Source organism: Artibeus jamaicensis, unplaced genomic scaffold (assembly GCF_021234435.1).
Source record: "Artibeus jamaicensis isolate MK-2021 breed Jamaican fruit bat unplaced genomic scaffold, CSHL_Jam_final contig_3214, whole genome shotgun sequence".
Classification (NCBI taxonomy): Eukaryota; Metazoa; Chordata; class Mammalia; order Chiroptera; family Phyllostomidae; genus Artibeus; species Artibeus jamaicensis.
Window position 1 is genome coordinate 5987451 of NW_026521760.1, and position 144179 is coordinate 6131629.

The following is a 144179-nucleotide window of genomic DNA, read 5'->3' on the forward strand; positions in this document are numbered from 1 at the left end:
TTGGAAATCTGGTTCCAGACACACAAGCAATGTCCCCCGGATTTGGCCATTCTGGTCTCATAGAAAATTTGCTCAACAACCATAGCAGGGGCATCTGTACTCTTACATCTGGTCTAGATTCCAGAACATCTAAACGTGGGAGTGGGAAGCAAGGGTGACCTCAGCCATCAGGACCCAGTCTGGGCTCCTGGGAACCTCTTTAGTGGGGTTCCTTTTTACCATCGTCTATAATCTTTTGCAGAACCCCGACCTGCTTACAGTCTTTCCTCTCTATGAGTGACCTCTGATTGTTACAGCCCCAAGTACTACCATTCCCTGTGTTTGGGCTACTTTGTGAATGAAGCCTGTAGAGTAAGCACAGCTAATTCATGAGCTCGTGTGACTTAGGAATCAAATTTCCTGTCTCTCCCTTTGTTAATGTATCTTCAGATCCCTCATCAGTAAAACAGCATTATATTAACACTGAAACTGTTTATACTAAAGCAGCAGTGCATACAATACACAGTAAGCTTTCTATAAATAAAAAGAACTTAATTTATTTTTTATTTTATTTTCTTAAAAATAACTTAGAGATGATTTGAAAATTTTATTTGGGTATTGTTGTACAGCAAAAAAGTAAGTTTTGTGTTAATTATCTGTTATTAGTTCTCCCCCCACCCCCAAGAAGTTTATGATGTATCATAGGAAGAGATGAAAAGTATTATAAGGAGATAAAAGTATTAGATGAACAATGAGCAAGAGTATGTCAAATGGAAGGGATTGGGGGGTAGAGCATAGAAACATAATAAATAGTATGTGGAATTAAGAGTGAATTTAGCTTTCCCTAGGAGTTAATCTTAGAAACGTATATGCATGACTTTCTGAGAGAGAACAAACTGAAATGGAAAACGTACTTAGGTCAGGTAATCCGGGTGCTACAGTGCAGGTTAAGGAGTCGAATTTTGTCAGAAGATTGATGGTATTATAAACAAAGCTGGACAAAAATCAGCTTTCCCTGAATTTACCTCTGTGTGAGAATAGAGTGGTGGGTCAGAGACCTGCGAAGGTCTTGTAGTTGTGACTTGACACTTGTAGGGACTAAAGAAAATAGCTAGCTGTATTTTGGCCTTAGTAACCAGGTTGGTGATGATAGCATTTGTGAAGCTAGGAAATCTCAGAAGAAGACATGCGGAAATGGGGAGAGATGTTTAGCCTTAAATATGTCACATTGCCAATACGCAGCTGTCTCCCTGAGTGTGGAGGTGAGGGCTGAAAGAGCAGCTTAAAAATATTGGTATGAAGACTTCACTGAGGCCATGGGAACAGAGGGGATGGACTACAAAGATTACGTGGTGGGAGCAGGCATGAGTTTTGCAGTTTGCCTGTCCTTAGCTCCTGCATAGTATATTCTGCATGTAGTTGATATTTAATAAGCCTGAACTTAATTAAGATTTAGTAATAAAATATAAAACCTTCTCATTTTAAGAGTCTTCTCAGTGCAAGGATAAAGTTCTGCACATTAAAGTTTTTAAAGTTTGCTGCTTTCCATTTGGTTTCATTAGTCCCAGCCATTAGCAGTTATCTCATGAAGGCCTGGCTTCTGCCACGGATTTAAGGGGAGGGCTCAGAAGCCCCCTCTGTGTGGCTGGGCCACACACTCCTGGCAATGGCTCCTTCCTGGAGTGGCATTCAGAGAAAATCTGAACTCGTAAGTGTGATAGGCTTCTAAAAGGCTTATTATTTAACTCTTAATAAGAACTTAATGAATGAATGAGTAAATAAGAACACCTTTTTTGTTTATTTGTTTTGTTTTGTTTTGGGAGGGCTAGAGTGGTAGTAGAAAGAAATAGAAAAGAAGAATGACTTCTCAATTTATAAAAAATAGAGGAAAATTAAATTATGTGAGACAGAAGTGACAATGTACATGGGTCTCTTACACCTGAAACCGAATGTTAACCATTGCCTTTGAAGCTCTCCATAGTTTAAGATTTCGATACCATTATCATAATAACAAATATTTAATTAGTTCAAATCCAATGCTTTATTGCACACTAATTTTGATCATAATTTATATTATATTTTAAATTCTCTTAAAATGTTAGAAACAACATAATGTTTAAATGCTGCCAGGCTGATATGTCACCCCAGGAAGTGTGTGGCCTATTGATTATCCCATCAGAATCACACACATCCCATGTGCTTGTGTCCTTTCTGATCTTACTCTGTGCAGCCGGCCTCCTTCAGAAACTGGTCTGTCCCTGGAGCATGGCTCAGCAGGGTGCTCAGAGACTCATCCCCTGCTGAAGGTGGGTTTTCCTTACTGGATCACCCATTTGGGACCTCACACTCTCGGGTGCACTGGAGGTGTAGCTTTAAAAGGGTAGGTGACATCCTGCCGCTTAATGTATTTTCACATAATGCAGCCTTTGAGAGGGAGATGGGAAGAGTAAGTTGCCTTTTGCTCTCTACTCAGAAATGAACAAAGAAGAGTCAGATCTTGACTTTTCTAACTTGATTGAGCAATATTTCACCTGGCTGCAAAGCTACCGTATGCTGCACACTTTCCAATTGCCTTTAGACTTGCTAAGTGCATTTATAGATTGAGAACAAGCAGAAGGAAAAATGTGGTAGATGAAATGAGGTTTTTTTCACACTGCCCCTTTTATTATTGTGTTATATGGAAAAAAAAACAGGCTCAAAAGAGATTGAGCTAGATTTATCTTTTAATGAGAATCGCCAGGAGGTTTGAAGTCAAATATTCTTATCTTTTTCTCACGTCTCCATCGCAGGACTCGTCTGCAGTGCCGACCTTGCAGCGTGGTCCTAGGGGGAGCTACAGTGGTGGTATGGACTGACTTCCTTCAGAAGGATCTTTGAAAGGAGACAATGAAGCCAGCATGCCTCCTTTCAGGCTCCACTGTCCCAGGTTACACATGTCAGCTTTTTCAGAAAGCAAAAGGCAGAACAGTTCAGGGGCATCATGTGCAGTAGGAAAGAGTAAGTTCTTGGGACATTGTTAGGAAACTGGCCTCAGCTGCTCAAGGTCACATGCAGCACTTCAAAGATTCAGTGCGTATCTGAGCAGCAGGTTGGAGGTTAAGTGGGTTTAAACCACTGGGCCCTTTCATGCATTCTCACTGAGACAGGCGCTGCACAGAGCAGCTGTGTGGTGACAAACTCCCCCAGTTCCTCACCGCACAACAATGCAAATTCCTCCTTCCACTGTCATCACAGCCTCCTGACACTGAAGTGGGCTCTCAGAAAACTGTTCACTGTGAGAGTGACCTTACCAATTGTTCCTTGTCTTGGTTTTTCATCTGACATAAACCAGAGAGGAAATAACTTTACGCTTCTTCTAGTTTTCAGTTCCTTCCTGCATGAATTTCAAAATTCATAATGGAGAAGAGGTTGGTGTTGAGGTGGAATAAAGGCAGAGGGAAGAAGAAAAAATAGGCAGGCGAATGGCACTGCTGTGTGCTAGAGGCACTGTTAAGTGCTGAGAATAAAGGATTGAAAAATGAGAGCTTGACTTTCTGCCAGCTTAAAGATAACTTTCTAGTCAAGGGAAGCAGGCAATAAGTAAGCGGTATATGCAGACATCAGATAGTAATGAGCATTTGGGGAGAAAATAGAGCAGAAAAGAGATAGGCATAAATTTAATGTAATATAATTAGGAAATGCCCCCTGAGAATGTGACACCTGGAAAAAGAACAGAACAGGAAGAGGAAATGAGCCATGAAGATATCCAGGTGGAGAAGGAGCACAAAGAAGAGGGTACAGCAGTGCAAAGGCCCTGAGGCAGGTGTGTGAACATATTCAGAAGAATCACAAAGAAGCCAGTGTTCCTGGAGTGGAGGGAAGGACATCGTCCTTTGTGTGTGGCTCAGTGTGACAGATCATGTAGGGCCACTGTTAGGACTGATTTTATGTCTGAAGTCTGAGTGAGATAGGAAACAGTACATTCACCCCAAACTTTTCACATTGGGATACATAAATTTTATTTTAGCCTCAAGAGTCATTTGAGAAATACTCTTTTCAAGCATGAGTTCGAAGCAAGGCTAACCCCCATGACGTCGGTTTTTCTCCCTGAGTCAGGAAGGTGGGTTTTATTGGATTTTATCACATGACTAAACATACTGTCAAAACCTATAGGAGTATGAAGGTTTGATGAAAGACAGTGAAATTAAAACAATGCAGATGAGGTCTAAACTGGATCCAGAAAACCTAGACGCATTTCTCATCCTGAAAATCTCTAGATGGGCTTCTCGGTGAAGTAGGCTGATCACAGGGCAGAGTGAAGAGGAGGGTGGGGGCCACTGTCTCTGGGTCCAGGCCTTTTTCCACGAGCCAGAGCCAGAGCTGAACACCTGGTGTCTGACTCTTCAGGAAAGTCTGGAGACCAAGGAGAGGGAGCACTTGCCTGGCAGTGACTATTTAGAGCAAGGATACCAGCACCTCCTGACCACTGAACCCTGTAGATCTAGATTTTAGAACAAGGCTTTCCCATGGGCCTTGTGTCTTGGTTAGGTCAATACGAAGAAGCACTCTTCTGGTTCAACAGCTCTTTTTCTGATGAAGTGCTATCCATTCTAGATCTTTGGCAGGTGGATTATATTTTTTCAGCTCATAATTGCAAATTATAATGAAATCTTCTCTGTCTTTTCACATAGAAAGGACATAATATTTGTGGCCCAAGTATGTGGTTTGTGCTAGATTACTCAATAGGAAAACAACCATCCTAGTGGGGACATAAACTTTTTCCTTAAGAATTTGATAATTCATTAAAATATATATAAAACCACCCTGGCTGGGGTAGCTCAGTGGATTGAGCATGGGCTGCAAACCAAAGGGTCTCTGGTTTGATAATCAATCAGAACACATGCCTGGGTTGTAGGCCACATCCTCAATAGGGGCCACATGAGAGGCAACCACACACTGATGTTTCTCTCCCCCTCTTTCCCCTTCCCTTCCCCTCCTTTTAAAAATAAATGAATAAAAAATTTAAAAAATTATACAGATATATAAACCCACCTTGGAGACTTATTTTACTTCTTATAATCACTTTATTACTTAACAGTTCTTCTATTTTGGGTTATATATGGAAGGACACACAGTACATTTTTAATGTTGAGTTCTCTAAATAATTTAGTCACTGACTTGCTAGAGCTAACATATGCCCTTGCATGTTCTCTGTGGATAACATGATAAAATCACCATATAATGTTTATCAAATATTGGGTGGCAGCAATTTTTGGTTTAAGAACAAGCTAATGCTGCATAAATGAAATAGCTCAGCCACTTCTCTTGAAAATACAAATGTGACAGAAAAGATTTGATCAATACTAATTGATGGTTAATAATTCATTCATTTTTCACATTATAGCATACTTACTAATTATTAAATGTCAAACTCTATGTTGAGAAGATAATTTCAAACTTCAAGCATTTTCATTATTATCATAATTTTGTAAAAATATGATTCATCCTCAGTTTTCAGACTCTATTATTTCAGATGAAATTAAAACCAACCAAATAATCTATGAACACTACCAATGCTAAACAGCACTCTGACCTCAGAGATGTTAGAATATTAAAACATATGCACCTTAGGATCAATGAGACATGGTAATTCATCCAACTGAAAGTATCATGTACCTACTATGTATCAGGGATTGTAAGAAGCACTATAATCATAACAGATAGAACAGATACATGTCATTTCTGTCCCCAAGCTTTAAACAGCTTTGCAAAGTTGATAGAAAGTTAGATAAATAATGACAATAAAGTTGGGCAGTGCTCTGATATGGAAAATATAGATTGATGTCTGAGCTGAGACCCAAGTGATAAATAGATGCCAGCCAGCTAGGATGCAGTGAGTGTCAGGAAAAGTGTTCGAGCTAAAAGGATTAGACCACAGGACGAGAAATTAGAGTGATGCCGGAAACTTTTAGCATGGCCAGAAACACACAATTTCACCCAGAAAGTTGATGTATCGAGAAGTGCAATTAAAGAGACAAAAGGATGTAAGTTCCTGACCAGGGTTAATAAGAAAAGAGTAATGAAAAAAATACATTTAGATCTCTAATAGCCATCACTTAATTCAGTCAGGGTCCTCGTCACCTAGAGTGCATCTTATTCTTGAGATAGTCTGTTTCTCTTGCAGTGAATGGGATTACATGTTTGTGGTAAAGAATGATTAGCTGAAGGATCAGCCTGTAACTAACCGAACTCTTTGCATCTCTAAAGCTAGAGGCCGGATGTTGTCTGAAATCCTTATTTCATCTGAGTGAACTGACGTGACTTTAAAATGTACATTTATGCAAGAGAATACTAAATGGTAGCCAAATTGAGTCAAATGGTGTAGAGACATGCAGAAACATCAGTGTAGCTCCCATATATCATGCTAAGAGAAAAATCCAGTGGTAAAACAATACAGAAAGTATGAGTCTGCTTTTATTGAGCTCAAACCATGAATAATAAACTATGTATTATTTAATGGTATAAATATGTGGTGAAATTGCCATGGAAAATCAAAGATTCTATATTCTATTTTGCTATGAATATATGTTAAGTTTTCTATAATTTATTTGTCATGAGAAAATGGTTCCTTTGCACCTTTTCTAATACCCTCGATCCACAGTACATCACGTCTTCTTCTCACCACCAAAATTACTTTCTATCGATTATCACATCTTAGCATATCGGAATGTTAGACTCCAAGAGGATATTACTCTCTTCAATTAACAGGTAGTTTGCAAATCAGAGATTTCACAGCAAATAAGTGAGGCAGCCAGTAGTAGACCAAGCCTTTTTCCTGTAGCCCAGGGCCCCTTCCTGATTGGACACAGCCTGATCAGTGACTATAAAAGTCTTCCCATAATTTACCAGAGACGTAATGTCTTGAGCTGCACTGTTCAAGTCAATAGCCATTAGCTTTCTGTTACTATTGAACACTTTTAAAGGAGCTGAGGAATTCAATATTTTGGGGTTGCCAACCTATGTGTCCATGATTTTTTCCCAGCTGAGGCCTGATTTTGAAAAAATAAGCTTCTTTGGTTGAGAGTTTCACTTTCTTTGAAGCTGGACTATTCAGATGATTAAGTGGGAGCTTGGTTCTTAGCTTGCTCTGCCCTCCCATTTCAGAGCAAGAATGTGTCTCTGTGAGCCACCAGGGGCTCACTCTCTTGATCTTTCATATCACTTTTCTTTTTGTAATTTAATTTCAGCTTATTTAAAGTACAGTTGACATTCACTATTACATTAGTTTCAGGCATACAGCATATTGGTTAGACTTTTATATAACTTATGAAATGATCCACCAGTGGTTAAGTCTGGTACCCACTTGATACCATATAATCATTACAATATTATGGACTGTATTCCCTATGCTGTACTTTGCATCCCCGTGACTGTTTTGTAGCTGCCAATTTGTACTTCTTAATCCTTCACCTTTTCACCCAGCCTCCTAACACCCTCCCATCTGACAACAATCAGTTTGTTCTTTGCATCATATTGCTTTTCAATTACCTGTTAATTAGCAATAGATTTTCATTATATTTTTCTAAGACATCAGTTATGGTGCTTAACAATAGCCGTTCAATCCAATCATCCTTACAACTACTATTTCTTTTGTACCTGTTATATGGCACCAGTATACCATCTGAATTCACTGGGTAACAATGGGGCCTAAGTCATTCTAGGGCTCACACCTAAGTTACACAAAGGATTCAGATTCCATGCCAATGACCTCTATTAGACCATTGTTTATCCCTTAGCTCACATCTATGGCCTAATAGGGAGTTCCATAGCACCAAGTGACAGAGAGAGGAAATTTAGGCTTGGTTCTCAGATGGGTCAGAGACCCATTAATAGGTTAATAAGCTGAAAATGTTCACCTGCTGCATTTTAGCCCAACCCAGGTAAGGTCTTGTAGGACCACAATGAGAAGAAATCTTCCCAGGGAGCAGAGCTGGGAGTAATATCTGTGGTCATTTTCTTTGTATCAAAGTTATGATTTGACTAGTTAAATAGGGACCTAGACAGATAAAGATTGGAAGCTAAAAAAAAGAGGTGTGGAGTATTATATGTAAACTGATCTGGGAGGAAGCATGATGCTTGTGGATTACTGTGCCTCACACGTGTCTGACCCAGATGGAAAGCCTCTGCCTATCACAGGAGTGAATTTCAGCCACTTAGGGGGATAAGATGACCCTTCCCACTGATGGCAGTTAGCTCATTTTTGGCTGGATTAGATATTGCCACAGCTGAATGTACAACCTGCCAATGAGAGCAACGGATGTGGACCCTCAGTATGGTATTAATTCAAGTTGAACAATTTGGAAGAATGTGATACAAGGTGAAATTCCTAGGCCTTTTTGAATTAGACCCTTTCAACCTTAGAGGAGGCTGCAATTTAACCTTACCAGAATTCACATAATTCTAGATATAGATTTGCTTTTCTATTCATAATGCTTCTGCGGACTTTGCCATCAGGCTCTTAAAAAATCCCTAATTTACTGGAATAGGGTTCTGCAAGTGTCTTTAGACTAATAAGATAATTTTATGCAACAAGGTGAGGCAGTAGATGTATTACTATTGCCACGGAATGAGTCTGTCTCACTACACACCTGATTACCAGAAAGGGCTAACAAATATGATAAAGGAATGGCTTCTCAGTAAAATGACAGCTCAGAGCTGAGGCACCACACAGATTTGGTATGCTGCTGTTTAAGATGTGTAATATACATTAAAATAATAGCAATATGTGGTGCTGTGTTCCTAATACCAAGAACGCAAGACTCATAACCAAGTAATAAAGTACCCATTTTTCTTGGCTTCTCTACCCATTTTCCCTGTCAATCTACTTTGGAAATTTGTGTTTAGACTTACAATTTAGACTCTGTTAAACAGACTATAAACCCTGGGGGAATGTTTCTTTCAGGGGTCACAATAAAGATCTCACTGAACTTGGTGCTAAGATTACTACCTTAATACAATGGGGAAAGGGAAGAATATGTCTGGGACCCAGAACATTCACTGGATGCAGTGCCCAGAAATAGATCTGAGTGGACAATTCCGGCAATGACAGTCCACCACATACAGGTCAACTAAGTGCTCAGACTGCTTGAGAACTTGGGTCACCCTTAGGCAAGAAATTCACACTAGCTGAAGTGGGCAGCTTTAAGAAAAGAGATAATGGCCTTGGCTGGTGTGGCTGAGTGTATTGAGTGCTGGCCTGCGAACCAGGGGGTTGCTAGTTCAATTCCCAGTCAGTGCACAAGCCTGGGTTGCTGCCCAGGTACCTGGTGGGGGGCATGCGAGAGGCAACCACACATTGATGTTTCTCCTCTATTTCTCCCTCACTTCCCCTCTGTCTTAAAGTAAATAAATAATAAATAAAAGAGATCATGAATAACAACATATGATTTGAAATGACTCATAGTTCATGAGACTATAATTGCCAAACTATTCCTCTTCTGTAAACTCTTCTGTAAAGTTTATAGCAATCTAACTATTTGAAGAGTTTATTATGCATTGGAATTAATGGAGGGCACCAACCTATGCAAATGATGCACTAGAATTATCATATTAAACCCCTTGTCTACTACCTCAAAAATTTTCTGCCTCACCTCTAATTCCAGCCACTGATTCAGCAAACAGTACTGTGCAGACAGTGCCTCAGGTCAAACTGCATTGGGTGTGTCTCTGCTATAGGCTTTGGAATAACTGTGGGAACGAGTTTAGAATTCACAGGTATAACTCAGAAGTTCTGGGAGTTTATGACTCATAGGGAAACTGTCATTGGGAAGAGGGTCTGATGCGCAACTGCTTTCTCTTTATATACCTTGAATTCTGAGATCCTCAGGAAAAGTTTTCTCAGTTAGTCCAAGTGGGATTGAGCACCCAGTATCTACAGAAGCAGTCATTTTGAAAGCCTACCTTTATATGGACTTTCTCGCCTTTCCTGTTATACTTTCAGTCTGTCTTGGTCCCTTCAGTCTGACATAACTAAACATATTAGACTAGGTGGCTCATAAATAACAAGTTCTGGAAGCTGTGAAGTCCAAAATCAAAGCACCTGCAGATTCGATGTCTGGTGATTCAGTCAGCTGCCTTCCTGCAGTGTCCTCGTGTGGTGCAGGAGGTGGGGCAGCAGGCTGGGGTTCTTCTATCAAATGCACTAATTCCATTCATGAGAGCTCCATGCTTATGACCTAATCAGCTCCCAAAGGCCCCACCTCCAAGTGCCGTTACACTGAGAATCAGGTTTGAACATCAGTTTTGGAGGGAGGCATAATCAGTCTGTGGTACCCTGGGTCCTCACTTCTGCTTCCTGGAAGCATTTGCCCAACTGACTATTTGCATTAAAAGACCTTTGAGCTGTACTTTTAAGGGACTCTAAACTATGAATATGCACACTCTTTTATGAATAGATGCCTCAACTTTATTACTGCCTCCACTTATCCATGCTTTCCTCAGTTTACAAAGCATCAGAATAGATGTGATCTCTAGAGTTGTGGAGGTAAAAGCAGACTAAAGAAAATCCAGAAACACATTTTGGGTAGGAACGTAAAAGGGAGCTGGCAGAGGAGAGAGAAGTTGTGGTCACTGAACGAGAGGTCATATTAGAAACCTCACATTCTGTATCTCAGAAAGTTTAGGCAGGTGGATTTCCAAAGTCTGGGGTCACCCCAAAATCAAACTTAAAAGTTATAATAATTTGGTAACATGCATTGAAGTGACAGAAATAGGTCAGTTTTAAAAGTCATCACTTCAAAGCAAGTACAAGACATTTTCTTTGATGCTGTATTTCTTTCAGCTGGAAGCACAAAGTAAATGTTAAGAGATAATTGGAAGTGGAGGCTCTTGTACAATGATAATGTCAATAGCTCTGCAGTTACTTGGTTTTGGTGGTAAGTGTTTGGTTTAGGGTAAACTTCAGTATTATTTAAACTTGTAATTTGATTGATTCTGGGTAAAGTGCAGTCAGGGGCAGGGGTAGAAATTGTGTAATTTCTATAAGCAGGGATTGTTGGGTATTTCTTGGGTTTTGTATAATGGTTTCTCAAACCCTACTGATTAGATTAATAAAAATAATCTAAATCCAGCTAGCATCTGTTCTTTGGATCATCTGTCTTAATGGAGTATTTGCCACTTGACTACAAACCATGCTCAATGTAGCCTGCATCCTCTGCTGGCCTCCTCTGTGCTCCCCTAACTCTCTGGGCACTTTAGGAATAGAATACCTGTCACCAAAGGATGTGACCACTTATCATCTTGAATGTCTTTTCTATCTAAATTTTGATAACCATGAGGATAGGTATTTCTCATGTTTAGTTCAGTTACTAGTAGGTAGCATGACTTTATAAATGCCCAATAATTGTAACCATTTATAAGACAAAGTAATTTTAGATTATACATACCAGCAAGAATTTGCAAATCTATCTATATTAAATGAATTTATAAACTCACATAAAAGAAACACACCATCAGTGTCTATATAATTAAATCAAATTATTCCATGCCTAGTATATTGATATAAAGTAGGAATGAGAACTATGAATACACACAATTATTATAACAACTCACAGGAACACTAGCCATTACAACAATGGCCATAGAAAATCAGAGATTATATTTATTTTTCTTTTGCTAGGGCCATGTTTTACCTTTGAAGAGCTCGGTAAAACAGTCTTATAAGGGCTTATATTTTAACAAAGAAATATCTTGACTTATTAGCAGAGCCTTCTGAGGCGTATCTGCATCTGTGCATATGGTAACATCAAACAGTTGAGCCAGCATTTGCCCTGTTATTGTTCTGTACCTGAGAGACAAATGATCTATTTGAACACAATGACCTTATGCCCAGTCATGGAGATCAATGGACATAGAATCCAAAGCAGAACAACTCCAGTGGTGGCAATCTTTCCTGGAAAACATCTGCTACCAGCTGAGTGTGTTTACATTGTGGCAGCACTGGCAGATGTGTTCAGAGGCAGCCCATCTGTGTGGTGATGGGGCTTTGGAGGTGAGGAAGCTGGGCTGGACAGACAGCAGGGGGAGAGCTAACTGTAACATACTGAGTCATTCTAGAAATGCAAATTAGCACCTCACAGCATTTGTTTCTCTTCCTGTGCTATGGATGTCTTAATGCTAACTTGTCTGTGCACATGGCTTAGAATGAGCAATAAAATTTAACTTTGGGACTGTTCTTGAGAATTTAGCCATGGTATAAATATTTTAGAAAGAGTAATTGTCGATATAAAAATTAACATAAAATTTTAGACACTAAATGTCAGGTTACATTATTTTCATATTTGAAAATATTTTGGTCTATGGGAAAAGACAATGCTGAATAAAGTCAGCATCAGCCTTTCTAACCATAGCTCTTTTCTGTTATCTTGTATTGTTATATTCAGAAGTGTTATCCCATCCCAAGTATAAACTGTAAAGCAATTTCATAACTGACAAAAATTATGTACAAAATTATCTATGACTTTTTAAGCAGTAAAAATGTCTTTATTGCTAATATTCTCAGACCTTTTTCTATGTTAATGCATTTTCTGAATCTCCAAGCGAGAGATGTACAGAATTGGCATTCACTGAGCACATTTTCCTGGAGCAAATCCTGGACTAATACTCCAGGATTTACTAGTGTTTCAAGTAAACACAAGTTTACTTGAGAAACTACTTTGATGATTAAACCAGAAATCAGCAATCTGGGAGCAAAAATAAAAAAGATATTTATATTGGCATTCAGCTCTTTCATATTATTTGTTTATTGAGATTTGATAAATTAACAATGAAGTGACAGAACCATATCTTTAGGAATGGATCAAACTATAATCGTATTATTTTATCTGAGGTTTTCTTTCCATTATTAAAAAAATACTTGCATGGGCTTGCGCAGAATAAAGGTCATATGTAATGGGGCCATTAGCTGCCCCCTTAATTTGAAGATGAAGTTACTTCCTTTTCCAGGATATGAGGGAAATTTGTTTTAAAAATTAATGTAAAATGGATGACTTTAGCTATCTGCACAAGTTCAACCTTAAGATATTCCTATAAATAGTTGCTAATGGAGATGAATGAAACACCCAAATTCAATCAAAATGTTTGTACGGGAACCTCACGTTAGACTTTAAAATAGCTGTAATGTAATACAGTTTGTGATCCATGAAGTCAGATTCTGACATAAGTAATCCAGCTTGTATGAAAAAAATATAAGAAGAATTTAGAGCAAGAACTGGTGGTGTCTATGCCGCACCGTCCAGCGGGAAGCCACCGCACAAGAAGGCACACATCTTGTCATTAGAGCTGAGTGTTCCCTTTAGGGGCAGGGGCCATACATTGCACTGTCCTAAACCCTAAATTATATACCCCTCCTATGTACGTACCTATACTCTTGGGCTGTGCTCATTAAATATTAATTCATTTGCAAACTTAAGTTTCCCAGGGAACTTTTGCCAGTTTAAGAGGCAGCATCAAAATGTGGTGGTTAAGATGTGGACACTGAACTTGAGCTGACCAGATGGGTTCAAATTCCGAACCTTCAAAAGTCATACAACCTCGCATTTAATCTAATCTGTATTGCTGGGGTATTTGCAATACGCACCTCAGTTTTATAATAAGATCTGATTATATCCTCAAGATAGATAGATACAAGAGACCAAGAGTGTATGGATCTTTGAAATTAAAGGTAATTAAGAAAATGTAAATAAGACCTATATTCATTAACCATTGTTAAAGGTTTGCTGTTGGTCTCTAGCATGTGTTTCAAAATTACAGAATGCTAAAAATAATCTTATGTAATAATTTATGGAGACAATAGTGCAGAGTCTGAAAACATTGACCAGCTAGTTAGAGACAGCCATGTAGTTTTCCAGAGTCATCTCCTGGAAGATGAACACCCAAGTGGGTGTAATAGCAGTTGAAATCGCAAATCAAAGGGCTGCTTTAAGCATGTGTAGTGAGCGTGTAAGAAACCATTGGCCTCTCCAACCATGAAGCTTTGGTGACTGACTGACAGCAGTCAGTAGCTCTGTAAATTGAATTTAAATAACTAATTTGTGTAATATTTCATGCCTTCAATGGCAAACAGAATGCACCACATATAAAATTGTTAAGGATTTCCCGATGTTCATGGGCTTTTGATGTTGTTCTTAGTCCTGTGCATGCACTTTCAAATAAATGCCAAACTGCCAACGGCTGAGGCTGAGAGGCAGGGAAGATGAAAGCTTGTTAAAAACTAGGACCTTATATTGGTGTACAAAGTACAACCAAGGGCTTGTACATAAGGAACAAAAGAAAAATTGAAAAAAATGGGATTTAATTTATTTTACAATTTTACAAATGATAAAACAGTAACACCAGTTGCTATACATAAATGACAGGGAAACAGTGTTGAACATGATGAATCTGACAGAATAAACCTTATCTTTCAATTTCACAAAGTACATAAGAAATACTCAGTAGCAATCATTCTGTGCAGCAGTGCTGTCTCTGTAAACTTTTTCCTGCTATATACATCTGAACCACTTGTGCTTTTGCCTACACAAAGAAACAGTGTCTATTAAAAGGTGCCACTTACATGGGAGACCCAGGGCCCAAAGCCACAATCTGAAAACTGCAATTCAAATACATTGCCGGCTTGAAGATTTAAAAAAATTTTTTTCTCTTTTTAAACATTTGGACAGACTAGACCCTTATTGTAAGTCTTGGTATGGACAACATAGGATTCAGTTATAAAGTAGATCCCTCTTAAAGCAGGTCAGTAACTGAAGTCTCAAAAGAACTTCTTTATCCCAAAGTGGTCTCATCTCCAGAGTGCTTCACAGTGCCGCCCCTGAAGATGTTAGCTTAACACAAATCTAATGTGTGTATATTACAGGCTCAGTGTGTATACACACAGACACACATATATAACATTGTATATATGCATTACACATCTATTTGTACTATATAGATATATCTATAGCACATATATAATAAAATATCTATTTCTAGGTGGACTTTATTTGGATTTTCCTTCATTAAATACAAACAATAACCTCCTTTAACTCAACTTTTAAAACATTGGTATATTGATAATGTCTGGTGGGGAAATTTCAAACTTGTAGAGGTAACCACTAACTCTATTTAAGTCTTCCTACATCCCTTCCACAATTACAGCTACTCTCAACAGTAACCACATAAAAACAACTCTTTTATGAACCAATACAACACTGTGTGCATTGCGACTAATTGGCTCAATTAGAAATAAATTATTTTGTTCACCCTTTTCCTGTGTAGTAGCTTAATGACTACTTGGTATGTACACTGCCTGTAGCATGTAGAAGGCTGCTATGCTCACCACTGTGCCCCCAATGCAAGCATAGCATTATTGAAATGAACCACTCTGTAAGCATATATGTAGAAATTCCCATTACCCACTGATATACATTTCCTGTGATATATACTACATAAAGACATTGGAATGCCCAGTACCTTCTTTCAATAAAAAAGCTTCCACAGTAATTTCATCAGTCCCGTGGGCTGAATAATTAGACTTGCCCAGAAAATGCTGTCACCGTTTCATTGTTTTTAATTCCAGCAATGTAATAGTAAATATAGAACAGCCTGGGTAGTAACAATGAAAATGTTTCCATGGCCCATTCATGTCAACAGCACACAAGCATGCTTTCTAAAGGACAGGAATAATTCACAGTCAGCTGCCTGAGCATTTGTCAGTAAAGGGTTAAATCATGAGAAAGAAATTAAAAAAAAAATAAAGCTGTGAACATATAATGGTACAAAAGAAAAACACCCCAGTATTTCAAGTATGTATTTATAATTTCATGGTATCAAGATCCTTTTGCCCCCTTATTGGTTAAATCTGGATTCTTTTCCTTATTCTTGCTGTTGGCCTTCTGTGATCTCCTTGCCCCACCCCCACAGGAAGGCCACAGTAGATCTTGACAGGTACGGGAGGGTGGAGAGGTACACAACGGGGATGGAGTGACCGTGTAAGGTTTATATTCTTTGAACACTAAATGCTTCTCACTGAATTTATTCTTGAGTATTAAAAGTTCCCTGAGATGAACAAAAGTAGTCTCAGTTGAAACTGAAGCCCTTTTTATACGCTGAACATTTTCAGAACTGGGCAACATATGTAGAGAACACAAAGCATAGCGTGGCAACACAATGTGAAGCTAAAAAGGCACTACTCAATGCATCTACGAGGTGAACTTCAGTGCGCAGAACAGGGGACGGCTGGGATGCTTTGGCTGTGGCCTTAAAATGGTTTAAACACCTTCGCTGAAAAGACAGTAAAAGTGGCAAGGTACCTTGCTGCTGCTTTTTAAGACATACTTTCAGTGACTTCTGAGATGGATTTTACCTCTAAGAATTTACTTGTGACTTCAAAATTTCCATTGAATTGAAATTAAAGGGTATTCAAACAACTAATATACAAACTGCCGAAATTAAGTTTCTATAAATCACCTACCTACATTTGATTTGCTAAACCAATCAGACTTTTAAGCTTCACATTCAAAATATGTGCCTAATTCTTTTAAAATTTCCAATAGATAAGAGGTTAGTGATAAAAGTACATTACGTTCTACCCATTTTTAGTTATGCATCTCCTTTATTCTTCTATTTTGTTTCCTTAGAGACACATGAATTCTCAGAAAATATAGTCTTCTATATCACACAGTTCTACCATATTTTTTAAAAAATAATACCACATATCATTAATATATCGAGAGGGGTACTACTGTGAATATCCTTTTTCATGGTAACATTAACATATACATTCTCCATGCTATTTAATCTTTTTTCACACTGTCTTCCCTAATGAACAAAACACACATACTCTGTGTGCTGTTCTTCTTTCCTCAGACCGCCTGGCCTGAAAAAAGAAGAAGTCATCTAAGTTGTTTCAGGCCGAGAGTAGAAGTGGGAACACAGTACTTCTGCTTTTGGCAGAAACAATTTACCATCAGAATTACCTACCAGTTTAGGATAAGTTTCCAGTAAACAGGCCTACCGGTCAATTCTGTTATATGCTACAACATTTTTAAATTACTTTATTCATAATTCCATGTGCTTTTTTGAAAACACATTAATATGATAACATGAATAAATTTAACCACAGAAAAAATGTTGGTCAATTTAATTCATACAAAGTGCATAATACTGACACACCGTTTCATTGTTCAACCGCTTATAATGGATCATCCCTGTTAGGGAAACAGCAGTCTTATTAGTCATGTTATTCCTGCACTAAGGACATTTAACTATAGTACGAAGAGCATGCCAATCTTTTTATTTGAATAAGGGGGAGGGTACCAAAGAACTGGAAGTCACGTTTCAGCCCAGTCAGTCAAACATTTATTTCAAAGGGCAAAACACTTCCACAGAGTTATTATGAAATGTAAAAACTGTGGAAGTCTTAGTTTGGAAAATTTAAAATATCTAGAGAGTACTGTCACACTGACAGAATAACACATTAATATATCATTTTCATGGGAAGAGAATGGTTTGTTGTGTAGAAACATCAGTATAATCTTTGGTACCAAAAGCACATTTTTTTTCAGCTAATATTACCACCTCAGGTGACATAGGAACACCTTTCCTTTAGAATGGCTCAACATTACTGAATGGTATAGTTTAGCTGGTACCTTCCACACCAATGGAACAAAATCTGGAAGTTTAGAGCTGTGCAAAATAAACCTTTGTATCAAAGACATTGTGTGATTGATCTTTAAAAATGTAAGAACATTTTTAAACATGATCACTTGGTTATTTATTTCATTCACATTTGTCTTAGAAAAGATTTCTAAGCACCCCAAATACCCAATCCAAAAGAGATTCCAGACAAACAGAAACACAAAATTCAGGATACAACTCAGTCTCAACTGAAGGCATTTGCTTGAGTTGTTAAAATTTATGAATCTCACTGATCAAACTGTTAGCATCTTCGTATCTGCTGACAAGGATGGTTATCGTCCCCAAGGGCGGAGTTGTGTTCCTGGGTTCCTCTTCTCCTGTGCTTGGCGTTGCAACGGCAGCCCGACAGTGATGAACATCTTTGCCTCGGTAACTAATGATGAATGCATTGTTGGATCTTGTAAACAGTACTGATTATACATTCAAACTGTGTTCTTCGTGGAAGTGGCACTTACTAGGACCCTTGAAGTCAAGATATTTAATTTTTAGAGCACTTTACAGGTTTTTCATCAGCTGGTAGTGGATTTCTCAAGAACGTCCTTTATCACCTTTCAGGTCATTGGTGAATGCAGAAACCCAGAGTTGTTTTGGATCCTGTTTTCAAATCTTAGGAAGCATCTTCAGAAAAGAAGTGCATATTCAGCTTGTCTGTTTCCAAATGTGCTTTATTGCTTTACACACTTCCCTGTGGTCAGTTTCAGAGCGCCTCTATTATGTAGCACGTTCAATGTTTTGAATTCTAATGGCATTCTGTGAGGACTTGCATTAGAAAAGTACCTATATTTTAAGTCGTCATAGTAATGATATTTGACAGCTTTTCCATTCAAATCTTTAGGGAACGGCCAGAATCCATACAGGTGAATTTCATCACAGAATCTTGTTGCAAGTGTGTACATGAGGAGGCCTGTACTGGGTCTTTTGATGGGAACTTTGTTTGTCAGCCAGTAACTGGAAAAACATACATATAAACACAGAAACAAGAATTTAGAGAATCATACAACAACATCTATAGCAAATATACTATGTATAATTAAAGTAAATGAAAATGAAACTTGAAAAATGTCTTTATGAATGACATTCAAAGTATTACTGAGGGAATATATTCGTTAAGCATCTAGAATGCTAATGCATCTACTTTATTTTCCTTAGTCCTTGATTTTCTTGGGTATTTTTGAGGTCACATAATTAGCTGGGTCACCTGAAATGTACATGAACATTGCTGTGTAATCCCGTATTTGAAATAAAACAGTAGCAAACATTTGTATACTCTGCAGAGCAGACTCTTCTCAGGAAGTGTGAAATGTGCTGTGAGAGACACAGTCACAGGCTGTGACAAAGGGACTCTTCAGGGAAAAGGGAACTTAAAACTAGGTTTGTACTTTTTTCAAAATCTCATAGTTAAATAAAAAGTTCAAACAAATAAATGTTTTACCTGTATTGTGCTGACGTATTCAATGTGGGTTGTCTAAGTCACACCTTATTAAGGCTAATTAAAAACCCTGTCTCCACCCACAAAACAGCATAAAACACAGATTTGTAACTAGTCCACCATTTAATGCAGCTTAACATTTTGTAAAATCGGTAAACATGCTATTCATCTTAAAAGGTAATAAAATACTCCGGAGTGTTCAGGCCCATCACTGTTGCCACACTTTGTTCACGTGACAAGTGCACAGGCGAACTCAGGCAATTAATCATCGCACCTGGAGTGGAAGGGGGTTTCCAATAGTTTTCCACATACTCATTACCTTCTGCTAAAGAGTAAGGGTACACACTTTGTGTTACTTTCAAAGTTATCCAATAATAACTACATTGTGTTTTTTTTTTTTAATTTTGGTTTTGATTAACATCTCCTATTCAGGGAAATATACCCTCTGCCGTCCAAATGTAAGGGGAAGGCTGCTGGATTCTTGTTGTTGCTGGATTTAAATACTTGCCTTAGATTTTACATCATATTATTTCTTATTTAAAAAATGATTCATAAAGCTTTTCAGGGAAGAACAAATATACCTAGACTACTGAATATGAAAAAAGCAAAATTATATTTTATTTCATTTGATGGAGAAATATTGGACTTTCAAACCTCACTAAAAACATCAAAAGCAGGAAAATATACTTTGTCATTACCATTCCTTTTTTTTCTTTTGCCCCCCCCCGAAACTGGAATTGACCTTTCACACTTTATTTTTTTCCTGGGTCACATGCTGAAATGAGCCAAGCAAGGTGAAAAGCATTATTGAGCTTTGGTTATCACAAGTGTTTTAAGAAAGCCTATTCTCAGTAAAGGTTCATAAAGAATTTTCAGAGAAGAACATCTAAGAATTTGTTTTCGATCTAAAGATAGCTGAACGAGCAGAAACCACACCACCCATATTGGTATCACCCTGACAAAACCACCAACATTGATTTCATGTCAGTCAGAAGAGACTAAGCTACAGCCTGAAGTTCTCTCAGCCCTGAGAAAGCAAATGATTATTATAGGAAAGTCTTGTCCATGTTATCTGTGGGTGTTTAAAAATGTCAGTAGATGCGGCTGGTTAGTTTCAAAAATGCATTTATTTAAAAATTTTTAAGTGGGTGAAGTTCAAATTCAGTGAACAAAATTATTATTTTCATCAGGGAGCATCAATGATTGGAAATTGTTTAGCAATATGAAGATCATATTGAATTATGTATTTTAATCTTATTCTAAGGTGAGAGAAAAATAACTAGCAGGCAATAATATAATGCTATCTTATTTGTATGGGAGTGAAAGATCACATTCAGTGTGATTCTATGATCATATTATAAAAAATTGCTTTCCATTTCTTAATTCTGGTGAGATTTATTGAACTGTTTTTAATTATGGTTGGTCATAGACAAAATACCAAAGCAACTTCTATATGTAATACAAATTAGCAACTCAAATGTTGAAACAAATGCTGAAGGCGATATTATCGGCCTAAATATTTGAGATGTCACTCAACATTTTTAGATCCAGGCACCTTTTGAGATACCACAGACAATTAGTGAGGTTGTCTTTTTACTCTCAAGTACCTGACATCTTAATGCAGAGCAGACAAATGAGCATGACAGGAACATTAGCACACCTAGGAAAATGTAACAGAAAAACATAATGCCTGTGACGATCCTCAGCTCTATGCTGTGACTTCAGTGAGTAATTTACAGAAGAAAGAAATGCATTTTAATAGGGAGGATATACCTAGAATATTAATTAATATTAATAAAAATTGTGTTTTGAAAACTAAATCCTGATTACAAAACATCTTATTTAAAAATAATCAGTAGAGATACTTTACAAACTTGCTGTGCTTTGATCTATGCAGTTGAAATACTGTTATTAATAACCTTTCCTTTAGAAGTGTCAGCAGAAGAAGAAATCAAGTTTGGTGATATTTGGCTTATAGCAATTTGAATCATTTTAAGGAAAATAAATTACACATTTTCCAGGACATTCTTAGGAAAAAACTAAATGGCATTTATCCTTTTGAATAATTTTAGAAATCATGAGAAAACAGACCTTAATAAATGACACCAACATATAACAGATATGTTAAAAGAAATTAAAGCAGGACAAGAAATGAAGTCACAGGTAATAACATTCTGTGAAATTATTAACTAATAATTTGTTATATGTTTATCATAAATCTAATGTTATGCTTGAAGCTTGAAATTGTATAGACCAATTTAACTATCAGAATTCAGTATTTTCCCAAAGACACATTTCACATGTAAAAGAAAAAAGAATATTTTTTAAAAGTTCTATCAGTGGGTCAAATTTACAAGACAAAGCCCAGAATAACATTTGGAAAGCCATATTTGAAAGTATATTAAGTTTTTAATCTTAATTAGGACAAAATTGGGTTGAAACAACTGCATTGATAAAATAATGAACTACTCAATCTAATTCAGTACAGCTGTTGTAAATTTTATCTCAAATTTTTCTTTGTTGTAGATTAAAAAATTAGCCATGTTTTCAAGTCAGGAAATAACTCGTTTCCATGCATATATTTATTTTTACAAATAAATTAATTTTTTAAATTATAAAATAAATGCAGGCTTCTTGTAGAAGACTGAACTAAAAAAGTAAATGAAAAAGAAAAATATTAGCTATAATCCATCACATAAACATAATAACTCTTGTAATGTGCAGCATCCTTTTGTTTCCCTGGCATTTTGGGTACTAAAATATGTTGTAATTGTTCATAGACACACAGAGAATATTATTCATCAGCTAGGCTTTTTCTTTTTTCAGATACTACTAATTCCCTTTCTCCTTCCCTTTCTTTCTGTTTTAATAATACTCTGTCTTGTATGAAACAAACTCACCTTAGATTCCATGTGTAAATTAAATTTTTCTTTTTTTTTGAATAGATGTAATCATTGCATTACTCAGTATGGAACCTCTGTTTCTTGCTCAGCAAGGTGTCTTATCTACTGTCGTATTTCTTATTTCAGGCACACTCAATGCTTGGGATGTCTTTACCCACCAAACCGGTGTGCTGTAGGTGGCCATATTTATGGTTATAATAGTGAAATAATGTTTTTAAGTCCTTGAAAAAGCTAGTTTATTTATTTGGACATTGGTTAATAATATTTAACAGGCAAGCTTATTATGACCATGTGAAAAAGAAAGTAAGCATGGAAGAATATAGCATAGAACTTGACACAGAGTAAGTAGTAGTTGAATTTCAGAATATCCCACAACAACCCATTCTTCACTCCTACTCACACATCCCACTTCTGTCTTGGCACCTTTTGTATCTGCATATTGGATGGACAGGTGAGGTCACATTTCCTTAGCTGAGAAACAAAACCACTGGCTTGTATGACTTTGGGGTGTTCTCTACCCATCAGATTCTGCTGCTGTTCCAGATCCTCTCCCCCATGAAACTAAACTGTACAGTCCCCGACATGTTACTGGTCCTGCTCAGCTCCCTCCTCAGCTCTGCGCCCTTTCCCTTCTCTCAGGCTTTAATGTATTGCAAAGCAGTTACTCAAGAATGCTTGATTTTAAAGCTGGCAATATGTTATAGTTTATCTCATAATAAAATTGTATAATAACCACCTGATGAGTCAAAATATATGAGTATTCCAGGCAACTGACATTTTTAAAATAAAAGTAAAAAATGTTACATACAACATACTCACCATATTGATTAATTTGTATTTATATTTAAACAAAGAAGCCTTCAAATTTAGAAGTACTATTCTTCCTCTTAAAATATTATCCTAACAATTAAACATGAACATTTCTAGAAGAGTCTGAATAAATAGTATAGAATCTCATTCTGCCAACACTTTTAAACTTAACATTTACATGCAAAGTTTTCACTCTTGAGCCCAGAAATTCTTTTATCTGGAATGCGAGGTGGAGCACCTACATAACACAGTGCACTCAGTTCAGCGGTGGCTTCTTCGTTTCTCCTCTTGTGTTTAATCACAACTGGGCTTTGTGCTTGGTTCCACAGGAAGATTCTGTGAAAGGTGGAATATAGCCTCTGGTTCTAAAACATCTATGGAAACTTGAGATATTATAAGAGAATTTGCTTTCTATGATTCATCACCCAAAATATATACCCCACCCCTAAAAAACTAGTTATTTTATAATATCTGAATAATATATATAGATGTTCAGGGATTCTGTCCTACACATTCATCAGTTTGTCGGGTCTGTTCGTTCTTTGGTGGAATTTGTGTGTTCAGGATGTGCAACATAAAACTGAAGGCAGTCACTCCTGCACGCTCTGAAACAGAGCATCTCTGGTGTTTTGCTTTCAACTATTCAAATAGTCATCTCGTCTACTTCCCAGTCTGCAGTGTGCTCTGAAACATGAATTCATGTTTTAAATTGCGTAAAACTTAATCTTGTTTTAAAACACTTTTGGTAAAGTTTGTGATATTTTTTAAGACAATGAGATGATTTGTTTTGTCACAGAAGTAGGGTTGATGGTCATTTTAAAGAATATGACTTCAAGCACTGTGCTTAAAATAATTGGGTTCACCATGAATTAATTAACACATATTATTCCAGGGAAGAAAAGGTGATGATCTTAAATATGCTTCCCCTTTGAGGAAACAGAGTGACAGAGGAACATATTTTACATGATTTGGCAAGCTAGGAGTAAACCCAATATTGAAAACATAAACAATTTATTAAAAAGTAGCCATGATAATCATAATTTACTAAATATTCATAATGGACGGAGACAGTGTTATGAGCATTAAGTATGCTGTTGATTTTTTCTTCATTTAATCTTCACCACAAACTACAAATAGATGTTATTTCACAGATGAGAAAACCAAGGTTTGGGAAGGATACATAACCAGTTTAAGCTCATGGAGATTGGAGGTAATGGAACCAAGGTTTACGCCCATGTCTATCTGGCTATGATGATTTCAGTTGTAATTAAAAAATTGGTTTCTTTAGCTTCTCAAGAGCATTTAGCTTGAAAAAGCAAGTCATTAGCAGTATTTTCAACACTGACTTCACATGGAGAAAAATAAAAGATTTGTGTGGTGTTTGGTGATTAACAGTCTTTTGGGTGGTGTTTTTACACAAGAACATTTTTTGGGTTTTTGTTTTAATTAGAGGTAAGTAAGAGTTGACAAATATACAGGACCCATTTTTCCTAAGCACACTCTCAAAAGTGTTTAACATCAGAAGAGGATTTTGTAGTTTCAGTAAATAACTCATTTAACCACATTGCAAATGCCAAAAGCAGTGACTCTGTATCAAAGGGTAGGGATTTCCATGCAGATTTGAATAACACTTCTTGAAATATGTTAAAGTGTCATGAAAATGAAAGCAGAAATTTGTAACCTCGGGAGGTCAACCTGTCAATTTTTTTTCTATGAGCCGTTTGTGTGCAGAGTTCTGTATTAAGTAGGCAATAAATAGAAAATAGAAAATCCTTTCTGCAGAGGCTTTCATAGCCTACATATAGAAAATATTTTATCTGCCACCTTCCTAACCCTAATTCATCAGAGGCATAGGGGACTTATGGCATGGGGAGAGCAGTAGAAATAGTACTTTAGAACCAGTCATCTCTCTATGGTACTTAATAGCTATTTGTTTTTGATGTCTCCTAAGGAATCAGACTTTGACTTTCACTCTAAATGTCATCCTTTTTCTTTTTATCTGGCCAGGTCCATGGTCTGTCTATGTGTAGACACGATGGTAAGAGATTCTAGGTCTACCTACATACACTATGTTGGTTTTGCCAAATGTCTCATTTTATTAGTGAACATATACTTCTCATTACTGTGATGTTAGTGATTTTATTCAAAGTTTAGTTTCACAGTACTTTTACATGAACCTCATAAAATCCTGTGATATATGCTATAGTATATATTATCATCCCTACTTCACAGAAGAAGTAGTTACTAGCTCAAGAAATAAAATAGTTTGTCCAATTTTGCTCCACCATTGGTACGTTGATAAATGTTTCACAGCAGAAACTAAAAGAGATAGTTACTGATATACAGTATTTGCTCATTTCTGTGGTGTAAATATTCCCATCACGGCTGATTTGAAGCTTCTCCCCTGGTGTCAGTGAACACTGAGATGGGAAGAGATAGCACGATCAGTCTTGCAAGCCACTGCAAGCCAGCTCCATTACACCACTGACTGCAGAAAAGACTAGGAAAATATCCTCCTGACCTGTGGCTCCATAATGTTTGTACAAGTAAATTCAAATTTAAAGAAACTTGCCTTCAAAAAATTTCCAGGTAGTTATTTATTTTTACCACACTTGTAAAGCAAGAAGATGGAGAAATAACTTGCATCTCTGGAAAGATAGCTTCACTACATACTAATGGAGAAGTTCAAAATTATTATATAATAAGATAGAAATAAATGAATCAATTATATCTCATGATATTTTAGCACAGTGCTGAATACGCAGCAGGTACTTAATGAGTGCTTACTTAGTTTCTTTTTGCTGGCATTTTAGAGATTGGTGGTGTTAAAAAAAATGGAGCACGCCCATAGTTTGGCAATCCCTGAGTGACAATATTCGACAGGGGGAAGCCCTGAAAAAGCTACGTTCTTGGCTCTGCTTTACCCTTAGCTGACTATGTGACCTTGGGCAAACCCCTTAAACCTACTCAGTTTCAGATTACCAAGCCAAACATGAGATTCTTAACATGGTTTCTACCACATCTAAAACCTCATTTGTAAAAATTAACAAGTCACTGATGTCATATTGAGGAACATGAACATTCACCCTGCTGTGGCAGTGGTCTAGTCTTTATGTTTGCTTGATGTCATTCACTACTCACACTTTTATGATGTGTGATGTAACTAACACGCAGTGTTTCCTTCCTATAACATTATGGGTTAGCTGTTTGATAAAACCATTCCTGCTGAAAAATTTAACATCACTTTCACTTTCCTGTGATATTTACAAATAAGATTTACTTACCATTTTTTTATTATCTAAAAAAAAATGTTAGTATCTAAAACTTATAAAATTATTCCTATAATTTCTAAGATAAAGCTAATGGAAGAGAATAATATAATGTAAGAAAATGAAATTTTGCTGAGAAATTAGAACAATTAAACAAAAGTAAACAGAGGAATCCTTTGGACTTTATTTACCATGTCAGAAACCTGAATGAAATTTAAATGGATCACACCAGAACTGCATCATATGTTAGTTAGATTTTAGTGAAAGAGAATTTAAAAAATAATTATTGTATATAAAGGCATTCTAATTCTATTTTAGAACTTCTCAAAGATAATGTTTAAAAGCCTAATGGTGTGTGGAGATTATGGCAAAAAAAGTAGATATAATGCTTCAGGTTTTAATGACCTTCTCTTTTAACCTAATGAATTCTGAAAGACAACTGAAAGTAAAATCTAAACTGTCAGAATGAAAAAAGTGGTGAGGTCCGCATGGTGAAATACTGGCGACGTAGAAGGGGGACAGCCTTCAGAAGCATGATGTGGAGTTAAATAAGGTTAATGCTGATGTGCCTTTTGTGTGATCCTTCTTATAAGTTGCTTATTGAAAATCAACAATTGTGAAAACCTTAAATTTGTCTTACTGAGATGAAAAGGAAAGAGTAAAATTAAAGCATGCAGTAGTACAAAAAATAAAGGAGGAATTAAAATTAAGTGGGGGTAGGTAATCCCCAAACCTAACAGGTTTGAGGATTATCGAATGTGAGTTCGATATTGGAAGACCAGAATGATAGTTGTATTTTATGCATGCAAGTTTTTCCTTTACATAAACATTTATTCCAAGGAGGCACTTAGAGATTATACTTCCACATTCCTCAGCCAACAGAAGAACAATTTCCCAATAAAAGTTCATTTTGCTATTATAACAAAATGTAAACAACTTTTTTAATGGTCTGGTGATCTTATTTAAGTTTAAGTTAGACTATTTTCAAATGTATATGCTTAGTTTACGTCAATAAGTCAGATTACATTAACCTCCCAGATAAGAGTTGTGCAAAAATCTATTTCAGGAGGAGTAAGGGCAAATAAATGCAATCTATAATCCATTCACTAATGTAAAATGCTTACTAGCAAAATGTACAAACATTAGCCAAAGATCAGAGTTCTTCTGAAAGCCCAGTGAAGTAACGAAATCAAGATAGTCATACGCAAGTTCAAAGTAGTTCTTTAAAGCTTTCTTAACAAGTATCAACATAATAGCATGTGGGAAGTTTAGTCAAGTTTAGGTCATCATTCTTTATTTTTATTTTTGCCATAAAGGGTGTGATACTGAAGGAACTGTCTATTTAGACCATTGTGTTGTCTTTGGCATAAACTCATCACTCAGTAAAGGGCATTTTATAATCATATATGTTGGGAAAGGGGCCTCCAGCTTAAAAACAAAATAAAAGAAAACAAACCACGAGTATTACTAAGGGAATACCAGGGATGCAGGTTTGGGGATCTCAATTATACTCCAAAGCTACCTGTCACTAGAAATACTACTGCTGTATTTCTGCTCCACAAAAATAATTAGGGGGTAATTTTTAATTTTTACACAAACTATTAAGGGCTATAAGGTGATTATAATATTTTTCATCAAGTCAAATGTCAATTAATACTTGTACTTGTTCTGTTTTCTCCAGATGTCAATATTTATTGGATGTAAGTCTAATCTAGAGATCAGTGCAATTTTCCTCCTTTTCACTTTTTTAGCTTTAATAAATGCTGATACCACCCTGGATGGGGCACTTCAGTGGATTGAGTGTGGGCCTGTGAAGCAAAGGGTCATGGGTTCCATTCCCAGTCAGGGAACATGCCTGGGTTGTGGGCCAGATTCCCAATAGAAGGTGAATGAGAGGCAACCACACATTGATGTTTCTCTCTCTCTCATTCTCCTTCCCTTCCCCTCTCTCTAAAAACAAACAAATAAAACATTTTTTAAAAGAATAAAAAAAAATGCTGATTCCTTCAATGTATTTTTAAGCAGAATCATTTAATATATAAATCACATTTATAAAGTAATTGCTGAATGGAGGACCATTAGTAGAGATTTAAAAGAAAAAAAGAATGTTCTCGTACTTCTGAAAAAATAAAGCAATCACGAATATAGCTGTAAAGACAATTACATTATGCAATATCCTATTTTTTGCAATAGAAAAATATGAAAGTGAAAATGGTATTACAAAATCTGGCTAATGTTTAACAAAATGCAACTTGCCTGAGACTTGCCCTTATTATGATGTTTACCATAATATTCAGTTAAAATGCAATATTGAAAGAATGAAGTTGGACCCATTCCTCATACCATTTGCAAAAATTACTCAAAATGAATCATGGGCCTAAATTTAAGAGCTAAAACTCTAAAACTCTTAGAAGAAATACAGGAATAATGTAACAACTTTAGGTAAAGCCTTCTTAAGTGTTACACTAAAAACACAAGTGATAATAGAAAAATTAAATTGGACTTCATCAAAATTAAACTGTGTTTCAAAAAAGAAAAAGGAAAAAATCCCACAGATTTGGTGAAAATATTTGCAAGTGACATATATGATCGGGGACTGGCATCTAAATATATATAAATACTCTTACGACTCAATACTGAATACACAAAAATATTCAACTTAAAATGAACAAAGGAATAGATTTTTGCCAAAGAGGATATAAATTGCCAATATGCATGTACAAAGATGGTCAACATCATTAGCCATAAAAGACATGTAAGTCAAAACTACAATGAGATACTTTTTCACATCGACTAGAATGGTCGTAATAAAAAAGACAAATGATAATGAGGCGACACAGTTGGAAACTCACATTGCTGGTTCTTGTGAATGACAGTAAAATGATGTAGCCCTTCTGGGACAAGGTCTGGAAGATTTTCAAAAGGATAAACCTAGAGTTACCTTGTTATTCAGCAAGTTCATTCCTAGGTATGTGATTCCCTCCTGACCGAACTTCAGGCAGGCTCCTCTGCACCCTCCTGTCACGTAGGCCACTATGGCCTTCTGTGTCCATTCTTGCTGAGTCCAGTTTTAACAAGAATCCTGCCAAGTTAGTTTAGAAAGAATTCCCCCACTTTTGATATCTGACTACCCTTCACATCTGATCAAACCTTCATCTCTCACTTTTATCCAGTTCACTATGAAATATAAATTTATATGCAAAGGAAATTCAATATATTATTAGAAAAGGTCAGTTGCATTACCTGTGCACATGGCTACATAACATTTAATTAATGGATTTGAGTTCAGTTTAGTTTAGTTCTTGTTTTTGTTTAAAGAACTTGATGAAGTATCACCTACATTATAGTACGAGGACATAAAAATCACCCAAGAAAATAAAACAAACCAAAAATTCTATAGTTACTTGTTTAAACTTGTACATTTTAAAAGGCAAGGAGAAATAATCTTACGTTTCTATCTAGAATGTGAACTCTACAATTCAAGTTGATACAGCAATCCTGAAATTCACACAAAATTGAGAGGCAGTGGCCTAGGACAACCATTTTCATACTATTTATTTTCCTTTTAGCTACACTGATATAATAGAAATTCAGGAATGAGAGTAACAAAACTTTTTTTCCCTAGACACTTTGAATAAGAATGGAAGTTGATGGAGATAATTAGCTAAGGGCTCATAACAATAAACTTATCAAGTGAGTGAAACATAAGTTTCTTTAAAATGAAAATGTAATTGAAATGGCTTTTTGTTGTTCAAAGCAATATTTCCATTTTAAAAAGCACCTTAAATCACTTGTCTAATGATTGATTCTATTGGGGGGGCGGAATCTGAAGACAGGCAATCTGTGGGAGCCAGTTTACAGAGTATGTGTATGGTATTCTTGACCATCTGCTTTTCTTTGCTAGTACATGCACATAATATTGTCTTGTATGCTGACTCCAATTTCATTTGTAACCTTCCTGGATGCATGAGATACCCATAGAGTGCAGAAAGCGAGAGATGAACCTGGGGAATACACAGGTTCAGAAAAGGACTGTACATCTACTACAGAATACGTTACATTTATTTTGGAATAAGTGTAATTAGGTTTAAAATACTAAGAAATCTCAGGCTGACTCTCACATGGTCCTTCTTAATTAATAAAGACACCTCTAAAATGTCTCAGTTGTTATCTTAATATTCATCCTTACAAATAAAGAGAACAAATGCAATGCAACAGCAAACTGACTACAAATCATTGTAATTTGTGGGTGCTCTGTAAGAGCTGTCCAGGGGACCCTTCACTTTGTATTGGCATGAAAACAAGCCCTTCATCTCTGGCCTGGCAACTGTGGATGGACGCAAACTCAGAGACTGAGCTATGTATCTGAGAAACATTAATTAAGAGAATCTGAGTGAGAAGATGCCAGAGTAGGCCATCCTGTAGAGTTCCATAAGTAAGTAAGAAAATGTACGTATTAATTTCCTCAAAATGGCTGCCTACATGAAAGTCTTTGGTAAATCAGATCCTTGGCCACCTTATTGGGACCAGTGATTATTCAGTGATGAAAGTGAAACAGGTGTGTTTCTGAAGTGGCGTGGAAATAGAAGAAGCATAGTAGAATTCTAATTATTCTGATAGAGTTTAAGTTGTAGTATTTAATTTATTTAAGAAGTGCATGAAATGTCACGGTTTTCAAATGGAGCAAGTTTAAAAAATTTTGAGGATGGTCTATGAATTTTACCTATAAGTATTTTATAATAGTGACATTAAACTTTCTATGCCATTGGTATTGAATATAGTAATGAACATGGAGATAAGATGTGCATCATCGATGAGTGTCTTTGTTCGCATTTTGGTTATTAAATTCTGTCTGTAGCATATGAAGTTCTCAACTCGTTAAGGGTTCAAGAATTCAGTGTTATCTAATCTAGAACAATGGTCAGTTAGTTCGGTCTGGTAGACCTTTAATTTAAAGGAGGCTAAAACTATTCGCTATGATTATTCTTCCAACAGCAAGAATTATCAGGTCAGAGACAAGCTCTGGAAGTTCAGGGCAGTGGCTGAACTTGGATATTAAATGGCCTTTTAGATCTGGCAACTGGTTATGATAAGAAAAGTAAGTTATATTATATAAGATGGAATATTAATGTATAAATAAATGTGCATATTATAGTCATGGACTTAAAATGTGCCTTAGGTAGTCTTTTTAAAAATCATTTAGTTTTTTTTTCTGCACATTAGGAAAATTGGAACCCACATGCACTCTTTTAAAAAATATATTTTATTGATTATGCTATTACAGTTGTCCCATTTTTCTCCCTTGATTCCCCCCCACCCTGCACGCCCTCTCCCACCCACACTCCTCCCCTTTAGTTCATGCTCATGTGTCATAAGTTCTTTAGCTTCTACATTTCCCATATTATTCTTGTCCTCCCCTGTCTATTTTCTGCCTACCATCCATGCTACTTATTCTCTGTACCTTTTCCCCCTCTCTCCCCCTCCCACTCCCCTGTTGCTAACCCTTCATGTGGTCTCCATTTCTGTGATTCTGTTCCTGTACTAGTTTTTTGCTTAGTTTGCTTTTGCTTTAGTTTTAGATGTGGTTGTTAATAACTGTCATTTTACTGTACATGTTTTTTTTTTTATCTTCTTTTTCTTAGATAAGTCCCTTTAACATTTCATATAATAGGGCCTTGGTGATGATGAACTCCTTCAACTTGACCTTATTTTGACTTTATCTGCCCTTCCATTCTAAATGAAGGCTTTGCTGGATAGAGCAATCTTGGATGTAGGTCTTTGGATTTCATGACTTGGAATACTTCTTTCCAGCCCCTTCTTGCCTGTAAGGTCTCTTTTGAGAAATCAGCTGACAGTCTGATGGGAACTTCTTTGTAGGTGACTGTCTCCTTATCTGTTGCTGCTTCTAGGATTCTCTCCTCCATTTTAATCTTGAGTAATGTAATTATGATGTGCCTTGGTGTGTTCCTCCTTAGGTACAACTCCTGGACTTTCTGGAAGGCTTTTTCTTTTGCCAGATTGGGGAAGTTCTCCTTTATTATTTGTTCATATATCTTTTCCACTTGTTGCTCTTCCTCTTCCTCTTCTGGTATCCCTATAATTCGGATGCTGGAATGTTTAAAGATGTCCTGGAGGTTCCTAAGCCTCTCCTCATTTTCTGAATTCTTGTTTTTTCATTCTGTTCTGGTTGGATGTTTCTTTCTTCCTTCTGGTCTACTCTATTGATTTTAGTCCCACTTTTCTTTCCATCACTATTGATTCCCTCTACATTTTTCTTTATTTCACTTAGTGTAGCCTTCATTTGTTCATCTAATTTTTGACCAAATTCAACCACTTCTGTGAGCATCCTGATTACCAGTGCTTTGACCCGTGCATCTGATAGGTTGGCTATCTCTTTGTCGCTTGGTTGTATTTTTTTCTGGAGCATTGATCTGTTCTTCCCTTTGGATCTTTTTTTTTTTTTGTCTTTTTGCACCTGTTACATAGTGAGGGGCAGAGTTTTAGGTGTTCACCAGGGCAGGGCAACCCAGTGGCTGGGTTGTGATGCCATATGTGGGGGCGGGTCAGAGAGGGAACAATAGCAATTGCTCCACTCTCTGCTGGATCCCAGGCCCTACCACTGCTTCCTCCAAGTAAATTGGGCCCTTCCAGTGCTGTTCCAGGTGGGTGGGTCTGTGTAGTTCTAGGACCCTGCGGGTCTCTCCAACAAACTCCCCTGTGAGGCTGGGAGTCTCTCCTGGCACCTCAACCCCCGACAGGTATTTTCAATCAGTGTTTTGAGGCTTTATTTCCTGGACCTGGGTTTTGCAGTCCATCTTGTTCCCCAGTTTTGCCTGGTTTATCTTCGTGTAAATGTGGGACCACTTGGTCAGCCAGCCACCTTATGTGCCTCGCTGGGTCTGCCTGTTGCCACCCTGTGCCCGGGGTCTGCCAGCCACCATCTGTGCGCCATTAGCTGCTGCCTGCACAAGCCACTGGTTTTTTGTGTTTTTTTTTTTGGCCATGAGCCACTGGGTTTTATTTTTGGCCATGACCCCTCTCTGCCCATTGCCCAACTCTGCCCTTCCTACCCATCTGGACGATTGTGTCTTCTTTAACTCCTTGGTTGTTGGACTTCCATACAGTTCAATTTTCTGTCAGTTGTTGTTTGTTTTGTTTCTAAAATTTTGTTGTCCTTATTTTGGTTTTGCGAGGAGGCACAGTGTGTCTACCTACGCCTCCACCTTGGCCAGAAGCCCCTAAATAATTTTTTAAAAGAAAAGAGTATTTATTTATAGCTTAGGAGGGCTTTCTCTAAAACTGAATTACCAGTAAGGGTCAATTTAAGTTGCCTATATTAAGGTCAACGATATAATTATATTTAGAGTATTTTGACCAGAGAGAAAGAAACATGGGCAACCTGATATATACAAGATACACTACTTAAAAACCCTCTTTTCAAACTGTGATGGAAGTTTGGTTGGTTTGGAATGACCTAAATCTCTTTTTTACATGTGGTTCTATAGACTAAAGAAACTGAAACTCCACTGTGATGTTAAGTGATGATCCTCCAGTTTTTATTGTCACACAGTCTGGCCCGGTTCCTTGCCTTTACCATATTTAAGATCTGACTACATATTCCAATGTGGGAAAACACTGCTTCTTTTCAAGCAGAAGTTCTACATAAGTTTAAATTTCCAGTTGATTCATCAAAACAAAGCTGGTTCAGAAAGGGGAAAAATTACAAATTGCTCACATCTGTTCGACCTAAAACATTATTCATACTCTGCCAATGGTGATTGCTAAGCCATCTGGGGAATGTGATAGGTGTTTGGGGGAGAAATCTGTCACAGAGCAATGAGGAAATGACATGTGTGAAAGTCTCAAGGTTATTTCATACTTCAGGGATGGCTTTTTGGTATTTTGGAATAGACATGTTCTGAATTTATATACACACAAACTAGAAACACTTCTCTACTAAACAATTTTACATAGTAATCATAAGCATAGTTGTTAAATTAATGAATTATTGGAATCAAGAGATTCTGAGATACACAAGTGAAACAAATTGTTACATATTATAGGAGATATTGCATTCTAAGTAATAAAATGAATATATAAGAATAATAGCAAGTATGGCTATATTATATACAATAGTCATATGTCACATATTATGCTTACATTTGAAATTAAACATAATATGTGCAAAATACATGTAAATAAACATATGTAATGCATAAGTAAATATATACCTCATTTGCTATGAAAATACAGGGTACAGCAAAAATAATGCCTCCTTTTATTAAAAACATTTTTATTACCGAATCATAGGCATGTAATTCTGTAACATAACAATATCACACTCAAGCACACCATATGACATTTTAGGTGAAATGTTCAAATGAAAACTATAAAGTATTACACCCATATTATTACACTGAAGCAGGCGTTACTTCTGTCAGACCCTGTATATATATATATACACACACACAAACATTCCACAAGTATCTAAATATCAGAATACATAGTTAAAATATTGCTTTAAGTAAAAAATAGGTTGGGATAGTAAGACTTTTTTAACTCTACTGTTAGCTGAATTAAAGTTTCTATGATTTACTTTTTGCTGTCAAAAGGAAGTCTATTGTTTGCAATGCAGATGCGTACGATTCCTGATGAAACTCTGACAGTCATGAGGCATTTTTGTTATGAGACTTATTTCAGCCAGTTTTATTAAGAAAGTATCAAATTAAAACAGAAGTTTGGTACTTGAACATTTTCTACCTTTTAGAAACTTTTAATAGGTGCTGTAGACTGCTCTGCCTGGTTCTAGGAATTGTAACTCTCTACCCCTTGTGGCTAAGGATGAACAAGTGACCTCTGGAATGTGAGCCGCAGGAGACAAAACTTGTCTCTGGTAGCAAATGCTGCCTCAGTTTCCTCCCTGCCCCCAAAGCATGGTTGGAAGTACTTGATGGGTAAGACCCCTCAGAGGAGGGGCAACTTAGGCCAGACATGATCACTTGGGAGGCCATTATGGAAGGACTCAGGGAGGCTGCAACAAAGAGCAATGGACTCTCACCTCCACCCCCCACCCCCCTGGCTTTGACAAAGCCCAAGTCCCCAAGTCCTCTGGGAGAAGTGCTTCCTGTCTCTAATCCCCTTAAACCTGAATACCTGATGGGGAGGGGTGCAGCTTTTTGCCTTGCTAGACTGTGTCCTGGGGAAAAATCTGGCATCACAAAGACTTCCTGATAAACTTGTGAAATCTGCTCTGCTAAGAGTGCTTTCATTCATATGTTAAGGGTTTGATCAGAAAACCCTAAAACTCTGTTCCTGACGGACTCTGACTCGGACTAAGCCCTCAGATTTCTTTGAAATGTTATCTACTGTTTGATCCTTGCTGCCCTATATTCCTGTATATTACAACCCAATAAAAGCCCTGGGAGGAAGGGGCTCAAGGCCTTTTTCCTCATGGAAACTGGCTACCTCTCTTCCCCAAGCAGATCACATCATGTCTCAGTCATGTTTACTCTCTCATCTGTGGCGCACCAGGGGACTTTCGAGGAAAGTCACCCCCATGAATAGGAACTCAAAAAAAATTGCTCTAAAATTGACTTATTGCCACCTATTTGGACACACCTGAGGGACAATGCATGTTACTTTCCTATCAGGAAAACGTTTGTATAGTTACTGATGTTATTCACTGGCTTTCTCTTGACATCCACGGCACAAGTGAGGAATTTTCAAGTTCTAGTATAAATTCTGGTATTAGTGCTATAGATAAAAATGTTGAATAGACTAAATTCAGTATCAAGTAATAAATATGAAATAAAATTTTTAAAGCTGGATTGTGGAACCATCTGCTTTCCAAAGTTTTCACTGAAATACTTTTGGAGATCTATAGCAATTTTGTTTTTATTGAGGAAAGAGGACAGAAATGCATATTTTAAATTTGTACAGCATCCAACTACTCTGTGCTGCTCTCAACTACAGATCAAAAGACACATTGAACCAGTTTGCCTCCAGAAAATGCTCAGCAGTCCAAGATGAGGAGAGGTATGGGATCGCTTCCACTAATGTGCGTGTATAGTGTGGATCATTCTGCTGAAAGGAAATCACATTCAAATGTGACCGGAGCTGTGTATTTGTATTCATCCCACCATGGAAAGAGCTCAAATGCTTTTCTTGGGAGACTTATGTATCTCACTGACAGCTGCAGTGCCACAATATGCTGAAGTGGCTCATCTTGACAGGTCATATCCTGGATTTCACATTCTGAATGGCAGCTGGGGTGCCGGAGAGTTTTTTCACAGTGGGTGGTCCCTGTATTTAATCAGGCCCTCCCTGGCTTCAGAGACAAGCTGCATGTGTGGCTGCAGACCATTCTAAGAAGTCCAAGATGTACCTTTGTCACTGTCTAAATTGCAGTGACATTCATGGCAGCAATCTCCGTGGTTCTGTAAGAACACTGCAAAGTGCCTTTTAAGAGCACAGATTTCCTGTCCAGTTGTAGCCCTTTTCTCAGACGCCACGCGCAGTATCGGGTTCATGTACATCACTGGTAAACACTGGATAAGAGATTCAAGTTTCAAACTAAAACCTGTATCTACATCCACATCTCTACATATGTACCAATGTATAAACTGAAGTAAAAGTTAAAACACCTTGATTTGCAGTTCCGGGTCATCTCACCAATTACAGTGAATGTGTGATTGCAGCAACCAAACGTGAGTCCACCTCCAGCCCCTGGAGGGTGGATTACCTGCCCCAGCTGACTCCTTGCATCGTTCCAGGGGTGAGCTTCTTGAATTCATTACCAACTGTGGCCTATACAAACCTAGTATGACACAAAACCCAAATGAGCCGATGGGCGACAAATCGGTATGTGCTGGCCTGTCTGAGTCCCTCGCTTGGGCCAGGCCAGCAGCTTCCAGAGGTATTCGCCCAGAGCCTGCAGGATGGCAGCTGCCTGCTACACCTTGGGCCAGCTGGAAGCCCCACTCTTTACCCCCCAATACCTCAAAACACAATCAGCACTTTTTTGAAAACCTAACAGAAAGAGGCTCATAACAGGATTAAAACTTTTGCGTTAAAATGAGAACATAGGCTAAGTTTAAGATCCCTAAACACATCTTTGCAAAAAGACTTCTTTCAGGCCTAAAGCCTACATAGTGCCCTAGATTTTCTCACTTAAGGGACACCAGAGATATTTAGGGCCTTGTCTCATGATTAAACCTGAAGTTCGCCATTGATCATCTAAGTACAAAGCTCCAAACTTCGGATGGAGTGTGGGAGATCCTTATCCAGGAGCGTAGATTCAAGTCAAAGAGGTTAAGGCCTTTTGTTCAGTTAATACTACTCCCTAATTAACAAGGGAAGAATTCAGTGTTCTCCAAGGCCCAGATTCCTGTAAAATGTCCTTAGCAAGTCTGACACTGAGAAGAATTTTCATGGGCTTAATTATTATAGTCAGGGAAAGAACAAAGTGGTACTGAGTGACTTACTATAAAATGTCGATGAATTCTGATGCAGACAGTTTTGTGCCCAAAACACAAAACCTCACTGAGAATATCCTGCATGTAGAAATACTGTTGCATGTGCGCACACTCACCCAGCAGCCCTGGAGAGCTCTGCCTTCTCAGGATAATTTCTAAAAGGCTCCCAGGCTGCAGCAGAGTCTGAGAACCTGGAGAGCTGTGTGAACCGGGGACCCTCCAGCACCGTCTCACTCCCTCTTCCAAGCACAGCCATCTTTAGGCCCGATGCTCCACCACTCTTGGCTTTTTTTCCACTCACAGATCAGAAACTCCACCTTCATTCTTTTTTCAAACCTAAGCATATATTCCTCTTGGACCCATTTTCCTTGACTCCTCCCTACGATGCCCTAATGCTCTGATAAACCTTTTCATTTACTTAAAGTTTTGTTTTTTGCCTTAATTCTACTTTAGAGTAATAAAGAAAAGTTGAAACATAAAAAATATGGACAGTGATAAATCTATAATAGGAAAAGGAAAGTCATAAATTCAACAGCAAATTGACATGAATTTCTTGTGCCCTTAACCTCTAAAATGCTTGAACATATCCTTTAAAATTACCACAATGTTTCCACCTAGTGACATATTCTTTTCTGAGTTAAACTGATTTTTCTGAAGTACAATTAAACAAGATAAAGAGATATACAGTTTTATCTATTTATTGTTTATGCCTTACTATTAAGAGTGTTATAGTAGTATTTTTTTGTAATATTTGACCATGACTATGGAACATTAAAGATAAGAGATAAGAGGCTTGTCTGGGTCAGTCTAAAAGTTTAGTTCTTTATAAAAATTATGAAAAGTTGAATAAGAAGACCTGTTCCAATGAGCAAAGAAGTGAAAGGCAGCAGAGTTTAGCAAGATGTATTACTGTGCAGGAGTTATGGACAAATGGGAGCCCAGCTGATGGGGTTCAAGGCCCAGTGCTACCACTTGCTATGTGAGCTTATACAAGATATTTAACTTCACTGTGCCTCACTCCATTGTCAATAAAATGGGGATGGGCACTGACTCAGTTTTCTCAGTGCATCTCCGTTGGTTGGACTTCTTCCCAAAAAGTGAAACATCTCTGGTTTGATTCCTGGTTGGGACACATGCCCGGGTTGCAGGCTCGGTTCCCAGTCAGGGCGTGTGCAAGAGGCAACGGATGGATGCTTCTCTCTCGCATCAATGTTTCTCTCCCTCTCTTTCTCCTTCCCCCCCTTCTCTCTAAACATAACTAAATAAAGTCTTTAAAAAATAAAGTGGGGATGGTATTTACCATATAGGATTGTTAGGGAGACTAAATAAATTAAAATTTGTAAAGTGCTACAAACAATATCTGACACAACACTATACTATTTATTATTGAATAAAAGAGCTAATAAAGCAAAATTTTGAAGCTTAATCCATTCTTTAGTTAGAAACTGTGCATATGCAATGGATATCCACGTAGAACAAAGGTTTTATTTTTCTGAACTCAGGATACCCCTTCAAGCCCTCAGTAAGCTAATTTTATGTATTTTTATGTAATATCTCTGGGTGGTAGCATATTGTATTAATGCTTGTGAGTTTAGGCAAGCAGTCAAGGACACTTCATCAAGAATGACATGGAAAATCACAGTTGTGTTATTTAGACAAAGATGTTCTTTTGAATGGCTGCATTATATCTGTCTATGGGTGTGCGCATGTGTGTTCCTATGTGTACGGACATGAACAAAGCATACATATGAAAATACAAGGTAAATAAATTTCACAAAATAATAAGTTTCTTATTTCTTCTTAGTCTGAACTGTTCTTAAAAGGAGACTTACAAAACCTTTATGTTATGAGGATTAAATGAGAAGTGTTCAATACATGGAGATATTCTTATTGCTGTTGTCCTTCCTCCTGTGAGGAGACACACAACTCTTCCCTAGTACATCGTCCCTTCTCCATCTCAGTTCATCATGTCCATTTTTCCTTCATTCTCCACTACTTCTGCTCCACTACGTAACCTTCCATTGGAGTTGCAGTCCTGTTCTCAGCCAGAAAACATGCTTCTGAGTGGTTCGACCTCATCATCTCTGAAGGGGCCTCAAACAAATAATTTTATATTTTTTATTTTTAAAACTCTCCTTATCTGACTCACAATATAACAGTTCTACAGGTTTTTTGGGGGGGGTTGGAGAGGGGATAGATGGTGACTTTAGATGAGACAGAAGAACCTGTACATGCAAGTGTATTATATTTGAGTAGCTCTCTAAATCTAGAACCATAACTTTGTTTAAAACATTGATTCTGGAAAAGACTTAGACTTCATCTATGAATTCTAAAATCTAGTTTCATTTGAACATGGTGCTATTAAACTTTGACTAAGTAGATACTGAATATCAATAATGGAGACTTTATAACTGGGTAAATTTATTGCATTGTATTTATACTTAAAGCAAAACCTTTTCTGCTTTAAGGACTGATACAAATCAGTCCACACTTTAGGTTTTATCTTTTTTTTTAACTTAACTCTACATGGATTAGTTTTTCTTTTTTGGGCTTTGTTTGGGCACCACAGTTTTTGCAATTAGACCTAAAATGCAATACTGTATATCTGGTACATACGCCTAAGGGAAGCCTTCCAAATTTTTAAAAAAATATTGAGGACATTTCAGTATCACAGATGTTTCATTATTGAAGATATTTTAGTATCATAGATATTTCATTTCCAAACATGCTTTGGACCACAGCAAGTATAATAGTAAGAAAAAAAGACTTGCTCTTTCCATCAATGAAGTAAATGACTTGTTCTTATTTTCAAAGTGTGGCTCACTCGCTTTCAGTTAATGTAGGTTAGTGCATTAAAACCTACTGCAGCATTCTAAGATTTCAGCATATCCTCAGCTAACATCTACATCTTCCTGTTTTCTTATCTTCTTGTTTTCATTGGCTTGCTTTAGTCAACCATTAATTTGCACGTGCTTTAACAAATTAGCTTCTAAGATATTCTTATAGGCTCCAGTTACGAAATAACACTGCTAATTTTATTGTGTAACTAAAAATGCAGCTCTGATTTGTCATTTCTTGCTCACAAACTTCTACAGATTTTCCACTTTCAAAAACATAAAGCTCCTCGTTACATCTTTTAAGGTTATTTTTTTAATTTTATACTAGTCAAACTCCTCAGTAAATCTTCTATGTCCTTACTCAATTATTTATCTCTCTACTCTACTGATTTTGCTTATACTTTACGTATTAAGCAAGTGTCATTTCCTCTGCTACTCTACCATTTTCCAGCAGGAAAATCCAACCCACTCCCCAGGTCCCCAGATGTCTCTTTTTAATGAGTATCTCATGATTCACGGTGATGGCAGCAATGTTTTCCTTCAAAGCACATTGTTGCATTCATTTGTTCATTCCATATATAGTGTGTTTGACACTGTGCTCTGAATTCAAAGGCAAACAAGCAAAACTCTGGCCTCATATCATACAGGTGTCTGCTCAGTTGTATTTGTCCTAAGTTGTATATCTTCTTATTGGTTAACACATCACCTCACAGACAAAACTGAAAAACGCAGAGCTTAAACAAATTGATCTTTATGTTCCTGAGTCCTAGCCTGGAACTTTGTATGTAGAAAAAGACAATAAATCTTTGTTGAAGTGAAGTGAATTCCTAGTCTGCTATGGACTATGATTCATAGTAAATGCACACAGGCATTTTGGTGATTTATATTATTTGAGCTACTGTAAGCTAGTCCCCAAAATAATTTTACTGGTTTTTAGACTCCAAAATGAATGCCTAGTATATATAACTAATTGAACTTTAACTTTAATGCATTTCCACTGTGAAGGCACTATGGAAGTGAGAGGAAGAAAAGAATATGTATTCAAGCTGTCTGGCTTGGAGTCTGGCTTTTCACTTCTGTATAAACTTGGCAAGTTACTTCACTAGTTCTTTTGTCAGTTTTCTCATGTGACAAATGAAAGTAATAACAGAACTAGCTTACAGGGTTTTTTACATAGAGTGAAAACATCTTGTAATTAGGCTGGCACTTACTACGAGCTATATGAGTGTTAGCTAATATTAAACAATGGAATGATTGCAAAAAGTCATTTGTCTTTACACATGTCATTTTCTCGGCCTCAAACAGTCCCCCTATTCCTACATTAACTAAAACATAAATTTCTCCAGTAAGTCTTTTTCTTGTCATCGATTTTCCATTTTTACTTCTAGAGGTGACTTTCCCACACTGTCCTTCCCTCCCCCATCATAGCACCTGTTACCCTGACACAATCATCCAGGTGAAGGGAGGACTGTGTCTACTGACTATGAATTCGCACCCCACATCTGCACGGCACACGGCTTAGGTGTGATTAAAGTCGAATGCTAAATGAAGTTACTGAAGAAAATTGAAGTTTAGGCAATTCTTTTAATCAAGTGAGTATAAATATAACAATAAAGGAGAATTCGATCAAATGCAATTAAAATGTGGTATAAAATGTATATGTTTACATAATATTGAGGTTTAATTTTAATAAAATTGAAAAGTGAAAGATTATAGAATAATGAAAGGAAATAAAACATGAAATCCTATAATGACAGAGGGGTTATTGTTAGTTTGTGGGAAATGAAAAGAGAGTACAATAGTTTAGGATTTATTATATCGTCAAATCTCACTTAGCTATTAAATACAGAAACCTCATGGTTATCCTTTTCACATACACACATGTAACATGTCCTTATTCGTGAAAAAGCCTGTAATTTTTTATCTAATTACAAAATTAGATACAAAAAAATTAGATCTATATTTTAGTAGATCTTACAGTATCTATTAAAATATAGATACTGTAAGAAATTGTTGTGTGACATACAATATTTTAATTTGATGGTTTTGAATTTCTAAATGCTCAAAAATATTTGTTTTGCATTTAATGTTTTTTTCTCATTCTCTCTTTTTTAGAGATTTTATTTATTTTATTTTTAGAGAGAGGGGAAAGGAGGGAGAGGGAGAAACATCAATGTGTGGTTGCCTCTCATGTGCCCCCTGCTGGGCACCTGGCCCAAAACCCAGGCATGTGCCCTGACTTGGAATCAAATCAGTGACCCTTTGGTTAGCTGGCTGGTGCTCAATTCACTGAGCCACACTAGCCAGGGCTTTTCACTTATTCTCAAATTGTTTCTCAATGAAATTGAACATCTTTCTTGGATTAATTTTTTTCAAAGCTATAAAACATGGGAAAAATTGGCAAAAATTTCCAATTTATATTCTAACATTTATAGCTATGGCAGTTTTGCATCCATAATATGAAACTAATTTGGTCTTTTTAACTCCTACAAAGTCCTCCATCACAAATCATAAGAGTTTAAAGTTTCACATCAGTTGCACAAATAAGTACAAGTGGTCATCTCGGTCTTTGTTCCTACTTCCTGGCATAGAGATCCTAAAACCCTTGGAATTTCCTGAGTGAGGAATGTGTCTTTTGTTATTCATTAAGGGTCACTTTCAATTACATCTGAGTTTATACTGAGGAGGTTACATAGGGTGGAGTTCCTAGATACCTAGAGACTGGGTCTGGTGGTAAGAAAAGCCAACTGATAAGTGGGTGAGAACTTTCAGCCCAATCTCTGACACCCAGAAAGGAGAAGGGGCTGAAGACTGGGTTTTAACAACTCTTGAACAAGGAGGTCCAGAGAGCTTCCCCGTGAGTAATCGCACCAAGGTGCTGGAAACTCCTGGCCATCTTCCTTATCCCTTTTCCTCCACCATACCTTGCCACATGAATCTTCTCTCTGGCAGTTCCTGAGTTACAAACCTTATAATAAACCAGTAATAATAAGCTAAGTGCCATCCTGAGTTATGGGAGTTTTTCTTCCAAATTACCAAATTCAAGGAAGAGGCTGTACCAACCCCTGATTTATAGCCAATCTGTCAGAAATATAGGCAGCCAGGGACTTGCATTCCCTCTCTGAAGTGCAGGCAGGCATATGGCATTTAAGATCTTTCACTTGCAATGTGCCAGGCACCATTCTATATACTTTACGAATATATAATCCAAATGATTCTCTCAGCAGCCTAATGAAGTAGATACTTTTAATAACTGTTTCACAATTCAGAACCCCAAAACATGATGAGAGTAATGAAAGAACCCAAAGTCACAGAGTTGGTGAAACTTGGAATCAAAACACAACCTCCCTCCAGAGTCTGTGTCTTCAATATTATGTTGAGCTGAATCTCAAAATAATCTCAGTAGTGTTATTAACTAGGCCATGTCATTTTAGTTAGCATTACATTAATTTCAGAATCAATCATTAAATTACTAAAATATAAAAGTGACTGAGGGTCCAATACCTCATTTTATAACTTTCTTGGGTATAACTCTGAAATTAGCCAGTGTGCATGTTGCATTAACTGATTAAAAAACACACAGAGAAGTAAAAAAAAGCTTCTAAAGTCTAATGTATAAAAGAAGGTTAACATGTCTTTCTGTCTTAGTTAAAGATATGATACTACTTACTGAGTGTAACCTGGAAAAAACTTTCACAGTTCTATGGTAAATATTAAGTCTCATGTAACTTCTTTAACTTGTCAAATCAAAGTTATGCCATTTCATTGAGGGGGACAAATACATTTTAGAACTAAAAATAATTTAAAACAATCAACTTGAACTAGAAATGATTAGGAAAGTATTTTATCATCTCCAGATTCTGTTTTTACTTACATTTAGGAGAAGTAATACTGATACTTGGAAAAGAATGAAATCCATCAGAGAAAATTACTACTGTTCTGTGCTGACATTAAAATGGAATAGTTTGGAGGCATGCTACTCAATTTCTTGGAAAAATATTCCCATGCCAGTTATTATCACTATTGGCTTTATTCATAGGAGCTCTAAAGGAAGGCTAAGGAGTTTTCTCATTAGAGCTAAAACACACACACACACACACACACACACACACACATATACACACACACAATACCTGAGGGAAATAAGAGACCATTCTGGTTATTAACTCTGCTTTCTACTTATAAAATCTGAATCATCATCAATGTAAAAGGTGCTTCAGGGAACCAGTGTTGAACTGGTTTACAAAACAGAGGAAAAAAAGATAGATGAGAGAGAGAGAGAGATTTCTGCAGTCTTATTTTCCATACCACACACTTTCTCTAAATTTGAGAGAAACACACAAACAAAAATAATAAGCCAATTTAAATCTTAGTCTTAAGCACTGATTTCTACCCCCAACTTCTGACTAAAAGACAGTTCTAGAATCCTAGAACATAAGCTATTTTACTTTTCTTTCATACACTACTCACCCCAAAATCAAAATCCTAATTGTCTACAAACCATTGAGCAAAAGAAATAATTTCCTTTATGTTATGAATGAAGAACTATGAAATTAACAGAGAAAAGATTTCAACAACTATTCCAAGTGATTCTCCCAATGCAACACATGCACGTGACCACACTTTCTTCCACTTTGCCAGGCTTTTCACAGACAACATAAAATAAATGGGGCTTGTATGTCCTGAGAGCAGCAGCTAGCTTTTACTAGTGTTTGAATGTTCATCTTGAAATCTTATCTTTCTTTAATCTTTATAAATTGTTACATTTGCCTGTTTTCTTATTGTTTCTTTCACCCAGAAAAGAAAATTAATGAAAGCAAATAGTGCAGGTTTACCATTCGTAACATTTAATAATTCTGTGGCATTGGGCAAGTCATCTACCTGCAAGAGGATGAACTACTTCAGATGCAGTGGTTATGATGAGTCCCTGTTCAATTTTGGGGATGAATGAAAGAGGTTTTAGATGACAAAGTCTTTCTCTTCAAACAGATGATTAAAACTGCTAGAAAATAGAGTAACAATGAACTATGTATGACCTCGAGTATTGTAAATGATTTGACTAATTCCTGTTCCTGATGAGATACTTTTACTACGGAAAAAGGAAGAAATAATATTTCAGTTTCTTAGCCTAAAACACCTCTGGAATAAATAAATGAGTTTATGTAAAACATGACCGATGAAATAAATTTCATTTCCTGAAAATCTGAACTGCTATTTGGCACACATACATCATCTTATTTTCTATTTAGAAATAATTAATATGTATTGACAATTAGTTCACTTAGTTCACCCCCATAATGCTTTAGGGTCCTGGAATTAGATGTAGATTTGGATGCACATTAACTGGATTGCACACATCTGCACATATACAATACATATGTATGTTGTGCTTCTACAGGAGAAATGTACATATTTGCTATAATATTTCATCATGTATTATCAAATATTAAAATTTACATCTGCTTTCTGTATAAAAATTTACCAAAAATATTTTCCTATATATTTAGTTGTAACTAAAGAAAATGACAATATATTGTACTTTTGTGGATGTTATCATTTTTACTAATATCATCTTGATTTTTAAGTTAAGTAGTTAGAAAATCATGTTTTTCTAATTATGTAAGTAAAAATATTTTATATGGTGAGAATCAATGTCAAAACTACCAAGTTTCTAGGTTAAACTGGAAAATTTTAATTCATGTCAAATTATTTTAAGCATTTATAATAGAGAAAGTAGAATATAAGAATTTTTCCATATGATAACTATTATTAATAAGATTATCGGCTCTTACATTTAAAAAAATGAACATGTAGGTCTAGAGTAATAGTCATTTCTGACAAACATCATAAAATTTGAATGCCATTCACAAGCATTTAGCCAGACCAGGCTCAAAAGCAGTGTGAAAAATTCGAGTACTTTTTCTTTAGTCAATAATGTTAAATACTCCACTTTAAGTATTATTGTATAAAATATCTACCATGTGTATTTATATTTAATGAGTATAATAAACTAAACAGATGAATTATATAAATGTTATTGATTTTGCTTTTATATACATCACTGTAGCCAGTGCATTTGCATTAGTCAATCTAAACAATGACAGATACAATAAAAATAAAATATTTTAGTAAGTTAGTAAGATATTCCTTAGAGTTGACAGTGTGATAGAAATAATTTTGTTTAATAAGCTTATGTTTAATGGTTTGAATTTCTCTATGACATACACAAGAATTTCCCTAAATTATATGTCTATTCCGATGGGTTAACAATGACTTCCTATTGATTCACAAGAGCCATTGTTAAATTTTCTTGGATTTTATATAAGGTGATTGACATCTCACCAACAGCTTAAAATTGGACATGGTAGGAAATGAACATGGACTGTGGAACCAGCAAACGCTCTAGTCCAGATTTGCTTGTTTTCCCAGATTGCTGATTGTTAAACATTTATTAGCACACATTGCTCAAAAAGAACCTCTATTGATGAAATGCTGCATAATTTCTGCAATTATTTCACAGTTTTTTAAACTAGTGAAACAAGCATGACATTTGGTGTCAAAAGATGTATGTTTGAGACCAAACTACTGCATATAAAGTCGGAGTCATTTTACCTGCCCAAATATGACTTCATGATTTTCAATGAATCCTTTAATTAGATGATATGTAATCTTCTCTAGTTATAAGACTGTCTGAATCAGTTGACATATATGTTTATACCTCATTCTCTTTCCAAACAGAAAAATAATAAAACTAATGTTTAAAAGCTAATGGGTGGGAGACCAGGGTGAGGGAATCAGGCCCACTGTCAGGACGAAGAGACAAATAGGTATGTGGATCATGACAAACTGGATAACAATTGTTACACTATGGAAAGAGAAATTCAGTTCTAGCTCACAGTTATTCATCAGTAAATGAATGGATCAAAAATATGTGGTACATTTACACAATGGAATACTACGCAGCAGAAAGAAAGAAGGGCCTACCCTTTGCTACAGCATGGATGGAACTGGAGGGCATTATGCTAAGTGAAATCAGCCAGGCCAAGAAAGACAAATACCACGTGATCTCACCTATAAGTGGAAACTAATCAACAAAGCAAACAAGCAAGCAAAATATAACCAGAGACATTGAAATTGGGAACAAACTGACAGTAACCAGAGGGGAGGTGGGAGAGGATAATGTGGGGGAAAAGGGGAAGAGTTTTAAGAAACATGTATAAAGGACACATGGACAAAACCAAAGAGGGGTGGGATCTAGGGTGGGAAGTGAGGATGACCGGGGTAGGGGGGTTGTGGGGAGGGAAATGGAGATAACTATACTTGAACAACAATTAAAACATTGGAAAAAAGAAAAGATAAAGTTCCAGCATTGCCAGATCTTATGATTTTTTTAAAGAACCAACAAAAATTAGAATTTCATTTGAAAGCTTATGGTCTTTAAATGTTGACTATGAATTTTATTTTTAAATATCTGTGTGGTTAAACAGGTCAGTAGACTGTCATCAATTTCTTACTCATGAGTTTGCTACGCCTATTCTACAATCAGGAAGAGGAACAGAAAAGAACTAGGGTGTTTCTACAGGAGAAATGAAAAAAAAAAAACAGGGATTTTAATAAAGAAAGACATATTACTTATACTGCTATCAAATTAGTGCCAAATAGACACTGAATACAACATATTTTAAGTCTGTCTTGACCAGGATTAATATCTAAATTATAGATATAAATCCAGTCCTACCATTAGTAAATGACTATGTTTGAAACACTACAAAGAATACTAGATGAAAAAAATTGTTAAGTTCAATATTAAAATTCACAGTCCTACAAGTCATTTGTTTATTTTTCTATAGAAATGCAGTTACTATTTCGATCTGAAATTAAAATAAAGACTTGAGTCCAGAGACTCAAGTACAAGTCATCAATATTATAGTTACTTAGAATACATTATCTGACACTGTTCTCAGGTATATCCTCATGAGTATTTGTTTTGTACAGAATAATAAATGTGTATAATAGAAAACAAAATTGCTACTAGGTAATTTCAGCAAACTGTGAAATAGTGATGTTTTGATTCTACTACTGTGTCAGTCACATTAAACTTTTCAGCAAAATTATTTAAGTCATGTTGACAAAGTTTGATCTAAAAACAGATTATTTTTACTTTTATAAACTTTCATCAATTTAAAATATATAAGAACTGATATTTTGTTGTTCTCTCAGTAAATACATATCTTAAAGTTCTATACTATGTTTCAAATTTCACTCAAAATAAAATATTTCAAATTTACATGGTTTGAGCTTTATAAATAATACGGTACACCGTCAATCAGTTCTCTAGAAGAGATCCTGATTTTGCTCTGCAAATGTCAGCTGAAAGTCTGAGTAGATAAATGAAATTAAACTTAAAGGAATATTTCAGAATCCAGCTGTAAGGACTTGTGTTACCTCTTTTAGAGTTGAGAAAAAAGGAATTCTATTTTAGAATTACTTAACAACTAGTGTCTGAAGTTTGGGGTATAAATCCTTAACTATATAGACAGTTTATTTAGTTTTTTCCTCTTCTTTTCTATAGAGAATAATCTCTTCATCTCTGGCTAGGAAACACAAGCTACAAAGTGTTCAAAGTCTGTGATAACATATGAATAGGAATGCTTTCACTTTCTAAATATCATTGTAGCAAAGAGTGCAAAGCTATATACATTAATACACTTTATTATACTGAAAAATAACAAAAAGGAATGATAATGTGGCACAAATAATGTAATACTAATACAAAGCTACATTATTCTATAGAGGTATTGGTGAAAAGTGAGCTTCTCCTGGAATAAGTGAGTTTGAAGTTGCCACTGAATGTCTACTCTTGGGTGAAATTCTGGCCCTCAACATCCTGCTCAGTGCAATGAGGGTTTAACTACAGGTGTCAAATGATCACTAAAATATATTATATATATATATATATATATTAATTAATTTGTTAGCTATGCAGATTACACAGGGATGTATAAAAGTGTGCTTACAGTTATAATACAAAATAATACAATAGTTACTAAATAATAATACAAGAATACATTTTTGTTTTGTGTAACCAATGAGCCTCCAGGCCAGAGCTTTTAACCATTTTTGTTCCTAATTTTTTGTGCTATACATATATGGTTTTAGCAGTGAGACACAAAAAATTATTTGAAGCATGAAGTGATAATATTATTTTTTCGAATGGGTTTAGATTTTTCTAATCATTTATGAGTTTCCTCACTCTTTTTAAAACATTTTCAAATGCTTTTTTACTCATTTTAGGAAGAATTATAGTGCTATTTTAAAAGATATTTAAAGCTGAAGATACAGTTGTTTAATAAACTTGTATAATATATTAGAGTTTCCTTTAAGGTAAAATATTGGGGACTTTCAGAGGAACTATAAAACCTGTTTTCAGTGTATTATTATAATGCAAAAGAACAGGCCGTGAAAATATTCCCTAATACTGTCAACCATCATCTTGGTTAGAAAGTCCCCAATCAAACCTAAGTGTTAAAAGATCTGGAGACTGAGGGGGGTGGCCAATTCCCCAAACAGTTCACTTCAGCCTGCGTCACCCTTCTTGCACAACACAGTCATTTCCTAACGCACGAACTTCCGGAGAGGAAACCACAGGCTCCATCACTGCCTGGCCAGTAGGGGCAGCACTCCATTTGAATAGTTTGCCTTTGAGTCTTTTTCCCAGTTAGCCTACATTAGCTCTCGTCACTTGCCTGTCCCAGGTTACTAACGGATATAAGAACACCAATCTCCAAAAAAAACTTTTACGTAGATGCAAAAGAATTTTTAAAAATACAGATAGTTTGCCTAGTATGCCACATTTTTATTTTGTAGTTGCTTCTTGTGTTTTCCAGTAAGTACCTGCCCTCCTGCAAACCTACTGGCAGTCAGTGTATTCCCCCTTACAGTCATATTCAGTGACACACAGGGAGTGAGAAATCCAAGGACTTAGTTCCTGCACACACTAAGTTAAACGAGAAAACCAGAATAAGGGGAATGTCAAACCTACCACATATCATGGTACAGAAAGAAAAGAGATTCATAAACCTATTTAGACATTTTTCTGTTACCTTATATTGTTCTAAACAGGTAACTCACTTCAGTAGTTACAGAAATACTTCTTTCTTATCACTTTTCCTACCTTTCTAAAATAAATTTTACCATGGATGCTGAAGCTTTTTGTAAGTTGGGGCTCTGATTAATATATTCTTTCATTCTTTCATTTTTTTTATCAAGCAAAGTTTAGGATACATTTAGTTCTGTGAAAAGAGTCTATTATGCAGTATATAGCTATGATGTGACTCGTGAATACACATTACTGTAAATTCTTAGTCTATACTCTCAGCTGACCTTTAACCCTGCTTGGAAACCCTTCTGTCCATCTGCATTTAGGGACCAGGCTCACATAACTTCATAGGGGGATTCCAAGCATTTGCCAAATCCCCTGGACTAGCATTCTCAAATTACCTTGTCCCTTCTTTATCTAAATCTCTGGACTATGAAGGTCAGGATTCCACCACTTGAAGGTTCCATTGCTTTTATTATCTTCTTCGCAGCTTTCAGACCTTGCCCAACTCCTAGCATGGAGTGGCCAGGAGTATTTTATTTTATAGAGTATTCAACATACCCTATAAATGCTGTTGAAAGAATGTGTGTGAAGAAATACATCCATTCAAATTTTTCAACTGTGGAATTATGTGATTTAAAGTAGTTTGCTGATTCAATATAAACTTTTTTAATTAAAAATTCTGTATTTTATTTTTTACCCAGTCTAGGAGGGATGCCATGCTTTGTGCATTACCAAAATATTTATATGAACATATTCTGTGTTAATTATTTTCCATAAAATAATCAGCTTACTGATTTTGAAACTACAGCAATTCTGTTGCAGGCATCTGTTCTAGGGAAAAAAGAAAGAAAAATATTTGCCAGCCAAATAAACTACAAAGTGTGCTTAGCAGCACCAATTCTTCCTGATAGTGACTTTTATTAATGAAAACCTGCTGATGGATTATTTAACTCTGAAACATATGGATTTTACAAAGTTTCAAGTTTTTTTTCCTTCCTTCCTTCCTTCCTTCCTTCCTTCCTTCCTTCCTTCCTTCCTTCCTTCCTTCCTTCCTTCCTTCCTTCCTTCCTTCCTTCCTTCCTTCCTTCCTTCCTTCCTCCCTTCCTTCCTTCCCTTCCCTTCCCTCTCTCTATCTTTCTCTTTCTCTCTTTCTTTCTTTCTAATGATGTCTACTAGGAAGCAAAACAAAGACAGAATTTTGGGAAAGTGCTCAGATTCCACTTGAACGCTGCTTCTTTACTTTTGATTATTTTAAAATAGGTACTGTCAAACATTTATAATGAGTGTAAAATTTTCTCAAGCAATTTTGGGAAACAGGTATTTGAGTGTAAGACAAGTCTGTCATATTGTAAAATATTTTATGTATGGTTATAAAATAATTTCTGCAGAAAGTTTACAGAATTCAACTGTGAGGAATAAAATTATTCATTGAATAAAATGCAAAATCATAACTTTAGCTGCAAGTAGTAATTTCACTTTAAGTAAGATCCACTGGAGTAAGAAAAGGAAAAGAAATTGGTTCCTATTAGGCTCAATATCAAAAATATTAATAATATGGCCTGGCCGGTGTGGCTCAGTGGGTTCAAGTGTCATCTCATAACTGAAAGGTTGTGGGTTCAATCCCTGTCCAGGCTCATATAACCAATAGAAGCTTTTCTCTTTCATTGGTGTTTTTCTCTCTTTCCCTTCTGCTCCCTCTAGAAGCAGTAAAAAAAAAAAGTCCTCAGGTGAGGGTAAAAAAATGAAATAAAATAAAAATTATTAATAGTGTAATATAGAATTACTAGGATTTGCCATTTAGATTATATATGAATATCCACATGTCACATGATTATTTTAGGTACTTCATTTCCCCTAAGATTGTGTCTGGCACAAGTATTGTAGGATATTTAAGACAGAGAAGCACATTTCAGATAAATGTGCCTAACTTATCAACAAGTAGTAACAATAACAACAGTATATCAGAAGGCTATACAGTTCTTAAAACATAATGAAGACTATTATTCTTAACAACTAAAAAAACACTTTCAATTATACTTTCATTTAAGTCCCTGAAGTGACAGCCCCACCATAATATCATTTGGAGAAAGTGTGACAATGAACACTGATCTAAAAAAAAAAAACACACACACACAAGAATTTGAAACTTATATAATGTACTTGACTGGTTCTCAAAATAAACTATTATACCATCTTTTACACATATATCAAACAACATATTGTGTTTAAATATAATCTTCAGAAAACTGTACGGAACCACAGATTTCTTTCACCTGACGGGAGGGCAGTCTTCCTTATCAGTACATACAGAGGAACATCGTTCAGCCTTTTGGTGGAGAACAGAAGATAGCCCTTGCTGTTCGGGATGCTCACTGGTGAGGGCAAGCGGCAGAGGTAGCAAACTCAGATAGCTACAATGGTTTCCCCCTTTCCACTGAATAGTGGTTTTTACTAGGATTCTGTAATTCTGATTCTTCTCATGTCTCTGTGAATATTCTTCTTCCCTTATTCTATCCACGGGATGTGAAAATGTAGATGTCTTATTTCTGAGAAGTCAAACCCATGCCTATGATTCCAACTAGAACCTGTAAGAAACTATAATCAATCATATAAAAAACACCTAATCTAAACTGTTGCTTTCAAGCTATACCAGAGCTAAATTATGCTAAGGAAAGAATAAATTGTAAATACATAAAGATTTATGGGACATTTGATTCAATAACCTTCTTCAGCAAACTCAATATCTAGTCATACTCACTTCTTAAATATTTATTATTATATATTTGCTTTTTATTTTAAATTCACAACTAATTTTTTAGTGTTTATAGGAAATCTCTAGATGTAGTAATTGCCCAGTAACTTGGCCTTACATTAGAATAGCTCTATGCAGATTAATTCAATACATATTTTGCATATTGATCAGAGTTCCTCTTTTTTCCTGAAAGGTCAGAGAAATAAGGGAATTTCTAAGGTTATTTATGTACTGTATACCACCACTCATTACAAGATTGGGTCTTGAAAGTAGAAAGGCAATAAAACAACCAAAACTACCGAATGAATAAAACATATGAAATAAATGCATGAATTTTCCCTGCAGCTCTTAAATGTAGCACTATAAACCTTTTCTGAATACTAAATTTTCAGTCTTAGAACTTAAAAAATACTAAAAATAAATTTGTTTTTCTGGCTAAAGTGTTTAAAATAATATTTTTCCTCTCAAAATCACCATAATAAATTATTTTAAAATATTAATAGATTTCTCTCTCTTCCTCTCTCTGTCCCTATCTCTCTCTCTCAATATATATACATCTATATGAGGTCTGTCCAGAAATAGTCCAACCATTGTTAATATAATAAAAATGGTTTATGTGAAATTGATGTAACCTGGCAGCCAAGGAGAGTGGACTAGAATGTGCATGAGTGATGAACGGTGACTTCTTTGTGCTAGTCAGTGGGGGCAGTAGATGCCATTGAGTGAGCATGTGTACTGTGTGGCTGTTGTATTCAAAATGACTGAGTAGAGCAACAAAAATCAGCATCAAATTTTGTGTTACTCTTGAACATTCCTCTGCAGAAACCATTCAGATGTTTCAGAAGCAACAGGTGATTGGCAGCTTCATCATGACAATTCACCCACTCAAGCATTAAATACCATGCAGAGTTTTTTTAGCAAAACATCAAATCACTCAGGTGACTCAGCCCCCCTACAGCCCAGATTTGGTGCCCTGTGACTTCTGGCCTTTCCCAAAACTGAAATCACCTTTGAAAGGGAAAAGATTTCAGACCATCGTTGAGATTCAGGAAAATATGCCAGGGCATCTAATGGCGATTGGGAGAACTGTGTGAGGTCCCAAAAATTCTTCTTTGAAGGAAGCTGAGGTGTCATTGTCTTATGTATTATATTTCTTGTATCTTGTATCTTCTTCAGTAAATATCTCTATTATATTGCATGGCTGGATACGTCCTGGATGGACTTCATATATGTACATATATGTATATATATATCAGATTTTGAAAGATAATATTCAAGTTAATATTCAAGAAATAAAATTAAATTATTAAACTTTAAAACTAGAGCAACTTTCTCAGGTGGTCAGCATGAATTTCAGATGTGCAATATGGATGCCATCACACTTTATTATGATGATCTGTTTACTTTTTAATCAGAAGTTAATCTTATGTTTTAATTCTAGCAACACTTTAGGCAGGTAAAACTTGCTAAGCATTGGTTACTGGGCACAAGTTGATTCTTAATATGTACCAACCAATTAATTAATAAGTCTCTGGTAAGACAAGATACCCAGGTTCAACCCTCACTGTTTAAGATTCAAGCCTTCCTTATTGGCATTGTCCCTGTGTTTCACAGTGTGAATATAATCTCTGGTGGTAGCCAGATTGATTACATTTTTTTCCTCCCATTTGACTTGCTATCCTGTCTTTGATTGCTCTAAAGAAGTAATTTTAGCCCTGGCTGGGTGGCTTTGGAGCATCTTCCCATGCACCAAAAAATTGCAGGTTCCGTCCTAGTCAGGGTATATATACTTAGGTTGGGGGTTCAGTTCCCATTCAGGATATGTATGAGAGGCAACATGTAGATGATTTTCTGTCACACTGAGGTTTCTCTCTCTCTCTCCTCCCCCTTCCTCTCTATCTAAAAGCAGTGAACACAACCTTGGGTGAGGATTAAAAGAAAAGAAGAAGTAATTCTAAACCAAAGTCAACACAACTTAGCCCTTTTTCAGGACTCCATTCTCTATCCCTCTACACATGTGTTTCAGCCCTCATTGTAACAAGTATGGGGCTTTCATGCTTCTAAGGAAAAGCGATAAACAAATCAATCTTTGCTCTCATGAAATTCACAATATAACCAAAATGAATAATAATCATGCATTCCAATGAATGTATATTAAATACATCTATCCCTTGTGAAGAGAATACAAAAAAAAAGACACCCAGGTCTATCTCAGAGAAGGAGACAAGAGTAAGAAATTGTGCCCAATTGATAAGAAGAAGGAGGAGGAGGAGGAGGAGGAGGAGGAGGAGGGGAAGGAGAAGAAGAAGAGATAGAAGAGCTTAAATACATGCTACAACAGGATAAAGTGCTTGAACTGACCTGCTGTGTGCCTCAAAGGCGCAGAGCTTGTGTGAATTTTGTCAGGGTAACATCCAGATGTCTTCTTTAGGTTATATCCAGAGCCCACTAGTATGGGGGTGTGCCTGGCCCAGGGGGGAACTCACAAATTGTTTATGGAATAAAGAAAGGACATCAAATGAAATGGCCTTGGAGAAGGAGGTCTGTGGACTGTGAGGCTGATCATAATGTAAGATCTAACCCCAACCTGGAGCTGGGAGCCAGAATAATGAATGTCATTCACTCTTTTGAGCCTCTTTGGGTTGCTAGTGACAGAACTATAACTGGCTTAGGCAAAAACACATGTGTACTGGAAGGATGTTGACATTAGTCAGTCCCGTCAAGTAAGAAGTCATGTTTAGAGTACATGCAGTGGAGCAATGACTCAGAGGGACAGTGCAACCCTTCCACAGGCTAAGTACAATGTGGTAGGCACACGTGCTTATCTGAGGGCTAACACCACCTTCTCAGAGCATGGGCAGTAGCCTGTATTAATCATCCTGTGCTTATCGAGGTGGCACAAAACAACATGTGTTAATCAAAGGCTGATGCATCATTACATCATACAAGAATGTGAAAGCAAAGGCCTTCGAACAGACAGCTGAGACAGCTGAGAGGGAGAGAATGGCACGCTCCACTCAGCCCTGCTCTACTGACTGAAAAGCCCCGCAGACTCTGCCTCAGAAGATGCTGACTGGCTGCCTCCTGGACCTGGACTCTGATCTGGGCTCTCAGGACTTGGGTTCATCATCCCCCAGTTCTCTCGTGTGATATTACTGCTGACTGTTTGTGAGCAGTTATTAGCATTATTAGGTTATTATAGATTTGGGTCGAATCTGCATTAATAAAAGCTGAGTGAATAGCATAAAAAATAGAAATTGTGCCCAATTGGAATTTACCTTTCAACGGAAACTTGCAGAAGGAGTAGAAATTACCCAAGTGGAGAAAAGAGAACAATGCGTACTAACAAGAAAAACCAGGATATGTCAATGTCACTGAGTGCCATGAAGGCTTCCCCACTTCTCAAAAGATAGCCTAGGTATTCTGCAAAGCTTCTTAGTTTCAATGAGAGAATTAAGAATGGAGAGCATGTTGGCTAAGGGCAACCTGGCAGCTCTGTTTCCCACAGGTTCCTGTTTGAGCCAGATACCCATGAATGACTGCTCAGATATAAGCTATTTATACTTTTATACTCCAGGATGATATGTGAATGATGGGAGCTGCTAGAAAATAATAATGTAACTTCAAGAGCAAAAAGATTAAGATATCAGGGAATGGAGCAAGGCCAGAAGGCTAGACATCAAAGTCCCCAGTGAGGGAAGAAATACTCCATCACAATAATATGAGGCTTAAAGTATCTACAATGCAGTGTCTAACTATTCAAAAACATTAAAGGAGGACACATGTTGCATGATTGGTCAAAATAGAAACCATAGGAAAGTGTTTTAGGCATAGGACTAAATTTAGAACAAGTAATCCATTTTTAGTAAGCATTTGGAGCGAATATGTCTATTTTCAAAGTTGTATTTTTTTAATTGCTTTTATTTATGTGACTTGGAGTAGATTCAGTATCCCAAAACAATACATTTGAACAAGAGCAGTGAGCTTAAATTTTCTGAAGCCTGCTAATTGTCTATTTCATCCTACATTTCTACCGGAGGTTCTATTGGAAGCCTCATCTCATTCAGATTCTTGTGCAAGCACATGCTATTCACATGTATTTAGTCTGCAGAGGATCAATCTGAATTTATATAGATTTTTAAAAACATTTTCATTTAAAATTGACAAATTTTCACACTTGAAAGATGATTGCAGTAACTAAAGTCTAAGAAATTATACTTTTGTATTAATCTTAAAACTGAAAAAAGTTGATGCTGGAAAGATGTGCAAAAATACAATTTCTTTTATTTGTTAAGAGCCACATAAAAAAAGCATATATTATCAACTAATGCACGCTTATTTTAATAGTTATACTGGACCAACAAAATATTTTTCAACACAGTGACAGGCTCCATAGAGAAGAGGTTAGCTAGAAATGTCACTTGAGTTGGTTTCTGTCATGCTTGTTATTTCGAATCAGCAAGTAAGAATTGTGACCATGATCATTAACTTGTGATTCAGCCCGTTTACTGGCTGCATGCCACAGGAAAACACCAATGATCTAGCAAAGTGCTGGGAAATATAAGCGAGGATACTAAGTGATACCCCATTTTTCAATATAATTTTATTTAAGGACAAAAATGAAGAAGCAAGTATACTACTTATGACATATTTAGATTAATTAAAATTTTGTCTTATATTTTGAATAAAAATAATTTCAAAGCTTAGTCACAGTAGCAGTGTAAAAAAATACTTATTCTCTCAACATAAGATGAAATTGCTAGGAATAAATTCAAGATAGCACAATAAATAACAACATAACTATAAAGTATGAGAATTTTGCTGTATATTAAACACAACAAAATCAGCCTTTGAAAATCCCAAGTTGAATATGAACCAACAATGTATCATAATCATAAGGAAAGTTAATGTATTATTAATACTGTGTCTGACATGTAAAAAGTCTATCAAAGGAACTTGGGTGGAATAAGTTGTTTTATACACACACATACACCCATTAGTATATGTGAATATACTAATACTATATATTCTCTAATTATATGTAACATTACATTATATTATATACTTTGTAAGTATATGTAAATTGTCAATAGTATAGTAAATATTATATATAGTATGAATATATAGCATATGTGTATACTACTTTTATTTTTCATATATGCAGCATATATTACTCCAAAAGTAGTTTTTCATAATTTACATTTATAAACAGAGCTATGATTTTTTTAAAAGTTTAACAATTTCAGAAAACCAAGGAAAGGGTAAATTCAATAAACTGAATGGCACCACAACAAACACTTCTGCCTATATCTTTTCTATCTCTATCTCTATGTCTGTCTGTCTGACTATCTATCTACATATTTGGGTGTTTTTTTGCATGTGTACCTTTTACTATTAATACTAAATATTTAGATGTATGTGGGTTAGTTGAATTGTACTATTGAAGAATATGAAGAATATTTAAATTACTGGTGAAATGACTTTAAAGCAGGAATGTTTAAGAAATTACCTCCACTACCACAATGATCAAAAGTTAAATGTACCTCCTTTAGGTTATAGAGAATATATTCCTGATGATGTTTGTGAAAATCAAATACAAATGTTTATCATAATGATTTGAATATTCACTTTAGTAAGAACAAAGTACAGAACCAGTAGACCTTGAAGCCCAAATTAATCAAAATGCTTATGTATATCAATATCCACACTTTAAAGGATATGAATGTGAGACTTAAGATTAAAAATAGTCTTGTCTACAGTCAGAATAAGATAGGTTTTTCTGACCTTATTTGAAAATCAAACTCCAAAATAATTATTGAAAATTCTCTAAGCAAATATTCTCTGTTTGGATCAACATAAAATCATATTTTAAGGAGAATAAGAACACTTTTTCACAGTCTAATAAACCTATGAACTCTAATTTAAAAACACTGATACAGGTCATGAGGGGAATATAAAATATTTCAAAGGAAAATTCTTAATTCTGTGCAAAATTAAAGCAGTCATGTGGTCAATTTATTTCACACTTGAACATTTTTTATGTAGTTGTTGAATTATCCTTCCAATAAAAAAAAATCAGGAATATTGGTCACATATAAGGATAGCTTATAAACAATGCTGCTATGAACATAGGGATGCATATATTCTTTCAAATTGGTGCTTTGGCATTCTTAGGATATATTTCCAGAAGTAGAAATGCTGTGTCAAAAGGAAGTTTCATTTTTAACTTTTTGAGGAAACTCCATATCATTTTCCACAATGGCTGTACCACTCTGTATTCACCATTATTGATAATAGCCAAGGTCTGGAAACAGCCCAAGTGCCCATCAGTAGATGAGTGGCTAAAAAAGCTGTGGTACATTTATACAATGGAATACTACAAGGCCAGGAAAAAGGAAAATCTCACTGTTTGTGACAGCATAAATATACCTGTGGATTGTTATACTAAATAAAATAGCCAGGCAAAGAAAGACAAATGCCATATAATTTCACTCATATGTGGAAACTGATGAACAAAATAGGAACAGAGGCATGGGTACATGGAACAGACTAACCGCTGTCAGAGGGGTAGAGGCAGGGGTGTAATGGATGAAAGAAGAGGAAGGGATTAGCCAAAGACCATATATGCATAACCCATAGACAGAGACAACAGTGTGGTGATGGCCAGAGGGAAAGGGGAGTAGAGCAGGGTTTGAGTGGAAGTGTGGGGGAAGGGGAACATCTGTAATAGTGTTGAAATAAAAATAAAGTCTAAACAAAGGATAACAAATGCATTCTCCACTAAAAGATAAAGAATAAATGTCACAAGTAGAACTCGTATCAAAATTTTAAAAATCTATATAAACTGAATTTATCTTTTCCTTAAAAATCGTCTTATTAAAGAGGTTACTTTATAAAATTGTTAGATAACTTCAGTATTGCTATAAAATTGACATCACAAAATATATTTACTATTATCAATCTCGAAAGTCATCAGTAAATTTAGAAACCAGTGTTTATCCTGATTAATAAAAATATAAGCTTCTTAATTTAATGGGACTAGAGTGAGTTATGTAAATATTGATATTAAAGCAAATTAATAATTGGAACATGGTGACCAAATAAAACAAATAGATTATTTTGTTATAGTAGAGTTAAAATAAAAGTAATGGATCGCATATACCATAAAATACTTGACATTTTATTTTTAGAATAAATATTTTAATAATAGTTCATAATAATTGCCAGGGAGCTAAGGATTCACATATAAATTTGAATATATTTCCTAGCCCTGACTGGTGTAGCTCTGTGGATTGAGCACAGGCCTGTGAACCAGACAATCGCAGTTCGATTCCCGGTCAGGGCACATTCCTGGGTTGCCGGCCAGTTCCCTGCAGGCCAATTCCCTGCAGGCCAGTTCCCAGCAGGGGACGCACGAAAGGCAACCATACATTGATGTTTCTCTCCCTCTCTCCTTCCCTTTCCCTCTGAAGAATAAAATCTTTAAAATAAATAAATAAATAAATAAAATCTTTAAAAAAATTTTTTGAATATATTTCCAGGACTGATTGTAAACAAATTGAAAGTTTAAATTAAATTAATTAAGCTCTTAAAAGTAAATATTTGATTAGAGATAAGAGCACTGTAATAAGAAACAGAGGAATGGAGATGAAAACTATAAGAGGAAATTCCCTAAAGCATAAACATAAAAAAAAAAATGTACAGGCATACCCATGATTCTAATCTAAAACTAGGAATTTATATAAGCTTAGTTATATAAAACAAAATTTTAAAATATGCTCATTTACCTACCTATCTCCTGGGAGAATTCTTAAGAAATTGTCAATTACAGTATTGAACTAGAAGATCTACTTTTTAAACTTTAGCTGTTGGTTTTTTTGCTACCATGTTAAAAGATAGACAATTAAGTATAGCTATCTCACTCAAAGGACAGTACTCAATTTGATTATGAATCAAATCATATTAATCATAAAAGTAAGATTTTTTTGCCTGTCACTTGATATTTTATAAATATATTTTGAATGTTCTATATAATAATTTAAAATATTATATTAAATTATGTAATTGGGTGCTTTTAGAAAGTTTTAGATTGTATGTTGATAATATTATTATAAATATATAAATTAAAAACCCTTGATTTATAGATATTTTAGTAATAGTTCTAAGTTTCTACAAGTCATTTTGTATTTTCAAAATCCCCTCTTGACTCTTAAGTCATATGAAAATAGTTCCAAGAGATTATATCTTCACAAGAGATATAATAGAATAATAAAAATAATAAATAAACATGTAGGGCTTCTGAAGAATACCAGTGAAAAGCTTGTAATCTCAAACCAGTTGAATACATTTAAATTTGTAATTATTATTTTTCTTATGAAATTACTCTTTCCTTATTTATAAGATGTTTTAAAATTAGAATCTTGCTATATGTTTTCCTGCTGTTTTACTTAATATGTCTTGGGAAGAATGACCATATATTAAAACATAAGAACCTCTTGGAGTCTTGAGATTGTTAATTATGTTTTTATAACTTAAAAAAACATACAAAAAATGTTTAAAATTAATAAGCCATCATACTTTTCGGGGTAAAATATTTAAATAGTGAAGCTTATCCAAACGAAAACCACCTAAATGATTCCTGCTCTGTTCAAGAGTGTTCTGCTTTCCAAATTGCTCAAACTTTTCCTGTAACTGCAGTACTTGGCAAGGCCTTTATGTTTTAACACTATGATTCTGTACACCCTAAAATGCATGTATTAAACGCTCTAAAGCTTTCATGCAAAACAACAAACACTAGTGATTAACAGAGGATATGAAACTCTATTTTGCTTAGTTGTGTTAATCACAGGGTTTCAGAGAGATGTAAAACAGATACGTAAAGAACAGATATTTGGGGACTTTGCTCTTGTTTTGTTGTCATATGAATCTTATCTCATCACTTCCCTATTTTCTTTCAGCATTTTAGTAGCTGTGTAAAGTACAAGTGTTATATCAAAATTCTATGTTATGTGCATCAGTGTATTAATTCTACTAATTCCACAAGTGAAATTACCTTTCACATACACCATGTGTACAAATTTCCAAAATATTTGAAAGGTGAAAGAAATCTACACAGCTACTTTTTCTAATCTGGGACAAGTTTAGAACTCAATCACTTGATATTTCAGGGGAAATATGCAGATAGATACATGACCAGTAAAATAGCAACATAAGGTCTTTCTGGAGAATTCAAGATAAGTCTTGTCAAAAACACCTAAAGCACAGGAATAAAACGAAAGCATATCATTAACATCACCAGCGGTCATAAGTTTGGTCTTCTTGTCTTTGAAATGACATGCATAAGAGTTTATGAAGTAGTTCATATTTATAATGATTATGGAAGAAAAGTACACAAAATATAAGAGTATTGATGAACTGATTATTAAAAGTTGTGTACTTTCTATCTTTAATACATCTGTAAAAAGCCCATATAAATTCACTGTTGTTAACAACACATAATTCTATCTGCATTCTAATTAATGGAAAATGTCATATTTGAATAACGTCTCTTATTTTATGTTTTGCTATTGGTAGTAAACTGAAAATATAAACCAGAATCTAAGGAACAAAATTTATAGTCTTGAAAATTATATGGAAAGGCAAATGACCCTTAATAATCAACATAATACTGATGGATAAGAAAAAGTCAGCGGACACTATCCAACTTCAAGGACTGTTATAAAGCTAAATAATTAGTATCATCAAGTGTTGGTAGAAAAATATACAAATAAATCAGCAGAACAGATAAAGAGCACAGAAAAACAGCCATATAAATATAGTCCACTAATATTCAATAAAGAAGCAAAGCTAATAAATACAGTGGAGTAAAAACAGTTTTTTCAACAAATGGTGCTAGAATTATCAGACATCCACATACAAAAATAATAATAATTCTACACACAAATCTCACACCCTTCATAAAAACTAACTCAAAATAGACCATAGATGCAAAATGCGAAATTATAAAATTCTTAGGAGATAACATCTTAGGAAGAAAAATCTAGATAATTTTGGGTTTGGCAATGACTTGTCAGTTATAACACCAAAGGCATGATCTATGAAAGAAATAATTGATAATTAGTACTTCCTTAAAAATAATAAACTTATGTTCTGCAAAATATAATGTCAAGAGAATGAGAAGACAAGCCACAGACTAGGAAAAAGATTTGTAAAAGATATATCTGATGAAGAACAGTTATCCAAAAAAATAAAAAACCCTTAACACTCAACAATAAGAAAATTAACAATCTGACTAAAAATAGGCCAAAGACCTTAACATCTCACTAAAGAAAAGATACAGAGGATGAAAAGCACATAAAAAGCTGCTACACACCATAGGTCATCAGAGGAACATAAATTAAAATAAACCAAAATCCAAAACACTGAAAATACAAAATATTGGTGAGGATGTGGAGCTACAGGAATTTAATTCATTACTGGTGGGAACATAGTACGGTATAGCCACTTTGGAAGACAGTTTGGAAATTTCTTACAAAACTAAACATACTCTCATTATAAGATCCAGAAATCATATCCCTTGGCATTTGCCTGAATGAGTTGAAAACTATGTCTACCCAAAAATGTGCACTCAGATGTTTACAGAAGCTTTCATTATAATTGCCAAATTTGTAATCAACAGATGAATGAATAAATACATTGGTACGTCCAGACAATGGAATATTGTTCAGCGCTAAGACATGGAGGGATCTTTAAAGCATATTTTTAAGTAAAAGGAGCCAATATAAAAAGGTTGTATACTGCATGATTCCAACTATAAGATATTTTTTTAAAGGCTAAACTATGGAAACTAAAAATATCAGTGCTTGCCATGTGTTGATGGGGAGGGAGGAATGGGGGGGGCCGAGTAGAGCAGATTTTTAGGGCAGTTAAACTACTGTGTAGGATACTGTCATGATGACTACATACATGCATCATACATCTGTCACAGCCCACAGAATGTGCAAACTCGGAGGGAAGAGTAGTGTAGCCGATGGACTTTGAGTGACAATAATGTGTCACTGTGAACTCACCAGTCGTAGCAAATGTATAACTCTGTGGGAGAAGGTGAGAATGGGAGAAGCTATGCATGTGTTGGGGGCACAGGCTGTAGAGGAAAATCGTTGTACCTTCCTTGACTTTTTGCTGTGAACCTAAGACCGCTGTAAAAACTGTCTGTTAGAAAGTGCTAATTCAGAGTGATGAATTTTCCAATTAGTTTCCTATACTTAGGAAGTACTAACTTCAAAACATTTGTTTTTCAATCTTAATAAGCTACCACTGGAGCGTATGTATCTGGCAAAGTGTGTGCAAGCGCAAGACAGGACAGAATGGTATCTTTCAATATTTCTATGAATTAAATGATATTCAACATTGACATCTCATAAAATAGGATGTATGCTTAGCACAGGGCATTATAGTTAAGAACACGTTATTTTTTTAAAAAACGAACACTTTTTTCAAATGTAATTAACAGGAATCTTTGTAACAAAAAAAATACTTATCCTCCCAATGCACTTATTTTATCTAACTTTGTCGAGACTTTGTGTCAAACATCAAGGGAATCAATGTTGAATAAAATGATCTAGTTATAAGAATGCAACTTAATTGTGCACAGAATAACACAATCCAAGAAACTATCTGGAGACATAACAAAGAAATGATCAGTCTTTGAGGACAGCATCTCAATAACAAAATAATGAAAACACAAGCCCAGTTACAATTATAGCATATAAAGCAAACTATTTTTAACTCTGGGCTTAAAAACCATTTTCTTGTCACCGTATTCAGTTACTTCCCTGAACTTGCCCTTCCTTTCCACATCTACTGATCATACCCAGTGTTTTTATCATCTTATGAGTAAATTAGTTTAAACAGCCTAACTGGTCTTTAGCACCTCTCCTTGCCAATACAGAGTCTGAAGTTACAAGATTTACCTCTTATATTCACACAGCTAACTGTGCTTAATGCAGGATAAAATTGATTCTCTTCCCAACCAGATCACAAGTAATTTTTCCAACTTTGTATTACAGTGCTTCACAATATTCCACAAGTTTACTGTATACTTAATCATTTCCTGCCTTGGCTTGCTCTAACGATGCAATAGATTTTCTTTGTTTGGTTTTCTCTTTACCCCGACAATTGTTATTCTATTTTTAAAGTCGGACTCAAATGTTAGACTTTTAAGACTCCCTTGTTAACCTGAGGGACAAATTCTACACTACTGGCAACATACCCCCTTATCATTTGTTTATGCCTTGGCTGGTTGTGCAATGCTTGTTTCCACCATAAAGCCTATGCATCCATTTAAAGCAGTGATCAGTTCTTTTTTGTTCTCTGTATCTACAGCCTATGACACTAGGTAGATATTCAAGAAATTCACATTATCGCTTATCATTGTGTTATATATTTCACACACACACAACTAAATTTGGCCTTTTGCTCATTTGCCACTTTTAAACAAGAGTCCATTTCTTAGGTTTTTTTTTCTGTGTTTAAGTTAAAAAAGGGAAATGTTGACTTAATTCATAAAAATAGCATCTGTAACTTTTGTGGGGAAGCATTAAGGAATATTACCTCACTCAGCTTTCTGTATCTCCAGTGGGGCTCTTAACTACAGATGGGATTTAATTGCCCCTTAAATATAGTTAACATTTATGTTTGCACTATACTGCCCACTAGCCATTTAGCACTCATATTGTTTTCTTACCCAAAATTCACCAAATTTACTATCAATTGTAAATTGATTTACACAAAATCAATTTACACAAAAAATTTCTTTAACACAAAAAATATATAAATCAGTACTTTCTTCATGAGCAGATATACGTAAGTGCCAAGTTCAAATATTTGCCTTTAGAAGAAAAAGAATGAGCTAAGATATTATAGTGCATAAACAAAACTCAGGTTGGTGAATAGAGTAGCCGCTCTAAGCGAACAGAAATACCTATCCGCTGGGAGACTTTACGAGTCTTCTCCCTGTCTAGAGAAAATGTGTAGTTATGTGTTCCATTGTGCCAAGGACAGACTGGTCCTTTCCAGACACTTACCCTCTGACAGCATGAATAAGTCTCAGTGATGGATAGGCAGTTCGCACTTTCAGTTTATTCTTAAGGATTAATGCATTAACCCACTCCACGTGCTTCTCTCCTCCTTTGACCATGAAAGCGGGGATCCAAAGGACACTGTCATTCAGCATGGAGAGCCTATGCACAAATTTTTCTCTGTCACTCTCATTCCGAAAGCCTCCAAAGGCTCTTTGTACAACTGATGGATTCATGGTAATAAAATCTGATTTAGTTCCCACATCTGCAGCAAACTCCACCACAGGGGCTAGATTACACCTGAAGAGAAAAAACAGTAACAGACAAATGAAAAATAAATATGAAACATCCACTCCTGAAATGGTGTGTATGGAAAGAAGGATGAGAAATGAGCATAGCTTTTTTTTTTCCTTTCTTAAACCAGGTGGGGGGAAAAAAGATAATCCGGTAAAATTAGATTTTTAATAAATCACCACACATAAGGAACACTGTCTTCAATAAAGATGCGTGCTCCTGATGCAGTGCTCACATTGTCATTTATACTAATTGCACCTGGTGTCTGAGAATTCTCTTTGCTTTTATCATCATAAGACCACACCATATGAATTCCCAATAGGTGGATTCACGATGGTAACTTCATCTGCTCTCATGCAGGAGGGAATCCAAACCACACACTGCTCTGTAAGTAAAACACATTAGACCTGATATTCTACTCTGCATGATGTGTCAAACGTATTTGACAACTTCATAAATGTAAATAAGTGATGATGGCTTTTCTGTACCCTGAGGTTAAAGAGAGACCATAATTCCATATAGCATTTTATACACACATATTTATAATTGCCTTCTAGAGGCCTAAATGGGAAGTAAAAGTAAGAGAAAGGAATTCTAGTGTTCAAGTTGCCATTTTGAGATGTTGATAATGTTGAGATAATGCACAAAAGTCATTCCTATTGGGTCCAATATCTTTCTGTTTCTTTTAGGACATCCTCAAAATGATCGTTTTTGTTGCTCACGGGCACACGCCCTCTGTGGAGGAGGGGCAGAATCCTTGCCCTGCTCTTACAACTGAAGCTCTGGGGTGTCCCCGAGTGCCTGGGCCTGATTCTGTTCTTGTAAGCTGATTTTATTCTTGTACTAAAAGAAAGCCTCAGAAACCACCTTGAATTTTTCTTCATCTAATCTGTGATGCTTTTTCGATTCTGTCACATGAATCTTTGGATTCTTAAAAAGTAGTCTTTTAGTTTAAAATATTTTAATTTGCTAAACAAAGGTAAAAATTAGTTGAGTAGTGAAGAATTAGATTTTTAGCAAACAAGATTTTGCTAATTTGGAAAAAATAATTTGATTCTATTCAATCTACACCTTCATGAAACACACACATGCAGACATGTCACATAAAATTTCTTCTTCTTTGCCTTTTCTTTCATTATATCAGCCTTTTAGGGGAAGAAAAAATAAACTGATTTCCTCTCTGCATTTTACAGGTTTGACTGCATTATATAAGTTCCTCATATTTCTTTTCTTTTGCTATATTAATTAAATTTTCAAAGAAGATACATTTAATTAAAAAGTAAACTGTATTCTGCTGTTAAAAACACTGGCTTGCATACCCTTCCTTATCTCTTTCAATGAATACATGTTATTACTTCTTAGATCTCTGAAAACATTTAGCTACCACAACAAATATCTTTCATCTTACACAACTAAGAAAAGCCTGTATTATCTAGGACGAGCTACTGAGAGAAAACAAATAAAAATTAATACATTATATTATTTAGAGATAAACATTTCAAGTTATATATACTTAATCACACCCACTATACTATATGAGATTGTATTTTTGTCTTCATTCGTGATACATGCACTATTTGATATTAGATATTATTCATTCCTGCCACAGTCAGATTATTATGAATGGAATTGCCCTGGAAAAGAACAGCTACAGGTGAACAGAAGCCAACGTGAACACCTAACAGTGGAACTCATGGAAGACTGAGGATACAATGATTGTTGGAGTCTGAAGATGCACTCCACACCAGCTTTAAAGATAGTCTAAACTTCTAAGCAAGCAGATTATAAAATGACTTTGGATACTGTGGGGAAAATGCATTCAGAACATCTTTATCACAGGCATTCTATTTCCTTAGGTAAAATATAGATAACACTTGCTGATATTGCATTTAACATGTTCCTGTCAGGAGAGGTGGCTTTTAGATATACCTTTCTGCTATAACAAATTCTCAGCAATTCTTTTCAGATTTTCACTATGGAAAGAGCAATATCTATACTTCACTTTGTTTATACTTATAAAAACAACCTGAGTCAACCCAGTGTAAGAGAACAAAAATAACATTATACTAAATTATCTTTTCAGAAAAAAAATATCATGTAAATACTTTATGTTTTTCATTACTTTTTCTTATCACATACTTAAAAGTGATTCCACCCCCAAGTTCACTAACACCACTCCTTTAGGACTGACTGAGCATGTTTCTGAAACAGGAATGTCTGGCCACATGTCAATGCAGAGCTAAAAAGACTTTAATCAATAAAGTTGGGCACCAAAAAGCAGGACTTTCTGCCATGGAAGCAAAAGGAAACTAATAGAACAACACTTCTGGAAATGGGATTGATCTAGAAGACAAACCAACATCTCTGATACAATCAAAGAATTTTAAGTGACTGTGGTGAAGGGAACCGGGAGATCAGAGAATAATTAATCACATGAGCTTTATTATAAAATTCTTATGACCTACACATAGCCTAACCAGGCTTTGTGAGGGACAGAAATAGGGATATTGAAAATAGCATGACAAAAGGACACATAGTAAAATATAACCTGTTCTGGTTCCAGGAGTCCAGCTGGTTGATTTTCCTTGGAGCAACTATATCTAAGTTTTCATTGGCAGGAAAGATTAACATCATGTCCATATGTGGCCAGTAAATTAACTACTCCATGGTTGAGTCAGATATTTAATCATATAATTAGCTGCGTGCCACATAATCAGGGCACACATTAAGGAAGCCAAAATAACAAACCAGAATAACGAACCAGCTGTGCTGTACTCCAGCAGTTCAGCCGACTTGTTGTGAACCTCGTAATGATACTAGTAGCAATGCTGCTGATTGAGCAAGATCATGAATAGATTTCCAATCAAATGTTCTTAATCTTCCTTTCTTTAAAACTTCTTAGGGATCATAATATTTAAAAGTAGCCAGAATGTGTAGCGAGCATTTACGAAGTAACATATCACCTTAGACTTTATTATTAATCTCATCAAAGTGAAGAGTGGACCATTTTTAAATGATGAATTTTGTTGTGAGTCAAAACTACTGAGTGCACAAGAATATTTTAAAGCTCTATTTCTCTAACCAATAATTTTTTTCACTATCCAACTAGTTTTGACATATTAAAACCTGAAGACATATATGCAGAATTAGGTATGTTGAACAAACTCCCTGTTTATTCTAAGCTGACCAATTTTCAATTTATTTGTGTTAATTTTCCATCATTGCTGAAAAACCTGAAGAAATGCAGCTGGTCCTCTTGTTCTCTAGGCCTCTGAAATTTCCTCTGTGATCTCACACTAGATGTGATTGCCTTTCAACAGTCCTTTGATGTAGAACTCAAGGTGCTTCTATTTATTTCAAGACCACATAATTTTTAAAATTCATTTGAATATTAATTCATGTAATTTATTTCATGTATAACATTTCAAGATCACAGAATTCGCTAGGAAGACGTAACTTTTAAATTTGTCAATATTCTCTGCCATTTCCCTTAAATTACAGTTCTACAGTCTAAGTGACTAGGAGGTCCCTCTTTCAATAGCTCAACAGTTCTTGAGAGTTCCTTATGAAAACACCATATCACGTGCTTAGATTCTTTCTCCAGCTGCCTTACTATTTGATAGCATTTTTTACTGTTATATAATCTGACCAAAATGTAATCTTGACAGTTATTATTAGTAATGCCAATAAAATAATCCTCATTCATTTAGCGATGTCTTTATTCATCCCAGGGTATATCTAGTAGACATTTGTGCTCGCAACAGGAGTAGTCACCCACAATACTGAGGTTAAACAGTTTGTACTGTGATATAGGGAGTTATCAACTGTTTCTTTTTACATGAAACCTAAATTAAGTGTGAAGAAAACTATACTGAGTGTATTGCAGACTAAACTCTACGCCTTCTCACTGTTAGTTAATGTTAAGATAAGTTCCAAATGCATGGTTGGCATCCTTTTTCTCCTCTGGCCAGTCCCACTGTGTGTTTCCACGTATGATCAATGAAATACCTTGGCCCAAACCACTGTTACCAGTGGGACCGCATTTGTCAACCACCATGAAAAGGGAGCTTGCCTCTTCTCTTTTCTGCCCCCAGGGGAAGCTTATGATTTCTATTTACATTCGTCTTGCTTTTGAGCTTGAAGAGACAAGAGAACAAATAATCTCTGATACCTAAGTGTTTTAGGTTAGGGGTCATCCTCTCAAAATTGCTAAGGGAAGCTGACAAATGCAGTTTATCAGCCTCTGACTTTCCTGAGGTGAGGGTAGTAGGCCCCAAGTAGCCCTGAAACCAATACTTCCTTACAATACTTTGAGGTAAAGAGTAGTATTATCTCCACCTTAAAGATAAAGAACTAAGATCAAAGTAGTTAATAAAAATGTCCAAGGACATTGTGAATATAGAAGAAAAGCACAGCTACTTGAGAATGATTCCAGCACATTTAAATGAAATCATGGACATCTGTGATTTCTTTCAGAGTCAGAGGAAAACTCTGTATGTTCATCCTTCACCCTGACTTCCTGTAGGAAAAATAATAGTTTACCACTTAATCTTAGGTCATAGTCTCAGACTCCCAGGATTTAAGTGTATTATATAAATCTCTCCCCAATTCCTGAGAAGTTGTTAAACAAAGACATTTATAAATAGTAAATAGGAAAATAATATTCATACTTCAGGTCTCATGAGGGAAAAATCTTTCAAAATGCTGGCAAGAAGATCAATTATCTAGTTAATGTGACTTTTTGAAATATGAAGCATAAGATTAACAGTTGATCTATATGTAGTACATACCATTATGTAGTAAGCAAAGTGTTAGAAATAGAGATGAAATATCGTGTTGAAGATTTGAATTTTCTGTGCGGTGAATGAATACAAATATACGTACATTACATTTTATGCTTACTGACAAAATAACAAGAAAATCCTATACTTCATAGAAATAAATACTAATGACACATATCATGAAAATAACTGACTAAACAGAAGAGGAAATTTTTCTCAAATCCAGATTTGTTTACATTACTGGCAATGGTAAGAAGAAAAGTGTCAGATTATTTCTAGGGAAATTTCAGAATGAAAAAATCAAACTCATTCTAGAAGACAGATCAAAATACTGAGAAATATATTGGACTATGCTCTCTTTTAATAAAATATCACATTTTGGACTCACTGAAAGGTCTTAACATCTACAATTCTTTTATTTTCCATATCATATTTATTACAAAGCCTTGAAAATTCCCCTCGCATAATTTATCCAGAATATATTCTCTATTTCTATTAATATTTCTTAATTATTTTTCAAACTACTAGCTAGAACCTTGGTGGATCAGTAATTAAATGTGGAGTCGATGATCAGCAATTTTTAACAAATTATAAAGAATAAAATGGATTACAATAGAAAAACACAGATTTTCTTGCCCATCTTATTCACATGTAATTACTATGCATCTTTATAAACAACACTATTCTCTAAGCAATTTTCAACTAGTATGACACAGAATTTTTAAAACATGCAGTACCTACCTGCCTATTTAGTCAGGGGCACTGACCTCTTTTCCCTTAGAATGTCAAATAAAAAAAATGACAACAGCTAAGTCAACAAACTACCTGGTATGAATGAATCCAAATTATACCTATTTTTGTCAGATCGGTAAAATATATATTTTTGGTGTGCTGTACAATTTTAGTAATTACCTTATATATGTCTTGAGACGAAAAAGGTGGAAAATTGCTGCTCTAACCAGGTCTTTAACACAAGGACTCAAACATTATAATTCTCCTTTTCAATAATGGGATCATCATATTAAAATGTACATTTGATCATGTTGCTACCTAACAAAAGATCTTCAGTGGTACCAGTCTAGGGACTCATAATTGGTCCCTGCCCTTACTTTCCAGAATCAGACTTCCATATATACTTTTCTGTGTTCCATTTATTTATGATGATGCATTTGCCTGTCATGACCTTCCTCTCAAAGACATTCTAGCTTTTAATCTAAAAAAAAAGTCATAACTTGTTAAAACTCAAAGGTTAATATCTACTGCAGTGCTATCTTTGGCAGAGTGAATTATTTCCATTTCAGTCTAAAACATTTGCTTATATCTTTATTCTGCTCTTCATGAAATTCTGTCACATTTAGTTGCTTGCAGAGAGTTGACGTCTGTAATGAAACTAGAAGTGCTAGCCATAGAACAATGAGAGTTACTCTGTGTGTGCACAATGAGAGCTGTTGAGAATGCTGTTAGATCTCTCAGGCTTTTCTTGGAGCACCACTGATGCTCCAAACAAGGTCCTGAAAACATGCAGACCCTCAAACCAGAGGTTAACATCACTCTGATGAGTGGGTAATTTTGTCTATGTACTTCCCTATATTTAAAGGGGACAGCCTCTCCTGGGTCAATGTTGATAAATGCCAAACAACAACAATAACTACTACTATAACAATAACAACAACACCTACCACCATGACTGAGCACCCAGGCTGCCAGTTTGGGGCTCTGCAATAAATCTTCTGATTCCCTCTACACTCACTTCAACATTTATTTTTATCCATTAGTTCTGCTAAACATGTTAAGGATGTTGTATTAGAAAGTTGATATAGTGTATGTTTTGGGAAGTAAGCTAACGAAAACAAATGTGTCTTAGGCCAAAAACTGCATTTTAAGCACAGATGTTATAATGTTCGAGTCTCAGAAGCTGTGCTAACAAAAATAAACTATTTTAAAAATCATCCTTTCAGGTTGGAAATTTTAAAACTTAAACAAGAAAATACAATTTATTTCACTGATGGGTCTATTTTAAGTGAGTACTGTCTTCTGTAAGTAGAACCATCATCATTCACAACAAATTAGGAAACTAGAGAAGTTCTAAAGGCTGATATTTTAAAAACATCCTCATTTTTAAAAACACTCAAGAGTCAAAATTTACTCATAATAAAAGTTGGTAGATAAGGATGGAAAAAATGCTACAGTGCTTAGCATTCTTCCAATTGTTAGGGTCCCCCTTATTTCTTTAAAGTATAACAGTTTTGGTTTGTGATTTGTAAAAATGAAAATCCTAGTTCTAGTTGAATCCAGATAGTGTTCTGCTTTTTGCTGAAGATCACATAAAATACTGAGATATGCTTAAAAGTCTATTATACATTATAATTGCCCAAGACAGAAATTAAAGAATAATTTAGATAACTAAGAATAGATCACAAGTATCTTGAATATAAAAGGCACAAAATTAAGATTCCCAAATATTAATAGTTTTCTTGAATTACATAGAAGATCATGCTTGGAGAATCTGAAAAGTTAAAGTGAAGGACAAAGCCTGTTAAGAAACTGGGTAGGATTAATTTGAGTGATCTCAATCATAGAGGCTAACAAGCATGAAAAGCACATCCACACTACACTTTGATGAGATGATGTACACAAAGAATATGGACAAGAATATCCATTAAAAATATGACATTCCTCAAATAAAAATTATGTAGCCTGTCCCCAAAGGAACTTCCTTAAAAGTTAGGTTTATTCATTTCATAATTAATTTCTTCTGTCTCTCTGGCATTAATACTTTGTTGCTAGCTATATTATTGCTGCTATTGTACTATTTTGTTATTTCTCTTACTCTCTTTACCTGCCTGTCTCCTCCATCAGACTGAAAACTTCAAGAAGTATAGAACACACACTCTATCTAATAGACCACAGGTACCCCTAAAGTCCCCTTAAGGTCCTTCAGAAATTGGCATCTACTGACTGCTGGAGAATTGTTTGCTGAAGAAAGAAATGCCTGTTGAAAAGTGTGACAACAGATTCATGAAACTACAACTGTCATTTTTAAATTTCAAATAAATATTTTTAGTTTTTTTTTATAATCATATTTGGGAGCCATACATTTAATGCCAAAAGTCAAACTAGAACTCTAAAAATAATTTTGGAATTCCAATTTTGAACGTATGAATCACAGCAGAAAAATCACCCCCAATTTTTTATAGGATCACCGTGCTTTTGACTCAAGACTGTTGTTCAGTTCAATCATCTGTATAATTCCTAACCATATAAAAGCTAATAGTCACTACCTTCATTATGCCAGATACTACACATACCTTAGTTATTCAGACCTAAAGAACAGCCATATAATTGAGTATCAATAATCATATTTTACAAACAAAGGGAAAAAGCCTCAGTTTACAAATCTTCAGAACTGAAGGTTGAACCCAATTTTGAATCTGAAACCTTACAAATTTGAAATTTATTGCATAGTACTATAGATTCAAAGGATTTTGATTGTCTAAAATATATATTCTCTCTCTCACACACACACACACATGCACACAGACACATACACACCACACAAACAACATTTGGCCATAATGAGAGAATAGCCTAAACTACGGGCTGCAAAATCTATAGGTTGAAATTTTATGTTCATTAGAAAACATATTTAATGCCCAATATCACCCAGGTAGTGTTAGAGTTAAAATATGATCCCAACTCTCCTAACTTCCAGTATATCTCCTTACTCATCTATACTCCAGATTTTAACATAATTTTTAAAATTAAAGTTATTTTATTCCCAACTTAAAAACATTATTTCTGCTCACTGCATGAAGAAATATACACACATTCACACATACACACACTAATACACACTAATATCAGCACTATAAGCAGAGTTTTAGCTAATTTTCAGACACAAAGCACTTGCAAATGTCCCTCTCAAAGATAATCACACTTAACATTTGATATCATACTGACTGCTATTGTTCTAAACAAAAGTTTCCAGTAATGGTATAAGTCAAACAATATGCTGAAAAGATTGCTTTCTGTGGTTCTAAGTATTTCAGTGGTTGCCAGCTAAGAGTATAGAGGAAGTGGGAGGTCTTATCTCCCAGTAAAATGTCAGAGTCTCTTTTCCAAAACTATACTAAATGATGTTGATGTAAAATAACTTCTCTGTCCTTTGACAACTCTTGATTTTAGTGGTTCTTCTTTATGTATTTAATATAAACCATGACTTTCCAAACCTCTGACCTCATCACATTTTCCATAATCTGTACAAATCCCCCCTTTGGCTAAGAAGTCATACTCTTCTCCTGATTTTAACTCCTGACATTTGCTTACACACAACAGCAGAAAGGGCCAGGGGCCAAGGGAAAGAGTCAGATGAGAGGACTTAAGAGGAAAATGTTATTTTTACAAATTGACTGATGAGGAGGAAATTTATTTATAAAATAGCAACCAGAGGGGAAAAATTCAAACAATACAAGTTGACAGGACCTATTCCAAAGGTACCTACTGAATCATGTGAAAATAGAGTCAGGGAGTTTTGGATACAGAAAGGAATTCAGGAATCCATCCAGGTCAACCAAAATCCAAAGTGGTTTATATTATTGTTCAAAATCTTACAGCTATATTTAGTGCCAATGCCAGCAGGAGATCCAGGTTCCTGACCTCATAAGTATCATTTAATGGGACAATACATACTGTGTAGCAACTATGGCCATTTCACTGAAAATATTTACATTTTCTTTGTACCTAGGGCACAGATACAATTTTTGTCATCATGAATATTAATCCTATGCCTTCAGAGGAAGAGAAATTTTACATTTCTTCAATTACTAATTTATACTTGGGTTTCTACTAGACCCTTTCACATGTATTATCTTACTTCATTTCTACACCAACAAAATTAGAATACAGCAATTATTTTCTTCATATTAAATGTGAAGAAAATGGGATTTAGAGAAGCAAATAAATCACTTAAGACCATATATATGTGTATAAATTATATATTAAGTATGTATATATATATACACACATTATATATATATATATATGTATATAAGAAAAAGCTAAAAGTAGAATGAAAGTTGAAATCAGATCTACCTGATCTAAAGGTTTATCTCACTTGATTAAGCCATTTATTCCCTTGAGAGAAAAGGACATGAGTCTCCTGCACATTTAGCTATCTCTGGAATATTTTGACATAGTTTTAACGCACAATAGTGCGTGATAAAAGGAGAAAATTCTCACACATGATCCACAGATCACAACAGAAAAAAACTTCTCATTGCTATGAAGTTAGCTTTTTTTATTTCTTTGATTTTTAAAATTGTTTTTTCCAGCTTTAGTCAAATATTATTGACAAGATGACATTGTTTAAGGTGTACAACATGATAGTTTGATAGATGTTTATATATTATGACATGATTGCCAAAACAAAGTTCCTCCTTAGCAAGAAATAATGGACTTGACCCTGCATCACCAGCTTTCAGCCTCCCTCTTCAGACTGTCCCACTTCCATTGACCCACACAACCTCCCATACCAGTATGCTGAAACAAGTCCTGGACCGTGGATAGCCAATTGTTCCCATACCCAGATGCCTCTGTGCATCACAGATCCAGTTTGGACTAAGTCTCACTCTCTTTTCTCCCCTTTCTACACTTGCCTCCTCAGCTTTCATGACTCAAGTGCTGTCTCTCTCAATCATCCTTTGCCATCCACTTATATCTCCTCTCTGCATCATTACCAGTGCCTACTTTTCTGAGCACCTCTGATAAAGTAGTCTGCCCATTATTAGTTCATTGCTTTATCTCCTTCACTAGACTGTGATCATCTCAATTTAGAGACAGCTCTCCAGTTCTGTATCTCCATTTCCTGATAAATAGGTGAATAAAAGAGTGAAGGAGTTAATGAATAAATTATCAGAAAGATCAAAGATAGCTTATCAATCACTTGGAACAACAGATGCTGAAACATTTGTGATTGGCTTTGGAGTACTTATTCTGAGCCTATGTCCACTTACAGACAAGTATGATAAAAGATATCAAATATTTTAAACATAAAACTAAAGCCACATTTTGAAATCTATGGAAGGACTGTTCAATTGGCCATTTACTAATGCCCATACCAGGGAAGTATGGTTTCTATAGTAGTTTGCATTAATATTAATTATACCACCTAAGCTTTATCATCTTAATTCGTCTTATGAGTTGGATTTTATCATATTTCGCTTCCTCTAGTATCTTTCTTATTGAGTGCTCTTTCTTATCTTTGATTTATTTATTATCATGGTCCTTCCATCTGAAAATATGGCCTAGCATCTGCATCATTAAGTATGTTCCTCTTTTGCTTATAGGAACAGCAACAAAACCTCAATAAAAACAAAAATAACAACCAATAAACTCTAAGGGTTTTTCTTGCACTACAGAAAACCATGTAAATCCTTAAAGTGGTGTAAAGATCTTTCATCATTTAAGCCCTAAGTACCTTGCTATTTTTCTCTTCATACAGTTGCTTATTATGAATGTGGTAATAGAATGGTCACGAACTCTCTCTTATCCAAAGACCACAAAAAGAATTTGTCTTTGGGCTTACTGATCCCTTTGTCTTAGAGTCCTCTTTTCGATTTGTTACTAACTAATCATCCAGATATACGATGATTTACTTGTCCATTCTTTTTTTAATTGAATCTTTATTATATTTCTTTTACATTACCATTTAATTTCCTTATACCCCCACAGCAAACAAGTGTTATACTTAGGATTGGAAACAAGATGGGGATGTTCACTTTTACCTCTTTTTCACATAGTACTGGAGTCCTAGCCATAGTAATCAAACAAGAAAAATAAATAGAAGGCATCCATATTGGAAAGGGAGAAGTAAAACTGTCTTTATTTAGAGATGACATGATACTGTACATACACAACCACAAAGAAGCTACCAGAACTGATCAATGAATTCAGAAAAGTAGCATGATACAAAATTAATCCCCAGAAGTCAGTTGCATTTTTATATGCCAATAATGAGCTAACAGAAATGGAAATTAAGGAAATGATTCTACTAAAAAAAAGAATAAAGTACCTAGGAATAAACCTAACCAAGAATGTAAAAGACCTGTACGTAGAAAATTATAAGAAAAAAAATAGAAGAAGGCAAAAATAAGTGGAAGCACATACCATGTAAATAGATAGAAAGAATTAACACCATTAAAATGTCCATGCCACCCAAAGCAATCGACAGAATCAACACAATTCCTATCAAGATTCCAATGATGTATTTTACTCTACTTATCTTTTCTTGTCAGGCATTATTAAATGTCTTTTTTTTTAAAGATTTTATTTATTTATCTTTAGAGGGGAAAGGAAGGAGAGAGGGAGGGAAATATCAATGTATGGTTGCCTCTTCTGTGTCCCCTGCAGGGAACTGGCCTGCAACCCAGGCATGTGCCCTGACTGGGAATCGAACCGTGGTTGCTTGGTTCCCAGGCCCACACTCAATCCACTGAGCTATACCAGCCAGGGCTACATGTCTTTCTACTTAAACAATAATTCACATTTGTATAGATACTTGAAACTGAAAATAACGAACAAATAAATATATTATTTTTAGGCTTAGTAGACATTATCACCTGGTTTTTAGGAAAGTTTTATCAATTTATGTTTTTGGAAGCACTTTACAGGAGTCCCAATATCACTGCAACTTTGCACTGCGTACTAAGAATTTTTCAAATTCTTCCTAGACTGATTCATGGGTAATTGTATCTGTTTATAATATTGTATTTTTAGAAAATGAAAGAAGTATTTAAGAAAATATTTTAGTCCTGGCTGGTGTAGCTCAGTGGACTGAGCGCAGGCCTGTGAACCAAATGATCACAGTTCGAATCTCAGTCAGGGCACATGCCTGGGCTGCAGGCCAGTTCCCAGCTGGGGATGCACAAGAGGCAACCCATACATTGATAGTTCTTTCCCCTTCTCCTTCCCTTCCCTTCTAAAGATAAATAAATAAAATCTGTAAAAATTAAAAAAGAAAATATTTTAAAATTTAAAATAGTTTATTAATCATTGTCATTTTCATTTAAAAACTACCTGTTGTAACTAAACTCTTTTTTAAAGATTTTATTTATTTATCTTTAGGGGAAAAGGGAAGGAGAGAGAGAGAGAAATGAAATATCAATGTATGGTTGCCTCTCATGTGTTCCCTGCTGGGAACTGGCCTGCAACCCAGGCATGTGCCCTGACTGGGAATCGAACCGTGATTCTTTGTTTTGCAGGCCCCTGCTCAGTCCACTAAGCCACACCGGCCAGGTCAATGAACTCTTTTTATTCCAAAAGAAACATGATTGAAAAAAAAAAAAAGAGCATTCCCTCACATCATAAAAATAGTAAATCTTAGTTTTAAGTTAAATTTTAAAAATCATAAATAATTAGGATAAAAGTATTGTTTCTACCCAGAATATATACTTTATAATTAAAGCAATCAATATCACAAAGATAATTAGTTTAAGAAACTATAAAATTTCATTGATCAAAATCATGAATAAAATATTAAGTAACAATAAGGTTGAAAATATATGCAGCAAATATCACATACCCAGTGTTGCTAACCCTAAAATATAAAGTAGCTATTTTAACCAATAAGAATTTTAAAAAATCTTTATAATTCCAAGACCTAGATTCCTACCAGAAAATTAATCGTTTTCAGTTAAAACATACATGTTAAGGATAAATATATTCTTTGGGAGAGTGGCTAGAAGAGAATCAAAGATATTTTGTGAATACATAGAAAAGCAGGCATTCTTTGTCTTCTAGAAAATAGTCTATTTTGCTATAAAAGGGTAGGCATTTGTCAAAGGTCAAGAGGATAATTTAAAGTTTGCTGTAAATTATCCAACAGTAGAGAATGAAAAATGGATTGTTATACAAATACATTGTATCAGTCAAGGCAAGTCAATTCCTCCATCTTTTTCATTTGTGAAACATATCATTCCTTCTTTAAGGAAGTTAGGTCATCATAAACTACAATATTTTTGTCTTACTTTAGTTTCCTGAAGAAATGTATACATTCACTACAATTATTTCTAATTTTATGTACTCATATTTTGTAGATACTCCAACCTATTTGAGCAGTGTTCATGTGTCTGAAGTTTATGTTATCTAATATATTATTCAATGTCAACTATATGCACATTTGAGAGATCTGGGGAATGTTTCTCCTTTTGTTTATATCATACAATGAAAATTTCTATTTGTAGTTAGAGGACAGTGCTATTAGGAAATTCAGTGAGAAATTTAATTTTCAATTACATTTAGTTTAAATGAACTGTGCTTCAGTTTACTAATTTAGTTTTACAGTTTCTGCATTTCTTTATGAATTTTTCATCTGATACTTAGAAAAACACTTTGAAATAAAAGGCTTATTATTATTAATATCACAAGACAGTGAAAATAATGATGTTTAAAATCTTAAAATAGATGTCCAAAATTATGTTTCTAGTAATTGTCAGGAACCCAACTTTCTGATCCCCAATATCTAGGGCATTTCATTAACCACACTTCATGTTCTTCTATTTCCTTTTCAATTGTAAGGATTTAAATGACCTTTACTCATATATGATTACCCTTATATATTAATTTTGGACTCCAGTGTTGTGTAAATTCTAAGCCGACAATACATGAATGGAAACTAGAATTTTCTCAAATCCTAGATTTTTTTCATTTAATAAATAACGTATAACTCAATGTACCAATTTCGGTGCTCAATTATGAAGATACAGAGAAAATAAATCAGATTTGTTGGAGAGTTCAAGATGCCTAGAATTTGTTGTCTAGGCATATTGAGCTGTTCAGTATATCTCAAATCTAAACGCACAAAGAATACCCGAGCAATCCGGACAAATGCGCATTCTGACTCCGCAGCTCCGGTCCCAGTTCCGAGACTCTAGTTCTAACAAGCTCCCAGGTGATGTCAGTACTGGTAGGTTAGAACTGTGATTTGAGTAGCAAAGATTTACTTATATAAGCATGGATATATTTAAATGGGTATTTTTACCTGCCACTCATTGCTGTTCTTCTATTTTTAGGAAAAAATATAAACCAGGAGAAAATTAAAAGGGAACTGGTCAAGCACCGAAGATCAAAGACTAAAAGGGGGCCATGAGAAGACAGTGGTTTAGGCTGAAGGGGAGATGGGGACAGCAGAGAGTGAAGAAACAGCAGGTGCCGTAAAAGAATAAATAAACAAAATCAAACTTAAAATTGCAACTAGCTTTAACAGAAAAAAGTGCTTTTGTATCTTTTAGTTACCCATTTTGGAATCATTTAAGTCTTGCTCACTGTTTCTAATATCTGTGTAAGTGAGGAGTGGCATTTGATGGTTACAAAATATCAGTTGCCAATTGCAGCTTAATTTACCCTTCCCCAAGAGGCCTCCATATAACATCAAAAGCAGTACAGTGTGGGACCAGGATTACTTATCAGCTGGACACTGTTTTTCTTCTATGGAAAACCAGTACTGATGGGCTGCCTGACATTTTATACAATCCCCAGGTAGACCAGAGAATGGAGAAAAACCACCATCACTATTGCACACCAAGGTGGCAGGGGAGAAGAATATGGAAAATGGAATGAAGATCTGTTCTCCAGCATCTCCCAGCACCCCCCAGCATCAATATAAGGAAATATTTCAATTTTTAAAAATCTCATTAGAAAATCACTATTGTTAATTTTATAAAATTCTTGAATATAGAAAGCACAAAAATTAGAATGGATAGTTTTATACATATACGCAGATGTAAATTATCTAAAAAACCTGAAAAGTAACTGTAGGAAAACTTAAAAACATATTAAACATTGTTTTTCAAAAGTCCCCCAAATTTTCATGACTAAATAATTGCAACTTTTATGTAAGGTGTATACTGTTCCAATAATTTTACAACTACACATAGTAAAATAACGAGAAAGTATCCAAAAGGTACTTTAAAACTGAGTGCACAGAGGTAGCTTTCTACACCTGCCCTTTGTTCTTTTTCTGCCTAGAGTGATATATAAATATGTTGTCTTCTGAACTCTAAGTTCTTGAAATTGTTCAGCATTTTTCAGATAAATCAATACACATAGGGTGAATTTAGGGCAGAGATTTTTGTAGAAGCAATCCTATCACTCTGTGGTCTCAGTGAGTAGGTACATTGTAACAACCTAGGTAGAGAGAACTAGTTTATACAATAAGCTCAGTTTCTACAATGGAAAACTAAAGTAAACAAAGTGAAGTAGAACGTGTCACTTTGGCCACTATCACTCACAATGAGCTCTGCTTGCAGTCTTGGACCCTATCTTGGGTAACGGTTTTCCTGCAGCATGGAGATCTCTCTCTCTCTCTAATATCTTCTTAAAATGTGTAGTGTGTGACGCTAAAGATTAGCTATCTATTTAGAGTTATCGTGGAATATTTCACAGACATAAGGTAAACTTCTGAGTTTAAACAGTCTTATTCAGTATTGGAAGCATACTAATTTTGCTTTTAAAATATTTTGCAAGTCATTCTGCATTGAAATAATAGAACTGTCCCATAGAAAATATTTCACATTTACTATGTGTTTTCAAAAACTTCTTGTTTCCAAGATTTTTCCTGACCCCACATATCGCCAGGCCTCATTCAGGAAGGAATGCACGAATAATCACTTCTATAATTGTACTCCACTCATGACTGGCCTACTGTTGGCACCCACTGAAGTCTGTTGTATGAATAAACTACTGTAACACGTTATTAGTGCCTTTGAGATAATAATTTAATGTTTACCTTTTAACAGATTATTTTCATTTTAAGTGACTGTAAGAATAATGCCAAAGAAATGTGTTTCCATAAGTTGAATTATAGTTAATGTGGCACCTGTATAGGGGAAGAATTATAGGGAATTCTTTGTGGAGGCCCTTTAATTTACTGGTCCTATAAGTACTGGTATAAAGAAGTGTTTATTATTTTAAAAATCACATTTTTTATCCCTTTGTCTACACACATCATTACAATTGATGTTAAAAATGTAACTTCAGTCAACTGAATATTTGGAATGTTTTTTATTAGTTAATAAAACAAAGCTATTTTTAGGCCTAAAATTTCACTTGTCTTTACTTAAAAACACCATAGACATAGATGGTATTTGAAGAAAAGAAGAGCTTATCCTAAGGAGGAAAATGAGAAGATTGGAAATAAGACTGTGCATCCCACAGAACAGTCTTTTTGAATAAACCCTGGCCTACGCCTGCTCTGTGGATGCAGAAGCACACGAAGGAAAGTCACACTTTCCTCCCATTTCGGGGCAGTACAATCTAAGAATCAAAATGCCTGTCAGTGTAGAAATAGATCCAATGAATAATCTTTAAATAATATTTTCCTTTTTGTCATTTACAGCATGAATGAAACTTGAGGCTATCATGCTAAAGAAAAAAAAAGTCCAAGGACTACAAATACTATACAATACAATTTATACATTGAATTTTAAAAAGCCAAACTTAGAGAAATGAGGGTAGAATGATGGTTAACAGGGATGGTTAACAGGTGGGTGGGACAAATGAGATAGATATTGTAAATATTGGTAAGGTCATAGATATCAAGTTAAAAGGTGAATAAGTTCTGCAACTAATGCATAGCATTGTGACTTTAGTTAACTAAACTGCATTATATGCTTTAAAGTTGCTACGAGAGACTTTAAATGTTCTCATCACCAAAAAAAAAAAAAAAATAGATAGATATGGGACCTGCAGGAGGTGTTTAAATTGAAATATATGCATGTATAAAATGAACACATTGTACACCTTAAACTTGTACAATGTTACAGGTAAATTATATCTCAATAAAGCTAGAAAAATAAAATAGAAATTTTCTTTTATGCCCCTATTTCCTTTTCTTCTAAAGGATGTGGAACAAGGTATATAACTGATACGTGAATGCTAGAGTAAATTACACCAAAATAAACACTACAAGAGCTTTATCGTCTCTTATTAATCTTTCCTATCAGAGAGGGTTACAGGTCCAGAGAAGGAAGATATTTTCAATTTGAGGGAGTGATTGACCACCCATGACTCTTTGCCTTGGCCCGCCTTCTTTTCCTGCTGCAGGGACAAGGCATTCACTACCTGGGGACCCATGTGCTAGGTGTCCTGAGGGATGCACATATAAAAATAGCAACCAAGTGGACCTGACACTAATATTTCAATTTAATTTTAAACACTTTATTAAGAAAGAAAATTATTTCTCTCATTTTTCTTTTGTTTAGGTATTTATGTGTATGAGTCCTGGGTTTTACAAAACAGTTCACTATTTAGTCAGTCATTAGGGAACCCAAACCAGGCTTTGATTTTCATTTATTCATTTAACTTTAAGCAGCACGTAATGTTATTGATCAGGGCTCCTACTCAGTGTAATACCTCACTGAAACCAGTACTTAATTGATGATACCAACAGCCACTGAGGGAGTATCCCATTCAGGAGAGAAAATGCATGACACCATGTGTGTGTGTGTGTGTAGCTATGTGGAACTACCATTACACACCAAATGTACAACACGGGCACTTTTCATAGGCTAATTGGAAAATACTTGTGTGGGATATTAAAAATAATGTTTTCCAAGACTCCTCTTTATGGGACAATAATGCCATTTACATGCCCCTTGCCCTTGTCCCCCAATAGAAAAACTATTTGGAGCAAGAAATTCCTTTTGCATTTAATAATACCTTTTGCATTTAATTTTCCTGGAAAATTAAAAACCCAATCCTGAGCTACATTTCCTAATACATATTTTCATCATTAATTCTAAATTTTATTTTTGGAAACTAGTAATAATGGGCAGACAGGAAAAAAATAATTGTTATGATAATTTTCATGCCTTGATAAAGTTGTTTGCCCTCATTTTTTGTACTTCTCGCTAAGGTCATACCACAGTTATATATCATGGTATTGGCCACCACTGTGTTCTTGTTAAGTAAGTTTTGATTTTATATTTTAGGGAAATGTAAATTTGGACACTACACATCAAAAGATACCATAGCTAAATATTTGCTTGAGCTTTCAATAATCCTTAATATTAATGTTAAGTTAAAACATTTCTGCCAGTTTTGTAGTTCTAAATTAAAAGTCTCTGAAGAAATTACTATCTTTAGGAAAAGAAGAAAGCTCACCTTATTACAAAATTATGACTGTCAATCTCCTTTCCACATTCACTGTCTAGCAGAATGCCAGAATTTCCAACAACTGCACAGGTCTTAAATCTGCGATTTTTCATTGGTGAAACTTCAGGTAGGAGGCTATGTAGGTCTTGAGAAATATTTAGTGTCCGGCGCCTGTCAAGCACGTAGTGGATGACATCACCAGGCTTGAAACTGCTCTTGACCACTGAAACATCTCGTTCTGCATCTAGGAAACGAAGAATGTTCTTCCTATATTTGAAATACAAAGTGTTCCATTAACGACAACTTATCAAAGAACTGGTGACATCATTTACAAAGTACCACATGATGACGTGTAAACTGGTAAATTACTAATCTTAAATTGTGAGTTGGTAATTAAAGCAATCAGTTAAATAGATTCTATAGGAAATAGAATATATATTTAAAAATAATTTGCATATAGTTTTTCAATGATTTTCTAAATAAATACAGGTTATACACCCATTTGTATTCACCCATTTGCAGAGAGAAAAAAGACCCTTTGTCCATCAGAATATGCAGAAAAACTAGTTCAGTAAAGAAAATGCAATTGTCATGACTTGGCTTTGAATAATTAGATATCTTGTTGGCTTTAATTAATTTTCTATAGTCATCTGTTTTGTTTAATATTATCTAATTAAGTTGAATAGAAATAACTTGATATTGTTTGGAATAACACTTTAATAAACTCTATTAAAATAATAGAGCTTTTCAATTAACTTATCCACATTTACCCAAATTATGTGTACACTATAATTACTTGAAGACGAATAAAAACTATAATACCATCCGTATTAAAAATCTTGCTTCCAAGCTCAAGCATCCAGGAAGTAAGACATCTACATTAGAGGAAAAGATATATAGAACACTGGACTCATGGCAGAGATAGCTAATTGCTCCTTAGTGTTCTTTCTTCCCTTCTTCCTTTTAGTATTGAGTCTCCTAAGTTTTAATTGATCACATCGATGCTCACCTGGAACATTTCCAAGTTTTCAAACCCAAGTGCATCTAGGTTTGGTCCTGTGAGTCTGTTTTCTTAAACAGTGTATGAGTGCATCATAACCATGACTATGTGAGAGAAAAATAAACTTTCAACTTGTTTGAACCACTGCATTTTAAGGTCTCTTTTTTTAATGGGAGCTTAGCCTACCCCATGACTAATAAAAAAATTGATAAAAGATGTAAGATGCTACATAAAAACACATGCATATGCTAAGTTTGATATTGACAAATGAAAAAAAATAGATGTACTGGGCTAGAAAGCTGGTCACTTTTGGCATGACAAAGCAAAGCTCCTGATAACACTGTTGTCTGTAATAATTTGGGAGTCACAGTATATATCTAACAAGCCTGTTATTGTTTTAAAAGTGTTTATATATTGTTTGTTCCATTCGGCAAGACCCTAGAAGATTGGTGAAGTTAAGCATAAAATAGCCAAATTGAAAGCTGAAATGAAAGGGAAAATGTCTAATAATAACCTATAATCTAAACTGTGTGAGAGTCAAGTGATTGGGACCTCCCAAATGTTTCTGATGCCCCAGTGAGCAAGAGATACAACTGTAAATCACAGCCATCCCAACAGCAACATGGATATCATCTTCCCATCTACGTGTATTTATTCTAATGACTTAAGAATAGCCGCCATTGAGTGGAGGGAGCCAGAAGACTGAAGAAGCTGTGTCCAGAAGTTTTGGGGTGAGGTATCAGACCAGGAACTAATTACAAAGAAGTAGCCCAAGAGCCTAATAAATTTTTGACAATTGTATTGCCAAAGAAATTATAAACCTGCTTTACAAAGTCTGAGATTGCTTGATCCTTAAATCTACCAAACATATACCAGCTACAAGCAATCTGAGAAAGCTCTTTTCTAGTAGTTTGAAAGTTCGGTATTGGTTACTAGTGTGCACTTATTGAAGCTTGTATTTTCAGAGTTAAAAACAATGTCAGTATTATAATAAGACATGACAGGCATATTTTTCCTGTAGTGTTATTATTGTTTAAGCTCCACCACAACTCATGCACTTTCTTACGGAGCACAAAGTATGGCCTCCTTTTATCACTTCACCAAAAAAGGCAATTTCCCACATCACCTTATAAGCCTGAATCATGACTAGCAAAGAGACATGGAAAATAACCCACTCATAGCTTTCCCTTGATTTCTTTATTTAAACTTGCTTTAAATAGGTCCCAGTTTAATGTGTGGTATAATTAGAAAACCAGGTCATTAAAATACTTTATTTTGCCAGATTTTATATGGAATATGTTCATCATCTCTGAAAAATAAAGTTTTTGAAAACTCTTCTTCAAGTTTTCTGAGTATGGTCTGTTACCTTTTTTTATATTGGAAAATGAAATGCAAGAAGATACAAGTAGAAGCATATACTGTGTTTGTGGATTGGGAGAATTGACATCATTACAGTGTCCATACAACCCAAAGCATTTATAGACTCAACACAGTTCCTATTAAAATATCAATGATGCATTTCATAGATGTAGAACAAATACTCCAAAAATTCACATGATTCAAAAAAGACTCCGAATAGCCTCAACTTTATTAAGAAAAATAACAAAGTTGGAGGTATCACAGTATTTGATATCAAACTATATTACAAGGCCATTGTAATCAAAAAAGTCTGGCATAAGAACAGGCATTTGGATCAATGGAACACAACAGAGAGTTCAGAAATAAATCCACATCTTTATGGTTGATTAATATTTGACAAGGGAGGCAAGAACATACAATGAAGTAAAAATAGTCTCTTAAATAAATGGTGCTGGGAAAATTGGACAAGAACATGTGGAAAAATGAAACTAGACCATTAACTTATACCACGCATAAAGATAAATTCTAAATGGACAAAAGACTTAAATGTAAGCCACAAAACCTAAAAATCCTAGAAGAAAATATAGGCAGTAAAATCTCACATATCTCTCATAGCAATTTCTTTGCTGATACATCTCCTAGGGCAAGGGAAATAAAAAAAAAAAAACAAAAACAAATGGAACTGCATTGAACTAAAAAGCTTTTACAAAGCTAAAGAAACCATCAACAAAGTGAAAAGAGAGCCCACTGCATGGGAGAACACATTTGCCAATAATACATCTGACAATAGTTTGATTACCAAAATGTAGAAATAATTTACACAATTTAACAACAGGAAGACAATTCAATTAAAATGGGCAAGGGACCCAATAAATACTTCTCCAGAGGATATATACTTGGCCAATAAGCATATGAAAAAATGCTCAATGTCACTAATCATCAGAGAAATGCAAATTTTAACCACAGTGAGGCATCACCTCACACCTGTCACAATGGCCATCATCAATAAAACAAACAAGTGCTGGTTAGGATGTGAAAAAAGGGGGATCCTGCTGTGGCAATGCAGACTGGTGTAGCCACTGAAGAAAACGGCATGGAACTTCCTCAAAAAATTAGAAATAGAACTGTCTTTGACTCAGCAGTCCCACTCCTGGCAACATATCCTAAGAACCCTGAAACACTGATCAGGAAGAACATATTCAACCCTATGATCAGAGCAGTGCTATTTATAATAGCCAAGGTCTGGAAACTGCCTAAGTGCCCATCTGTAAATGAATGGATGAAAAAGCTGTGGTACATTTACACAATGGAATTTTACATGACCTTAAAAAATAAGGAACTCTTACCCTTTACAACAGCATGGATTGATGCAGAGAATATTATGTCAAGTGAAATAAGCTAGTCAGAGAAGGATAAATACCACAAGATTTCACTCATGGATGAGATCTAATGAACAAAATAAAATGATGAATAAAATAAAATCAGGTATGGACACATGGAACAGACAGATACATCTCAGAGAAGAAGAGAGTGGGGGGAATGAAGAGATTAGCTAAAGAACATGTATGCACATATGAAAAATCCATGCACACAAACAACCATGTGGTGAAGGCTGGGAGGGGGAGAGGCAGGTGAGTGGAAGGGAGGGAAAGGGTGGGAAAATGGGATCATATGCCAGAGCGTCAACAATAAAAAAATTTAAAATAAGAAAAAAGAAAAAAATTTCCTCAAATAGAATGTTAGGTTCATCATAAGTTAACTCTGTACAGGAAAGCTTGTATAACTTCTCTACAAATAAAATTTAAAAATGAATAGAAATACTATCAGACACCATAACAGTTCATTTTTAACAACATAGGAGTTATGTAAGATTATACGAGAAGAGAATTTCTGGTGAATTCAGCAACTACAGGGCATGTGTATTGCAGAAAATGCAGAAGTCTTTCATGATGTTAAGCAAGTATGGTTCTTAACAAAACTTAATAACAAGTGCCAAGAGCAGCAATGCACAGAAACTTTTATACATACTTATGAACTATAATTTATTTGTTTGAGGGGAAAAAGTAATGTCTAACACTTGTATTTCAACAAAATTTTTTCATTTCCTGTGGAAACGACAAAGCTGGCTCTAAAATAAAGACTGCACGGATGTGGTCAAATCACCAAACGAGGAGGTATTATCATTTTCCTTTGAACATAATTTGGAGGGGTTGCAGTAGATCTGTGAAGATGTAACTCATGAGCAGTGGTGCATTTGCAAGCACGAAGTGAATAGATTTCGGGTCCAGATTTGAAAGCAGACTCTAGAGCTTGGAAGTCCCTTTCCTCATCAAAAAAGTTAACACTTAAATGCTTGTCAGCTGATTGCAAGAGAGACTTTCCAATAACAGACAGAAGGCAGCAAAATTATTTTCAAGCATTAAGTCTTCTAAACTCCTGAGTTTCAATGAACATTTTTAATTACTTACTCAAAGAAAATTGATATAAAATTGGACTATTAGAGTTCAGAAATGTTTTGAAAAACATCATATTGTTCTTGGAAGAAAATAATGCTTAATGAGATAAATAATTATTAAATGCAGATGACACTATTGTGTGTTTTCTTCCAGTGCTGTTATAGGATCAACAATAGTTTTTTCTTTGTTTATTTAATACCAGTGATAAAAACAGTGAAAGTACTCTCCAAGACAGAATAAAAATACCAATTCATGTAGATTAATAAAAACATAAAAATATATAAGTTTTTAGGCAAAAGTCAGAATGATTGTTAAGGGTAGTGTTTGTTTTTTGAAACTGAGAGGGAGGGCAAAAAAAACCTTGAATGTCTTCAGTATAATCCTTTTCTTATACCAAACCAAACTTTTAGTTACTCATTCAGGGCTTAAATCTATGGATGGGAGGTTATCTGAGTCAAGATTCCTCATATATGATGGAAGACTGAAAATAATTACTGAATGAATACTATTTTGACTTCAGTGTTTAATTTGTTTTGTAAACAGTAAGAAAAGGTAAGCGGTTTTTTTCCTTCCCAGAAGGCTATTGGCTTTTTTTTCTTTTTTAAAAACATTTTATTTGTTTTTTAGAGAGAGGGGAAAGGAGAGAGAAAGAGAGGGAGAGAAATATCAGTATGTGGTTGCCTCTCACAAGCCCCCAACTGGGGACCTGGCCTGCAACCCAGGCATGTGCCCTGACTGGCAATCGAACTGGCAACCCCTTGGTTCACAGGCCAGCGTTCAGTTTACTGACCCACACCAACCAGGGCTTGGCATTTTCGTTTAGATTATAGATACAAAGGGCTATAAAAAGTTCTGTGAATTTGCTAAGTCTGGTTGTTCAGACTGTAAAAAAAAAAAAAAAAAAAGGAGAAAAACAGTGCTTCAGTATAATTACCTAAATGTCATTGGAAACATGAAAAACTCTTGAACTTAGTTGGAACTGAAACAATTTATCACCAAAGAGAAAAGACATGCTTTTGCTCAGAAGATAATTGATATGAATGAAAAGAGCATGTTAAACTAAATTACTTCAGAGTGAGAGAGAGAGAAAGAAAACTCAATTTAACTTCTGGGCTCTAAAGAAACATGAATCAACAAAAGCTACTGTTCAATATACTGGCTGAGCCAGTACTGTAGATCCTCATTTAATGTTGTGGAGAGGTTCTTAGAAACTGTGACTTCAAGGGAAAGAAGTCCTACAACAAAATTTTGTTGTAGACTTTGTTGTAATTTTGCCATAGGCTAATTGATAAAAACGAGTCAGGTTCCTACAGTACATTTCTGGTCACAAAAACACCATCAAACTTCTAAGTTAAAATCCAAAACATTTCAAATATTAGTCACTGAAATGAGTGTGAGCTACACATACATTTAAGGATGAATAAAAACAAGGAAGAGAATTCTTTTCCAACTCTCTTATTCCAGTTCAGGGTCACAGGTGACGTGAGCCTTTCCTGGCTCCCTGGACAGGTCGCCTTTGCATCTCAGGACCACTCACATCCAAGCCCACGCCCACACTCAGACTGTGAAAATGAAGACGCCCCAATTCACCTAACACGCATGTCTCTGATGTGGGAGGAAAGCAAAGGACCCAGAGAAAAGCCACACAGACATGAGGAGAACATGCAAACTCCACAAAGACAGTGGTCAGGGACTTTTTTTTTCTCTCATCAGTGTTACCATGGAATGATGTTGAGTGAAACCACATTACTCAAGGATCTGCTATACAAGTTTTCCTATATGTAGTCAAGTTGTTGCCAGATATTTAAAGCAGGGGGTTGTATTTTCTGTGGGTGACTTGTCCTTTTATGTCTGTCATTTTATTAATATAATGTAACTTCTGGAACCCCATTATATAAGCACCTAAATTATATAAACACACCTAAACTCAGCAACTGTTTTTGATAAGTTAATAAAGTAACTGAAAGAACCTGAAAATACGTGTTTCACTTTCAGTGAGACTAAAAACTCAGTCATGAAGATCATTTTTGGTCAGGCAATGCTGGCTTAAACTGAAAGGTGGTTTAGACAGTTAAACTGACAGAAATAGATTTCATAACAGAAACTTTTCAACTGAATTTTCAACTAGAATTTCCCTTCCCTTTCAACAACACCCATCACTTGAAATAGCCACTACAGAGTCTCAGAGAATTCATTTACTGAACATTGTTTTCATTGACGAAATGTTAAATATCGCTAACATATCACCAGGTGCCACTCTTTCTTCTCTGTAGGTTTCTTGTCAACAATAAACATATATGTCGTGTCAACTAAAATCTAATGTATGTGACATTGCTGACTCCATCAGCAAGTATTGTGAGACAAATCTTACAGTGGGAAGGCATCACAAGTGGAGAAGCAAATTAGGTTACAACACATGTATTAGCAGTCAGGCTTTGCAAACTTTTGACTCCAAAGAGCACTGGATTAATTCAATTGTACTATGGTTTATTAAAGAAAAAAAACTTAAGAAGTGCCAAGTGTTTCATTATGCCTGCAAAGAGCAGAAAGAAAGAACACACATTTTTGTTTGGTTATTTTGTCTCAAAAGATGATTTCAGTGAGCAACAGTGCCTCAGAGTTCTGAATGAACATAACCTGTCTCTTGCTCAGGTTTCTGAGCTTAGGGTCCTCCATGGCACCAAATGAAAGGACAAAGGTATCCCAAAAATGCTTAAAGGAACATACATTTTAGTTTAATGTATACCCGTGGTGGCCATTTAATATTTGATCCAGCATTTGGTAATGTTGGGTACATAATATATTTTATTATTTTTTTATTTTAACTGTTGTTCAAGTACAGTTTTCTGTCTTTTACTCCCATCCCAGCCCATCCCCCCCAATCCTCTCTACCTCCCTCCCATTTCCACCCCTTAGTTTTTGTCCATGTGTCCTTTATACTTGTTCCTGTGAACCCTTCCCCTTTTCTCCTGAAATTCTCTCCCTCTCCCCTCTGGTCACGGTCCTCATTTTAATGTATAAAACTATTGTTTACTTCATAAACATGCATTTAATGAAATACATTTTAGTATTAAAGAACAGTTTTCCAATTAGACGCGCCTGACTTTGTAGCTTGACTAGGCCATCGTGACGCTGTGTGACTGACAATGTGTTCTACTGGTCACTTACTGAACAAAATAAGTAGAAGTGTTTGTAAAAATTTTTTCTAAAGAAACTCAAAGAGGGGAGGTGAGAGGAGGGGTGGTGGGAAAAAGGAAAGGGATTAGTCAAATAATATGTATGTGTGACCCATGGACATTGGCAATGGTATGGGGATGGCCTGTGGGGGTGGGGGGTGCTGGGTGGAGGGGGGCAAAGGGAGAAAAACTGGGACAACTGTAATAGCATAGACAATAAAATATAAAAAAGAAAATAAAAACAAGAAAATCAATGAAGCAACAGCGAATTCATTTTTATAGATAAGAACATTTAAATTTGCAGTTATGTTTAGTTGACATGCTAGCTTTTTGCCCGGTCCGGTGCCAAAAAGCAACATACATTGATGTTTTCTCCCTCTCTCCTTCCCCCCCCCCAAAAAAAAAAATAAAAAAAAAAAGAAAAAAGTCTTTAAAAAAAAAAAAAGAAAAAGAAACTTTGATATAGTAACATTAAGAGTTGAAAATATTTTTTCTGACTCATTATTACACACTTAATCTGTCCTGATGAGTAGCTGAGCTCACACATGTCCATACGTCTACATTTGGTATTGCCATTTTTTACATTTCAGTTCAACATATGAAAAATAAGAAAAAAGACAAATAAGAAACAACTTAAAGATGGAAAAAAACAAAAATAAGTCACAAATGTTGGACATAACCAAATGATACCTTAGTATAATATTCACAGATTTACTTACAACATCTTAAGTGTGTTATTTCTTAGCTTAGAATAATAAATAAAGAATAAATTAGTAACAATGAAGGCAAGCCTTTAACCAAGCTAATTGTTTTAATTATGAAGTTAGCTATAAAATGAATAAAATCCCCTAAATCATGATGAACCTTCAAAGTGCAATGACCTAATACATGAAACCATCTCTCTTGGACAGCTCCCCAGTGATACGGTTTTTTGATGAATATATATGAATCTATCCTTGATATGCTTATGAAAGTAGCAGAGTACATAGAGGGCTGAAAGAATGAATGATAAAAAAGAAAATTATGTCTATAAATATAAAGAAAAACAATTTATCTTCAGTGATTACTTTACATTTTAATATAAATATATAAATAATTTATATATTTATATAAATTTATATAATTTATATATTTATATATTTATAAATTTATATATTTATATATTTATAAATCTTGTGACATTCAGGAATGTCACAAGAGTGTTATAAGTTTAATGAGATTTTTAAAACAAAAAAGGCTTGGAAGCATGATTCAATCATGTAAGATAAAATGATTAATTTTACTGTGTTAATTAAAAAACTACAGTACTAATCTTTTTAAAAATCCTCACCCAAGGACATGTTCATTGATTTGTTTTTTTTGAGAGAGGAAGGATAAGAGAGAGACATCAAAGAATTTTGAAAACACCTGTAAAATATGTCCACACCCACTCACCGACACAAAGTAATAAGGTTTTTCATAAATGCTATAGATGTGAAGAAAAAAACAAAGAAAAAATAATCTAAAGCAAAATACTTTACAATTAGTTTTCAGTATAACTTTAAAAAAAAGATAAGCTAACAATAAGACATTTTTGTATTGTAAATTTTTTATTACAAGTGTCAAGCTGATTAATAATCATTAGTCACCACTGCTCTAAGCAATTATAATTTTAATGGACTGTTTGCATGTTGCACAATAATGGTTTTACAAATTATTATTTTGTTGTAAGGAAATGACAACTTCATGTGCATTGTTCAATATTTGCTCACTGTTTTATTGTTTATTTCTTTATCTGTTAAGGAGAATCATGTAAAAGAATACTAATATTTCATACATATTAATCAGCTGTTATAATTGAAAATAGATCAGCCTGAAAGATATGAATGCAACTCTCATTAATTTGTAAAATTGCAATAATGAACTGCTTAGATTAATTTATCTTTAATACCGTTAGCTTGAATATCTTAAAAATAGCAAAACATTCCCCGGTAATCTCATGTATACCTGCAGTATTCATTTTTTAATTCTCTCACCCAAGGATATGTTTATTGATTTAGAGAGAGAAAGAGAGAGAGAGAGAGAGATGGATGTGAAAAAAACGGGGATCAGTTGCCTTCTCTACTCGCCTTTACCAGGGATAGACCAACAACCTAAGTGTGGGCCCCGACTGGGGATAGAACCTGCAACCTTTTTGTTCACAGAATGATGCTCCAACCAGCTAAGTCACCTGGCCAAAGACAGAGTATTTATTCAGTTTTGTATAGATACTGGGAAGGCACGACCAGGTATATTAATTAAAAAATTACCAATTACTTATTTAATTTACTTGTTAGATTTTATTTTATCTGTATATTATTTAGCATGTCTAGTACATTAATTAAGCTGTTATAATGTCTTATTTTACTTTGCTTTCTTCCATTACATTCTATTACCCGATCTGCATAGCCTTATCTAATTGTCCCCCTTTTGCCAATCACTCTATTTTAAAGGTCTCTTTGAGATATCCTTGTAGACTAAATATTTCCTTTTTATTTATCCACTTATTGTTAATACCATTAGAATGACATTTGGTTAATAAAATTATATAGGTTTAAGTGCATAGTCCTATGATACTGCATTGTGTGTTTACCACCTAAAGTCATGCCTCTTCCATCAGTCAAAATGTATTTGACCCTCTCTATCCTTTATGAGCTCTTTCACTCCTCTTTCCTTCTGGGAACGACCATACTGTTGCCTGTGTCTGTAAGATTTTGTTTGTTTATGTGTCTTATTTGTTCATTTGTTGCTTTCAGTTTTATATTCCACATGTGATTGAAGTCAAATAGTTCTTGACTTTTTCTGTCTGGCTTATTTTGCTTAGCATGATATCCTCCTGATCCATCTATGTTGCAAATGGCAGTGCTTCATCTCTCCTTATTGCTGAGTAGTACTCCATTGTATATATGTCCCACATCTTCTTTATCCACTCACTTACCAAGGGACACTTCGGTTGTTTCCAAGTTTTGGCTACTGTGAATAATGCTGCAAATATTTTTTATAATAACCCATACTTCTCTCTTTATAATTTACCTCCAAGAAATATGAATCCTTACTCTGTTCTAATCTAAACCACACCTGTATTTTTGAGCCCATCTAGTCCAACATTGTGAAGCTTTTTTTCTCATAATTATCCATATCATACAGGGTTTCTAAACTCAATGTGGGCATTAAGGTGTGAGAGAATGTGGAAGATGTCAGATAGGTGTCATGAGAGAAGGCAGACCTGGGAGTAAAAATGTCAGCCTGGAGAAACCATGCCTAGTGTTTGCTTCAGCCAAAGAGCTCAAAAGGGGAATCCAGAGTTGTCAAAGTTTTCCATTTTTCAAGAGTAATGAAACTACTTCTTTTCATAAAGAATCTCCGAACTTTTAACATTGGCTTTTGTTCCTATTCAATTTAAATAAATCTTGCTTTGCTTATCACATTCTATCAAAGAAGACACCAATTTATAAACTTTGCCACCAGATTCTACTTATGTTCACTACCTGTGTTCCACCTACCTATACACAATGTTCTCCCTAAATTGAAAGCACCAAACATAACACCACTCGATATAACTGTGATGTGATACCATTTTCTCTTTCTAGCCACTGCCAAAACTTTAAAACAAAATATTCTAACCATTCCTACATTTGCTTGACCCATCTCTTTAATTTCCAGATATTGTTTCAAGTATATTTCAAAATGTAATGGGTGCTGTTGCTGCCATTAATCCTATGAATTGCTATGCACACTCTAAACATGAGTGTATATATTCATTCTTTAATTTACTTATAATCCATATTATATATGGGTCTAATCCAAGAAGTGAGTAGATAGAAACCCAAACATATCAGCAGCTCATCCTCTTAACCACTAACTACACTTCAAAAATCTGTATTAATATCCAATAATTGGATAATTATCATTTTGCCAATACTAGACACATTTAATGATTTTATTGCACAAAGGATGGTCATTCTCTTGAACTTTTAAAAAGAGTTCTGATTTAATAAAATGCTCTTATTAAAATCTACCTACCAACACAAAAAGTAACTTAGAGGAAAATTATTTGCTTGCTTTCCCCATAATTAGGAAGGTCTACCTTTACCTTTTTTTCAGTAATAATGATTATAATTGAAGAAAATAAGGTATAATGGACATATGTAAGCACCAACATTGATTTCAAGAGGTTGTTTCAGCTAAAATGTTACAAAGAATAAACCAGCACTCCATAAAGTTTATTTTCTGATTTTTACCTGTTTTGTATATAAATACTAACACTTTGATTACAGGAGCTCACATAGAAATACCCATTGATAGAGTAAGTCAAATTTATATATATTTATCAGCAAAATAGGAGTCAATGGGTTCTATTTCTTTCTAGTGTTATAAAACTCAAGATCCGTATGAAGACTTAATAGAGAAGTTAAAGGTAATTCTCAAAATATATGGCTATCCAGAGTAATTGAGTGAAGAAAAGAAAAGTATGTTAAATATTAGTACTCACTTAAATATCTTATTCCATTAGTATGGAGACAATATATTCCAACTCACACATTCATCCTTAAATTTCTGACTGCATAATGATTTCAGTTTTATGGTTTCATATTTTTAAATGAGTAACATTTAGTAGAGCTGTTTAACTCATATTAAAGTATTCATACTTGAATTATAAATTAAGCATTCAATCTAAGTTTGCCAAGCCCCATGTATTCTGCCTTATTAAAGAAACTCACCTTATCTCCAGGACCAATGAGGAATTGATTTTCCAACCTTCTACAGAGTGCTGAAAGATTGAAGAGCCAGCCTTTCGAATGATTTTATCAGAACTATTGACAAGGGATCGACTCAAACACAGTTCACCATCTCTGAAACAAAATAAAATGTCAGCTTTGTGAAAGTAAGAAGCATCTTAAGTAGCATAATACATAATTTGATTTAGATTACCAGTGGAAAATTATAATACAATGTTTTCTACACATTACAAGAAGAGATATGACCATGATAAAAAGTATTATAAAGGTTGAGTGAATATGATTTTATTAGGACAATTATTTTGTCCTGATAAAATATAGCCAATTTCATAGGAAAAAAAGGCTTTGAAAGCAAAGGAAACTATCAACAATACAAAAAGACAACTTACAAAATGTGAAAAGGTATTTGCAATTCATACATCTGATAAAGTGTTAATACCCAAATATATAAAGAATCCTTACAACTTAACAAGCAAAAATAACTCAATTTAAAAATAGGCAGAGGACCTGAATATTTTCTGAAGAGGACATATAGATGGCCAACAGACATATGAAGAGATGTTGAACAGTACTAATTTTTAGAGCAATGAAAATCAGAACCTCAATGAGATATCACCTCACATCTGTCAGAATATCTATTATCTAAAAGGCAAAAAACAAGTGTTGGAGATGATGTTGTGAAAAGGGATTCCCTTGTATGCTGTTGGTTAGATTGTGAATTAGTATAGTCACTATGAAAAGTAGTATGAAGATTCCTCAAAATTAAAAACAGAACTACCACATAATCTAATTATTCCACTCTTGGCTTATTACGCAAAGAATATGAAAACACTATCTTGAAAAGATATATGAGTTATGTCTAGAAAGTATCCATCTATATAATATGGAAAATAAGGACATTTACTGATAAAGATACAAGAAACAAGAAACATAGTATATAGGACAATGACACCTCAGTCCCCTTGAAAGTAGGTATCTTGGGACCTCACACAGTTCTCCCAATCACCATCAGCTGCCCTGTCACATTTTCCTGAATCTCACTGACAATCTGAAATCTCTTCCCTTTCAAAGGTGATTTCAATTTTAGGAAAAGCCAGAAGTTGCAGGGTGCCAAATGTGGATTGGAGGGGGGCTTAGTCACCTGGGTCATTTGATGTTTCACCAAAATATTCTACACAAGATGTGATGCCTAAGTGGGTGTGTTGTTGTGATGGAGGTGCCAGTCGACAGATGCCCGTAGCTGAGGCCTTCTGATTCATCCAAATAGTTTCTGCAGAGGCATTTTGAGCTTAATGTAAAATTTGATGCAGATTTGTTGCTCTACTCAGTCATTCCGAATGCCATAGCCACACAGTACACATGCTCACTCAACAGCATCTACCGCCCCTACTGACTAGTACAGTGAAGTCATCATTATTCATGTCTGTGCATTCCAGTGGACTCTCCAGTGCACTCATGTCTGTGCATTCCAGTGCAGTGATGGTTACACTGATGTTTTGCAAACCATTCTCCTTAGGTTAACAATGGTTGAACTTTTTCTGGGCAGCCCTCTTATGCACCCCTATGTTCATAGCAGCATTATTTAAAATAAACAATATGTAAAAATATCCTAAATGCTAAATGTCTGTCCACAGTTGAATGGGTAAAGAAGATGTGATACACACATACAAACACGAAATTAAATACTACTCAGCTTTAAAACAAGGATAAAGTCTCGTCATTTGTAACAACATGTATGGATCCTGAAGACATTTTGCTGAGTAAAATAAGTCAGATGGAGAAAGGCAAGTGCCCTATGATTTCACTCATATGTGTAAAGAAGAAAACCCAAACAAACAAAAAAATAAAAACAAACTCATAGAAGCACATAACAAATGGGTAGTTACCACCAGATGGATGGGGGAGGGGTGGAGTGAAATGAGTAAAAGTGGTCAATTATATGGTGACAGATGGAAAGTAGATCTTTGGTAGTGATCATGCTGTAGAGGATACAGATGTTAAATTATAATAAAATACACCTGAAAGTTACATAATGTTATAAACCAATATTGACCCTCATAAACCAATGTTACCTATATTTAAAAAATAAGAATCTTAAAAATGGATTTTTGTGGCATTTAAAGAAAAAAATTCTCAAAAAGCTCTGTTCCCCTTTAGCCCATCCCTACCCACTCACTGTGTTCAGACAATGGAGACCGGATGTTTGGCCAATTCTGTACCTGTCTACTTGAGACTCCCAAAATTGTCATCTTATTTTCACAAAGGGCACATACACACAATGGAAAGAGCTTTTGTTTTGGACTAAGTGGACCTTGGAATATCAGGTGATCTGGACTTGTTGGTGATTCTAGCACTTGCTAGCCAGTATGACCTTGGACAATATATTTTTCTAAGCCACTAAGCCCTTATTTTTACCTTGAAAATTGCAATAGCATTATTTAATTTGCAATGACTTTGTGAGGATTAAGTGGGACTCTGAATGTGAAATTTATACAGCAGTATTGACGTGTTAATTTCTAAAATTACTGTTGCGTCATCCCAACAAAAGACACTTTCCTGGTGGTGGTGGTGAGGAGGAAGAGATTGTGGTAGGGGGAAAATTCACCGAGTAGACATTATTACTGGTACTTTCTATTAAATCAAAGGAATCAACTCTGCTACTGCCCTCAATCAATAGTCTCAGGCAAGGATGTCATGTAACTGGGATATTAGAAAGAATGATGATAGGAATAGATACCTATGACCACACTTATGCCATTAGAATATTACTAATAGCTGAACTAGTTGAACTAGTACTGTCTTGGTACTCTATAGGTGTAAACCCAGACTTAGAGAATCTAAAAGTCACTTGCTAATGGCATAGCCCTTTCAACATCTGCATTTGTTTCCTTACATATTATCTTTTTTTAGAATTTCAAAAATATAATTAAAAAGCAACATGACTATTTGCTCAATCAGAAAGTTTAAATGTGTTTATTACGTAGGCAACCCTCTCCCTCATCAATAGAAACACGGCTTGTGTAACTGCTGTTCGATGAACTCTGTAATTGGAGGCTCATAGTTTGGTATTTTGGTCTGTATTTTTTTTTAAACATGTACTTCCAGTCTGAAGCAACCCAAACATCACATGCAACTACTTTCTCTAAAACTTAATATTTAAACAACCCTACTGATGAAAATGATACATTGGCATGCTTATGCATAACTAATAATAATCATTTCTAGAGGTCATACAGGATGCAAGAAAACATTTGAAGCAATTTACTACTTAGTTGCCCGAAGTCTATTTTTATATTACATTTCTAATGATAATAACTACATGGGAACGAAAATGTGGATATACACAGAATTTAATCTTTACACTTGGAGGTATGCCTTTAAGAGTATGATACAAGCTCTCACCATTTCTAGGGGTAGGAATCTTTTTAGTCTTCATTTTATTAATAACTGACTGTTCATATCATTTTTCTAACCACAGATTACTATGGTTATGGCAATTATTTTCATTATCAGTAAATTTTTATAAAGTTAAAAATATACACAGGCTGACATTGTTTAAATACCCACCAAGATTGTTTTACTGGTAGAGATACTGATACAGTTTTACGTGGCAGAATGATTGTTATGATGTACCTAGCTGTATAGAGCTTTTACTGAGCTTTCTAGAGCTTTTTTCACAATAAAAAATTCAGAATTTTTTAAGTGATTTAAGTTTACATCAGTTTTATTTTTTTAATTTTACTTATTTATTTTAGGAGAGAGAGAGAGAATGTTGGGAACCTTACACCTGGCTTCTAGCTAAAAACATTGCGTTGATTACGGGAACCTGTGCGCTCCATGAGCCAATCGGCTACAGGTACATGAAGTGTGCATGCGCTCCACAAGCCAATCAGCTACAGGCACATGAGGTGTCCACGAGTACCAGTTGCACCCAAGTAATCAATAAGCGGGCCCTTCTTTGTCTCAAGCTAGCCAATAGCAAGCAACCTAATCTCCTTCCTCTCCCTCCCCCCCTATATATATACCCAGTTCGGAAAAATAAAGTTTGCAGCTTGATCAGAATCTTATGTCTTGCTGCCATTCTTCGCGCCTCTTGTCCCCCCAACCCATTTGTTCTAGATAGGTGGTCGAGCCCCAGTTGATTGCTCCGCGGGCCGGAGCAAGAGAAAGGGAGGAAGAAGGGGAGAAAAACATCAGTGTGTGGTTGCCTTTCATGTAGCCCCCACTGGGGGACTTGGCCCGCAACCCAGGCATGTGCCATGACCAGGAATTGAACCGGCGACTGGTTCACAGCCCATGCTGAATCCACTGAGCTACACCAGCTAGGGCTAAATCAGTTTTATAGTAATGAAATGTTACTATGTTACTATGCTGTTTGCATTATTTTCACTGAACTGATAAGTCAAATTTCAGTTTTCTATCACTGGAAAGGACTTTGAATGAAAACAGCTACAACTACTTAATTTCTCGGAGTCAATGAAATTCCTGTATGGGTTTAGTGCAATGTGAGGCTCTGGAGCAAATTCCTTTGCATAAAGTTAAATGGATCCCAAGAGGTTTTTCACCTGTGACCTTGGTAGCATCCTGTTTTAGAAAAGGCTTTTCCTTCCTGCGAATACAAGGCATGAAGGATGTTACCACCCCCTCTACTAGTTTCTGATTCCGTATCAGACATAATTACTTAACAGCTACACTAAAAACACGTCTTGCATCCTTGCTATATAGAGATTCAACATGCACTTTTATAGGAAAATTACATGATACATCAAGTAAATCATGCAGCATAAAGCAATATATATTATAAAGTGTTCCTGCTTATATGGAACTAAGAGAAACCCTCTTACAATTCCTCTATGCAATACTGGTGACATAAATAATCAATAATTATGTTATTAATATTTACAAATATTTTTCTATTTGAAATATGAGTTGTCAGGCATCACTTTAATTTGTTCAATTAATTCTACAGCATATAAAAATATGATTAATTTTGTTTTATGAAATTAGATCCTAAAAGCATTGCATTTACCCACTCTGAGAAACTCTTTATGATATGTTTAGGAATGAATGTATCTCCTTTGGACTAGGTTAAATCTCCTCCATAACAGAATACTTTTAAAGTCATTTAAAAGAAAATAAATTGCATCCAACTCAGCCTGAACCCAAACGGTAAGCATATTTCTGTTTTAATTACCTGTGTCAAACAACCACAAACAAAGATGAGAGACATACTACCTTAACTTACTGCTTTATGGTTTCTGCAGAGTTCCAAATGGAACATGTGAAGTAAAGCATAGGTTCTCGGTTCTCTGATTTATGAGAGTGTATTCTATCGTAGAACAATCTGGAAGTAACTTTGCCAACAATGCTAGTAGTCTAAGAATGAATGCTTATCTTCACAGTCAATCCCGTCAAAAGTTTCAGAACCAATACTGGTAATACAACATAAGGTATACAGTCAAATAAAAAAAATGTCTAGATGACAAAATAATGTAATTTAATGTCTCATTTGTGGTCAACCATAGAACTAGGACTTGGTAAATTTTAAGGAATGGCAATCAAAACAAATGCTTGTGTGATATTAAATCTTCTGTTATACTCTCAAATACTTTATCTCACTAAATAAGCATGCCCACATATTTTTACCTGTAGGATACCTAAGTCAACAAATTTCCAATTATACTCAAATAGCACACAAAGAGCTAGTGAAGCCATGGGCTAATTGTGAGGCAACTGCCACTTTTTCCCATTAAGAACAATGTCAGTCAACAGTAGACCACTTCATACCCGCAATGCCCTTTAAGTTCAACTTTACTAACTGGTATCATGCCAGGCAACTCATAGGTTTGCATGGAAGGAAATATCAGTTTTAAATGTCTAGTAATTACTAGATGTCTTCTCAAACGGTCCCTTATAAAAACCATGCTGCTAGTATTCCTGTGGACATAGGAGAGTGTGGATGGTAGGTAGGGAAGTTGTGTTGGTGCTCTCTGTCCTGAGTGGAATGAGTGCTCGACATTGTGTGTCAGATTAGTACTGCGTGTAAGTGATTGTAGATGGGACCTTCAGTTAAGAGAAGCAGAAGTCCAGTAGACAAAGAAACTGTCTGCCTATTAAAACATGGTAGCAAGGAAGCTAAATGTGAATTTAGGGGGATGTTCTAAAACATGAGCATTATGGAAGGCCGTTAATTGAATCTACTGCCCACTCAGAAGGCATGCAGTGCCCCCCAAAGGTCAGAGACTGCGTCTCTTACCTCACTCGTGAAAACTGGCCTGGGCTCTGGGCCCACAACTCCATTCTAGTTTACTCATCTCCAAACTAGACCCTCCACGTGGCTTGGGTAGAGTCAACAAAATCATAGTTTGATGAGTCAACTCCTCCACCAGAAGCACTATTCGCGAATCGAAATCATGAACTAGTATCACAAGCTTTTCCGTTGAACGTTTTATGCTGAGTGAAGCCTGGCTGCCCTGACATTGCTCCCCGCAGCACCAACTGCCCACGTCCGGGAAGACCCCAGTGGCGCCCACCTAGGACCCTGCGCTGCACTAACAGACGCACAACGCCGGCAGCTTGCTCTCTGCCTGGTCCCACACACCTGTAATTGCGGGTTTTAATTAAGGAGGAGGAGCTCAGTGGCAGGCTGAGCAGGAAAAGCGATGCTCTTTTAAGGGTGCCTGACCCTGCAATAAAGGCATCGCCCCCATGCCCTCCCTCACTCATTCTCCCACTCCCACTCCCAGCTCTGGGGAGGGGAGGACAGACCTGGAGCTCACCTCGCTTCCTGGTGATTAAACCCAGCGCTCGCCCCAGGCTTTCCCGGAGGGGGGGGGGGCAGGGAACAAACTGCAGCTCAACCCGAAAAGGGTGCGAGGGAAACCCAGCCGTGCCAGCCTAACCGCAGCGCTGGTGCCTTCCCGCCCCTCTTCCCCGGCGCTCTGGGCAGCCCACCTCGCGCGGTGTCCCGCCAAGGGCCACAGGAGCAACATCGCCCCTGAAATGCGGAGCGTCCCGGGTCTATTATTTCCCCGGAGTGACTCGACCCTGGGTGCGCGCTTCCTTCCTGCCCGCCTGTTTTGGGAGGCCCGGAGGGGGCGTTTTGGCAGCTTGTAGTGCCTTCTCTCGCTTCACTCGTCCCGCCCACTACTGCTCTACAGCTAGCGAGCTGTGGGCCCGAACCCTCGGAGTCCTGGCGAGGCTTGGCCGCTTTGTCTTGGCTCGGGCTTGTCTTCGGAGCCCACCAGCCCGGAAGCGAACAAAGAGCTTCGACCCCCCCTCCCAAGCCTCCGCCTCTCCTCCACGCGCCGGTTCATCACCTCCCCAAAGACCCCTTTGTCTGCCTGGGAAGCGCAGGTCGGACGGGGATGCCCTCACGCCCCGCCCAAAACCCTTCTTTTCTGACTGTTGAGCTAGGTCACATTTGCAACCCACCCACTCCCAGCGTAAACGACCTCATAGAGTTCGGCATTCCCCCCCCCCCCCCCCCAACAGACCATATATAGATTTGTTGGTGCATAACGACCATCCAGGCCGTTCCTTACTAGCTTTTTCATTCCGTTCCAGTTCCTTTCGACTGTACTTACTGCTATCTCAATTTTCTATACAACAGCAATTCCTTCTATAAGGATAAGCCTGTGACTTGCTCACTTGAATGCTCATTACTTAGGGAGGAACAGGAATATTAACAAATGGAGTGCAAGAAGTTCGTGTGCTTGTGCACGTTTTAGCAGTCCTATGTCACACACACACACACACACACACACACACACACACACACACACACGAGGCAGGATTCTAACTTCATTCTCATAAATGTCAAGGAAAATAAAACCCAAGCAGGCATCTCTGCCCCTGTGGAGTTTCCGGCAGCGGACGCCTCGGGATGAGGGAGGATTTCCAAAAGAGGACTTTGAACACAGTTGACAACCAGGTTCACATCCTCAGAAAACGCTTCCAAGCCATGTAAGCAACACGAAGTTGCAGCCACCCCACTGGGTAAACTTCAAAAACATCGAGGCCAGGGGCAAGGAGGAAGGAAGTGTGATATTTAGAGAACTTACTGGGGTGGGGGGAAATTTTGAACTCATCTAGACAAAAAAAAAAAGGGGGGGAGAGAAATATAGACTGTGAAGAAGCTAAAGTACCCAGTTTCTAAAACTGTACCCATGACACCCATGCGTTTTATCCACGGAAAAGCAAATAAGAAAGTATCCTTGGTTGTACCTGAGTTTCCAATCCAAACTAAGATACACAGATCTACCCCACGCCAAAGAGTAAAGGCAGGGTGGAGACACATTTCCTGCTTTCGGGGCTTTAACTTCAGCCCTACCAAAAGCCAGCTTTCTCTAGCATCTCTAGAGTGATAAGGAAGAGAAAGGAGGGAAACCAGATGGTGGATAAAGACATCTTGCTTGAGTTCTGGCCACGGATTTAAAAAGCAAGGGCACACGTTCTTTGTTGACACTTCTGCCGTGACTTCCCCTTTGGAGTGTGAGCCCGGCGTCAACACAACTGTCACTGCCACCAAACAGCAGCAAGTTGAACTCTTACTGTGAACATGCCTAGAAAAGCACATACACACACCTCAACAACTGCCTTTGTTATTTAACACACGAGACTAAACACACACGAGCTCACAGGAACATACATGCGATCCCAACCCGCACTCTATTGTCTATATTCACATTTCATTTACGGCTTGACTTTTTGTCATATCCTGAAATGAAGCTTTGCATTTACCCGATGAGTTGTGTCTCCTGGTGCTCCTCAGTTCTTGCTATTTCTTTTGTCTTATAAAAGATCAGGAGCAGACTTATGGTGCAGATCGTCCACCTCTTCCTAATGGAGCGCATCTTGGGTGCCCAGGAAAGTAGCGGTTGCCCCAGTTCCCGCACCTTCTCTGAATGTAAAAGCTCCTCTTTCGGGGATACAGTCGCGGGAGGTGGGGGGCGGAATCTGTAAAACGTGAGGAGAGCTTGGAGCCGGGATCTCAGGAGCAGGTCAGCAGGGTCCTCTGCAGCCGCGCTCACGCTGGTGCTCGAGCGCTGCCCAGCGCTCTCCTCGCGGTTCGTGCCAGCCCTGCCGGGTCGGTCTGCGCTGCCTCCCCTAGGGCTCAGATTTCTTTAAAGACGAGACACCGTGTGCTTTGAAGGTGACGGCCGCTTCTGCAGCTGGGTTCGGGGTCGTCACTGGCCCTTCCCTTTCCCTAGCAGGGAACCGATGAGCAAAAACAGCCAATCAACGCACTGAGGAGGCGGAGGCTGCTGTTGCCTTGCGTTGCTGGAGGCTGCTTGGAGAGTAACGTTGCCGGCTCTGCCTGCACTGTGCTGGGAGAGGAAACCTACGAGCTCAGAGTGGTACACACACACAAGCCCGCAGGAACCACCCCTCCTACACTCCGGGGAGAGCTCGTTACTACGGGAGGAAGTCAGGCGTCTTTCTGAGAACACCCGAAGCGTCAGCTCCCTGGACAGTGTAGTGCAGAGACAGCCTGTCCGCATCCGCGTGGAGAGGCACTTCAGCTGCGGACAGATTCGAGACGCGTGGTGGTGGAGAAATACTACAGACAGAGCTGGGAGCGCGTGGAAAGAAAGGTCGCTTCTTCCAAGCACTTTTGCTGAACATACGCACAGGCGCGCACACATATGCATCCGCACGCCTTCCAAGTAGAGGGAATTCCAAGGGAGGGCGAAGGAGAAGAGGGCGTTTTATGATCTGTACAAAGCTCAATCTGGAAAGTGTAAAAACACACATGCACCCATTAGCCTATCGCCCACTCAGGGTGGGTGGTAGATAATGATCCCTACTCAGGACCCTGTAAGAACCAAGTGATATCAAAGGTGTCATTCTGTGACTCTCACTGTCATCTGGAAACTCCTTGCACGGCGGAAGTCAAGGCAACTTCAATCCCACTTAAACTTCACTGAGAAGAAACAGGATTCCGAGAAAAAGCAGTCATCAAGGACCTTCTTTTTAAATACAAACACACCCACGCTGGTAAAGAAAAACAGGAAAGAAGTTGGAAGGAAGAAAGAACAAAGGAAGGAAGGACAGGGAAAGGAGAGGCAGACAAGCTCGTCTCCAAAAGTCTCAATGATATGTGTTTATCCTCCGATCTTCACTCTCTCCTCTCTCCTACAGTCTCCTCACTGCTATTGCATTATCTGGCAGGGGCACTTTTCCAGTCCTGGGCTCCAGTTTTCATTCTGAGTATTTCTCCACTGTCCTTTGGTCCTCACCTTGACCCAGAGAGAACTTGCTGTTCTGATTTTCCCACACCATGGTTTGGCTTTTCACCAGGAGGCAGGTGAGTTGAATCAGGAGGCACCCCTAATGTGAGACAGTGCCTGAAGGGCAGGATTTTCCCCAGTTTATAAACCAGTGTTCCACTTTTTACCCTCCCCACCCCCACCACTAACTTCTCCATTGAGTTTCTTGTTCCTAAAGACCAAGCAACAGCTTTAGCTCATCCATTTTATGCCTTTTGGGGTTCACACCTCCACAAGCCAAGCCAGGAAGTGGTGAGGCCCACAGCCAATCGTATGCTGGAGCAGAGCGGGAAAATAAGTTAGGAGTTAACAGTCCCATGAGAACTTAAAATAATAATAACATCCAGCTCTTCTGAATAAAAAGAAACCAGGTCCCTGGCAATGTTTAACATTCTTTGCCTAAGATTCAGGAAGTTAAGAACTTCTCAGTTGTGGAGACTTATATTCACAGCAGAGCAAATTAGGGGGGTGGGTCTAAAATGCTCAAAGGAGCAAGTAATTATGAGCTTTTATTGACACTACAAGTGGCCTGCTGGGAGCCTTTCAAGTTTATTGATGTCTAGGCAAATCCTACTTGCATTAATGCATCTCTATCACACTGACTTCTCAACTTGGAGAAACTGCAAGAACAAAGAGCATATTAAGTTAAAAGGGAATTAAATTAAAAGGGAATTTGGAGGACCTGGGCAATGTATGATTAAGATGCTAAATTCTAGTTGTGAGAACACAGAATGCATTTTAAACAATTAACAAATACATTTTGAACTTTAAATAAAACATCACTCATTGATGAGGATGGGGCAGTATCCATCACTTAAATTTGTCCAGTATATCTTGAGCAAGTATTACAGGCAATGTGAAAGACATGTGAACACACAGATGATTAAACTATGCCATCGAACCAAACATGAAGTTCACTCACTAAGATAGGGCAGACTGCAAAAGAAATAAGTTGCAATTTGGCACCATGACTAATAGCAGCATTTGAAGCATATAGTTGGTGTCCTGGGTAAGCTACGGGGTAGAAGCAGATGGAGTGTTTAAGTTGTGGGCAGCAAGAAAGGTGAGCTTCTTGGAAGAGGTCAAAAGCTAAGAGTGAGCCAGTTAGAGGGAGGACAGAACATTGAGAAAGGAGGACAGAGTATGTGTGTGACTTCTGAGAAGAATACAATGCTGGTGCTTTGGGGAACTTTGAAGTAGTTTAGTATCATGGGAACAGAAAGTGGGAAGGAAAAGTAGTGGAACAAAGTTTACAGGACGATCGTAATATTCTACAGCCTCACAATGTCGAGCTGTCTCCTCCAACGGGGAAACTGCAACAAGAAAGTCTTCAAGATGAAAATGTCTTCAGCTTTAAAATTAAGGGGGAGTAGTTCATCTGTCCCTAACAGTTAGAACAAAAAACAAACACAAACTAACAAAAAACACTAACAGCAGAACAAAAAAAGTACACCAAACCCTTGTTATAGGAACACAGAAGATACATTTAGACATCTAGAAGAGAAAAAAATTAATGTTTCAATTGTGTAATGCCACTGTTTCCAAATTTGTCAAGCATTGTACCTTTTATATTGAAGTAAACAATTCTGGATGATTGATAATGGTTCAGCAAGACTCAAGAGCTTTCTCTTCCCATATTTGAACAATTTAATGTTTAGAGTGTATTTCAGTGTCATTTGTTTAATATTATCAAATTCATGAAATATGCATCCATATTTGGCAAGTTAATAAAAAACATACAGACCAACACTTGGGCCAAATTCAGGAGAGTCTGGTTCTTCTCAAAGTGCAATTAGGTATAAGTACCATAAAAATAAATATTGTGTAAGAAGCCTTATCCACACTGGAGTCTTTTGGACTCACTCCTTTCCATTAGAATGCTTGTTTTGATGATCCTGAGAAGCTAAAGTTGTTCCTAAATTTCCATTCTATCTTTAGACTGTAAGTTCTTCAATAAAGAAAACACATTTGTCTTTATTCAGCACAATTCTGCAATTATGCAGCATCCCATGAATAAATAATACAAGTAATGGCAGCTGCTTTTAAAATGCTACTTTATCCTTTAACTTAATGTAAATCATGTTTTAATTGCTAGCTGTTCCTTCAACTTTACAAATAAGTGGATAAACAATTGGAATTTCATAGTGGGGGGTTTTGTGGCCCATGACAGTCTATTTTAACAGACCATTTTTAGGGCAGTTTTAGATTTACAGCAATATTGAGCAGAAAGTACAGAGACTTCCCATTACCGTCACCTCCAGACATGCACAGCCTCCACCACTATCAACACCCCACACCAGTACGGTATGTTTATTAAAATCAATGGACCTACATTGGCATATCATTGTCACTCACAGTCCATAGGTTATTTCAAAGTTTACTCTTGGTATTGAACATTCTATGGGCTTTGCTAAATGTGTAATGACATATAAGTATCATACTGAGTAGGTTCATTGCCTTAATAATCTTCTGTGCTCAGCCTATCCACCCCTCCCCCCCCCACAAACCCATAACGGGCATTGATATTCTTACTGCCCCCATAGTTTTGGTTTTCCAAAAGTCATATGGTTGTAGTTATATAGTATGTAGCCATTTTATACTGGCTTCTTTTACTTAGTAATATACTTAAAAAATTCTTCCATATTTTTTCATGGCTTAAATGCTCACTTCTTTTCAACATTAAATAATACTCTACCGATTGTATATTCTGCAGTATTTATCCAATAGCTACTAAAGAACCACTTGGTTACTTCCAAGTTTCGGCAGTTGTAAAGCTGCTATAAAAATCTATGTGAAGTTTTTGTGTAGACATAAATTATCAACTCATTTGGTTGATAATCTGGTAGTTGCTGGTAATACTATGGTTAGTTTTGTAAGAAATCTTAGCTTCCTTCCAAGGTGTACTATTTTCCATCCTATCAGCAATGAATGACAGTGTGTGTTTCTTCACATTGGCACCGGCATTTGGTATTTTGGTGTTTTGAATGCTGACCACTAAATAGGTGTTTAGTGGTGTGTCATGGTTGTTTCAATTTGCACTTCCCTGATGACATAGGGTATGGAAGATCTTTTCATGTGCTTTTTGCCATCATATATCTTTGGTGAGATGTCCAATGAAATCTTTTCCCTAATTTAAATTGGATTTTTCATTCTTTTATTGCTGCATCTAAGAGTTCTTTGATATGTTTTAGATAACAGTCATTTGACATGTGTTTTTCAAATATTTTCTTCTAGCCCATGGCTTGTCTTCTTACTCTTTTGACAGTATCTTTCACAGAACAGACATTTTAAATTTGATTATATCCAGCTTATCAATTACTCTTACTTTATCATGCCTGTGGTGAATCTAAAAAGTCATTTTCAAACCCAAGGTCATGTAGATTTTTTCATCTGTTATCTTCTGGGAGTGTTATAATTTCCCATTTTATATTAGGTCTACTATTTATTTTGAGTTCCTTTTTATGAAGAGTGTAAAGTGTATGTCTACATTCTTCTTTTTAATTTTTACTTTATTGCACAGGGATATCTAGTTGTTTATGGACCATTTGTTGAAAAGCCTCTCATTTCTGCATTGTGCTGCCTTTGTTCCTTTGTCAAAAATAAGTTGACTGCACTGTAATGGGCCTATTTCTGACATTTCACCTGTTCCACTGATCTATTTGTCTAGTGTTTCACAAATAATCACATTGTCTTTATTATTGTAACTTTATAGTAAGTTTTGAAGTCTGGTAGTTTCAGTCCTCCATCTTTGTTCTTTTTCAATATTGTTGACTATTTTGAATCTTTTATCTCTCAGTATAAGCTTTAGAATCAGTTTGTCAATATCTTCAATAATAACTGGCTGGGGTTCTGATTGGAAAGAATTGTGTTGAATCTGTAGATCAAGTTGAGAAAAATAATAACTTGACAAGATTGTCTCCCTACCATTAACATGGTTCATTTCTTCATTTCATTATTTTAAATTCATTTTATTAGAATTTGTTAGTTTTCATCATAAAAATCTTATACATATTTATTTATATTTTTATTGAAATATTTTATTGAGTGCTAACATTTTTTTTCAGTTTCAAGTTCCAACTGTTCCTTGCTGGTACCCATGTCATTTTAATACTGGGTACTAGCAAGGAACAGTACTTCCATTATGGGTACTTTCACTCCATAATGGGTACTCCATTTTAATAACGGAAATGTTGGTGCAGTAGTCAAGAATGTCCAGAGAAACAAAACCAATAAGATGCGGTAACATACAGGAAAAAATTATTTATGTTAATGAAATGATCATGTTATTGGGGAGGCTGACACTTTCCAATTTTACAGGGTAAAGTGGTAGGCTGGAAGAGGGAAGACTTCAAGTTGCAGCTCAAGTCCCAAGACATCTGGAGGTAGACTTCCCTCTTCCTTAGGAAATCTCAATGTGTTTTTTTCCTAAGGCCTTCAGTTTACTGGATGAGGCCCAGCTGCATTACAGAGGATCTGCTTTACTCAAAGATTTTTTAAATTTAAATATTACTCTGATCTAAAAATACAATTTCACAGCAACATCTAGACTGGTGCTTAACCAAATATTTAGGTACCATAGACTAATCAAATTGGCACATAAAATCATCATAGATGGGCTGGTTAAAATTTTTGTTAATGACCTTACAATATAGTGAGAATTATTCATGCAAAATCTTTTACCTATGAATCCATGATCAGAAAAAACAAGAAGCATATCAATGAGAAAATCCAGCTGTTTACCACTAGGCAACTCAATATCTTTTTTTTTTTCTGGACAAAGTATCTAGTTTTTAAAATTATTCTAAAATAATTAATTCTGCCCATGTAAATATGTGTAAAACCTTCACTGACTTTTGTTTAATATGTATATTCATTGTCCTCCTGTTACTTTTTTTCATTTATAATCAGTAAATGTAATAACAGAAGGGTGATCTTAACTTTAGATACAATATACAATAGTAAAACTAATATAATTTGTCAAACAACAGAAAAAAATCTCATCATTGTCATTCTCAGTTATTCCCCACTATCTAACCCACGCCACTTACAGAATTATTTGCATTTATTATTGAATCTCTATTTAAATATGAATGTCTTAGAAAAGACAATTCTTATGCATTGTTAGTCAAATATTCTTCGATTTATAATCTCCATTTGGTATGTCTGAAACATCTTTTAACTACTGCTAGTCAAATATACTCCAATTTGGAATGGGACCTCAATTGCTTATAGTCCCCATTTTAATTGTTTATAAACTCTTATCTCCTTTGGTTCTATAGCCCTGGCTCTTGCTGTTTTATTGCCTACTGCAAAGACCCTTGAAACAAACAGGTGCACTATTCCTCACATGCTTTGGCAAGTCCTGAAGGTCCCACCCACCTTGTTATTTATCAATATATTTTCTGTGTTTTGTTTTGCTGTGTTTCCATGCTCAGTGGAGACTGGAGGAACTGTCTGGTAGAAATAGGCTATCAAGCCGAATATTAACCCAAACTGCTCTTCTACTGAATAGTCATAATCTATAAGGCATTTCTGTGTCATTATCTAGGGTGTTTACTGTTTAGGGTTGTAATTTTTTTTATCTCAGTGTGCTTTCTAAGTCTCTAGTTATCTGATTTGGCCAATTTCTTTCTGCTCTCATTGAACTTAATTTTTTTCTTTGATGTAACCTACCTTCTTTGTATACTATTTTTATTTCATCATAATAGAAACAAAAAAAATAACAGTATACATTTTTCAAGGCTAAAATATTTACTTGTGTAGGTCTATTTCTCTTTTAGATATGTATATTTATGTGTTTTTTATCTTTTTTCCATATTATCTCTGGAAAATATTGCTTTGATATACTATATATACATAATGTGAAGCAGACATTTTAAATGATTTATTAATATATATTAATTAATATTTTAAAAATAATCTTGAGGTCATTATTAACTCTCACACTAATGATGGGTATAGCCTCCAGTAGGCTTTTGTGAAGCAGGCATTTTAAATGATTCATGAATGCTTACTATTTAATATTTTGAAGAAAAATAACATTGAGGTCATTACTAATTGGCACACTAATGATGGATACAGCCTACAGTAGACTTTTGTTTTCCAGAAAAATGGATCAAAATTAAATACACACCTGCCAGTAGTACCAGTACTACAAAATTATTTTCAAATATATGGTAAGACTCATTAATACCAGACTCACCTACTCTGATAGTAATGGTTAGAAGGCATTAGTAACAACTGTTTTATCTCTCTCCACAATTTTTGTTTATTCCAAAATTTTTAACTCATTTATTTTATTTACTTAGTCCCTGCACATATTTGAAATTACAATACTGCGAGTAAATGTTTCTATTAAAGGATATTAAAATTTCGATAATCTTGTATTTTGTAAATGAATAGTTGAACAAAATGACTAAATGAAGTCCTTGTGAACTAACCTTTTGAATGCTATGTCTAGAGATGCCTAATCTGTCAGCAAGAGAAAGCTGCTGTGGGAGAATGAATCGATAGACACCTAATGCAGGGAACCTGTGGAAATAAAGGAAAAATAACGAGCCCAATTCACATTTGACCTGTACCTCATAATATAAATAACTGATTTGTATTCTACATAAATATAGTCATATTTTCCTACACTTCACCAGAAAACACTACTATGTTAACCATGGCTAACAGAGGTGTCATGGTTACATACATGCTCACAATTTCACAGTTCATGCAAATCATCATAGCTTCTATTGGTTACAATTGTGCTCCTATTATTAGAAAAATTAATAAATACACTTAAAAAGTCTACTGGGAAGATTCAAATTATCTGTGCATTTTAACACCTCTTGTGTAACCTAAATGTAAAATAAATTACCCTTTGGCCATATGTGCTAAATGGAGATATGAAAAAGAATGAAAATTGGATTTATCCACTTATAATCTTTTTTAAAGAAGAATAAACTGGTATTATACTATTATAATATTCATGACGTATAGAATTCCTGTGGAGATAAACTTCAAACCAATGAATATTTGAATGTGTTCTTGGTGTCCCAGATATCTTTCACAAATGTTAAGGTGAACAGAGGTGTTAGGCCATTGATGATTCTTTCCCATGAATTCTTTGAAATGAAGTCACCAATAGGATGCATCATAACTGGCCTTATAGCACAAAATTCTCTGGCGACAAATGGTAGAACAAGTACAAAAAGACACATTAAAGTATGAGTTGATTCAAGTACCCAATTAATCCCATGGTATAGTTATTTACAACCTATAGTCAAGAAGTTAAAGATGGGACTTGCATCCCACAGGAGACTTTGAAAACCATACACTATCATCTTTTCACTCTGTAGGTTTACAAAATGCATTAAAGTATTATCTAGTGATTTTCAAATGGAATTCATTCATTTATTAATTACTCAAAAATATTTCTTGAGTACATAGTCTTTGTCAGACACTACTCTCAGCATTGAAGATTCAGCAGGTACAAATCACACAAATGTTCTCCTCTTGAAGAGTTTAGTTTCAAGATATAGAAAAATATGATAAAAGAAAAAATGGAGATAATTGCATATTGCAATTAGTGCTGTGGAGGAGTCAACAGGCCAGAGTGAAAGAGGGTAATAAAGAAGTTCTTTGAATAAGATAGTCAGGGAAGGGCTCTCTGAGGAGCTTACATCTATACAGAGACTTGGAGAATAAGTGGAAACTAGCAATGCACAGAACCAGACAAGAGAATAGCAAGCGCAAAAACCAGAAAGCAAAAGATGGTTAGACAGGAATGTCAGAAAATAAAAGGCCAGGACTTCCGCCAAGATGGAGGCATAGGTGGATATGCCGTGCCTTCTCACACAACCAAGTTTAGAGACAACTAAATATTAGCAACAGAAAACACAGCCAGAACACAGAAAATTGAACTTTTCGGAAGTCTGTTAACAACAAATTCTTCAGCCTGACCGGTAAAAGACGAAACCAGCAGCTGGTGGAGCGGGGTTGCACAGGAAAACTTGGTCAGACGGACTCAGGCGCTGGAATCCAGGTGCAGGGTTGGACCTAGTGAGCAACCCAGTGAGCGACCGCAGGGAAACAGCAAGGGAGCAGGGCTGCGGGTTGACTGTGGTCGCACATTTGTGCGCAGATAGACAAGCCAGGGAGTGGGCGATTGGACCGGGACCCAGTGGGTCCACGGCAAGCTGCCGGGAGGGCGCCCGCCATTTCCCTGCTCTGGCCCCACCTCCACATACAGCGTCATAACCCAGCGACTCGGAGTGGCCCGGCCCTGGTGAACCACCTAAGGCTTTGCTCCTCACCCAGCCTTACGAAACAGCAGAGGGTGCCGCCATTTCCCCGCTCTGACCACGCCCCCACATACAGCGTCACAACCCAGTGACCTGGGAGTTCAAGACGCCGCTCCTCACACTTAAAGGGCCAGAACAGACCAAAAATGGCTCAAGAAGATCTCAAAGCCCCAGAGCCTATAAATCTAAGCGATGAAGAAATAGCAAAACTCTCAGACGCACAGTTTAAAACACTGGTGATCAGGATCCTCACAGAACTGGTTGATTATAGCCACAAATTAGACAAATATATGAAGGCGAAACTAATTGAAATGAATGGAATTGCACAGGAAACTAATAGCAATGAAAAGGAAACTGGGACTCAAATCAATGGAGTGGACCAGAAGAAAGCAAATAATGGCCAAACAGAAAAGAGTCAAGAAGCAAGAATTCAAAGAAATGAGGAGCTTAGGAACCTCCAGGACATCTTTAAACGCTCCAACATCCAAATTATAGGGATACCAGAAGGGGGAAAGGCACAGCCACCAGTGGAAAACTTCTTTGAACAAATAATAAAGGAGAATTTCCCCAATCTGGCAAAGGACATAGACTTCCAGGAAATCCAGGAAGCTCAGAGAGTACCAAAGAAGTTGGACCCAAGAAGGAACACACCAAGGCACATCATAATTACATTAGCCAAAACTAAAATGGAGAGAATGCTAGAAGCAGCAAGAGCTAAGGGGACAGTCACCTACAAAGGAGTTCCCATCAGACTGTCAGTGGATTTCTCAAAAGAGACCTTGCAGGCAAGAAGGGGCTGGAAAGAGGTATTCCAAGTCATGAAATCCAAAGACCTACAACCAAGATTGCTCTATCCAGCAAAACTTTCATTTAGAATGGAAGAAGAGATAAAGTGCTTCTCAGATAAGATCAAATTCAAGGAGTTCATCATCACCAAGCCCTTATTATATGAAATGTTAAAGGGACTTATCTAAGAAAAAGAAGTTAAATAAACATGAACAGTGAAAGGACAACAAACTCACAGTTATTAACAACCACACCTAAAACAAAAGCAAACTAAAAGGACAGCTAGATCAGGAGTGGAAACATAGAAATGAAGATCTCAAGGAAGGTTAGCAACAGGGGAGTGGGGGGGAGGAGAAGGGCGGAGAAGGTACAGAAAATAAGTAGCATAGACAGCAGATAGAAAATAGATGGGTGGGGCAAGAATAGCATGGGAAATATAGAATCTAAAGAACTTGAGACACATGCTCATAAACTAAAGGGGGGGTAATGGTGGGGACAGGGGGTAGGGTGGAGGGGAATGAAGGGGGGAATAGAACAACTATAACAGCATAATCAATAAAAAAATTTAAAAAAAGAAAATAAAAGGTCAGAATGGAAGCCATTATATCGTGCATAACCCATTAAGCAAACTATAAGATCATATAAGAAGATATTTGTTGAAAGCAAGTTTCTGAAATATTTATATCAAAGGATAGGAAATTAAAATTGTTTATTGTAGTATTATTTTGGGTAGTGTTACTTGTCTATTTAATGTTTGAGCTCATGAATTAAAACAGAGATCTATCTATCAATATGGTTTTATGAGTATTTCTCATTGAGCTGAGTTACGCAGGTTTTATATATATAGTACATATAGTTGAGTTCAACCAAAGTTGAGGTTTTGCCAGACAATAGAGGTGGGAAAGAAAAATCAAGAGTTGAGAGTGTTTAAGAACTCATAAAAATAATGACGAACCCCGAAGTCTAAGATGGTAAAAGTAAAACAAAGCATGAAGACAGAAGGGGACAGATGCATAAAGTCTACAACACACTGGGATGAGTTCTCAATAGAATGGAGAAATTTTAGGGGCTACTAGAGAAAGTAAGCTGAAAAGGTGATAGCTGGTACCTGGAGAGTGAGATACTCACAGTTTGGATTTCAGAGCAAAATAAATTAATGGTGGTGCAAGATAGAGTTACTATGGGAATTAGAGACTAATGAAAAACTAAACAGGTAAAACCAAATTTTGCTAGATATGAGGAGCTCGCTCCTCAAATGCTCAGAAGTGATTATTAAGTAATGAGAAGATTAGTTAACTTAATTTTAAATTATTATAACCAAAAATCAAAGAAATTATGCTTTTCAGGAACTCTGGATTGCAGATGCCTTCTTATTTAACATTTTTAATTTTGTAGTATTCTGAATTTTAAGTAACTTTAATTTTATTTTTACTTTTGTTTAAACAGTGTATTTTTCACTCATTTAACAAATCATCTAAATTGGATTCAAATTTGCAATTCAAATGTGCTGTTAAAATATTTCATTTTGATTATTTCCTTATCCATTCAGTTAATTTTATTAGCTTTATTAATGAAAAACGACCCTGAAAATCACAGTGGCTTACAACACACGCACTCATTTCCTGTTCAGGATAGATGACAGCGTCTGTGGGACAACTCGTGTGTGTCGGCTCCACATGTCTCCTCGCTCCAGATTCCAGCCGCAGGGAGCTGGCCTTATTTGGACCTCCAGAGGGGAGCTGGCAGAACCTCTTGATGCTCCTGAAGTTTCTTCTCAGATAATATACTTCTCTATATTACATTTCCTCACATTCCTTTGTCTAAATCTTGTACTGTGGCCAAATCCCAAATCAGTCAGACAGTAAGGTGGCACCTCCTTTATGAGGCCTTGCAGGCCACGTGTCCACAAATGAGGCTGAGTAGAACCTTTACTAAGAAGAGAAGAGAGCAAAGATGTAACAGCAAAAATAAGGTCTGCCACTGGGAAGTAGCACTGATACCTCACACAAGGTTATAATAGATAAATCATTAAGGGACTAATGTTCAGGCGATGAGTCAACACTGGGCAGATAGACATGCATCTGCCATGGATAGATATCCAAATGCTGATAAAATCTGCAGTGTCCAGAGGAATAGAATATTTAAAGACAGAATAAATAAAAACATTTTTTGTAAAAATAATGGAAAATAAAAACAGGTGACACAATGGGAACAGTGCTGTCAGAAAAGAAAGGTTAGCTAGTCCACACACCTCAAACCCTCACTAAGTGGCAATTTTGCTACAGTAAATATTTCACAATTTAATGTCTGATTACTAAATATACTGACTCAGATAAATTATTTCATTATTTCTCTACAAGTGTTCCATGTGTCAGAGGGTAGATTCACATTATTATGTGCTTGAAGCTAATGGCTTGTTTATTCACCTCTGCAAAAGGATGGTTATTGTCAGTAGGCTAAATGTATTTGAAGGCTGATGGCTAACGCTCTCATTCCATAGGACTCCTCTTAGCTAGGAGCTGAAAAAACTTATTTCATATTTCTTTCTCGTAGTATCTGGTGTAATCTCATCCCTTTTTGATTGCAACATTCATTCTTCAGCATTTTTTTTCATACCATCAGGTTACATTGGTGTATTCACGGCCATGTAGCTATCCTTCCTATATTGTATCTCCTCTCTTTCATTTTAAATTTTCCCTCTCTCAGGAGGCAATCATCAACCTATTCCATTACAAAAATTTAGAGTGATTATCTCATTTCATTCCAGAAAACTTAAATTATATACTCATATTCCTGATGCTTAATCTTGGAGTAAATTTTTTAATTGTATCACCTCAGTGGATTAATGTTTATACTGATAGATAGGCTTCAAAACTCTGGAATGTCAAACCAACAACCCAAAATACTTATTTCATCAAGGTGGAAAGATGAGATTAAACAAAGGATCAATTGGTTATGAGAATAAGAATGTTCACAAAGGAATAACAATGGGTTTGGCCATTTTTCTCATTGTTCCCTGTGGCCTTTAGCGAGTCATTTTTATTTTATTAATATAATAACTCATATTCAGTGAAATACAATGTTCTTTTATGAGTTTGGTAAAATCTATAAGCAATGACCAGTACTCAGGTCAGAGAATAGAAAGTTTCCATCATCCTAGAAATGACCTTTGTCCTCTTCTCCAGTCTCCACCTACAATATGCTTCTGTGAAATATGATCCTGTATTATGTATCTCACATAGCTCAATTTCTCTTGTTCTTGGGCTCCATCAGAATGGACTTAGATAGTACATACTCTTTTGTGACTTCGTTTTGAGAGTTTTCAAAGTTATGTTTATTGGTAATTTGCATATTATACCTTTTTATTTTAACTTATTCTTGCCTTTATATTTAAGAAGAATTTGAAAACAAAGATTTTTGAATCAAGTTTTGTAATTATTAAATAGAAGTTTTTAGTCTATCTAGTTTTTTAGTCTAATTTAAACAAATCACTCATACATTTTGATTTAGCTATACTAACTTGGTATTATTTTCTACCCAACTGATTTTTTTGTTCTTCTTTTAATCCTTTCCTGCCTTCCCCTGCCTTTTTTGGATTATTTTAATTTTTAATCATTTTATTTTATATTCTCTATATATTTAGTGTATTTATATTTATTACCTTTATAGAATGACTGTTATATGTGTTAGAATGTTCACTCTTAGGACATATAAATATTATTAAACTTTATGCAAGATGTAAGAAAATTATAAGTAATTCAATTTATCCCCTCTTTTCTACTGCTTTCATATATTTTTCTTGTATACATTATAAAGTGCACAATGAAATTTTATCATTTTTACTTCATTCAGTTGACTTTCAGAAATTCAAAATAATACAAAATAAAAATACTTGTTATATTTACCCATGTACTTACCACTTTTTCTTTGTTATTTTGTACAGATCTGAACATCCATGTGGTATCATTGTTCTCCTACTTGAAACAGTTCTGTTAACATTCCTTGTGATACAGGTCTTCTGGGAACATGTTCTTCACTTCACTCAACTTTTTGAAGGATATTTTGGCTTGACATAGACCCCTGAGTAGATAAAAATTTATTTTTCTCATTCCAGCACTTTACAGATGTTGTTTCATTACATTTACTTTATCTTTCTCCCTGTTATTTTTTTATGAGAAGGAAACTGTTTCTCATATATTTGTTCCTCCATACACTGGAATTTTGTTCTGGCTTTTCTTGACATTCTATTCCACATCTTTAATGTTCACCAGTCAGATTATAATGTGTATAGGAGTTATTTAAAAAGCTTTCTGGAAACACATCTAGTTGATATGTTTCATAAAATTTGAAAAGTTTAGACATAACTATTTTATTTTAACTTAAATTTATTAGTTAATAAAAGTATATAGGTTTCAAATGTAAATTTTCATTGTAAATAATCTGTATATGCATTGTGTGTTTACCACCCAAAATCAAATCTCTTTTCATCACCATATGTTTGACCCCCTTTACCTTTTACTACCTCCCAACCACAAAAAACCCCTTATACCAAAAGCAGTCCTTGGAAAATAGAACAGCTCTGGAGGTATTACACTCCCTTATTTCAAACTATACTACAAAGTGACAATAATCAAAACAAGTATTGGCAGAAAAATAAACACACTGACCAATGGAAAAGAATTGAGAGCCCATAAATAAACTCATGTGTATATGGGAAAATAATTTTCAACAAAGAAACCAAAACATACAATGGAGAAAAAAAAGCCTCTTCAATAAATGGTGCTGGGAGTATTGGAAAGCCACATGTAAAAGAATCAAGTGGGACTGCTATCTGCTACCATATACAAAAATTAACCAAAATGGATCAAAGACCTACATGTAATACCTGAAACAACAAATTACATAGAAGATAACATAGGTACTAAATTTATGGACCTTAATCGTAGAGAGAATTTTATGAATTTGACCCCAAAGGCAAGGGAAGTAAATGCAAAAATTAATGGGATTATATCAAACTAAAAGTCTTCTGCATAGCAAAAGAAACTATCAACAAAACCAAAAGACAGAAAAACAAAAGGAAGAAGATATTTTCAAACAATAATATTTAAGTATATAAAGAACTCATACAACCCAATACCCAAAAATAAACACTCCAAATAAAAAGGTCAGAGGACCTAAACAGACACTTTTCCCCAAGAACACAAATGATTAATTGATATATGAAAAGATGCTCAATTTCACTAGTTACTAGGGAAATGCAAATTAAAACTACAATGATCTCTATGTCTGTTTTTATGCCAGTACAAGGCTGTTTTGATTACTATGGTCTTCTAGTATAGTTTGATATTAGGTATCATGATTCTTCCAACTTTGTTCTGTCTCAGAATTGCTGTTGCTATGGGGGAACTTTTATGGTTCCATATAAATTTCTGAAATTTTTGTCCTAGTTCTGTGAAATATGTCATTGGAATCTTGATAAAATTGTATTGAATCTCTAGATCGCTTTGGGTAGTATGAATATTTTAATGATGTTGATTCTTCCTATCCATGAACATGGTATGTGCTTCCACTTATTTGTATCTTCTTCAATTTCTTTCTTCAGTGTCATAATTTTCCATGTACAAATTTTCACCTCCTTGGTTAGGTTTATTCCTAGGTATTTTATTCTTTCAAAGCAATTGTGAATGAGATTGTTTTCTTAATTTTCCTCTCAGTTTGTTATTGGCAAATAAGAATGCAACTGATTTCTGGATATTAATTTTGTATCCTGCTACCCAAAATAAACCTACACCTTTATAGTCAATTGATTTTGACAGACAAAAAGGCACATATAATTGGCTAAAGATAGTTTATTCAATAAATGATGTTAGGAAAATTGCATAGATACATGCAGAAAAATGAAAGTACACCGCCTTCTTATACCACGCACAAGAATAAATTCAAAATAGATCAAAGACTTAAGTATTGGATCCTACACCATAAAATTTCTTGAAGAAAACATAGGCAGCAAAATCTCAGACATTGCCTGTAGAAATATTTTATCCGCCATATCTCCCCTGAAAAGGGAAACAAAAGAAAAAAATTAAATAATGGGGCTATGTTAAACAAATTTTTTTGCAGAGCAAAGGAAATCATCAACAAAATAAAAAGACAACCCATAGAATGGGAGAACATATTTGCTGATACACCTGATAGGAGATAATATCCAAAATTTATAAAGAAATTATGAAACTCAACACCAAAAATAAACAACCCAATTTAAAAAATGGACCAGTGACCTGAATAGACACTTCTTCAAAGAGAACATGCAGATGGCAATAGACATCTGAACAGATACTCTACATCATTAATCATCGGAAAAATAAAAATTAAAGCACAATGAGATAACATCTCATACGTGTCAGAATTGCTATCAACAATGAATCAACAAACAACATGTACTGGCAGGGATATGGAGAAAGGAAAACCCTTTTGTTCTCTTGGTGGAGATGTAGACTGGTGCAGCCACTGTGGAAAACAGAAGGAGATACCTCAACAAACTAAAAATGGATCTGTCTTTTGACCCAGAGATCACTCTTCTAGGAATGTATGCGAAGAAACCCAAAACCCTAATTTGAAAGAACATAAGCAACCCTGTGTCCATTGCAGCATTATTTATAATTGCCAAGATATGTTGCAGACCAAATGCCCATCAATAGATGCGTGGATAAAACAACTTTAGGACATTTACATGATGAAATTCTACTTAGCCATAGAAAAGAAGAAAATTTTACTCATTGCAACAAGATGGATGGACCTAGAGAACATTTTGCTAAGTGAAATAAGCCAGTCAGAGAAAGACAAATACCATATGATTTCACTCATGTGTGGAATCTAATTAACCAAGTAAACTAACAAGCAAAACAGAGACAGACTCATAGATGGAGAGCAGATGATGCTAGTGGGAAGAGAAGGTTGGGGGGTGGAGGGATTGAGCAAAAAGGAAAAAGGATTCACGGACATGGACAACAATGTGGTGATTGCTGAGGGGAGCTGGGTATAAAGGGACTAAATGATAATTTAAAATATATGATAAAGATTAAATCGAAAAATGACATAAAATAGTTTCATTATTGTATCTTTAAAAAACTACAATGAGATACTACTTCATACATGTTTGAATGGCTATTATCAAGAAGACAAGTAATAACAAGTATTGGAGAGGTTGTAGAGAATAGGGAACCCTCATTCACTGCTGGTGGGAATGTAAATTGGTACAACCTCTATGGAAACACTACGAAGATTCCTCAAATAATTGGCCATCATTCTTTAACTCTTTTCTGACATTTTTTTCTTTCTTCTATAAAACACCAATGACATATATTGTATCAACATTTTAACACTAGTCTCTGAGACAGTTTTTTTCCCATTTTTTTCTCCATTTATTTTTGTTTAATAATTTCTATTGGACTGTATTCGAATTCACCAACACTTTCTCATGCTATAGTTGATCTCCCACTCAGCTTGTCCATTACGTTTTTCATTTCAGATATTGTACTTTGTATTTCTGTGCTTTTACTTAGAAATAATTTTCAAAATCTATGAAAGTAAACCGAGAGTCACGATCTGTTTATTCATCATATTCAGTTTTATTTATAGCTCAATTATTATATTTATTATAGCTGTTAAAGTTTTTTTATAAATTCATATCTGAGTTATCTTTGGATATTTTTCTATGCACTTTTTTCTTAATTTTGGGTTATATGTTTCGATTGTCTAATTTTAAAAAATTATGTGGTGGCTTTTGTAGGTAGATTATAAACTATAGGAAGTCTTGGATATAATGTAACTTTAATACCTACCTACCTTACATGACCTTTGGTCATTAGCTCTCACCTTGCAGCAGTCAGTTTTAGGCCTTATTAAGACTCACTGTGCACATGTGCAGCTCTGCCCTCATGTAATAATGTTTGGGGAAACCCACGAAGAATCTGGGACTACTTCTCTGTGTACGTGCATCTCTTCAGTTACTTATCCCAAGAATTGCAGTCTGTTTATAGGTCCAGAAATCCAATGTACTTTTCAGTCACAGACTGTATTCTCTTTGGTTTGTAACTTTCTGCATTCAATCCAGAAAGTGGTGTGTTTGTACTCAGAAACTAGTGTGAACATGAGGTTTGCCTCAAACATTTCCTTATTCTTAGGGATCCCATATGTGTTCTTTCATTTCCTTAGAGAAGCAGAAGCCAGACAGGTTCAGACACACAGATAATGCACTGGAGGAAAAGACTAAGGATTGTGAGGAAGCAACCAGAGGAGGTGGGGAGAATTATCAGACTGTTATGCAAGTGTTCATACTGTTTTCAGAAGAGTGAAAAAAGGAAGGCTGAGTGGGGAAAAATTGTGTTAAAAATCTTTGATTATGATTCTTTAGAGTTTTAGGAAAGCAAATGAATACCTAAGGCAACATGACCCAAAAGGACATTAGTATTTCTGCCATAATCCTCTATTAGTTGGAAACAGCCCACAGAAACTGTGGCTTGGGCAGTAATGGGCAGTAGATTCCCAGTGCAGCACTGGGGTCTTCTGTCATTTATGCAGTAGGATGTGAGAGAGACACATTTTTATGACCACTTGGCACCACTACCCTCACCCCCACTCCACACATGTTTAAGGAGCAGTTCTGCTATGATTCACAAAGGCCTCTATTTCTGAGGAGAATCTTAGAAGGCAGTAGTATTTGGTTTGACAAATATAGACCCTGCCACTACTGTTGGTGACAGGGTCATACAGTAGTTGGCTGCACAAATACAGCCCCCATCTCTACTGTTGGTCATTGTCTCCCTCCTCTTCTCACCCTCAGTTATCACCTTTGCAGGTCTCGGTGGCTCAGCTGACAGATTAACCCAAACTTTCTTTCATGAGCATTCTGACCCCTTGGTAATCATAATCTTCCTAGTAAAGTGTTGCTGTATGTGGTTTTTTTTACAGAAGGTAGTAACAGAAAGTATCAAAATGAGTCACATAAATTCCACATTTATGTCCCCCTCCATGTCTATTACCACACCTGTGAAAGGTTTCTTTCCCAATGGAAAATTTTACAAGTAACTGCTGGTGCAATTATTAAGAACTGGGCAACCCCTTACACTATCGTCTCACATTCTACTACAAATCCCATCCTCCTTGCCTGCTTGGTAGTGAGTGAGCCCATTCCAAATCTTGAAACTACCACACATTTTTTTACTAATTCTGGTACCATTACACTGCTTGAAAAGAAAAAACATCTAGACAGAATTGGATGAACAAGAGATTCATTGAAAACAAATCTCATGAGAAAAAAATGGGACAGAACCAGGGGAGATAAGGTGACTCCTATGAAGAGATAAAGGAAAGATGGAGGGATTGGTAAGAAGTATCCCAGGCTGAAGTATAGTTCTAACAAATTTTTAACTAGGGTGATGAGCAGTCCTTGAGCCAATGTAGCCTCACAAAGATCTTTGTCTTACAGTAGAGGTCCAGACATTTGTAGGGAGCAAATTTCTTTATGTGTTTTGACTTACTTTGTTATTTACTTTGAGAAGTTGCTTCTGGTACCATTTATTCCTTTATGGCTTGAAATTGGAATTGAGCAGCATTTGTATGCGTGTTTGTTTGTGTTACCTCAAACATATGCTATAGACTAGTTGTGAGAAATCAACATTGCAATGGATACAGTTATGTCCCTTAAATAGTCATGTGTACTTTAAATAAGAAGATATATTATTTAAAAATATGTCATTGGGCAATTTTGTCAGGCAAACATCATGGAGTGCACTTACACAAACCTAGATGGTATAGCCTACTGTACACCGAACCTATAGGTATAGCCTATTACTTCTAGGATACAAACCTATGCAGCATATTACTGTACTGAATGCTTTAGGCAATTTTAACACAATGGTAAGAATCTATGGACCTAAAAGCAGAAGAGAAACAGCAAATCTATGGTGTAAAAGATTAAAAAAACAATACACCTGTACAGGGCACTTGCCATGAAGAGAGCCTGCAGAACTAGAAATTGCTCCCAGGGAGTCAGTAAATGAATGGCAAGTGAAGGTGAAGGCCTAGAACGTTATTGTACACCACTCTAGACTTCATAAACACTGGACACTCAGGCAACACTAAGTTTAAAATCTTTTTTCTTCAATTATAAGTTAACCTTAGCTTACTGTAACCTTTTTACTTTATAAACTTTCTAATTTTTTTAATATCCACCTTTGTAATAACACATTACACAAAATATTTTCTTTATGATATCCTTATCCTATAAGGTATTTCCCATTCTTAATATTTCCAACTTTTTGAACTTTTGTTAGAAACTAAGATACAAACACACATTTAGCCTAATCCTGCACAGGGTCAGGATTATCTATATCACAGACTTTCACTGCACATCTTTTTTTTAACTTCTTTTTTAAATTTTTGTATTGTTGTTCAAGTACTGCACATCTTATTCCACGGACTGCGAAAGTCTTCAAGGAAAATAACATGCATGGAGCTGTCAGCTGTTGTGATAAGAATGCCTTCTGCAAACCCTCCAGAAGAACCTGCCCAAGACTCTCCTTAAAGAAGTGTCACTTTTTTCAGAAACAACCCATGGTGGGTTTCTTTATATATATATAAAGAATAAAACGATCCTAAGTCCTTCACATATTCCAGAAAGAGAAGTGTTAAAAATATACCACACAGCTTTCATGTCACTGGAAGTTCTGACTGACTCAAAGCTTTCATGCTGGAAGAAACTCCATTTGCTTATGGGTAGAATTCGGGCTATTCCAGCTTGATGTTGTTTTTAAAAGAGCTGCGAGTTTCTTTATTAATTTCTTTTTGGGGTGAAGGGGCTTCATCCTATTTTTTTAATTGTATTTTTCCATTGCCATTTAGTCCCCTTATATCCCTCCCCCCTGCAATCACCATACTCTTGGCCATGTCCATGAGTCCTTTTTACTTTTTACTCAATCACTCCATTCCTTAGCCTCCCTTCCACTCTTAGCTGTCATTCTGCTCTCCTGTTACGAGTTTGTCCCCATTTGCCTTGTTAATTCAGTTTGTTCATTAGATTCCACTTATGAAAAAGTTACATGGCATTTGTCTTTGTCTGACTAGCTTATTTCACTCAGCAAAATGTTCTCCAGGTCCATCCACACTGTTGTAAAGGTAAACTTTTCTTTTTTTAATTTTTTATGGCTAAGTAGAAGTCCACTGTGTAAATGTCCCATAGTTGTTTTATCCACTAATCTATTGATGGACACTTGGGCTGCTTCCATATTTTGGTGATTGTAAATAACACTGCAATGAACAGAGGAGTGCTTATATTCTTTTGAATTAATGTTTTGAATTCCCAGAAGTGTGATCTCTAGGTCAAAAGGCAGATCCATTTCTAATTTGTTGAGGTATCTGCATACTGCTTTGCACAGTGGCTGCACCAATCTGGATTCCCACCAACAGTGCAAAAAGGTTTCCCGTACTCCACATCCCTGCCAGCACTTGTTGTTTGTTGATTTATTAATGATGGCTATTCTGGCAGGTGTGAGAAGTTATCTCACTGTGGTTTTAATTTGCATTTCTCTGATGATTAGTGATGTAGAACATTTTCTCATATGTCTATTGCCATCTGCATGTCTTCTTTGGAGAAGTGTCTATTCAGGTCCTTGGCCTATATTTTAATTGGATTGTTTGTTTTTTTTATGTTGAGTTTTGTGACTTCTTTATAAATTTTGGATATTAACTCCTTTTCGAATGTGTTGACAAATATGTTCTCCCATTCTGTGGGTTGTCTTTTTATGTTGTTGATGATTTCCTTTATTGTGTAAAAACTTTCTGGTTTGACGCAGTGCCATTTGTTAATTTTTCTTTTGTTTCCCTTGCCTGGGAAAATATGTCTGATAAACTATTGCTATGAGCAATGTCTGAGATTTTGCTGCTTATGTTTTCTTCTATGATTTTTATGCATTTGTTCCTAACATTTAAGTCTTTAAACCATTTTGAATTTATTCTTGTGTGTGGTGTAAGAAGGTGGTCTAGTTTTATTTTTCTGCGTGTTTGTCCAAATTTCTCAACACCATTTATTGAATAAATTATCTTTAACTCATGTATATCCTTGTTTCTTCTGTTGAATATTAGTTAACTATAAAGGTGTGGGTTTGTTTCAGAGCTCTCTCTTCTTTCCATTTATCTGTGTGTCAGGTTTTTAAAATTTTATTCTAATTGTTGTTCAAGTACAGTTTTCTGTCTTTTACTCCCATCCCAGCCCACTCCCCCAGTGCTCTGTTTTTACTCCAGCCGAGTGCTGGTCAGATTACTATGGCTTTGTTGTATAGCTTGATATTAGATAGTATGATCCCGCCAAATGTGTTCCTTTTTCTCAGGATTGTTGTTGCCATGTAGGGCCTTTTGTGGTTCCATATGAATTTTTTGAAATATTGGTTCTAGTTCTGTGAAGTCATTGTAATCTTGATAGGAACTGCATTGAATCTGTAGATTGCTTTGGGTAGTATGGACATTTTACTGCTGTTAGTTCTTTCTATCCATGAACATAGTATATACTTCTACTTATTTATATCTTCAATTTCTTTCTTTAATATCTTATAATTATCCAAGTACAGGCCTTCTATATCCTTGGTTAGATTTATTCCTAAGAATTATAATCATTTTTTGAATGCTTCACAATTTCTAAAGTTGTCTTTCTGTTACTTTGTTATTTACATGTAAAATGCAACTAATTTCTAGTTATTAATTTTGCATCTTGCTACTTTGCTGAATTCATTTATTAGTTCTGGTAGTTTCTTGGTGGAATTGTTAAGGGTCATCTGCAAATTAAGACAGTTTTACTTCCTCCTTTCCAATTTGGATACCTTTTATTTCTTCTTATTATCTATCGCTGTGGCTCGGAATTTGAGTACCAAGTTGAATAAGAGAGGTAAAAGCAAACATCTTGGTTTTGTTCCTGATCTTAAGAGCAATGCTTGTTTTTGCCCACTGACTATCATGTTGGCAGTGGGTTTGTCATATATGACCTTTATTATGTTTAGGTATATTCCCTCTAATTGATGCAGACACCGGCTCACAGTGCCCACAGTGTCATGGATGAGATATGAGACAAATTGACACAGACTACCGAGTCTTGTGGAGGAAAACGGATGGCATAGCCACTCCCTCAAGGTGGGAGCACTGCCCGCCCTTGCCTAGACAGGCTTTTATTGGATTTAATTTGTGCAGGAATACAGGTACAGCCTATTAATCATTGTCAGACAGTAAGGATCAAACAGTAGATAGCATACAAAGAACTATTAGGGCTTATTCTGAGTCAGGGTCTATTAGCTAAAAGGCTACGAAACTTTGGGAAACAAACTCATTTCCTGCTGGGACCTTTATCATTTAATTAAGAGCATTCTTAGCAAAGCAGATTTCACAGAATTTTACATATCCTTTCTCAGGCCTGATCATCCAGGGAGCCCGCCCTTTCCAGCACAGGGCTGCACCGCCCTCTGTCATTGTTTCAGGTTTAAGTCAGGCAGTGGAGGCAAGATAGCCAAGGAATTTGGAGACTTCTCACAGACAGAATGAGGACTCAGGCTTTGTTAAAGCTGAGGGGCAAGGGTCCATCACCCCCTTTCTCCATAGCCCCCCAAGTCCTTCCCTGGGGCCTCCATGTGATCATGCCTGTCTTAGGTCATTTCCCACTTGGGGAATCTTACCCATCATTGGCTAACTGATCAAACACTGGGGGCCAGTTATGGATGAAGGAGCAGAAGAGGCGCTCCTGCCAGGGAGATAAGCTTTGTCTCCTTAGTGGCTTATGGTCCGAAGGTCGCTCACTCAGCCTTAGCCATGGGGGGGTTACAGCTTCTGAAACCAGGCAGGGAGGTTCCCAACATCTAACCCCACTTTGCTAAAAGTTTTTTACGATAAATGGGTCTCTGTGTCAGAGCAAAGAGGGTTTCAATTTGCAGCCTGCAACATTGCCCCCAAACATGACTATTACCCTGGCCCCTAAAGGCCTTGAGACTTGCCACTGACTTGGCCTACTTATGGAGGAAAGTCCTTTCAGGCATCTATGTCCAAAATAGGAAAGTTTTGTCCATATTGAACATTTGCCCTGGCAAGTAATTTTCTTCCATTGTCTGCTTATCTAGAGTTTTTGAAAATTCTTCTGATGCTTTCACATAAGCACTTGCATACTCACCACTCATTTTCACATAATATAATTAATAATAACTTTTGAGTTGTTTAAACTATCAGGAGCTAGCAGTAAATTCCTCTGGAGCTTAAGCTGGGATTCAAAGTTACCCCTGTTTATAAGAGTAGTGCCTACATCATACTTGGTTGGGTCACCCCACTTTCTCCCATTTTTCCTTATGATAACTCTTCACCCAATAAATTTCTTGTTCATCTAATTATACCTTGATGTTTTCCTCTAAAACAATGTGAAATAATGAGTATGTTACCAAGATTAGTTAAAACAATAGTAGAGAAGTGACAGGCACCATGAAAAATACTCTCTAGACAAAACAAACAAAAAACATGCTAAATTCTAGACGGTAAAACTTTCTTTGAACTGGAAATTAGTTTTATGTTCTTAGAGGATGAATGTATGACTGGGGGTAGAAAAGGGCAAGAAATAGGTCACAATATAAGACATTAGGTGGGGAAATGGCACTATCCTGGAGGACTATGAGTACCTATTAAATGCTTTATTGTGCCAGAAGTGTCCCTCTATCATTTAATCATGACCAACATGCTTCATCAGAAATAAAGTACTCCAAGTATCCAGGAAAGATCACTAGGGACAGTGACTTTAAGCTGGATTGAAACTCCAACTTTAAATCTTCATTCCTAATACTATACTAGAAACTCCCACACCTTCTTAAATTTTTATATATGTAAGTTTTGGATTAACCTGTTGCTCAATCAGGAGTTAGATGCTTGACTGAACTAAAGTTATTTGACATGCTAGTACAGACATATCCTGTTCCATTGCACTTTACAGACTTTTTTACCCCAATTGAAGGGAAGATGCTCCACCAGGAAAAATATTTCCGTTTGCATTATTGTGATACTCACTTTATTTCAGTGGTCTGAAACTGAACCTGCAATACCTGAGGCGAGCTTCTACAGTTAGCTGATAAAGATTTCAGATTTTTCTTAAGGAGCACGCATTTATCTTGGTACGAGAAACACTCTGAAAGGAAGACTTATGTGGAAAATTTGTCAGTGTCTTCATTATCAACATCTGTGTGGAAGTGAAGGAGGTAGATTTGAGTAAAAAGAAGGTGAACTATGATTCATCCTTAATAATGGCATCACCCTCTCCATGAAAGGACTCTGAATCTTGGAAGGCCCATCAGTGTCATCTAGCCTTGAGGAGGGGGGCAGGTAAGTCCTTAACACTTTTTTAACAATCAGTCACTAGATGTGGGTTGCTCCAGGGTAGAGCAAGGCAGTTCTCTTGAACTGGAGGCAATGAATGATATAGGACTCAGCTGGGAGCCATATCTACTGATGGTTCTAAAGTGGGATCTCTGAGCTTTGCACCACAACATCCATTGCAGTCCACCGCTTCCACCATGTAATAAATTTTTAACATAATTTATTTGCTTCTTATTGGAATTTTATTCAATAGAAACTTCAAAAAGGAAGGGCAATGGGATGAACTATCTCCTCTGAAGAAGTAGTTGGTCTTAAAACTGAAGCTGTATCGTGCAGAGGATTTCCTATCATTGTCACCTTACAGGGATACGCCTGAGAGGGACTGTAGTTAAATAGCAGATTAAGCTCAACCTATTTTCTCTTCCATCAGCAAGACAAACAAAACCCTATATGGTCATAAAATTAGGCAGAAGGAAAGGCTCTGGTACAGGGGAGGGGGGTGTAATGAGGCTCTAGTCCTCTTCACCTTGGCAGCTTATATGTTGCATGTGGCCCTACATATTTCTGATTTAACATGCATTACTTCCATGTTGAAATGTATTGCTACTAGACCTACCTTGCTTACAACTTGGAGAATTTGGCAGACCTCAACTCAGGAATAGAAGTTCAAGCTGAATGGTCACTTCAGTTTCCATGGTATTAGGTGCTTCTTCTGTACTAGGCCCTGGTGACATACCAGAAGCAACTTTTTTTGAATAATATATGATTCTCCCCTGAAAAGTGTACAGTCATGGACCCGAAACCTAGACATTACCTGTGATTATCCTAATGGAGTTTGCCATTAAAAAGAGAAGGAAGCATTCCCACTATCCAAATGTCTTCCAGATTGGTATAACTTTTACCTACTCTAGTCTTTATCTGCTGCGGAACACTCTCCTGGCCTGGGTCCTTTTCAAAGACCACAGCCTTGCAGGTCACTTTGTAAATGGTTCACAGCAATATTCCTAAGTGTGAGATCTCTCTCTCTCTCTCTCTCTCTCTCTCTCTCTCTCTCTCTGTAATGCCCCCATCTCTTTCCCTCCCTTCATTCCTTCCTCCTTCCTTCTCTTCTTTTTTCACAATGGGATCCAGGCATGAAAACTGACTGAAATTCAGAAACTGGGCCAGGAACCCTGACATTTCATTGGGGTGGCAGCCCTCAGCCTACTTAACCTCTATATTTAATTTCTTTTGATTACGCACGTAGAGTAATACTTTGGTCAGCTGCCCATACTAAGATGCTGTGTCCTATTAACCACTTCCAAACCTCTCTAAATCAGTGCATATGATAGACACTTCAAATTCACCACCCATCCTGACAGCTGCACTGACTTTGCTTCTTATGGTTAGATGCTGCCTTAAGTTTCTAGATTTTCAAGATTCTATCATCCTTCTGATAATCGAAGAACATAGTTCTGTACAGCATTGATTACGATGAGCCCCACCAATAGAGGACAGTGACCACTGAGCTTCTCAAGGATGATGGTGTTTCTCTCACCAGTGCAGTATTGTTGCTTTGGTAAATGGGGCACATTTCAGAATCTCTCAGAATGTGCTTACCTAGTGGATTTTCTGACTTTTTACAGTATATCAAGTAGTTTGGCCACTTATTTGATTTTTTTTAATTTATTTTTTCTATGTCTGCCATGGCATTTTTAGCATATCTATTTTACTTATAACAGGCTATACTTTTCTCCACGCTTACAAGAACTATGTTAATAGTGTATAAGCACAGTTTTCTGAGCTCTTTTTCAAAGTGTGAAATTCTTTAACATGCGATAGGTCTCCCTTATCAATAAAATAAGGAATCATTATCCAATCTCATGTTCTACCTTTTTTATACAGGACTCCCAGGATGTAATCTCAATCATATTCTGTTGCAGACTCTGTCCAGCGGAGTCTGCCTGTCGTGGTTCACGATGATAATCAATGCACAGGTGACAACAACCCTGTGTGGAAAAAGGGAACAGGCACGACTACTCTCTCAAGGGGAGAGTGCTTGTGGTGCCTCGGCCACTCCCTCAAGAGGGGAGTGCCCTGACCCTTTCCTAGACAGGCTTTTATTGTTTTCCTGGGGTCTTACATCATAGAAAGATTTATTATCTTTCACATAGAATATTATTGTCTACATTTTAGATACAATCAAGGAAATAAAAATAACGTGCAGGGAGGGATTGTAATGAGTTGATTAGCTCTGTCCTTGGGAGAGCCCACATAGGCTTTGGAAGTTACCTTGAGGATAAACAATATACATTGTTGTTTTAGACGGGGTGAGGGAGTTTTAGCAAAAGCAAGCTATAACAGTCTGTAAGCATTTTCTAGGCCTGATTCCCATGGGAAAACTTGGTCTGAAGATCTAGCTCCTGCCCACCACTTCACATCTGTAGGTTTTCCATACAGAGCTGAGTCACATTTGCCAGGCCAAGACAAACCAATCCCCTACAATATTCTTCCAATTCCTCCCAGTGTATATTGACTAGATCCTGCAGAATCCACTATTAGTATATTGGGAATTGACCTCAAGTGCTCTCCAGGGCACAGTCCTATCTCTTCCTTAGCATGTTAGCACTTCCCTAGCTTGGAGGTTCAAGGGACACTATCGCCTGGTGCTAAGGGATGCTCACAATAACTTGTGAGCAGAAATCACTGCCTCATTGTCAAGCAATGGAAGGATACTCACCTTTACTAGGAAAGAGCAGGATTCTGTGTCAAGCTTAGAGGATTCAAGGGATCTGGAGTTAGTTTTTATGAGCTCACCAACCCTAAATTCCCCAACCCAAGCCTCAGAATCTAACTCTTTCCAACTAGGGATCTTTGTTGTAAAGACTGATAACTCAACCTTCTCTGGAAGGCTTTCTGCCGCTATTATAATTAATTCCTTTCTCATTGCCAGCTGGCTGTTACAGCATCCAGCTTCACTTTAATGTCCCACATTAAAATCTATCTATTTAGGCAAGTAACACTAATTGTCTTATGTCAAGATTTCTGTAAAACAAACTTTGAGATGGAGATTTGGACGTGGGAAGTGTTTGGGACAGCGCACTCAATATCGACATTTTTTTTAGGAGTAAAGGCAAAGGAAAGGAATTGGACAATCAGTCCAATTGAAATCCCATTGAAGGTGAATTTCAATGCAGTTAGAAAGATGATCTTGTGTAGCTTCATGGGTAGCACTGGAGTTGGGATGGCCCTTTAGAGGTGTCTCACCTTGAGACAAGAAAGCCATGCTTTTATACTCTTGTTTAAAATGGTTAGGTTCCCACTTGGGTTGAGACATGACAGAGTATAGATGTTCTCTTCAGTGAAAGTAAATTTCTAGACATTAACCCACCTACTGGAATTCCTAAAAGGGGAAGGGGAGATAAGTGTCTCCATCCTACATAGGGATTCTGAATGGCACGTCGTATTATCTACTATACAGAAAGTGATTGAGAATGGCATTGTGTTGGTTGGTCACACTTTGATTTTTGCATTCATAGGGATTTTAGGGGCTGATTGCTTCCTATTTTTACCATAATTTCTAGTATGAAATAAGTTGATTCCAGTTTCAGTAGGTCTATTCTGTATTACTATCAAAGTTTCTGCACATGATGGCTATTTTAGTGATACATGTTAGAAAGTTGTTAAAGAAACTCAGGATTTTATAGCAAAAAGGAAACTTATTTCTGATACCTCTTACAAAACCTAACCTTAGAAAGTCTAATCTCTATAGGCTTTAGAAAAAAATGAGCTATTTAATTAATTATTGTAGACTTAAAAGAAAATAAAAAAGAATGGAAGACAAAAATAAACACCTCTACAGTTTCAAGTGAATTTTGTTCATCTTAAGCAGCCCATTGTTAATTTTTGAAATTCTTTACAATGTTTAACTTTCAGATAACCTTTAATGCCACTGAGATTTATTGTCTAAATAAAACAATCAAAATAAGATACAGTCATATAAGTGGCAAGTACCTCTTCTCTACTCTCTCTTTGCAGTGGGGTAATAAAGCTCTGGTCCATTGATCAAGCCACCACTGTATAAGAGCATCCCATGGCTCATAGCACAAGATCCCAAAGATGATATGTGCAGAATCATATTCTAATATATTAAAAGCTCCATAGTAAAGCAATGTATAACATTATGGTTTGAAGAAAGGATATTTTTGTGTGAGAGATTGCACATTCAAACATATTGACTGCTCAATGTGGCATTTATTTGGATGGGGAATGAAAGATTCATATAAACATCTATGAATAATCACATGGTTGCACATAATGTTCAGCAGCACTTACCTAAATGTTTCAATATCCCATATTGCCATGGGACAGATTCATATACAAAGCCTGAAAATGCACAGTAGAATGTATGATTAATGAAAACAGAGCTAGTTAATATTATTTTAGCATCATCTATTTACTCTAACATTTGCATAGGTCTTGACAGTTTCCACCTATAAAAATATGAGAGCTACACAAAAATTTTCCAGATTATCTGAAAGAATTAAGACTAATTTTATTTTTTCATAGATTAAAAAGAAATTGTTTTTAATATGTGTTAAGTCTCATGAAAATGGAGGTGGCTCAATTAACTTTGAATGCATGGAAGAGTGCTCTTTTTGATATAAACAGCACAAAATTCTGTTTCTTTATTCTGTTTTACTCAAGCAACTGCATAGTTGAACTAAAATACTCCTATTTACTGGAGAAAACATTTAGTTTTGAGGGTAGGGATAAGAATCAAGGGAGAATAGGGATTTTATATATTCTAGTATTCTGGGAGAAGAAAAAGAGATAAAATAAGTTATTTGGGGAGAATTCCTCACGAATAAGTCAGAAATACACTAGTTCTTTGGCTCCTCCTTTAGGACCAATAAGAGAGGTTCAGAAGAAAGGCAAAGAAAAATTCAATCTGATTTTTGTAGATGCAGAGGGAGAACAACAGGTCCTTTAACAAAGTTTAATCCTTTAATTATTTCTGTAAATAATGTTGCTGTCTCTTTAGGAATGTTTATATCAAAGATAAGGTTGAAAAATATCTTACCCCTTGTGTGATTAAAACTGCTAAATAATTATCTCACTAACTGTTTATTTTCGTATATCATTCTTGAAGTATCTGGAACTATTAATACTCGTGAATCTTCACACTACCCTTATGTGCCACTGGTATGTAAAGTCTTTGAGAAGAAAATAGATACTTCAAAGATTTAATAATAGAATATAAAAATACACCACTGTTTTCCTTTGTCTCAACTTGAGTGTTTCACATTTTAGTACATTTTTGACCAACTCCACCTCTTCTTCCTCACAATACCTCTTCTCCATTATATTGTATAAAATAAGCATGTCTTTGTTAGTTTATCATATATTAATTCTAAAGTATTTACCTTCTTATCAGTATTTTAATAAGGCCTAGGGGATTAATATGAAAATGTATTGTGATATTTAATTTTATGTATGTACTTGTACAGTATTTTGGGATGAGATTAATACTTCAGTTGACGAGTGCTAGGTAAATCAGTTTGCTCTGTATATTGTAGGTGGGTCTCATGAAACCACTTGAAGGCCTGAATAAAATAAAACCATCGGCTTTCCTGAGCAGGATGGAATTCTTCAGCAGACTGTTTTTGGACTTCGTCTGTACCATGGACTCTCTTGTGTTTACACCTGCTGATCCATATTGCAGATTTTGAACTTGCTAGCCTCCATAACTGTGAGACAATTACTTAAAATCTCTCTCTCTCTCATAAATAGTAGATAGATGTGGATACCTACTCTGTCTACATATCTACATCTGGAGCTATAGCTACATCACACTGGGTCTGTTTCTCTGGGGAACCTTGACTCCAACAGCTTTCACACAAAACTTGGATGTTCAAATTACATAAAAGTATATTTAAAAAATTTAGCTGTAATCACATTGTTAACATCTCTCCATGCTTATATCTAGGTCCTTAAATTCTCTCTGCTGGGACAGCAGAGCTTCCTTAATGGGCAGTTATATCAATAATTGCACTGCCAAGATAGATTTCTGATTATATTCAAGTTATCTCTCTAAAGAAAGAGACAATAAAAGCTATTTATTTAATATTTAAAATATCAACATACAACAATGTCAAATACAAAAAGAAAGAAGAAATTTTAAAAAACTAAAAATACTAATATTGCCTGTTTTAGGAAAAAATGACAATATATAGTTATAGAATAGATGGATAAGTCAAAATCTCCTAAAGTGACTGTTAAAACTTCATTTAAATTTTTTTTTCTGCTTAACACCTTTCTACCTGGGAAAATAAGTCAAAATATACAATGACATTTTTAATTTAATTTTTAAAAAATAATTGTGGTTTTAATTCTCCAAACAAGTAACATACAAACTTAGTACATATGAGCATTCAAGCTATAGCAACTCTTCCTAAGATAACTTCAAAAGTAGGTCTCTGCCATCTTAAAACACTGAAAAACCTTTATAGACCTTTAACCTCTTGTAGATTTTAGGGAAGAATAGTAATCTATCTGTTCTGTTATTATTTTTTTATTTTTTGGTAGAAGTGAAATAAGGTATGTGGTAAAATGGCTAAAACCAATAAAGGCTCCAAGGACAGTCATGGGGATAACATCAACCCCCAATGGATTTATGGCTTACAACTGGCAAGAGTAGCTTGATCCAACATGGTCACTAATTTCCTGTTATAGTAACCCCTGGCCTTATTATAACCTCATTGTAATACATTAGCATACTAACTGACACACCCCCAGCTACAATGTTAGGACATAAAAAACCCATTTAAGGACACAAAATGGCCAAGGTGCTTTTTCAAGAAGTGTCCAACCCTTTCCCAGAAAAATCCTGAATATTTCTCCACCTTGTTGAATGCCTTATTATTTGATTAAATGAGCAATCATTTAATCAAAAGAAGTAAATACCACCACAGAGGGATTTACAAATATACCACATGTGTATTGGTAGAGAGTTTTTGATTAAAGGATCTTCATAAAAACTACATGGGGGACTGGTGTTCCTGGGTAAGGTCTTACTTCCCTCTATAAACAACTAGAAAATTATACAAAACAAATATTTTTGGATACTGGATAACAATCAACTCAAATATTAGATAAGAGAAACAAAAGAGATTCATGCTCTGAATCCTTTTTGTTTGTTTGCTTTTGCTCAGAGCCAATTTCTAAATTCTAGAGCAGGAGACCTGACTCTAAAGACCTATGGTACACTTTTTGTTTGAGTAGTAGAGTTTGTAGGGTTTTTCCATACTCCACATTGAGGTGGTTAGAATAATTGTAAGTAGATGACCAGGGAGAAGGTAGTTACAGAAAGAAAGAGCTCTGGAAATGTGCATATGGAAACCTCTTGAGTCTATGATGGAATATCAATCTATGCAGGTTAAGATGAAACTCTGAGAGTTGGAAAAAAAGAAACAGAGAAAAAAATAATTACCAGGTATTTGTAAGCCAAAGGATTTCTGTACTTCACACAGGGCCATGAATCCTTCCAAAATCCAGCGACCAAAGTGAAGAAATATTGGTAAATACATGGGGCATTTTGTAGAGATACAAGAAAAGCCATGCTTTGGTAATGGGGTGAACTACTCTTATAAACAGATTACTCCAGACCAGGGCTCAACAAACTAAGGACCAAATCTCACCCACTGCCTCATTCAATAAACAAAGTTTTGTTAGAATACAGCTCTTCTAAATCACTTACGTGTATGATCTATGGAGGATTTGTGTTACAACAACACAGTTGATTAGTTGACACAGAGACCACATAGCCTGAAAAGCTGAAGAGAGACACTGGCTGGCCTGTGTCTGAAAATTTGCTAATTTCTCCTCTTGACTTATTCTGATCAAAAGGATTTTCATATAATTCAACTGTCTATCAGAGCAAAGTCCAAAACTGACAAAAGTCAGAAACAAAATTCAGTAACCAACAATTTAAAATTCACAATGCCTGCCATTCAGTAAAAAAAAAAAAAAAAAGTTTAGTTTTCAACCAAGATAGCAACAGGTGGATGAAAAAATACTCAGATAAGATTTAGGCACACTGTTGCCACACTCCCCATCCCAGGCAGAGTGCCATACAATTGGGAAGGAACTCCCAACTTCTAGCTTCACCGTAGTTTACAACCCTAAGACCTACCAGACTACAGCAAACAAATGATCAGTTGTTAACAAGCACACTGGCACTCCCCCTGGCTGTGGCTGTGCCCCTCAGGGTTCAGTACAAGTAAAATTACTCGTCACCCAGTCTTGCCTTGAAAAGCGTTCACCTGTATGCTTTGAAAGTGCTGCTTGAGAGTTGGACTTCCAATTTAGCATGCATCTAGTGATAAAGATATCATTTTTTTCCTATTTTTAATCCTTAGATTTCAGAGATTTTTATTTTTAATCTCATTGATAGATTCAGTTGTGGTTTTAATGGAATTTGGGAAATAGAGATTGATATACATTTGATAACCTGCTTTATAGTTGAGAGATTTATTATATACAGTTTTGACAGCTGTTGCACTGGGATCATCATTGTCTTAAATCGAATGGCTCCAATGCTATATTCATCCTGCTAAGAGCTGTTCTCAAGTTAATTAAAAGAGCCCATTCAGTAGACTATACCTTTCAGATTTTCTCCCATCTGTCAGTGGTATGTTGGAGGGATAATCTGTATGCTTTGGCTGAATATTATTTGATGCGGACACTGGCCCGCAGTGTCCGTGTCATTATGGATGAAATGAAACATTCACACGGACTACCGTGTCTTGTGGAGGAAAAGGGTGAGCATGGCTTTTTCTCTCAAGGGGAGCAAAAAGCCGTGGCCTCCACCATGACAGGACTTTATTTCTTTTCTGGGCACATTACATGATGGTCCTCATTTACTAAGCACAGGTTGCTTTTGGTGATTACCTTTTACAGAAAACAAAGGAGCTAATGCAGCTAATCACATCACAGAAGAGGGATATTTGCAAATGAAAAGGGCAAAAGTGCTTGAACTGGTTACACTGGTCCTAGGAAGGTTTAGCACGGTTTTTAGGAAGTTACTTTGCAGTAAATGTTTGCCACAAATCAGGGTGAGAAAGTTTTTAGCAAAAATAAGATTCAGAGCAGCCTAGGTACATAGCAGGCCTGATTCCCCACAGGAGAACCTATCCCTGGGTGTGGGTCCTGTGCATCTCCCAGTGGGAGCTGGGCCCATGCCACCCAGAACGGTCTCCTACAATTATTATTACAATTTTACTTTTAGACAGTTTAATAAATTATATGATTCATTATATTAAGATATTTTAATATAACATGCTCATTTTTACTAGATTACATTGTTCAAGTATATTTACCTGAAAAAATTTAGTTATTTATATATGGTAGAAAATTTTGGTCATAATTTTACCAACACTATACTATCTTTAAAAAGTTTTTTCCACTCAACAACTATGGGACATTTACACACTGGAATACTACTCAGCTATAAAAAAAGAAGAAAATTTTACCTTTGTAACAGTATGGATGGACCTGGAGAACATTATGCTAAGTGAAATAAGCCAGTCAGAGAAAGACAAATGACGTATGATTTCACTCATACATGGAACCTAGTGAATAAAGTAACTAACAAGCAAAACAGAGACAGACCAATAGATAGAGAGCAGGATGACAGCTACTGGTGGGGGGAGGTTAGGAGGTGGAGGGATTGAGCGAAAAGGAAAAATTTCTCATGGACATGGACAACAGTGTAATGATTGCAGGAGGAAGGGAGGTATAGGGGATTTAATAGTAATAATGGAAAAAATACAATAAAGATTAACTTACAAAAAGTTAATAATTAACTGGAATATAATATATTTGTAATGACCCTAGGCACTGGTATGAAAGATGTCTTTTGAATCAAGTGCTGGTATTGTGCGTGAGCTATTACTGCAAATTATAACATTGTACTTACAGTTCTGAGACTCACTAAAAAAAATAAGAGGCATAACGCTAATTGTGCCAGGTGGTGCATTTCATTTGTAATGACAAAGCTTATTACTACACAAAATGAGTTAACTGTAAGAGAATGTTAGGAATCTACCTAGAGCATCACCAATTTATATAATTATTCCCTGTTACTCTGCCTTCAATAGTAATGCATGGTGCTGACAAGCTATCCAGAATTAAATATTTAAATGATATTGTGCATTTATTATTAAATGAAGTATTTAAGCAAAGCAAAAGGAACTTTATATCTAATAATGCTCAGTTATGTGAGTGAAGATTAAAGCAATGAATATTTTCTCTCAGGGAACTCAATAGTAATTGCTGAGTTTCTTTAATAGTGAAAAATTGAATTCAATCAAATGTAAAAATACAAATAATCATATGTTTAACTGGTTCAAAAATTTAATGTGTTAATTACCTTCAAAGATATACTATGCCTCAAAGCCTCCTTACATGCTGAGGAACATATTGAGGAATTATAAACATGCCGTGTAAAATATGTTGTCATATATACTACAGTAACTGGATTTCAGGAAACCTGCCCAAGGCTGAAGAAAAAAACAAGAGTTTCAAGTGTCACCTGTCTGTATCAAAAGCAGTAGTTCATCAATAAATGAAGTATGGTAATCCTGTGGAATTAAAATACAGCTGTATAATACACAATAATGGGTAAACAGCAAATCATATTTTGTAAGAATATTTAAAGTTATTAAAATGTTCATGATATATTAAATAAAATTACAGAAAACTATATGCCTTATAATACAAATAATGTGGGTGAATGTCATAAATGTGTGCATATGTACATACATAGTGTGCATAGGAAACGAGGGAGAGACAAGCTGGCAGAGGCTGCTACTTAGTGCCCTGAAAGTGTTATAACCAACTGGTGACAAGCGTCATCCGAGTAGTTCTTATTTTCCTTCTTGTTATTTTTAATATTTAAAAATTTTCATTATGAATACATACAATGATTATAAAGCAATGATACTTTTAAGTATTCATTTATTAATGATTATAAAGAAAAATATATTTATTAATTGTTTAATACATATGCCATATTAACAATTTCCTATTTCAACAGAACAGAGCTTTGTGTTTTCTAAGATCACACACAAATATTAACCAATTATT

At 35.9% G+C, this 144179-nt stretch overlaps 1 protein-coding gene across 1 annotated transcript; it reads right to left on the minus strand.

The window, feature by feature from the left end:
- Positions 1–14291: 14291 nt before the first annotated feature.
- On the minus strand, positions 14292–107437 carry ST8SIA4 (ST8 alpha-N-acetyl-neuraminide alpha-2,8-sialyltransferase 4). The gene is made up of 5 exons (XM_037142639.2): positions 107060–107437; positions 98300–98431; positions 85579–85836; positions 66353–66646; positions 14292–18639 (listed from the first exon to the last, which is right to left on the minus strand). The coding sequence occupies exons 1-5, from the start codon at positions 107170–107172 to the stop codon at positions 18357–18359; spliced, it is 1080 nt and encodes a 359-aa protein (XP_036998534.1). The 5' UTR covers positions 107173–107437; the 3' UTR covers positions 14292–18356.
- Between the last annotated feature and the right edge of the window lie 36742 nt (positions 107438–144179).

Bases quoted from the DNA above. Each gene is read 5' to 3' on its own strand.
- ST8SIA4 (XM_037142639.2), bottom strand. From the start codon at position 107,172: ATGCGCTCCATTAGGAAGAGGTGGACGATCTGCACCATAAGTCTGCTC. The intron at 66,647-85,578 runs GTGAGCTTTCTT...TTTTCTCTTCAG, and splicing joins AGTCATAATTTTGTAATAAG to GTGTAATCTAGCCCCTGTGG. The intron at 18,640-66,352 runs GTAAGTGTCTGG...ATGTTTTTCCAG, and splicing joins CTTATTCATGCTGTCAGAGG to TTACTGGCTGACAAACAAAG.